Source organism: Perca fluviatilis, chromosome 9 (genome assembly GCF_010015445.1).
Source record: "Perca fluviatilis chromosome 9, GENO_Pfluv_1.0, whole genome shotgun sequence".
Classification (NCBI taxonomy): domain Eukaryota; kingdom Metazoa; phylum Chordata; class Actinopteri; order Perciformes; family Percidae; genus Perca; species Perca fluviatilis.
In genome coordinates this window covers 18,264,211-18,408,389 of record NC_053120.1, presented here as the reverse complement: position 1 = coordinate 18,408,389, position 144,179 = coordinate 18,264,211, and the positions used below count along the sequence as shown (strand labels likewise).

Sequence of the window (144,179 nt, the reverse complement as noted above, 5' to 3'; positions counted from 1 at the left end):
GGGGCGTTTGGTTTGAAGGGGTCCTGGGAGGCAAGGCCGGTCTGCTCGTTGCCTGGGTGTAAATCAGGGGTGCAGCCAATAGAACCACATCTGTAACAATAAAGTCAGGTTAATGTGGAGTCCTCTTGGAGGAGCAGAGTTTGCATCTGGGAACATCTGGTGGGACATTTGGAACTGCCGACAGTTGGCCGCATAGTTGTTTTTCTCCCTTAGTGTCGGTCGTTTTCATTTTGTTGCACTTGAATTTTTTTAGTACCATTCAGCTAATTTCTTCTGCATTTCTGATTCTGCTTCTCCCCATTTTGATCTCTCCATGTCTCAACTATGTGTTTCCTCTTTTGTCTTTCCTTTCGCCTGGTTTCTCTCTCCCTCATTCTCTCACCATCTGTTCCTTTCTCCCGCTTTTCTTTTGCTTTTTCCCTCTCTATTACAGCATATCTCTTTTTCTCACCACCCCCACTTTGGCAAACCATGTTCACAGACTTTCAGAGGGATTGTAAACAAGTGTCTCCAACACTGTGCAGACATGAGTTGGTGCTGATGTTACAGCTGTGAAAAAGCCCGCAACCCAGTAAAACAAGGCAATCAACAAGCTTAAGATATACTGTACTGCTGGTTTCGTGTGATGCTTCCCTGAACCCAAACACAATTAAGAATTGAACGTGACTCATTTAATCTTTATGTTCCATAGAAGCAAATGGATATCCCAATTATAAGTAATGCACAATTTAATTTGTGTTTATCTTTTGTATTTACAATTCGTAGTGAGAAACTACCAGGACATTTAGAGCTATGGAGTGCATGCTTACAGATGGAAATTGCAATCGCTAATAGAGGAAAACTACACATAAACACATCCAGACTTTGATTATCTCTGCTGCTCCCTGGATGATTTGGTGACCCAGTGTGGTAAAACAGACTCATCATAGGCCAAAACAGAAGAGAAGCGTGGTCAATTATCCTTAATGTTGACTCTATCAGCACCTCTAACATATTCATTGTTAGTCCAAGGGCCTGGGGTGCTGCTGGTTAGACTGGAGAGAAGCTCAGACATATGTACTTGCACAGGAGGCCAGATGCTGGCTGTTTTTAATGTTGGTGCCATTAGCCAGCTCCCATGGCATTCTTTGGATTCTGTGCTGGCTGCTGCCTTAGGGTGAAAGTCATTACATTTAATATGTTGGGATAGCGAGCGAATACAAGATTCAGGGGAATGAAATGTGTTGCTTCTATATAAAAGACAATACTGATGAATTAAATCAGATCAATACATCCCGATAGTAGCAGTGCTTATGATATTACTCTTTGGCATATATATTTTTTTTACATGGGTAAATTTGTGCTTTGACAGAAATGTACCTTTGTACCCCCAGCTCAGCATGTTTTGACCAATTTCAAGCACAGTGATAATTTACCAAAAATAAATTACATATGTGGAGAATCTTCTCTGTTAAAAAGTGGAAAAGATGAGGAAAACGTCAAAGTGTATCAGATTGCTTTGCCACCAATCACTAGCAGGAAGCACTGTACATATTTGCCCTGTTTTCATGTCTGTGATGGGTATTTTGTCCTAGTGGGTGGATGGTTGGGCAGAAAAATAGTAAAATAAGTCAAATATATTCTGTCTGTGTCAATAGAGGAGAACTAGGTCATTGAAAAGTCAAAAGAATATGGAAAATGTCTGCAAAACTTATTTATCAGTCAGCATAAATAGCAGGAAGGGAAGCCATGGAGCAAAAATAGTAATGTTAGCATTATCATGGAAAGATTCTGTCTGTACATGGGTTAGGGTTATGGTTCGTGCTGAAAAACATACTGCACCACAGCAACCAAGTCTTCGATGACAGACTCTGAATGCCCATGGTACATTCTGCTTTTGAAAAATTGCCTGAGGCAACGTTTAGACATTTTCTGGCCACAATTTGAGTCCAAACCACACAGAGTGGACAGCATTTAGCTAAGTCTGCAGTGTGCTTTAAGTAGCAAGTTAAAGCCCTTAGTGAAAAGCAGTATTGGGTTACTGAAGAATAAGCTCAGGTGGAGGCTGTAACCTGAAAGTTTAAAAAGAAAACGCAAAAGACTGTTACTCTAGAAATTTTGCAAGTATAAACGAGTGCAACTGAATGTGAAAACAGAGTTAAAGAAGTAACCTTGAACACAAAAACAGGTCTAACTAAAGGGAGGAGAATGGCCCAAAAGGAGGAAGATTGGGATGTTTTCATAAATTGTCAAAGCAGCCATAATGGCGCCATGTGGAAACAGGCACAATTTTAAGAAGGAAAGAAGAAATAATTTCTACTCACAGTAATATGAATAATTATTTTGTACAGCACAAGTCAGTGTTGCTGTATCGAGAGGCATCATTTTTAAAATAAAGAAAGTTTCTTTTTGATAGCGTCATAAAGGTCTGTAAAAGTGGAATTTAGGCTATTTTTGTAGTTTGCAGACAACAGGCATAAACACATTAAGAACAGAAGAAGTATAAAAATGGTTAAACAAAAAAAGGTTGGTTTTCAAGCATTTTTCTTAATTTAAATGATACATCAACATGATGCTTAGCTCAGTGAATTATATTTCTTTTTTATATCTTGTTGCGCTGTACTGTAATAATTTATTCCCAAGCCATGCTGCCATGAGCTAACTATGTGAAGTGATTCAGTGATGGGAATTCACTCATGCTACTCTTTAGTGTGGGCGGCTCCATGACATGCCCACGGCTTTGAAGTTTTGCTGTTTATTAATTAGAGAAGCTGAAACTCTTCTGTTTGTGTGAGCCCCTGTGGCGTGTCTGCTGATCTGAGGGCTTTGTGCATGATGGGGGTGGGGGGGTGTCACAAGTTCTACCAAGTGCTCTGATGTGAGGGACCCAGCATAGCTGTTACCACATGGGCTGGCCTGTGTCAGCTAAGCTAATGTGGGCCAATAAGTACAGATCCACATGTCAACATAGAGGACCATCTTGAACGCAAATGCTTTCAAGCGGATTTGAAAATTGCCTTGGTTTGCATGCTCAGCACAAATGGAAAACTTGTTTGTCGTTTGTCGATCGTATAAATAAACACATTAACATGAAAGAATTGGGTGATTTATCCGTATCCAGAGGAAATAGGTAAATACCAAGGAGAGCCTAATTCTGTCGATATGATTTAATTGAGCTATTTGAGGCATACTCATCAGCAGCAGAGATCTTATTCCACAGGACTCCACTTTAATTAGTCAGTTCAATTAAAAGCACTCATGATACACATTTAGCAGCTGCAAATGACACTCCTAATGACAGTTCATAACAGTGGATCAGATTAATTGACTGTCATGTATCAATTAGAATGAATCTGATTCTCTACTGCTTTACTGGCAAACATTTATACAAATTCATACAACTGACTAGTGGCTTAACTATTTTTTGGCAGCTGCTGCATCAGTAAATATTCCATAATTTAAGTATTTCCCTACAGCTCTTCCAATAGTCAGTTATTCAATTTTAAAGAGTACTCCACCGATTTAGTATTGCACTCCTATAACATTGTCGGACTCACAATGGGGAGTTTAAAAGAAGGATCAGAACAGAACCAGATATGTTTATTTAATTCCCTGTATTCTTCTTCACTGTCAAAACCTGTAAAATACATTACCCACAATGCAACTCAACCGACTGTTTGTTCAAAGATTCATGTGTGTTATGGTGGTAGAAGTGGGCTATAGAGGTCTGGTGTGCTCACTTATTTCTAACTCCACATACCCAGACTTTTTTTCATTTTCAAACTTGCAGTCTTCAGCCCCAACTGATGTTGCCATACTGTAAGTGTAGTCTCGCATTGCCAGACCTTTCTTCACAGCGCTGCGAAGGAGGGTCTGGCTGGTCCACTTAGCATTTTGGGATGGTTTATTGGCATTTCTTTAAACCGATCACAAACATCATGTCGCTGGCTAAGCCCTGTACGGAGACATGTTGCCGCTGCAAAATAGTCTCGGGAAGGAACTTGTTTTGATGGAACGTGTACGTTCAAAGGTTGTTTTAGTCGTCCGACAGAAAACTGAGATTGGACAGATCTAGCTAGCTGTCTGGATTTACCCTGCAGAGATCTGAGGAGCAGTTAACCATAGTCCTCATAATTCCACCGGATTTTAGAATGCCTACACAAAGAAAGAAGAAGGTAACGGACATCCGGTCAAAAAGAGGGACATCAGGTGGATTTTCTGGCTGCACCGGAGCAATCCCAGAAGTGGAATGTCGTGGATATAGGCTAAACATAAGTGACATCACGTGAGGCAGTTCATCAGACTGTGCAGATTTATTCAACTTTCTTTACGTATGCAGGTACTCATCAGCACATGGATTCTTTTCACAAATTTATGCATAGAAGTTGAAACAGAAAACATTCTTTCTCGAAGGTCAGAATGAACAGACTTCACACAGTATAACTACCCATAACACCCTAGTGTGCACACAGGGTCGAAGGCCAATGGCAGCATGGTGTGCTTGAGATGTAACAAAGTGCATATCAGGGAATAAAAAACTGCAGAGTCATTACCTGCCAGCCTTATTTTTGAATGCTAACCAGCTGAGAACCACATCCTAAGAAAAGGACCAGTGTCCAATAAATCCTGAGTGAGCAAGTACAGGAGGAATTTCCAACTTCTGTCGCTGGGGAGGGAGAGAAAAAGAGAGTGGAAAGTGAGCGAAAGGGAGAGAGAAAGTGAGAATTGTTATTAACCTGACATAACGAGAGCCAAGCAAAATGATGACTCTTCCGAAATGTGGAAACCACTGTCAGTGATTGGATTACAGCTCAAATCCACTGACACAAATTCCCAGTAATTTGTATTAAAAATAAGAACTAATATTAACTCTATCCATTTTCATATCCATTTTTGAGGTATTCTTTCAAATCTAAATGCAAACATCACAACCGGAGTGAAAAACAGCCTGTTTTAATGGCTGATGCTATTTTGTGTCAAGACCTTTCTCATTCAAACACCCATCCAAACTAAAGATGTATGCAGTAAAGTGATCCCATCAGCAACATTGGTAATTAACCATGTAAGGATACAGGCAGAATGAGAACCAGCCGCCTCTGTGACCCTGCTGTGACCTTCTTCAAACCTCAACATGGCATCATACTTCATTCGCCCCGGAGGCAAGTCAGATAAACTCGCTTCTCACTCCGCAGGATAACAGGCGTGAGTCAAAATCCGATATCTGGCATGTGCTTGGATAGGCGTTTGTAGCAGTAAGACGTGATCTGAGACAAAGTTGTTTGACATAATAGAGGAAACAGGGAGGAAGTGCAGTTGGATTAGTTGGGAGGAGGTAATGGACAACAAAAAAACCTTGCCCACCCACTGTTCAATCAAGTTCGAGTGCTCGATACTATGGATCTACAGCTGGAGAATTATCTCTCTTGTTTGTAAGTTGCAGGTGTGTGTGTGTGTGTGTGTGTGTGTGTCTATGATGTGATGTATTATGTGTGTGTGTGTGTGTGTGTGTGTGTGTGTGTATGTGTTTGTACAAGAAAGGGTAAGATACTGTAGCATAAGTTGCCATCTGTGAATTGCAGAGAAGGACACTCAGTGGTTGTGTGTACATACGTAGTGAGGCAGGATGGCTGTACAGTTGGTGGTATTTTTTTCAATTGGGTAACAACAGCAGGGTGATGTTGGAGGGGATCATTGAGCTCAGGGGTCATGGACGTTGGGGACACACACTGCAGAAATAAGTAATGAATCCATAACAGTGAGTAATAACAGTGAGGAGAGTGAGCTGATGCTACTGTGTAAGACTTGAGCTGAACTCCAGTGGGACACCGTGCGGTTTGAACTAAATTCATAATAAATAGGCTGCCCTGATTGGCAAAGAAAGGTTGCATTTCAACAATTAATCAATCTCACGTTGCATCAGATTTCACCTGGGCCACATGTGGTGTTGCCAAGTCTTCGTCCATGAACTTTCCAACTAAAGAAGCCTTTGGTTTAAAGAATTAAAAGAGAGCTTCTGGTTCTATATTTGTGACAATAATACAATAGCCTATATGTGCAGAAAGTTGATAGGGTTGTAAACGAATATAAAAAATACATTGTATTTTGCCGCACTATTCAGCCCAAGGTGTCTATATGAGCCTCCATGTTAAAATAATAATAATAATAATAAATGCTGAAATGCTTGCTTTGCGTTTGAGGTGCCATTTAGATTGTAACTACTGTGACATATTTTACATCATGATTGTATTAGAAATTGTATTCATGATTCTATAATTATATTCTTTTAATTTATTAAAATTTTATTTATTCCTTTATTCCTGGTTAAATAGTTAAATAAATAATAAATAGTTACTGTAATTCCTGTAAATTGACAAACTTTTCAAACTGCCTCAATGAAGGCAAAATAGCTTTAAAACATGGGATATTGGAGAGGAATTGTCCAACTATTTTTTAACTAATACCAACAGTGAAACTGCATTGTATATTTTTGACAGAAGTTTAGAAGTGTGATGTCGGGAGGCTGTCATACCGCAGATATTGACGGTCTTACTCCAGTTACAGTTAAAAACATCTTTATTGATTTCACAGCACAGATGGCACACACACACACACACACACTCACAAGCAGCCTGTTTTCTCTATCTCTCAGGGCAAAAGCCACCCTTGCCACTACAGAAAATAAAACCCTGATGTCTCAATTTCCATATTTTGCCCTACAAATACAGCTTTGTGTTTTGTGAAAAACAGGCTTCAGAGTTACTGTCACAGCACTCTTGATGAGCGTTAGTTATGATTAGCTCCCGGTATTGTCACACATTAACAAAAAAGCTTACTTTTTCAAATGGTCACAAGGTTAGCTTATGTGGATGTTATGTCTATGTGTGTTTATGGTTGCCATACAGGGTTCCCGTCAATGTCCTTGGGGCCGGCCTGAGAATGGTTAGAGTGTGTTTGAGTCCAGCCTTTGTTGCTGGAGGCCCCAGCTATTTTAATAGGTGTTACCGCAGGATAGACAGGCCGTTGGCTTTGGGATTGAGTTTCACTTGTGCCAACAGAAGTGGTTTAATTGTGAATACCTGAGCTTTAATCAATGCCAAAAAATGTTGGAAGTAACATCAGGAATGTTGGCCATTAGCCAGGGGACCTTGATGAAATTGCTGGAGATATCCAAGAAATGACTCCTTGCATCCTGCCTGGCTGTCTGCACAGTTAAGTTACACTTTAAAGCAAAAAATGGAGAAAGAAAAAAAGCAGTCAGATGTGAATACATCCTTTTATTCTATCTGTTTCAAACTGCTATATGGTCGTCAAAGCATTCCAGATTAGTCAGGATATTAAAATCGATACTGACTGTGTCTGGCTTGGTGTCCACATCACAGAGGGTCTGACCTAGGCGCTACATGCTGACTCAGTGGTGACAGAAGCAAGGCATAGATGTCTGAGGAAATTCTGGGAATCCCCTCAAATACTGAGGAATTTCTTGTCCTGCTTCATTGAGAGCGTCCTGACGGGTAACATCACTGCCTGATACAGAAACAGCATTGAACAGGACCAAAAGGCCCTGCAGAGAGTTATTAGTTTGGCTGAACATACAATAGGTGGTGCCCTACCCTACCTAAAGGAGATTTACAACAGAGGCTGCAAGAATACCCCCTAATGCATACACACATTTATTGTTTATTACTATTTTTAATGCATAAATTGAAGGGACTGACAGGATAACATCTCACTGAAATTGTATTTTAAATGTTTTCACATGACAAATAAATTAATTGATTGATTGAAATTACTACACCATTCTAAGTAGAAGTTGATTTTATATGCGAGTTTTACAAAAAGGCTGTAGCTGCACTAAGTTAAATGTATTAAGCTGAATACATCGTTTATTTAATTAGTTTACTTTTTTTATTTTTCTAAACAAAAAAAACGGTGTGCTGCTCTATCTAGGCAAATACAAGTATCGAATCAGGACTCAGTATCAGCAGGTATTCAATATTTAAAAAATCGGATCATGATTGGGGGCCAAAAAAGCTGGTCGGGACATCCCTAGTTAGTACATACAAGAACACATTGTTTATTGTGAAGGAAATGAAGGAAATCCATGGATGACCTTAAATGGGTGAATAGCAGGCATTTGTTATAATATTTGACAATATGGGTATCCACTTAATTGCATTTATATGTATATACATATGTATAATTCAAAGCTCTGTTCAGTTATCCAACAAGCGACAAAAGCCTTTTATTTTTTATTTTTAGGAACATCACCTTTCGGCTTATATTGATAATGACAAGCAGCTTCCAAGAGGGGCAATTGGGTATGCATGCCACATATATATTTTATTAGACGCCATATGAATATGTATGAATGAAAGATCTGCAGGGCACTCTATGCACAAACACACATTCATCAGCGTCACTCTGGATGAGGTAAGATGGTCTTTAAAAAAACGTAGTCTCCCAAGTGTTTATTATTTAGGATCACAAACTCACCGTGGTAGATGAGATCATGTAAAAGCAGTGAGTGTGATTATGTGTATGTGTATGCATGGTAAAGCTGGAGGTGGATACACTTTATAGGCATGAGAACTCTGCTTGCCAAGTACGATTTACCTCCTCTTGTTCTCCCTAAATCAGTTTTTTTTTTCTATTCTGAACATTTGCATATCTCATCTTTCTTTAAAAAATAAAGTGGGAGGGAAGCAGATAATATGTATGTGTATATATATATATATATATATATATATATATATATATATATATATATATATATATAATATGTATATATTTTTGGTTATATAAACTGTATTAGAGAGTTAGTGTGTTGTGTTGCTTTTAGATCGTCCTCCCCACAAATATGGACGGAGCTCTAAACATACAACTCTGAACATTGTGTTTGAACTGTATTTCTAGACACATTTCCATGTTAATATGTTATCTGTAAGACATTCAAAGCCCAGACATCATGTAATGTAAAGCTAGGAAACATCATATACTGAAGCATGCTGATGCTTGTTAGCCTGGTGGGGTCTGTGATGTTCCATGTGAATTGTGAGCAGAAACATGGGTAGGTTTGTTGCTCTTCAAGAGACTCTATGCATTTTTTTCTGTATTCTTTACAGCATTTGTCACTTTATATGGAAAGAGATTACCTGACCATGACCGTACCTGGTGCCAACAATTATTTGGTTAGATTAATAGCAGCTCAACTGTGATATAGGCTGACAAGATGACTTCTGTTTTATATAAAAAATTACATCTGAAGATTTAGGCTCTGCAAACTCTCTACTGTACCTAACTTGGAGGTTTTGGGCTTTAAAATTGTGTCCATGCCTAAACTGATCATATTGGAAAAACCACTAAACTAGCTCAGAATGTGAGTTTTGTTTTTGTTTTCTCTGCAACCCCACATTAACAAACCCACTTGAAGGAATTTTGGGAGTACTAAGAGATGATCATCAACATAACCTAGTTAACTAAGCTCCCTCAGTGGTGACGTTCCCCCTGAGACTGTCTGTGAGCTGTCAGAGTTCCTGTTACTGAGTCTCGCCTGATTTACAGTGTGAAATGTGGGGGAAAAAATCCTCAAGAGCTTTTCCATAATACAAATAAGATGAGCTGGCAAAGATCACAGACGCCTGAGATGTTTGCATTGTGTCTCTCTGAGTGTGGATGGGAGGAATTGGGATGGAAAGAGTTGGGAAGCATTTTGTTTCATTTTCTGGGGTATGTCTCCTCCAAACTGGCACATTCCTTCAGAAGTCGTTCCCCCATCAACTCCATCTCTGTCCCCACCAGTGTCGATGGGTTATGAGAGAACGCAGTCTCTGGAAAGTGTCACATCTGCATGGGAGACGGAGTGTGTGTGTGTGTGTGTGTGTGTGTGTGTGTGTGTGTGGGGGGGGTTCTGGGAGCGTGAAGATCTGTAATTTAATCTGAAGCTCTGGAGAGGACTGCTGAGGTTCACTCCGTGCGACAGGACAGGGGCTGACTGTGGATTTTGATCTTATTCAAGGCAAGAGAAATAAAAAGCACGAGGGAAATGATAGCGCTGCCACCCGTTATTTGATTTCACGCGATCAGAGGGGCTGATATTCAGGTTTTAGAAAGAAGGAATAAAGAAAGGACAAGGTTAAATTTCTAGGTTTCTTGAATTTCAATACCCTTCCCCGAGTGTTCCACAACCAAATCTCAATGCTGGTTCATGTACCAATTCAACCAGATCAAGGCGATCTATATCCACAAAAAAAACGATGACCTCTATTCTATTTTTTATTACATAACATTTGCTGTGTTCATCCTGCAAGTATCAATGTGAAGCACTCAAGGTTCACGGTTTATTTATTGTCATTCTACAACACAGGGTCACAGAACCAAACGCAAGTATAGTCTCCAATAGTCTCTTTATGTTACACAAGAAAAAACTAAAAATCTAATTCTTTAAGCTGGAGTACGGAGACACATTACCAACACATTACCCCCTTATTCACGAAGTCGATGACAAACTATGCCATACAATTGACTGAACTGTGTTTCTGGACCGCACACCCACCTGGTGGAATGACTTGTGAGCTAGATGGAATCGGCTTTCAGAGGTGCATAAACCTCCTAAATATGACTTTGCATAAGCCAAAAACAGCAACTGTTATTCATAAATATATTAGGTCCAAATATCCTAATATTCTTCACTTTAAACACAAAAAGGGAATACGGACAGACTGAAAGCAGAAAGAAATCTGCAAATTTCTGTTGCACTCTCCTATTAAATCAAGCCAAGGAGGTGAGATTTTTTTGGCCTTGATCTTTTTATTCTCTGGACGATCTCAACCGTATGCCTCCAAGATGCTCTCAAAAGCTTTGCTGTCTCTGCGGACTTAACGCTCAAACAGTATATTCTGGAGTCATGGTCACAAAGGATGCAGGAGTAAGGTTTTTTATTCACTGGTGTTTCGCCATCTGTCGTGAACCCTTTTCAGGTGAGGGCTTCACATTTTTTCTCTTTTTGTGCTGGAGAATAATAAAACATAAAAGTTTAGGATTCCTTCTCTAAACCTCGACCAATCACATAAATCCACTAAGGAACAACACCAACAGCAATGCATTTTGCACTTCACTCCACCGATCTTCTTACACTCCTAAATATAATTATTTTCACAGACATACGGTACATAAGTCCAGTATCATGAGACCAAACCACTTAAGCAAAACACCAAGGCCTGTATACACTTATTTTCAAGTATATTATTTTTTTCAAAGGATTCAGGATTGAATAGATGCCCCCAGTCCACTTGAGTGCTTTGGTGGATAACATTCTCACATAATCATAACCCAAGGCCATCGAATCTTCATTTTTTTTTTAAAGGTAGAACTATGCTGGCAGATCACATAGTAATGTCTTCTGGCTGTGTGTGCACGGCAATTAAACCTAGTTCCACTTCAGTGTACATGTGCAAAACACATTTTCCTGAACAACAAGGCAAGGGGATGAAAGGAAAAGTGAGGAGAATGCAATCAATTTGGCAGAATGTTCAGACCCAGGACAAGAAAATTAGAGGAAGTGATAGCAGTCTTCTATTTCTCCTCCTTAAAATTTAAATTTGCTTTATCTGCATGAATACATGCATGTTTACAAGTATATGACAAACTGTGAAGGCATTTTGACAATGAAAAATATGAACATGCATAAACCTAACTCTGAATCATTTAATGATTAATAAATGAATAATAACAATTGAAGAAACAAGTATTAATAGCATGTTGCTGTGTGCTCAGTGTGTTAAATGGGATGTTAGTTAGCTAACCAGCAAAACGGAATGGCAAAGAAGTAGCTTGGTTCAGATGTTCATGTATTAACCGCACAGAAAATACAATAATGCATGCCATAATAATTCTAACCTTTTTAGTCTTTCATGAATCTTTCAGACCATTGTGGACTTTGATCCTAGACAAACTCCGATAATAGACAAAGTGATTTCAGAGAGACCTTCAGATGGGAAAAAAACGTGTCAAGGCCTTCACCAGCTATCATCAATAGTCCATCAAAAGTCCCTAATGAATATTTGAAAACTTTCAGCAAACTTTGAAAGGAGATGTTTAAAGGAAGCAGAAGTTGAGAGCAATGCTTGTGAAAGTCCAAGAAAACTTCTGCACGTCATTGTGTAGTCCCAAAATCTATGAAACGGTTAAGTGACTGTAGCGGACTGTATAGTTTTCATTGGCATGGTTTTCAGCCTACTTGACTTTCATTAGCATTGCTTTGAAGGTTGCTGCTGTGGCTTTAAAGCTAAAATAAAAAATAAAAAATACAGGATTAGTGAAGGAAGAGCACAATCCCAAATTTTCACTGAAGGGGAAAAAATTGCAGCTTTTGCTTATTTTAGGCAAAATTAATATGCTTTTAATATATTCCAATTAAAACAAAAAGGCAGGAATACAGTCCGCTGTATAATGGATGACATGTCCCTTTAAAGAATCCTATAGACCAATGGTTTTGAGAATTTACATTATTTACTCCCAGTGCGGTTGTCTTACTCTGTCAGCACCACAGTCATGCATAAAGTCGCTTAGGTACAAGACCACAGAGACAGATATAAAACCATCGTATTGCAGTGATGTAGTGTGAATTTCCATCCTGGATTTAGGACATAAATCAAAAAGGAAACCAGAGTTTTGTGTTTTACCCCAGACTGCAGAAACCTGACCATGAAGAATGTGATTGAACTTGAAAAAAAATGATGCTACTGTACAAAATAGAAAGGTTTTGGAAATGTCAAATGGATGTTAAATATACACTAGCATTATCACAGCAAACCAAGCCAGTAGCCTGAGGAAACAAGAAAATGTCAAAGAAAGACTGTATAATCTACACCAGCCCAGCAAATCAATTCTCTCCCAGTCCATATCATAAAAGGGCTAGCGAGAGAAGATCTAGTGGCCAGCTGGGGCGAGTAAAGGAGGTTGTGAGCTTGTTTGTCTGTCTGTGTGTGTACTGTATGTGGTAAGGAAGATATTTAGTTAAAATGTTTAAGAGTTTTGTGTGTGTGAAAAAAAAATGTCTGTGGATTCTGGTTGTAAAACATATTAACAACAACCACAACTGTTCCATCCAGCTTCTCCCATCCTCTGTCATCCATCCTTCCTCTCCCTCTGCTGCTGCTCTCTCTTGCTCCGGGGCCTTGCTAATGTGCTGAAAACCTGAAGGCACCCCTAAAAAGAGGACCTTTCCTGTCTATATTGGTCTTGTTAGAAGCGATTAAAAAGGGATTTGTGCTGGGTGGGTTTGAATTGTTATCACTGCATTTGATTTATCACCCTGAGCCTGTGTGGTGGGGGCCCTGTTGCTGCCGTAAGAAAACCACAAATTTCCAGGTGCACCCGGCACACACACAACCTCTGCCAGGGTGGAAAATGAAGCCCATCCACCACCGACACACACAAACAAGCATGCTCACAACCTCTCACCGTCTTTCATCCATTGCCCGGGTTTGGAGGGCACAGTTGTGTATACAGCTGTGGTGCTGTTCTCTTTTGTCCTTGACTTTTCTGTTGATGGGATTTTAGCTTCTGTATGTGGCGCTGTTTCATTTGTCAATCAATCAATCAATCAATCAATTGTATTTGTCACATGAAATCGTACAAGGTACAATTCTAGTGAAATGTTATCCCATCAGTTCCTTCAACTTGTGCATTATTCATCGTGAAGCAGAATGTTTTATGATCGCAACATCATGATGATGATGATGACTGGAGAGGTCTGCGCCTTCTAGAACAGAATTCTTCTAGAACAGAATTCCTTTTCCTTTTCCTTTTAAAAGAACCACCTGACACTGACAGCAGATATAAATTATCACTTCAGTAAGTGAAAAGCAGTGAAACAGAAATTAAAATTAAATTAAAATGTGAATATCTTGTGTTGGAATGAAACCATTTCATCTAACAGCCTCTCTTATCTGTTTATAAGAGGCAGTGCAAGAAACATGTGACAATGACACACACACACAATGTTTGATGCTTGCTCTCAGAGTGCTCAACATCCTGGGACTATAGGCTGCTAACGGAAATGATCCATTTCCAGACTCCTTTACTGTTTTCTTTCAGATGTATTGTTACAAATCCAAAAGTCCAAACACAGTGTGGTGAAGGCCCCTACATCACCTGAAGCACTGTTAGTGAGCCATGACTGGCAAATCCTCTTAGACAGTGGAGAGAATATTCACAATTTCTTAACTTTTTTTTTCTTTAATGAGGACAGGACACTCAAGATTGTGGGAATCTTCTAAGATGTAAAACCACATTTTTTGCAATCAAAGACTTTTCACATCAGCATAAAAATATCTTCCTTGAGAATCCTTCCCTTGCTCGTTCATCTGCAGCTAATGGCTCAGAGTGACTTAGGGCCATCTTCTGTCTCTCTCTACCGCAGCTATGAGGAGAAATAATGAGCATGCAGTTTTTGTCAGGAATATCCGATTTTTTTTCCTGGGAAGGAGGTAAAGATATTCAGAGAGAGAGGTGATATATCATGTTTTGCCTGCATAAGCCTCTTTTGATTAGGATCCAACCATAACACAGCTTGCGGATGACGTTGACTATATGCACAGGGGCTTGGACTGAGTAATGGGTCAATTAATGGATTTGTGTGTGTCTGATGATACAACCAGACCAGCGTGGGGGGGGGGTTGTGGTCAGGGAGGCAATCAAAGACTAGACCAAGAACAACAACCATGTGCTTGTTAAGGCCAAACTATCTTGATAAACTTGTTGCTTGGAATTAAATCTTTTGCTGGAATCAGGACTAGAAGTGTGGTTTTGACCCATGACGACAATGAATAATGTAGAGGATGATGTTACAAATACATGCATGTTTTTACAAGCGCGTTTCACTGGAAATTCGATGCTGTTTTACAACCATATCTGTCTTGTCTTGTCTTTTTTTATTTATTTTTTTTACCCGTGGCTTTTGTGAATGGTTTTAAGATAAATAGAAGTTTGTTTATTCTGCAGGATGTATTAAAATTCCGTGCTCGTCATATTTTGACACTGTTAAAATCCCATCGCTGTTTCCTAAACAGTTTTTCTAACAATCAGATGGGATGTAAAGCAGCACATCTGCTTGTGACTGCGAGGCAGTCTGCTCTATTTTTGAAGGTACTTTAAACAGAGGTGGAACTGTGGGAAAGGAGAGGATTTTAACCTCCATTAGAAAGAACAGGGCCGCCCTTATGGAAGGAGACAGGGTCAACTGGGGGGATTTAGTTACATTAGCGAGGAGCGTGCTCCCTGAGTGGTGCTGGTGTGGGTCAGCACAGAATATTAACGTACATTAGTCAGAACAAAGGGCCGTAGCAACAGTGGCAAAGAGACGGGGGTGGAGAAGGTCAAACGCTCCTCGGGGCCAGCTGGAAACCATAACAGCCGGTATTTTAGATTAAAAAAAAGAGGGATAATATCGTGATGCCTTAGATCAGGGGGAGTAAACCAAACGAGGATGGACGGGTGTTCCACAGAGGGATTGTCAGTGTCCTTCAGGAGAAACCTTTTTAGTTTCCTGTTGTGCACCTTCATTCAGTCACCTTGAATGATTTTAGTTGTGGTCTCGCTTTATGATCAGAAATTGGTACGAAGCTAATAACCATATGAAGAAAATACAGTCAGCTTTGCTGCCACAGCTGTTTAATGGGGGTAAACTCAATTATTAAAATTGAATTGACCATAAATGCAGCAGCGAGGAGTTATGTGGTGATACTGACGTTATTTATTGAAGTGTTTGGGGTCATTTACTGGCGTCTATCTAATATGAAGGAGAAAGACCGTGTCCATATGGTTGTTTAATTCCGTGCACGGCCTATTACATGTTCAGGAAATTACAACAAAGCTCACAGAGCCAAAGGCCGTCAGCTAATTCTTTGCGGAAAACAGCTCATTTTTCATGCCTGCCCGTTTCATGTTGGTTTGGGACTTTCAGTGAGTGTAGTGATCTGGGACACTGTGTCTGTACATTTTTCTACGTATTACATTTGTGTGTGTGTGTGTGTGTGTGTGTGTGTGTGTGTGGCGTGTGTGCGTGTGAGTGCGCATGTGTTGAGAGTTTGTAGACAAGGATGTGGGGAAGGCTGCATTCTGTAACCACATGATGACAGCGCCTGATGAAGTCACAGTAAACATTGAGCCAGTCCTCATTATCACTCGTGTGTGCTTTTGGATTTACTTCACTTGGTCACAAACCCCCCTGCTGTTCTTCAGTCAATATTCTTGTGACATGTCTCAGTATGTACATCCAGCTACAGCCCACCAGTGTGGCCTGAAGTCCAGTCTCTGAACACAAAGTGACAACTTCTGAGCTTAAAGCCCGAGCCCAGATCTGCCTCCTAATTGTTAAAGTCAAATGTTTGAAGTTTTTGGAGCTGCTGATAGGATGCTGTTTGAACACTAGTCCTAACATGCATGAAGTTTTGCTGTAATACTTGAAAAATGCACCACAATAGGTTTAACCTGACACCAGCTAATAATGATTCCAGCTATTTTGTACTGAAATGGACAATACTTTCATTTGAAATGATTGAAATTCAATTCATTTAAGCCCCTGTAAACTTATTTTCTAAAACATGAAAATTCTTTTTTCTGTCTTCATATTTTTTATTTTATTTTCAAACAAAAATGAGACAGAACAGCAATAGTTTGCATCTGATATTACCAATCAGTCTTTACTGATCTTAAGCTTGTTACTATGCTGTAGCAAGTTGTGATGCACATTAATGTAAACTACATGTTTCATTGATATACAACACATTTGTTAACTATATCGTCTGTTGTCTTTAGGACATGGCTGCTGAGAAAGGTGACCAATATTAAATTATACTCATCTAGACATCAACATCAATCCTTCCAATCCAATCTTTAATGTGTGGAGCACTGCTTTCTCTCCATTTACAAAAAATCAGCTTTTTGGCAACAGCAAAGGCTACTGACATCCACTTATTATGATGTTGATTAGGCAATCTTGATAGAACCCCTATTATACAGAGTACAGGGTCAGGTTGAATAAAATGTTTTGTCACATCACAGATTTTTCGGAAACTCATAGCTAAATAAGCAACAATCAAAGTTTAAGATTGGAGAAAAAAAACATCCTTAGGTATTAATTATTATGGTGAGACACTTCAGGCAAAAACATCATTTTTTTCATGCACTGGTCAATTTTGAGATTTTGGGCTATTTTGCTTCCATAACATGACAAGTTAAAAGAAAAAAGAAAAAATACACATTTAGGTGTTTATTTCCACACTTTGTCTTTGTCTGTAGTTTTCTCCTAAATTCACCAAATGTTAGATTAGATAATGCCTCATTTGCATATTTAAACATGAATGTCAGAAAACGAATACACTAAAGAATTGTCTTAATGTAAGTAATCAACTGGGGAAGTTTCATTGTAATAAATATATTCGTTACAATGTTTACCCTATTCACCTGTAGTGTCTCCCCATAAGACTTAACACCTAACCCTCTAAAACTCAGTTCATCTGCTTGATGGAAGACTGCATGGCTGTGGTTTGATCAGCTTTGATTGACTGTGGCCTCGAAACATAAACAACTCACCAATTGTAATCATCTTTGGATTAAAAATATTGCTAAATTATGATTGGTGCATGGAAGCTTGTGACCTCACATTTTTTCCAATAGAGCCCCACCCACTTCAAACCAGTTAAAAGTGCACAGAGAAAAACACATATACAGAAATCTCTCATGAAACAACCAAAACTGTTCTTTCCAAGGTGGAAAAGCCTCTGACCCCACCATGGCTTTCACTATCTTTGTGAAGACTTTTTAGGTGGATTAGTTGGTTCATGACACAGGCCGATGCAGGTCATTTTGCAGGTTTTACAGACTTTGACCTCTGAAGCTGTTGTTTAAACTCATATTCTTATCAGTGGTATTCAATGGCTATTTTCCAACTTTTATTGAAAGGCCAATGTCAGCATGATATATTGGTCTAACCCCCCCACCCCAACACACACACACAACTGCTCTTTACTTCTTTTACAACATGTGCAACACAGCCACAAACTCTTTTCATCCCTACCTCCAATGGCTTTAGCTTTGGTATCCATCCTTCTCATTAGCCAGCACTGGGAAACGAGGATTCAGTAAAAATACAGAGCATCATTAAACACTGTAAACTGTACACTTGGAATGGCAAAAAGAGCACTGTAAAAGGGCTGGAAGACCGCCAGGGAACCTATTTAATTCCTCCAGCTGCTGGTGTGAGCTCCTGCAACAAATCACCCATTCTACAGGTCTAATTTGTAAAAGACAACAACGTAAAACATACACAGAGTGTAAAATGTCCACTGAAAAAAGGCATTGGCCCTAGTATACTGAGATATATGAGACTGGGTGGAAAATATACCTGCCAGATTAGTAATTCTACTCGCTTTCATGTTATCAACGCACGACACAGCGAGGATGTAAAATGCAGATAAAACTGTTGAGTTAAAGTAAATGAACGATTAAATGGAATGGTGATTAAATGGAGACCTAAGTATAAAAGCCAACAAGCAAGCAAAAATCAGTAGAAAATACAGTACTGCTGATTAAAGTTAAATATTTGGACAGTGAGTAAAAGTTAGTACTTTCTAACGCTGAGCCATGAATGTTAAACAGATTTCACACAAAAACATGAACAAAAGAAGAGACTCCCAGCTTTTGGTTGTCAGGTTTTGTGGCTCTACTCTTTTCTTTGCCTTTCAAAACATTAAACTCAGTCCAAACTATTCAAATATGTGGGCATTCCTGTACAACAACAATGGCAATAAGTATAAGAAAATGTAATTTTGATATTTCCAAAATGTAAAATTTTAGTAAACATATTAGAAATAAGGCATAGGTGGGTCTGACAGGGTGAATGAACAAAGACAGCATGAACAAAATGCTATTTTAAGTGGACACAAATAGTCTCTTTGTGTGTACTTTTAGCTGACGTGATTGGACCACAGACAGATCTGAGCACTCAGGAAACTTGACCAGAGTATTTGACTTGGAAGGTTGAGGCGCTACGAGACTGCCAGAGTGCTCAGAGAACCAGCTCACCTCACCCAGCCTCCCATAAATTCTCACCCTCTTCAGTCCCTCCCATGCTGAGACGCCTTATCCATATTCTACATTTCAGTGGAGATGAGATTCTAGGTGCAAAACCGTGGCTTAATTGGAAAGTGATGGGAGTGCGATGCCAAAGTGCAGCGCGAGACACAGGAAAACAGACCAGGGGATGGAACATAGGGCCGTGGACAGCAGCCCCTTCAGTGCCGTTACAATAAAGTCCGCTCCCGAGAGCGTATTTTCAAGTCTGCCATTCGTCTATTTCACGTTATTTTTTATTTTCATTTAAGTGAGGGCACATTAAAACTTGAGTTGCCTCTTACCCTTCAGAACTCTTTATTTCAGGCATATTACCTAAATCACTGGAGGTACGTTGGAAAAACAGGACACCCCATAAAACCCTGAAAAAGGCCTCCTGTTTTAACATACTCAGGGGGAACTGAATCAGACTCTTTGTGAAAAGAGCACTTGTGTCGGATTGAAAGACAATGAAACGGGACAGGCAAAGTTCAGGAGCATTTTATTATCTTTTTCTGTTTTTTTTCAACAGATTTTAGACAATTTGGATTCAGGAGGGAGTTATATACAATAAATTGTGACTTGAGACAAAACACAAGCAAGCTATGATAGTTCCCTATGGCTTGCTTGTTTTTCAGAATATGACACAATGTATCCCAGCAATATGGCTGCAGTTCTGAGGTTTGAACTCTGTTGGGACTGGGGGAAACAGGGGCAAGGGGTGACTGAAGCCTAGGGAATCTTTAGCTCAACCTTCAATTTTGCTGATTGACAAATGGGCCAACCTGTGCCCTTTTTATCTTGTTATTAGTGATCAGAGGGGGCGAGGAGGAGAAAGACAGAAAGAAAACTAAAAGTACATTAGGACGGTCAATATGACATCAGGCAGGTTGAAGGACTTCTCATTGGTAACTCAATCCTGTAAAGTGCTTTACAGATTTACCAGATTAGTTTATAATTGTATCTTTATGGGATTTGACATATGTGCACAAAATATTAGTTCCTGGGTTCCTGTGGCGTGTACCGTAGGTTCAGAGATCAGAGTAAAGTGCAGGTCATTTACTTCTGTGTTCGCTCTGAAATTTGGCAAGGGCAACAAAGGATATAGACAAATGTTACCATTCTTCCAAGGTGAACAAAATGCCTTTAACACCAGTCTTGCAGCCATATGTGCAAATTCTTTGTTTTTCTTGGAGTACCAGCTGGGTGGAATTGGTTTGTTTTGTGCAATGATGTTAAAGCAAATCAGAAGTAATTATTCAATGTTTGACTGATGATTGTAAACTCTCCTCTGACTTATGAATTACCACCAGTGTTGTAATGTAAAACAGTACAAATACTTCACTAATATACTTAAGTAGAATTTTCACTTATCTGTACTTTACTTCGTTATTTATATTTCAGGAAACTTTTACTCCACTACATTTCCTCTAAGCATCTTAGTTACTTGTTACTACAAAATAAAATCAGAAGAAATTGGTTACACTGGAAAAAAAGCAGGTTTGGCGAATCATTGCTCCTAAATTGCCAAGATAATGCACCCTCCATTCCAGTTGGTGAGGTGATGCCTGTTTGTTGCCAAGCGGCAAAAAAAAAAGAAAAACATAGGCCAAAACTAAAAAAGAAGAGGAGGAAGCATAATGACTGACAGTGTCATGGAAGCACCTGGTGCAGGCTCGGGCACCATGGTAACAGACGATGACCACCCCGACGACAGTGGTGATGAAGATAACGTCACACACCTTCGGCCATAATGTAAATATCAGATACTTTTAAGACTTTTACTCAAGTATTATTCTAAAAGGAGACTTTAACTTCTACCAGAGTCATCTTCTGGTAAGTTACTTGTACTTTTATTCAAGTATTGCTTTCAAGTACTTTATACAAGACTGATTACCACACCATCTGAAATAAACACCACCCATCTGTAACTGTAAACAGATAAGTATATGTTTTAAATAGATTAGAGGTCATACTGGATGATACAATATTTTAGGGATAGACCGATTATCAGGCCGTTTTTTGGCAGTTTGCAGTTTATCTGTATCAGCGTTTTATTTGCCTGATAACTGATGAAGTTAATTAATTAAAAAGTGCGCTACTTATCTCCACTACAGCCCTCTGCTTCGGTTTCACTCACCACTAAGTCTGACTTAATGTCCCGCACACAACACTATCTGACTGTCTTTTACTGTGTGTTATGTTGACAGTTTCTAATTTATTAAATGTTTGCTTAAAGCTAAGAACAAACTTTTGTGTTGGAGTTTGTAACATTCCACAACCTTAATTCTGACTTAAAGATTTAGATTTTCACTGTAAATGCATATCGGTTCCAAATATCTGTTTCATTAACTACTAATAATCGGTATCTATAATCAGCCTTGAAAAAACCGTATGGGTCGATCCCTACAACATTTACTGTGAAAATGCATATTAAGTGAATCACTATGCTGTAGTCAGGTGCAGTAGAGGTTCATAATTGCAAAGTCAGATTTCCAAAGCACTTTAACAGTAAATGTATGTAAATGTTGCAGACATAAGCATCTTTCTCTTCAGTTTCATTCCTTTTTTTTTCCCCTTTTGAATTTCAAGTAAGTGCCTACAATATAAGGTACATGACAATATTACCAATGCAGTCTGGTCTGTGCATATTTCAAAAAGAATTGCTGCACAAATGAAAGAAACTCTCTTGATCTGTGTAAGATCTCTTATGGTTGATCCCATGCAGACGACCTTCCTCATGCTTTTGTTTTTAAATTGACATCCCAAACCATACCATTCCTTTGGTCACGCCGGGTCTTTGTTCAACAATGAGTCGAAGCATAAGATCCACCCTCTGAGTCCCAGTGCATCAGGCGAGTGGGGACTCTCTTGTTTCATGCGGTAACTATAAAACATGCCCAAAGTACTTGCAACATTTCTGTTCGCAGCCGCAGCCAGTATCCCCCCTGAAACACTTAACAAGGGACAATTACAAACTCGTTGCAAATTATGGCTGCCTGCATTTGGTAGTTGTCAAATGGCTCAAGTGGTTTTAAACACTTTCAAAGCTGAACAGGTTTTGAAATATTGCTATTTGTCTAGGCAGCAGCGGTGAGGAATGCTAGCACAGGATAAGATCACTGTCAAAGAGTTTTATATGATTTAACAATAAAAAAAGATGCCTGCCATAGAAATATTTAGAAATACATTCTCCATATTGTCTAACAGTTTGTCTAACAGTTTGAGCTTTGATGAATCATTGAGTGCACAAAGTCACAGGTGATAATCAAATCAGGCAACCTTTCGCTCACTTATTACATTTTTAGGCCAGCACTTGATGCGTAGATAATGGATTCTGGTGTGAAAAGAATGAGATCGATATTTTGTATTGCCTAGTGAGATGTTTCTAACCACATTAAAGAAACCCTCTGGTGTCACAACTTAACCCCTCGCAGGGATGATGTGATGTGTTCTCCCTGCATACATTTGCAATCTGGTAGCGATCCCCCCCATCTGCTTAGTGCATGGCGTGTAAGGAATGTAACATTAATACATTTTTATTAGTTGAAGATGGATTTGATTTTCTTCATCTGACTGCCTCTTCTTAAATCATTTCCAAAAAAAGCATGAACACTTATTGGTATGCATCCTATCCTGTCATTTGACACGTCCACACACACACACACACACACACACACACACACACACACACACACACACACACACACACACACACACACACACACACACACACACACACACACACACACACACACACACACACACACACACACACACACACACACACACACACACACACACACACACACACACACACACACACACACACACACACACACACACACACACACACACGTGTACAAGTAAGGCCATAGCTAACATGCAGCAGATGCCCAGGCTGTGGGAGAGCTGCAGAGGGAGCAAGTCAAGTGTACTGTTTTTTACTCTCCTGCCATGCCACTTTTCTTTATTTTTTTTTCCAGCTTGGCCAGTCCTGTTGTGGCCCGTGATGCAGGGTCCCAGGGGCCTGGCGGTGAAATAGTAATATGGACCATCTGACACCTGTCAAAACAGCCCTGTTAGTTGAGCGTCAAGCCCTGTCAGCTTGCAGAGGAAAGTGCTACGCAGCCTCTCAATTTTCCCCCCTCCTTCCTCCTAAGTCTCCCTCTCTCTCTCTCTCTCCAACACTGACTGACTCTCCCTCTGCATCTTTCTCCCTTTCACTCTTAAATCTCTCACTAATTCCCTCCCTCCTTCTTCCCATCTCTTTTTCTCACATTTTTCTCATGCTCTGACTCTCTACTTTACCCATTTATCTTCCTTACGCTTTGAAAATACAGTATACACATTGCAGATCTTCAGGCTCTACTCAGAATTTCTGCTCATATCATCATCATTCCAGATGCTATGCACTAGGGTTCTAGCCACATCTGACAACGATATGAACTGAGGGCGAGGAAGTAGCATTTGTTTTTTGACTTCATTTCTCTGAAACATTCTGATTATCATGTGTCTTCCTGTGCTCTGTGCAAACATAGGCTCAGGCAAGCTGCTCAGGATGCCAAAATTACGACACTGCTCTCAAGCGAATGATGTAATATTTACTTGTCATGGCAACACCGTCAAATTCAGATTTTATATGAGTGACATGTAAGAAGCATGCATCAGGATGTGATTTAATAAACAAAAAAACATTTGTTGTTCACACTAATATCTAGAAAAGGGATCATGTTTGGGAGAAAAATGTTGATGTTTTTCCTTATTCTCTGCCTCACCCTTCCCTTTTCTCCAACTGGCTTCCGTTCCCACATCACATTCCTCCTCTTCTTCCCTCATCTCTCCACATCTCATCAACACTCACTTATTACACCAGTAATACCATACACTACCTTCACCAAAGTACAACAGTTCCCTACTGTGCTTGCCCCCCCGCTCGCTTCACCTCACAGTTTCTGCTCCCCTGCTACTCCTTTGCTTGTATGCCAGCAGATCCAGAGATGCAGCAGTGGAAGTGGAGAACAAACATCAGGCTCAGCACCACTACTAGGAAACACGTTCTGTCACGGTCTACGTCAGTTCAGCTCAATTCAATTACTATCAGCCCTATCTGTTTACATTAGATGTTTGCAATTGCTGTCCCAGTGTGGAGCAGGAACTGGGCAACTGGGGGGATTAGGTTTGTGTGGTCTGCCTTCTCCCATACTCCTGAGTCATTTTGTATTTGATATAAATGAAACAATAGAACAAGATTCTGAGAAATTCAAATTGCATCATAGTAGATTTTCAGGCAAACACCAACAAATTTGAAGATGCGTTGCAGACTTTCCAGATGTCAATAACTGGATGTTTGGATGGTAAAATGACTACATTCCCATGGTCAGTAAAACAGATGTTCTGATACAATCCTAAACTGGATCGTTGCTTTGTCACAAACCGCACGGCCATGACAAAAAATAAGGAGATGCACTCAACAAAGCCGATTAAAACCCTTGTGTTGACTTCGGGTCACATTGACCCGTTTTCAATTTTTGTTTTATATCAGAAAATATGGGACGTAGAAATAAGCGCTGAAAATGTGTAGAAGAAAAATTTTACAATTTAAAACGTTGAAAAAAGCAAAAACAAACTGAAAAAAAGGCATCAAAAACGTCGAGAAAAAAGTGTTTTTTTCAAGGTTGACAGGAAGCCAACACAAGGGTTAAACAATTAATTTATTAAAATCATAAAGCAAAAATAACCTTAAACTAGCAGTGGGATGTGTAATCAAGGAGTTCAGTAAGATGAGTGGGTGCATGAGTGAAATAATGAATGTGTAGTGTTGTATGGTGCACCAAAACAAACCAAAAAGCAACCAAGGCCAGGATGATGGTGCGTCAGCGAGGAGGGGCGCACAACTGCGTCCAAAAGGCCTTTTTAAAAGTTCACTAGCTCATAGAGCCCAGGTGTTACCAGTGAAACAAATGAGCCCAGGATCTTCCACTCTACTAACAACACCCTCTGCCACACCCACCTGCAGTACCGGTGCGCCAGTTTAGCTGGTGATCATGTTAACTGGTAATATTTGCATAAAATCTGTGAATATTCAACAAGGCCCTGCCTACTTTTAAGAGCGTTCTGCTCTGCCTCTGCCCCTGAGTGCCAGAGGTTAACATTTTCACCAAGCGTTTGCAAGTGAGACAAAATAATGGATATAGCTGAAAACATCACCAGTTTATGTGTAATACATGTCCGTTTAAGCATTGTCCACACAAATACAACAAATACTGTATGGACGGAAAAAAATAAAATGAAACAACGCATAGAGATCTAGCTGGGATTCGAACCTTGGATGTCACGGACAAAAGAAGTTAATGGACTAACGTCTACATTGTCTATACCACCACACTACACACCAAAGCCTGCAAATATTTAGTGGTTTCTATCTATATATTGGACTTTTAGTCTAAGTTAACGCAGGTTAACATATGAGAGAAATATACGCCCAGGTTAACTGGTGATATCACAATTTAACATGGGCAAATGCAAGCCTCAAAACAGTAAGGTTCATCTTTGCCTCACATACCAAAACCTAACTGATGTACAACAAACTGGCATGACCCCACTTAACACTTTATTCCATTTTGGAGGTAAAAATGAAACACGTCAGTCATGCGCAAACGTGATCATTTATCATTGTTATTGTGGGCCATCTCATACGAAGAATGTGTAGGCCTATCTCAGCACAAACAGTCTCTTTCAACCTGTGTCTCTTTCAACCTGTGTCTCTTTCAACCTGTGTCTCTTTCAACCTGTGTCTCTTTCAACCTGTGCCTCAGGGGCGGAGCCAGAGCAGAACGCTCTTAAAAGTAGGCAGGGCCTTGTTAAATATTCACTGATTTTATGCAAAAATCACCAGTTAACATGATCACCAGCTAAACTGGCACACCTGCAATGAAAGCAGCAGTCATACAAACAAAATAACAGGCAGATGTGGCAGAGAGGGTTGTCACACCGTTTACTATGTCGCTGAAATATAAGCAAGGTTGTTTTTGGAAGCCAGTCATCTCTTATCTTACTGATCCAGGCAAAGAAGTAGTCCAATATGGTGTTTTTAGACAAACAATGGGTCTTCTTTTTTTGTCCTACAAAAGTGAAACGAAGAAAATAGAGTTCATCCCAAGTATTACAGCAGGGTGCAATCGTTGAAAGGAAATAGTCAGGAAAAGAAACACAAAATAAATCAGCATGTTCCCCCACTGCTTTTCATGTCTTATTAAAAACATACCCCTGGATAATCTCTTATATCCTGCCTATTACAAAAGGCGAGCTGGAACTACCACGAGGGAGACTAAAGGCAATTGTTTCCAGTGTAAAGTCATTAGAACTCATAATGAGTCTCAGGCAGATGATTCCAATGTCCTTCCCTTTTCAAGTCGTCCTCCCTGGTCAACAGTGAAGACTGATTCTGGTCCAGAAAAGCATGATCTTCCCTCCTAGATATGAAATCCAATACAATAATTCAATATATAAACTATTCCACCCTGGAAAAATTGCAATACTATCGACAGTATACTCTGTGACCTAGGTTGACTTTGAGCAAAATCCTGCACTTGATTGGATTTCTCTGTGGCATTGATCATGACTTACACGAGGCATGCTATTGAGGTTTTCTGCTTCTCATTCAACTATGCCTGAAGCTCCAGCAGCTGATGTTGATGTGTTTATGTTGCCTAGCCATTTTTCTTTTGTGTTCGCTCCACAGACAATGAGGGTAAGAATAGGGTGGTACTTGCGGCAGCAGAGTGGTTTGAGTCATTTTGTTCATAATGTGATCTAATAAAGTTTCTGTTATGGAAAGGACAGTTATGCTAAATGTGGATTATTCTATAACAGCAAAAAGGCTCCTTTGCAGCCACCTATTCATTATTTTTCTTTAATTATCTCACTGGAAACATATTGATCCAAGAGCTGCAAATGTCCCCTATTAATTAAAGCAGAATGGGTTGCGGGAGAAATGCCGCCTGTTCACAAGCACCAGCAAAGGGGAAACAGTCTGCGTTAGATTGAATGTAATTGCCTTGGTTAGACACACCAAGAACCAGATGAGAGGTTTCACTTCCCCTGCTCCCCTCTTCTTTTTCTCCACACCAATAATGCCACTCTGCTGCTCTGTGCGAAGATATTATGTACATTCTATAGCCTAGTTACATTTAAGTACCTGCATTTCTATGTCAGGATAATGGACCTTGGCATTGAGATGCATGAAGTGTATCTGATCCAAGCAGTTGGGCTGATAAGGAGATGGCTGATAGAGCGTGGGATGGCAATGGATCCTGGCTAGCTTGACTGACGAAATAATAGCAGAGATAAAAATAAACAGTCCCCTGCACAAGTGTTGGGGAATAATAAGCATAACCCCAATCAAAGTTAATGATGTCGTAATAAACACCATTTATTGAGAGAGAGGGAGACAACAGCTGTGACATCTTGCATTCAGCAGGAGAGATGGTAAACAAGATGTGGCGGTTGGTGGCATTTACAGGCTTGCAAGCAGATGAAGGTGAAAGTGGGCATGATGTTGAAGGGTCAATAAGACTCCAAGGGATGCTGAGAAGAGATTGTAAAAGTTCTTTGCTCCATTATAATGTTGCATAGGCAAGTTTTCTTTTTTTATCAAGCCACAAGCCTGCCGGTATCTTTCCTTCTCAATGTCAATCGTTAAGGCTGATTGAATTAAGATCATTCATATTCAGTCTGGCCAGTTATGCCTTATGAAAAGTGACCGAACAACCCATGTAGAAGCTTTTTCAAGAAATAAATAGCTGTTTGTGTGTATATTTGTGCATGTAACACATATTGTAATATGTGACCAGTATCATTAAGAATTATGCAGAAAAAATGCATTTAACCTTTTCCAGAGCAAATAATTCAACCCAGAGAGCTTTGTTTATATTATTACATTTTCCAGACTAAGTATGACTAAATGCCTCTTAGTCAAATGGCGCCACTATGCTCTGAATGCACACCAGTTGTGTGTCCTGATCTCTGTTCCACTAATCACACTGCTATGTCGGCACACATCTATAGAGCAACTGGGGTGGCCTTTCTGCTGGACTGCCCCCGGGGGCCTGATGGAGACGAGGGGAAGGACTGAGGACAACGAGGAACATCAGAGTTGATTTTGGCCTGAGCCACAGATTTCTGAGAGGAGTCAGACCTTTCTGTTTCTCAGCTACACCTGGCCCAGGACACAGGAGATGAGGCCCCAGGCCAGCAGGCTTGGCCCACACAGTCCAAAACAAACAGGTGGTGCTTGATATTTTTTCGCTTCTTGGGCTGTCGCTTGCTATTGGCCAGAAGTAAGCATTTATTAAGGTGACTCAGCCACTCATAAACAGCTATTAGTAAGGGATTTTCTCCAGCTCAGATTCGGCTTGGAGCTTAGCAAGCTGGGGGACCAAACGATGATGTGGCAAGCGAACAACTTTCCACCTATTACATCATCGTCGAGGCATTCTGTGATGACCCTTCTAGCATGATGGTCAAAAATAATATGGCTTCGTAGCACAGAACTCAACTCTCTTCAGCCTTGTGTCTTTGCTTCTCAGCCAGTTCCAGAGATTGTGCCTTGGGGTCCAATCCAAGGTCAGCCACAATAATGCCCGACTAGGGAACAATCCAACAATTTAATGTCAGCAGTTCACATGTTTTCTTCTTACTCCTCAACCTGAAAGTTAGAGAGAAATGGTGTGAATGTTGCTACAGCTACAGTACAGTCTTGAGTTCTCCTCCAACATCAGGTTGAATTGTTTCCAATCTTGAAATACTGTACCTCTCTACCATATCCCATCACCTGCCAGTTTCTATTTCACTTTTTGAACAAGAAGGCATATTATTTTCCACTTTAATGGCATGATCTCTCAACAGTGACTGTCAGCAGCTTGGAACATGGCTTTCACTTTTGCAGTTTTGTCCTTGCTTCAGTGGACAGAACAGTAACAGGCTCCATTAAAAAAATGTCGAAAAAATAAGTGTAAGAGCTGCTTTACAACTGTACTGCGAAAGTAAAAGTGAGGAAAAAGAAAAATTAGGGATGAGCACCGACATCTTCGGGGGCGAATGCCCTATTAAAATTCTAAGTGCTTTACATTTAAAGACAAAACATAAAAAAGACAAGCTTAAACATTAGATCAAAGCATAAACAATTAAAATAAGAATGCAGTATAAGCATCAACACAACAAAACAATCTACAAAAAAACCCATACAAATTCACACACACACACACACACACACACACACACACACACACACACACACACACACACACACACACACACACACACACACACACACACACACACACACACTAATCCTTCCCAGTCACAAACTGGCTTTCTCTTTGCTTCATGTCAAAAAAATATGTGGATGGCAGGGACACAATTCCTAAAATCCCCTGTTCCTGTTAACTCATTTTCATATAAACATGCTCTTTGCATTGCTCAATGTAACATGACCCCAATTTAATGCATCATTTTGCTTTTAGACAGCTGGATTACCGGTTTGTAAACAGATGTGTGCAAATAATGCATGCATTGTTTATATGCAAAGCAAGTGGCGGCATTGATTAACACAAGGCTTTTTATTTTCCACAGCATAGTAGACCCCTCTTACGAGTCACCACACAATGCTGGTACCATTCCAGTTGTGTGAATATATGCATTTCTTGGTGGTGTGCACATGTTCAGAGTCAGAGAAAGAATTAAGTTGGTTATTGGTTTGCTGACTCTAGAAAGAGTGCTCCTACATTATAAGTACTTCAAGCAGAACACACCAGAGGGAGAGGATTTCTGCTCTAGAGATCTGCTCCAACATTTAGTTGCCCAACCAATACTGCTAATTAAGGGCCTTTGGTCCCGGCCCCAGTGCTTATGTGTCTCCACTCTACCACAGGGCCCTCAGGCTCAGTGGGCATCAGGGGGCCACTGCAGAACTGTTTGAGGCAATGGAGCATACATGACTATGTCACATAGTGGGTCACTGTTTTAACCCAACTGAGCTTTGCCTCTTTATCGGTCCCCACATCAGGGTCTGCTGGTCACACAAATTAAGGGGCAATTAAGGCCTTGAAACAGCAGAGAGATCAAAGTAGACTACTGGAGGAGAAGCCACTCTGGAGGGTTAAGCACTTTTATAAAGCAGCAATAGTCTGACTTAATAGGAACGTGACCAATGAAAATACATCATAATGTTTCCAAATGAAACAAAGAGAGTATTGTGGAAAATGGGTTAGATTCTGTTTAGTCACTTGAGCTTATGTAACTTAGTTGTTATTCTTCTACAAAATATTCACACACAATATTTTTGTATTGGTGCACAGTGTAGTTTAATTCAGTGGGACATCTCAATCTTTCAACTTGTCAAAGATGAGTAATTAAAAAGAAAAAAAGGTTGGATAGAACAAGTGCAGAGAATTCCAACCGCTCCTAGCCATAATTGAGATTTCTGTATCCATGCTAATTTCCATCAGTATGACAGAGAAAAGAAAAAGAAAGGAACAACAAACAACAGCTTTCATCATCTCTCACTTTTGTTTTCCTGCCTGACTCAATGCCAATCTCAGACCAGTCAAACAATTTCTTCAATGAAATGAGCTTCATGGATTAAAATGCAATTTGCTACAGTTAATGAAAATGCATTCTGTATAAATACGGGAGTGCTTATTGAGTTGGGGTTTAGGAGGTGGGGGGTGGCTTTAAACAATGAGAACCAATAGGTCTTTGTAGAGAGGCTTTCTGATGTTTGCAGATAGGCCCTGCTGCTCTTGGGAGAAATGAGATAGCACGGGCTAATTTGATTTCGATATGCGTTGTAAGTTCATGAAAGGTTACAAGGGGGGGGGCTAGGGTGGGGCAGCACAATACAACTGAAAATACAGGCAAAAATAGAAGGTTCAAAAGAAGACTTTGTTTTATTCTCCGGTAAGCAGGTTATTAATTACACACTGTGTGACAGTATCTGCCTGAGTGAATGTGGCCTTGTTTAATGTGGCTGCAAAGATGCATTTTAAATAACCAGGCATGTATATGTGTGTGTTTGTGTTCATACATGTGTGATTCCACGCACATGTGTGTGTACTCAGAATTTGGTAATATTTCATGTCTCTGTTCTATTCTTAGCAGAGCGTCCACCTGGCCTGCCACTGCCGCTTGAGAAACACACACACCAAACGCAGTTAATCAGAGGCTGATTATAAACCACATTATGTCTTTACTTTGAATCTAAGTGCTACTGTGACACACTGTGAAGTACAGCAGTTTGCTAGACAGCCACACCTCTGTTGTTAGGACTCAACACCACATTTTTCAGCATGCCATGTTGCTCAGAAATATGCCAAATTTGTCCTGTGACTTCTGGCTGTGACACCCAGAGAGCATATGCTGATATATGTGTATCTCACTCAGCAGATTCACCCTAGGAGAAAGTATATCCCTTGAGAATGTGTGTATATATAGGAATGTGTATTGTGTGTCTGTCCACAAGCACATTTGTCTGGTTATATTTTCTGGTTGGAGTGAGTGTTTTGGGTGAATGTGTCTGTATTCACAGAGATTTACATGCCTTACAATGCTTCCCATAGACCCCAGCAGCACATCGGCATTAATTTCACGGCACGCACCCATTAGGCTTGCTCTGCTATGTGGGAGCAATGTGACAGGGTAGGGGTTAGGTTATATCCACTACGAGGCTGTGTGAGTGTGACTGTTTGTGTGTTGGGGTTTGCTGAGAATGTTGTTGGCTCTGTATGTGCAAATCTATCTGTCTGAGAGCATTTGTCTGTCTGAATATCTCCTTGCGTGTGTGAAAACATGCATATATGTGTGTGTGTGTGTGTGTGTGTAATGAAGCAACTTGTGGCGTGTCTCGTCTTTCTGGCGTAGGGAGGGTTTCGCCTCACTGCAGGGTGGAATGCATTCTAAAAGTCCTCCGAATAATTAGTTTCATGGAAAAAAAGATCAGCAAAAGCCTTTTACCAATTCTTCCATGCCAAATCGCTAGACCACAGCGCACACTCAGTTTTCATTAATGCCCCCTGACACACTACAAGGATGGATAGAATGATTACAAAAGATTATATCTCATGCTGCTTAAATGATTTAAAGATTGTATGCTACGTTTCCACATTTCCAATAAATAAATAAACAACTGAACCTTACTTTGAGGTCAGTTTAAAATCCTCTTAACTGGTTATGGATAAGGACATTGATTCCAGGAACAGGTCAATACTCTAACCCCCTGGTGATACTTTATTGATTGGAATTTTACCACCACTCTGTGCCTTTAACATAAATTTACACCCGCTGACGTGCAAACCCAATCCTGCATAAAGAAGGACTTGGCACATGCCAAGTAATGACAGGTCCTCAGCAGTCATCTTATGATTTAGAGCACCAGACACCAACGTATTAAATATTCAAGCAGCCGAGGAGGGATGAAAGGTTTCTAAGTGTTACCACTTTGGTCTTCGTATTGACTTATTGCCTGCTTAATGCTCAACCTGTGCTCAGTGTTTGACAACGTCAGTGTGAAGGGAAAATCTGATAAGCTGGCCACTCAGAACAAGAAATACAATCCTCACTACATTTGTCCCGCCATTAACATTTGAGCAGGGCAATCAATAAGGATAACAGATGTGTGAATTAAGATATAAACAAAATAGGCGTCCTGACTGTCATGCCATCGTAACAGCCAGACCTCTTTTGATCTAAACCCAATGTTATGTCTGACCGTTGGGGAATGGGAAAGGGGGGCGGGGGTTCACCGCCGGTGGTAACTCTTGTGCATGTGGAGGGATGCTGACACCAACAGTGCTGTCTGGACAGAGGGCTTAAAATAAAGCTGTTAATAAAGACCGCCGAGGTGAGGGACCGCTGAGGTTGAGTTGGAAGAAAGGAGTCGAGGGACTGTGCCATCCCCGGGGACGGGGGTGGGACTTGGTGCTTCAGGTCAAAGCTACCACAGAGGTGCTTGTTACAAGAAAGCAAGTGTGTCACAGAGAGCAAGAGGATCCACACATATGCACCTCACCCCCACCCTAACATTACATCGGCATCACAGGCCTATCCATCTCATTGACAGGTCGGTGGCGTCAAGTGCCAGGGGGTGCGACATTGCTGACACTGGAGTGTGCCACACACACACACACACACACACACACACACACACACACACACACACACACACACACACACACACACACACTACTGGAGCCTCAAGATGCCCCCCTGAATCACATCTGGAGGGGGAGGGGGCAACTTGATCTGTGTCCACAGCTTGGGGGGTCGTAGCAGGAAGGACGAGTGGGGGCCCTTTCACTTAAGCTGATCCCTTCCATGCAACTCTGTGGCACTTACATATGAGGTCAAGATCGTAAAACCTCAGAATGTACAGTTGCTGGGGTTGCAGGGCCCCTGATCGCATGGACAGGGGGGGAGTTGAGACCTATTTGTATCCATTGGTGTATCAACATGTGATGTTGTTTGTGTGCATGCTTTTACTTCATGTGTCACAGCTTGTCCTATAATATGGGAGCAGGGATAAAGAGGAGATGACCCAGGTTTTCTGTCGTGACTCGCTGTGACTGCAACCTCTATCCTCTCTGTGCATTTTAAGACAAATACATAACTGTCAATGTGTGTGGGTGGTGCTGGAAAGCAGGAGGTCCTGGGGCAGCTGAGACTTTGCCCAACCTCTGCTGACCATATCTCCCTCATTCATCCTTGTCATGCAGATGGCGTTGCATGCATGTGTGACTGTTTGACTTTCCTCTGTAATGAAAATTCCACATGTGGCACATCAGACATGCTTGACGTTAGCTGTCGTCACCACTCACTGCTCATCCTGGTCTGAGGGGCCACTCAGACTGCATACTCACAAACACACACACAAACACACACATACACAAAGCCCCTGGAGAAAAAAAATGACAAATGTTTCTCCACTCGACTTTCTCTGGGGAGATATAGTGACAGGCTGAACTGTTTAAGCCAGCACTTTCAAACCTCTCTGAGATGATGGCAACTTTCCATTGCACTTCTCTCCCTCAACCATTAAAAGTCACCAGAAAACTTATACAAACATGTTTAAAGCAATTATCCCCAAGATAAAATATGAAATAATTCTGAACAAAACACTCTTTTATCCTCAAAGGGATTACTTTGAAAGACACAACCAACTTGTGTGTTTGTGAGAAGTGTCATCCAAACACCTTTTCAGAAACGATTTCAGAGACGTCAAAATGTGTTTGTCGATATTCCTTCGTTAATGGGTAATCAATGCAGCGACAAGGGGATCACTTCACTGCGAGACACATTCCATCAAGCTGCAAAGAACCAACAAGTGCATCAAAACAAAAAACAAAAACGGCCATTATTGAATGTGAGTGAAGATTTTCTGACACAATGCGAACCGCTATTCTGTAGAGCAGCTTGGAAGCATAGCAGCAGACCCCTCTCACTTCCTCTCTTTTCCTTTTCTCTGTCACTCTCTTTCTCTCTGTATGCTTTTGGCAATGGATGGTGACGATGGGATGGGATGGATCTTTAATAGATTTGTCTCGGGCAGCACAATGGGAGGAGGGATCGTTGTTAACATTATAACGTATCGATCGCTTCGACTCCATTTCCCAAGGCCCTGTCAGACAGGAGCCATTACTCACAGCAGTCGAACCCACCAACCACCAGACACACACACACACACACACACACAAACACACACACATCCCCTTCTCATGGCTGGCTGTGACAGTGCCTGTCTACACCGTTTCCCTATGTTCATGTCTTATGAACCCTTTAACCCTTCTTGTATCCCACTTTTCTACAATTAAGTCCTTTCCCTCATCTGCTTAAGGACATGATTCCTGCTTGAATGTACTTTATATATCCAACTTAAAAGATTGCTGTTGCTTTGTTCATGCTGATTTATAGGCTATGTATGCACTGAAGTGTGGTGGTCATGCCCAAGGGCCCACCATAGCAGTTTGTCTTTGAATGTTTAAAAAGAAAAGAACCCTGAGAATAAATTGGGGAAGTTATTAAACTGCAATCCAGCAGCAAAGAACACTATGTCCATTTCTCTTTAAAAAAACATTTCAGAGAAATAATAGTTATGATAGGTTAATATGGCCCTAGTGGATTTATTTTACACAAAAGTCAGTAGCCTACTTTGCTCTGTATATCAGTCTTCTGCCTTCTGCCCTCACTATGAGCATGGGAGCACAGCTATGCAGCGAGCTAAACACACTTCCAATAAAAGTTTAAGACAGCAGTCGGCCTTTGAAGTTTTTGGTGGTTCAATGATAGTGATCAGAAGACTCAATTCTGAGAAATATGGGATTCCATAGACAAGGGTTTGACCAAAGATATTGTAAAAATGAATTAAGGAAACTGGATTCACATTCAGTCACTCAAATCAGGAAGAAACCAATTTTCAGCAGTAAAGATCCATGTTAAAGCTGGTAAATCTGGTAAACATACACCATGCAGTCCATAAGAGTAAAAGCCAAACAACCCCCCAGAAGCTTTTTTCACCTGGGTCGAACATTGGGCGAGTTAGCGTTATCAGCTGAATAGCTTAGTGCAGGCGCTAATGGATCCAAGAGTGTATCTTGTACATTACCCCACTAATAATGCCCAAAATTATACCAAACTTCTGCACTAGTACAAATAGGTTATGTACTCATAAAACGATGGATTGGAAAGTTTGTAAGTACACCAGGAGTTTATTTAAATAACACTTGCCTGCTGGCTTCTGCTCTCTGCTGCTACTGCTACCGGCAGTAAGACGAGTGCTTAGGGACGTCTACAAATTACAACACCGAAAAGAGATACAACAATAATATTTATTAATTTAACTTATTTTTTAAAAGTGCTGTAGTAGAATTAGCAGGATTCAAGTTATAATTGAGGTAAGTTTGGAGACACTACCTTATTTAATCATTAAATTAATAACCACGGCAATGGTACAGATAAAAATGGCTACCGCTCTGACTCTACATTGATTTGAATGGGAATGGCCTTTCTAGCCATTTTATTTTTATGGGGTTGCCACTCGCAACAGAATGCCTGACTCATTTATAAAATACAGAGCTTTGCATTGTGGGATTGTTAGCCTGGGCAGTAATGTCTGCGTTGTCTGTGTAGGGACACAAAAGGCTGTGCCTCATCCAAAATGTCACTACATGTAGAGCTACATAGTCTGCCTGAGTCACTTTGTATTTCTTTTAATTGTTTCCAAAACATCAGTGTTTATTCATAGACACTGATGGCACTCCATTACAACATGGAGCCGATGAAAGAAAGGCTAGTTCCCTCTTCCTAATAATGATAAACCAATTAGCTCTTCCCGATCTCGCAAAGCAATTTCCATTACAAGCCTTCTCATTACCACCATTGTTACTACTGTGCACCACAAAGCAAATGTGAAAGAATATAAAGGCAATTAGTTAGCATGTAAAATGTATCTATTTTTGCAGTGCAACAGTCAATAGATGAAGCCTACACAGAATTGCCACTGTAGGTACCTATAACTGCTGCATCAATTTCTTGACACAGAAGAATTATTCAGCCTTGGTTCTGAGCGTGTATCAGTGAAGGGCAGATATGGGAATAGTAGGAACAGACGGTGTTGTCTTTCTGGGCTGCAGATGTGTCTCAACTGTACAGGCTGTATGGGATGGAACTGACAGGCTTGAAACGTCCAAAGACAATCGGCTTCAGAGGGACTGTCCAAGCCAATATCCAGAGCAATGGATCTTCCCGGATGTTAATGAGTTGTGATTGTTACCCGGCTACAGTCTTGACCTTGTCTAAAGGCCAAGTTTTGTGTGTGTGTTTGTGTGTCTGTGTCTGTGTCTGTCAGTTATGTAACATAAGAAAGACACACCTTTTCATTACAGACACAAGATAATGTGCATTCTTTAATTAAACAACTAAAAACATGCCTGTTCTCACAAACAACACAGACTGAAAGACTTAAAATCCCAGCTCTCCAAAAAATAAAACCCACCCAGCAACCAGCAGTGGATCCATCACAATTGGCGAATCCAATTGCCTTGGCCTTCACTGTCCCTGCCAATTTGATGACCCACTGAAGATTGATGAGCAGAGCACTCCAGGGTCAGAGAAGATACCTTCGTTGCCCCACCACCATGACGGTGAAAACTTGTCTATGATCTGCAGGCTGAAATCTGTCTTCTTTTTTTCCTCCCGATTCCCCTTGTTGAATGATGGTATGGAAAATGGATAGTGAGGCCCGATACTTAAATATCAATTTCCCGGACGGTCACGCATCACCTACAGGTTATCTGTCTCATGTGTTATTCTTCTAAAGGTTTGATTTACTCCAGGCACCTACGTATCACAGACCTGCTGTTATTGTGTGAAATTTTAGTTTTGAATTTCTTTTTGGGTCACTGAGTTGCTTCTGCTTGTTTATTTAACAACAGTTCTACTTTAAAAGCTTAATTATTTTCTTACCAATTTACCTTTGCTGTTAATAGACTCATGAAGCATAGGATTGAATTTAAAATCCATCTCCTGACCTACAAAGCTCTAAATGGTCAGGTACCACCATATCTTGACGAGCTCATAGTGCCTTATTGTCCCACTAGAGTACTGCACTCCCTGAATGCAGAGTTACTTGTGGTTCCTAGAGTCTCTAAAAGTAGAATGGGAGCCAGAGCCTTCAGCTATCAGGCTCCACTCCTGTAGAACCAGCTCCCGGTCTGTGTTCGGAAGGCAGACAGGAGTTGAGGAGTTGCAGCGTTCGCCTAGACCGGCGGGGGAGGGTGTATAGCTTCAGACACGGCACCCCTTATCTTCTCTGCTTCTCTTTATAGTCGTCAGATTAATCTACCATATAATCACAATAGAGGGAGGCAGGCCAGTACAGCCCGATCCGGCAGGGGAGAGTTCTAGCCCGACCATGTTATGTTTTTCTTTTGCCCAGCATGTTTCCTTGCATTAGGGTGGCCCCTAAATCATGGTTGCAGCTGTCCCGGTGGTCCTGCTCCACGCCCTGCTATGCCCTGTTACACCCCGCTACGCCCTGCAGTGCTCTGCTACTTCCTGCTATGCTCTGCTGTGCCCTGCTACGTCCTGTGACGCCCTGCAGTGCCCTGCTATGCCATGAACTACTACAACTACTATTTCTGGTCATTGTTTCAGTATCTTTATTGTGAATATTATTGCCATTGTTCATCACACCCCTAACCGGCACCGTCAGACACCGCTTACCAAGAGCCTGGGTCTGTCCAAGGTTTCTCCCTTAAAGGAAGTTTTTCTCACCACCCGAGGTTTCTCCCTAAAAGGGAGTTTTTTTCTTGCCACTGTCACACTAAATGCTTGCTCTTGGGGGAATTACTGGAATTGTTGGGTCTTTGTAAATTATAGAGTGTGGTCTGGACCCACTCTATCTGTAAAGTGTCCTGAGATAACTCTTGTTATGATTTGATACTGTAAATAAAATTGAATTGAATTGAAATGAAATGACATTGCCAGCTGGACTTTTGATGTCAGTCACAGTTACCTTTTTGAATTCCCTACTCCTCAGCCGAATTTCTAAATGCTCAGTCCAACTTACAGTCCATTGTCAAAGTTCTGGATCATAGTGTACCCACAGTTTACTTGTGTCTGGTTGATTGCCCTTTGACCACATGGGCCCTATTTTAACGACCTAAGCGCACGGCGTGAAGCGCCTGGCGCAGGTGCATTTAGGGCGTGTACGAATCCACGTTTACTAGTTTAATGGCGGAAAAAGGGTCTGTGCGCCAGGTGCGTGGTTGAAAAGGGTTGTACTTAGTGTCTTAATTAATCCAATCAGAGTGTCATCTCCTATTTCCTTTAAAAGCCAAGCACATTTGTACCTTGTACCTAGTATTGCTATTATGATGGCGGATTTGCTAAGCTGGAAGGAGAAGAAACTGATCTGTTCGTGCGTGAAGTGAAAGTATGTGAGCAGATCACATCATAATACTATTTCACATTGCAATATTTTTATTTTTTATCTTTTGCATGTTTTTGTGCTGCTGCACGTCCCTGTGTGTGTGTAACAAGCATAGTGTGTGCACGCTGTGCATGAGCCTAGGCGCATTTTGCTACAGTAATGCGTTGTTAAAATAACAATGAAATGCTGCATTTTTGACTTTAGACCAGGTTTTTGTTGGTCAATGGCGCAATCACTTTCTGCCGCATTTAGAAATGTTTGTCAAGAATGTACCTGAACACACCTCCCTGTAAGACCAGCACGCCCTTTGGCGCACAGATGGGAGCAGGTGCATTTGCTATTTAAATGACATGTGCGTTGGACGGGAAATTGACAACTGCGTCGGTCTTAAACTAGCAAAGACACTCGCGTCGGGTTTAGCTTTGCGCTGCACCGGGTGCAATATAGGGCCCATTGTATGCAGTTGGGCTTCAAAAGCTTTGTATTGTGGGTTGATCTGCTACGCCTTCAACCAATAAAGCTTCATGTCAAGTTTCACATATACATATTGTGTATATAATGTGTGCACATATGCTCAAATGTATATTTCTTCCTTTGTGTGAGATCATCAAGTGTATCACTGTCCATGCATGTGGCTGTAAGCATAAATGAGAGCGTTTGTGTCCGTAGTACACGTTTACAGTTTGAGAGGTGACTGGGGCCCCGGTTAGGGGAGTAGCGCACGTAGCAATCCCTTGCCCCCATCCCCATTTGGAGATAATTAAAGGCAATGAAAAAGGAAACACTTTCTCTGTTGTTGAAAAAGCACCCACTCTCCCAGGACATGTTCGGGTGCACATCTTTTGTAGACTGAGGTCCACAAAAGATGTGCACAAAAGGCTGAATGAGTGACTGCACAGCAGGCTTTGAATACTGACTGCAGGATGGCCAACTGAACAAATCACTGAACGCACATTTGAAAAAGGTTGCTGGAACCCCCACAGAGCACATACTGAGTTGAAAACCAATAAAATCATCTTATAGAGGAGTCATGGTCCAGAGAAACAGATGTTTCAAACAAGCATGACATTGGTAATTCTGTAACTATACCTGCTGCCTGGATAATAAAACATACTGTATCATCATATTATATATTTTAAGATTAAGTCTTAGCATACACTGGCATGCATAGTACAAAACAGCATTATCCAAACAAAAAAGTAAGTTAGTAAGCAAGATATTTATATGGCTTTAGATTTGTGAAATGACAAATATAATTTACAAATTCAACATTTTTGTTTTACCTTGAACACAGTAGTTTGACAGAAAAACAGCTAGTAAGTTTGCCTTCAGTCAAGTTTCTTTTCTTCTTTTTTTTTTCTACAAATCATATTTTTTCAAATCATGCATTGTTTATTTGTGTCATACTTCTGTTATCATTTCATTCAAGCTACCATTTTTTGCATCACAACTAGGCTAAATGACCGGAAATAACTAACTACTTGGGAGACGAAAGAATACATATTCAAATTTTATAAAGTACAGTATGCTTTAGGAAAACTGTCCTTAGTAAAGTAATTTATGTGTGCAGTCTCATGGAAGGTCTAAAACATAATTCAAAACCCTGTAACCTTAAATTCAGTGCCATCCTGGAAGCTTTAGAAGACCATGCCGCCTATACTTCTATTCTGTCAGTGGCTGAATATTTTAGTTCCCTCCTGCATCGTAATTCAACACAGCATCTCATTTTCACCTATTCCAAGGTGATTCATCACTTTTTCCCGCATTCACCCATTTGATTATGCCAACAATAAGCAGTCTGCTTTTCAGGAGCATCTGGCAAAAAGAAACGGTCACAGGCTCACCAAGCATTTACAGGATCTTGCAACATTCTAACATTAACGACTTCTCTTACCTTTATCCTGCCCTCTCTGTCTCTATAACCTTACTTTGTCTTCTCTTCCCCTCTTGCTCTTCCTTTCTCATTAAGGTTCACTATGCCTCTTGCTTACACTGTATTTCTTTTTTCATCTCCATCTCTTATCTACATGTGCTCCCATTTTTCGGTATGGCCAGAGTTTTCCTTCGTCTCTTCTTGCCGTCCTACATTCTGTCTACTCTACTTTGTCAAGCTATCACCATCACCACGCCTGGTTTTCCAGAGGAGGCCAGACTGCTGTCCTTAACCTGGAGGGGGGGTCAAGAAACTAATTTGTTGTCTGATTTCGAAGCTACCCAGCCGAGTCAGTGGCCCCGACTCTACGCGAGCCGTGGTGAATTTTAATCACAGGTGAAGTTAGAGTTGGGTAATAGTGCCAGGGTTGTCCATACCTGAAGGACAATCTGTGACAGCCCGTCACTGCCAGCAGTGCTAGTCCTGACTGTATGTGTGTGTGGGTGGTGTGTTGGAATGAGGCACATGTTTTGGTGGCATCAGGGCAGAGACGTATTGACAGCTTACAGAGATTCACAGTTCATAATATTGTGCGATAAGCCCTCACATATGGTGCAAACTGACAGTGTCCATGTCACTCTACATGTGTTAAAAAAACAGAGTGACAGAGAAAGAAATGAGACGATTTACAGATTAGTAGGTGTTAGTGTGTGACTGCCCTCAGAGAAACCAGCATTATTCTGATGTTTGCAGAACCACACAGGTTATATTAGCCAAGCAATGTTTGTGAATAAATGTGATCTTATTTAAGCCAAGAGGATCATTCTACCCTTTCTAAACATGAATACATAATGTAAATTGAGAGTTATTCATGTTACACTTTTATTCTTAAAGGTCCAATGTGTTGTATATGTGTTGTGTATATTGCCATCAACTCTCTCACACCACGCAGTTCAAATTACGTATTACAGCTACGGTAGCCTTCAAGCTTCAAAAAGCCGTTCTTTTGCTTTTTTCAATATCCTTTTGCTTTTTCTGGGTGAAGAAGAGGACTCCTGTTCCTGAAACTTGGATTTTGAATATGTGCATGAGGCGCAGTGGCAATCAGGAGAGGCGGGAATTTTCCCGGTGGGCTGGTAGTGTTTCGAGGCCGCTCCGGCCAGTCTGATCGCCCGCTCCGGCCGCTGCCCGCTCCGGGCGCCGCTTCCCGCTCCGGGCGCCGCTTCCCGCTCCGGGCGCCGCTGCCCGCTCCGGGCAACGCTGTCCGCTCTGGACGCCGCTGCCCGTGGGTCAAACTAATCTGTACAGCAGGCCGCAGCAGCCTCTTATTTCCGAAAATTCATCTCTCCTCCGCCCCCCGAGGGCCAGTGGTCCACGAAATTTCCCGGTAGATTTTTTTGTGCCACTCCGCCGTAGAATGTATTAAGAAGCTACGATACCCATTAGCAGCATTAGCAGCACCTGTGAGTTTATCAAGTGACAGCGAAAATGCAAAGGGCGGAGCAGTATGTCCTGTATGTCCCTTACCGGCTAACATATTTCAAGATGGTGCATGAATATGGAGTGTCTACCCCAGTTCATGCGAATGCAAATGTAAAATTTCAAGCCAAAAGAAATACTTGATTGATGGTGGTGGTAAATATTCATGAAAAAGGATTTGTCAACGGGCAACACAGATTTTGATAATGAACAACTAAACACGTTACACACTGGACCTTTAAAAAGTCACGATTAAGGGCTTTATACTTAAAGGAATAGTTTGACATTTTGGGAAATACGCTTTCTTGGAGTTAGATGAGAATTGATCATCTCATCTAATCAGAGCCTCATCTTGCTCAGAGCCATGCTAGCTGTTTCTGTCTATTTTCAGTTTTTGTGCTAAGCTAACCAGCTGTTGGCTGTAGCTTCATATTTAGTGGAAGGAAACAAAAGAAATGTGATTGGCTAGTACAGCTAAACTGTAAACCTTGCTAAATTAATTATTTATTTTTTTCGCTTTGTGCTTAAAGATACTCTCCTTGTTTTTGTACTAATCCAGAGCAAAATTCCAATATTCTCTCAGCGCACTAATCACAGTTTACAGTTGGATTTCAAAACATCCATGGTAAGCTTGGGAGGAAATATGGGGATTTGGGAGGGCATTATAGAGGGCATTAGGAAAAATATTTACCTCAATATCCTGTCTTTCACAATTTGGGAAACAAATATTCAAAATATTCTTTCCATTGGACAGAGACACATGTTCATAGGAAGGAAATCATCTGGGTTTGCAGCATAAGCCAACGAAAGGCTTTTTAAGTTGGAAAAGGAATTTTATAATCAATATGTTCATTTACACAAAGTCAGTAATGAAAGACTCACATTGAATGATACATTCCAGAATTTGTGTGAATGCTGTGGCTGCTGAGTTTTGGCTCCACTTTTTCTCAGTGTGGGAACAACCCCAAAAGCAGTGAATCAGATTTTTAACACGTCAAATCCTGGATTTGATTTAAGTGAAGTTTAGTTAAAAGATTTTTAGAAAGATTCCTTCCGGCGTAACTGGAGCTGAGACATTTTGCGAGTAGAAATAAGTGAACATTAATGTTGTAAAATGTTGATGCATGCAATGAACAAATCTTCAAAAAATAGATGTTTAGTGATATTTACAGTAGGACTATGTATTTCTTAATTTTCTTGCATTTGTTATAGCTTATCTTCACATACTTTATATATATATTTGATTATGGCTAAGCAAACCTTTCATCAAGGACTTCAGTCGTTTGATATGAAGTACTACAACACTGTAAATCCAAAATAAGCAATACTTTCCATACTTGTCTTTTCTCGAAGTGACAAATTGCTGCTAGATACACAAAATGATCCCATGTATTCTGATCCTGAGGTCCCGCAAACCTCTCAGCTCTTTCTCCCCTTCTATCCATCTGGTCCTCCCTCCTTCCCTCCATTCAGCATAGGGGTTGTGCTTGAGTGAAGCATTATAATAGCTCAAGGAAATGGCCCTTCTTGAGAAACTTTCAGGGAGCTGTCAAAGGGAGAAGATTAATGCCTGGCCAGGCTCTCCAGGGGACTGGGACCCCCACTATTTCTCTCTTCCTTACCCATTTCTTTCACCCCCCTCCTTCTCCCCTCTCATCATCTGCACACAACCAACAATGGCATGTCCCATGCAATCGAAAGATTCAGTAACAGAATCACTCTAAATGCCATACACACATTCATTTAGTTTAGCGGCACTTTACCGATACATGCTTGGCATTTTGTTATTCTCTCAAGGGACAACAAAGTGCTTTGAGGACAATGCAGCATTGATTTGCTCGTTATCCCTTCCTAGATGTCTTTATATCTCTCAGGTTGACATGATGGGAGCTCGAAAACATTCAACTGGTTTTCATTTTAAAATCACAATGACTTTAAACGTTTAAAGGACACATTTATCGAGACATACACCCAGATCTTTCTGCAGGGAAAACAGATTTCCTCCTCATTTTCCTCCTTTGGTTATAGAAATAACAGATGAAAGCGCAGAAACACGCAATAAACTATCAGGGAGTGACATCCATCTACCCACATAGTTGCCCAAATTTGCCCAACACTGGCTCCTTCTCTGTCTGTCATCAAAACTTCACTTCCCACATTTGACACTCCTGACATGGAGGCCTGTTCTCTCTCCAGGACTTTCTTCCTCTTTGTTTCCTCCCGCTTTGTCTCTCCTATTTCCTCTGCCTGTCCTCTGTCTCGTTCTCCATCCATCCCTCACTCTGGCTGTCTCTCATCATTTCCCCACATCCTACAATTGATGTACTTGACACAGAGGTCTGCTCTCCCTCTCTGTCCGCCTGCCTCCACTCTTTCCCTCTATTTCTCTTCATCTTTCCACCTTTTGAAATTGATGCACTTGCCATGTAGGTCTTTTCTGTTTGCAATGTGGCCCATTAAGACTTAGCTGAGCAGTGATCATGAAAGACTGAGGTGTACTTTTTCCATTTCTGCCTGCCTCGGTTGTAATGACTTATTTTGCAATTCTCTTGCAAGGTATTTCACCCCACACAATATAGAACAGAGAGGCATCTTGTGTGTTAGTAAGTGAGCAACTGTGTATGAAGTTGAAAGAAAATGTCCGATAATCAGCATATCTTTCAAATTGTGTGCAGTGAGATTCAATCCACATTATTCCCCACTACTGTGTATCCCCCATGTGTTTGACATAAGATGAACGACACAGACGTACACTTGTTCACACACTTCTGAACTCAGGGCTGTCCTGCTGCACAGCTGTTGAGAACATGGGAGGATGATCAACTACTCAAACATTCCTCTCTTCCCTCTCTCTCTCTAGTCCCCACCCGCGCCTTCCCCAATTTTCAGAAAAGCAGGGGAAGTCTCAGCGGGGCGCCATCTCTCTCTCTCTCTCTGCTCTGTTGTAGAATCAGCCGCTGTCCTCAGGGACTGCTTGTTTGAACTTTCAGAATCTGTAACGATACGCAGCAAAGCAAAGAAGATGAAGTCAGAACAGAGCTTCGCACATCACACCAAGGCGAGGAGGGGCCAGATCAAACACACTCTTTAGGGAGTAATGATGAACCTCAGAGCGAAACCCCCAATCTCATCCACAAAGCATGGCTGCATGTAAAACGCCTTTTGTCTCACATATTCTCCAAGTTTGTGACCTCAGTCTATCATTTGCATCCAAGCAGCGTAAACAAGCATGTTATTTGTGCGGCATTCCCCGGGCCACCCAGCCATCCCTTCTACTGACAGCACACAGAGAGAATTAAACCCTTGGGGCAATCCACAGTTTCTCTGCAACATACATTGTGAACAAAGAAAGCAGAGTGAAACTGCTCCTCGCAGGATTTTATGAGCCAAGATATTTCTTTTTTTACCCAATTTCAGGTTGCTGTTGGACATTTGTGTTGGCTCGGCTGCAGTGGCCGTGCAATAGAGATGACAGGGTAATTACATAGCTCAGAAAACGTACACAGAAAAAACGAAAACAGTCATGTTTTTCTGAATGTAGGACTGAAGCAGGCAGCCGGTGGCACTGACCCCAATAGGGCTCGTCTGTATGGCAGGATCCTGACTTTTTTTTTTAAGTCAAACTAAGAAGTTGAAACAACAGTTCTTTATGCTTTAAATAATAGACTGCCCTCACAATTGGTTACAGGTGAAACTAGGCCAGTTCAGCTCTTAAGAGAAAAACCTCCATATAAAGTAGTCCAAAGTCCTAGCCTGAATCTAATCTGGGTGTAAAGTGAATTTGCCCTAAGGGAAAATACTACGAAGGCCCTTTAACATCAGCTCTATCATGGATTATGGGGAATAAGTAAGGATTTTCTATAAGTGGTCTGTGAAATCCTTTTCTGCTGTATCTACTAACTGCGGCAATATGTAACAATTTGTAAAGAGCAGCACATTGTGGTAGAGCATCAGTTTTAGTGTGTGTGTGTGTGTGTGTGTGTGTGTGTGTGTGTGTGTGTGTGTGTGTGTGTGTGTGCAGTGGAGAGATGTCTGTGGAAAAAACGAACTCTAACAGCTCAAATCTTTGTGAGAAGTCCAAGAGAAGGTTACAGAGGTTTGGCTCGTATTTCACTATTTTTATTTCAATTTGATTCAATAAATGTCAGGTTCACTTCTTGAAACACTCAGTGCTCTGGTTTTGTTTGGGTTCGCTCCTCTATGCAGAGTTAAATAAATTGGCAGATCTCAAGTGCAGTAATACGTTTGTGTGTGTCTGAATATGCTTGTGTGAGTACTTTACTGACAAAACTAATTCACAAATAATGAATGTATGCGCTATGTGTGTGCATAAACATGTACAGTATGTGTTCACATGAACCGCTTGTTCACACTGTGAACTGTGTGGTCCATCATTGCAGCCAAGACCACATTAGGTCAGGTCCCCACTGTACTTTCTTGACATTTTTGAAGAAAACATGTAGTTCATTTTTATTCTATGTTACATTTTACACTTTTCTTCATGTGGTGGGACTGGAATGTGGCTACACAATTTATATAAAATCTAAGAAGATTTCTGGAATGAGATTTATTCATTGTGTTTTCAATGAAATGTGTAATCAGACTTTGCTTTAGAGTGAAACATGAATTTAAAGTTAAAAATTGCGCAAAAGATCAGTTCTCAAAGCTGCTTTTTTAAAGGAACACGCCACCGTTTGTTGAAATAGGGTTATTCACCGTCTCCTCTATATTTATATAGGGGGGCAAACGCATTTTTCTCTCAGTGCATGCATTGTCTTAGCCGCTGCTAGCTTAGCTTAGCGTAGTGAATGGAATCCTTTGTTGCCGGTTAGCATGTTGTGAGTAAAAGTGAGCCAACAACAAAAAACTAAAAAACCTAATTACTTCTTGTGGCCTGCGTATTAACAATGAGTACAAATAGCAATGCAGATTAAGACTAGACAATTTCCTTGACAGATATTGATTTGATTTGATTTGATTTGTATATTGGGGCAAAGCACAGGCGAAGCACTGCTACTTGGGCGCAGAGATTTCATGCAGCACCTCTGTGTGAGTACAGGTCTAATAAGGGTCGATCTATCCCGTAAAATAACCATGTGTCATGTTTACAATAATGACTTACTCAGTGGACAGCTGTTTATTGGGTCCATTCGGCGTTTTTTCCAGTTGACTTTATCACACCGAAAAAAAACCGTTGAGGACTGCAGGATGGTTCAACGGTGAGAAATCCTCGGTAGCTGTGACACAACTGCCTCATCTTGATCTGACACGTTGAGCCTGGTCATCAATGGTAGTATCTTGTCCCACTCACCACAGCACAGACACTCATTTCAGTCGGCATAGGTTGGCATATTCCCCCACGCTCACACCACCAGTTCGTGTCGGCTCTCATCCTGACATCCTCAGGCTATTGAACGATCGGAACCTCGTCCTCCTGTCGTTCTATTTCCAAAACACGCAGCTCCTCTTTTCAAAACTCTGGTCCGTAAAGGTATGCTTCTGGTTCTTGACTGTCTGAAGTCATCCTCTTCGTCTCTCACAACATCCGCCATGTTCATCGCCGTTCACTGTCTACTGTAGGAAAAATAGCCAGCTAATATTCACGCCGGTATGTTGACTGAAGTTGGGGGGTTTCAGGTGCTGCGTGATATCTTTGCACCCAAGTAGCAGTGCTTTGCCTGTGCTTCCACCCAATATAGTTCCAAGTCTGTATCTGCCTAGGAAATCGTCTAGTCTTAATCTGCATTGCTATTTGTAATTGTTGTGAATACGTAGGCCACAAGAAGTATTTAGGTTGTTTCTTTTGTTGTTGGCTCACTTTTACTCATGACATGCTAACCATCAACAAAGGATTCCATTCATTACGCTAAGCTAAGCTAGCGGTGGCGCTGCCGGACTAAGACAAAAATGCGTTTACCCACCTATATAAATATGGAGGAGATGGTGAATAACCCTATTTCAACAAATGGTGGCATGTTCCTTTAATATATTTTTTCCAAGGACATCCACAAAGACTCTGACATGGTCTAAAACTCATTTCTGGCAGGTCTATCCACATCAGGAGTGATTAAGCATGCTTTGCTTCACCCAGCAGCTCCAAGTGTTAAAGGTGTGTAAAGTGTTATTAGCGGTAGCTGTGCCTGACCTCCCCAACACAGCTGCCTCCCCTTTAACCAACAAGGTCACGAAGGGTCACAGCTTAGCCAACCATGTGACTGGGATAGGTCACAGGGGAGAGGTTAAAAGATCAAGTCCACCTCCATGGAGTGGAGTTTAGGGGCACCAGCATGGTGAATTCAGTCACAAGGGTATGCCAGTAATGGTCAAAAAGTTGTGTTGTACCACAAACGATTGATGTTGGTTTGTGCTGTGCTGTGCTCTGTAAATAAAATGAATTAGTAAAAGTACTCCCTCTCTCTGCCTGAAAGAATCACAGTTTATTGTTATTTATTATGGATATGTTTAGGCCTGTGGATATGCAACCAATGTGTGTGTCCTGCTGAATAAAGCATAGGCAAGGAAATACAAGTCTCTTTTCTTCTAACTTCAAAGACATTGACTGGCACACACGTGCATCAAAATCACACAAGGACTCTCACAAGTGTGTCAATATGCATACATGAATTTCTTTCCCGTTTCTTCTTTGATCAACTTCTCATTCTCCTGTTTTTGTATATGAACTCTTTCCTTCCCATGTCTCATATAGTCACACATGTATACACAAGGACACACACCTGCATATAGGCTATACATGCGCACATTCACAGACACATGCAGATTTACATGTGCGCACGCACGCACACACACAGTCACTTACTTCCTCTCTTCACACACACAACCTGCCACATGGTTTGATTTCCTGATATCTCCAATTGAAATAATAATATCTTTCCTGCTCATTTATCCAACCTTCACAGACACTTTGCACTTAGGTTTATCTTTCAAAACTGAAAAAGAGGAAGAGCTCCACATACTTACTAGCTCTAAACATTTCTATAGACCCAATCACAATGTTTGTTTACAGTAACCCTCTGCATCCTGTACATACAATTTAATGGCGCTGAGAAAATGGAGACAAGGAACAACTGGTCTGGATATACTCTCATCTCCTTCATCTAAAATAGATGCTTTCATATTTCAACATAATTTACCTGTTGGGCCACGGACTAAAGTAAATGACACCACCCAAACTAGCAGTCAGTTCGACCTGCAGTGAAATGTTGCTGTTCATAATGCTAGATTTGGTTTATCAAAGATGTTAGCAAAGCAACACAGTACAAAAAATAAGCACAGCAGAAACGTCAGATAGGTCGGACCACCCTGTTTACCATATCTCTTTAATCGTTATAGTTACGGCTGAAAATGACAACAATAATAAGTTTGCCAATTTCACATATCTCCACAATTCAAATCAACTGCCATTTGTCTACCTGGAAGTGTTTTTTGTGTAAGCGTGACATCACGGTGATTCTGTCTATATCAACATGTGTTTCTGTCATCATTGCCAACACGGTCTCACGGCAGTTCGTGAAATGGTCACGCTATTTTTAATCTATTGATTTGTGTTCACGGGGACACGTTTAGTTTTTTTCGTGGTGGTCAGCACGAAATGGTCTATACGGAGATTAACAGGTAAAGCAAACGCCACACCCCAGGGTAGGACGCCTCACACGCCGGGAGATGGCCGCGGATGACGCGCGACAATAACGGGATGGCAGAGGTTGGGTTTAGGAAAAAACAATGGGGAAAGGACGCCTCACACGCCGGGAAACGGCCGCGGGGGAGGACGCCTCACACGCCGGAACACGCGAAAATAACGGGATCGTGGAGGTTGGGTTAAGGATAAAACAACGGGGAAAGGACGCCTCACACGACGGGAGACAGCGTGTGAGGCGTCCTTTCCGCGACAATAACAGGGCGGTTAACGGGGAAACAAAACGCCACACGCGGGACGCGATCCCGGCCTTCGGGGTGAAAGTCCAGAATTATTTGACCCATCCACCACCCCAACCAACCTCTTTACGCGGATTTTCGGCATTTCATACTACTCGCTACCATAATCGTGCTGTGACCACGACATATGCTTCCCATTTAAATACATTAGTTTACATTTTCGTCTGGCCACGAAAACAATGACAAAAACGTCCCTGTGAACACGACTCAATAGATTAAATAACGTGACCATTTCACGAACTGCCATGAGACTGGGTTGTCATTGCTGGTATTTGGGATTCGACTTGACACCATCCAAGATGTTTAGACTGCAGCTGACTGATAAAGCAAATTATTCAATGTGTCAGCGGTCAGAAGGGACTCCTATGGAAACAGAAGTCAAGTCAATGTTTGGAGGGAGTTCCTAATTTTATTTAAGTGTTTGTCAGTCATATTTTCAGTGCAGTTTATTGCACTTGCCTTGCATCCCGTGTGTGGTAGTGCCAAGTTTTCTTTAAAGGAGACTGTCCTCTCCAGAAAAATTACTCCCTTGGTTGTTTGTTCAAAGTTACAATGGTCACACATTTTGGGTGGCATGCAGACCTTTGCAAACATGGGCCAATAATGAAATTTACATCACACAGACCTTGTGGAAGTGGAAACTGTGAATTGGCTTTTAACCATCATCAGGAAGTTATGAGGAATTCAACAAGATATACAGTTTTTCAATGTACATTAAGAAGTATATTTATGGGGGTACAGTGTAACATCATTGCAGTCAGACAAGATAGTGGTATCCACTTGTTTAGGTTATTGCATAAAGGTACAGCCCAGACACTAACTTACAAATGATTTATTTCTTGTGCATATCATACCTTATCAGTGGTTAACATTTATCTTGCTTTAGATAAAAGGAAAGCGCTCACTTTTGGAATCCCGTGGGTTGGAGGTGATGGATTGATAATGAGTTTATGAAAAATGCATTGAGGTTAAGTATAGTGGGTTCAGACACATCGGTTGTAACTGCCATCTTTCACTGAAGACATACCTGCATACACATGCTCACATATACTCTTTTCTCACCTCCTTGCTTCCAACAGTCTCTCATGCTTTACCTTATTCTCCCCCTGTCCATCCACTCAAACACCCACTCGCTAATCTTCTTGCCTTATTGATGGAAATCACTCGGTGTGACTTCTGGCAGATAAAGTAGCCCTCAGATCATCTCCTCCTCGTTGCCCTCCTTCCACATCCCTTCCTGCTGATTTCATCACTTCCCTACCATCCAGCCATTGGACATTTAGCAGACAACTCACAAAGGAGAGCTGTGTCCTTCATCCGTGTCAGGATTAAACTGTTAACTAGGGTGTGACAAGTAGGAGAGCCTGTTCCTTTGAAATGCAAAGTGAACATAAATGGGAGGTAATAACCTTTTTTTTCCTCTTCTCCATGTGAATGTTGGTCTGAAATTTGTCAAGGATTAAATTCATTGCTTACTATGTATCAACTCAATTCTGGAGCCTGTTTGTTCTTAGTCCCGATAGCCCTAAGGTATGGTGTGACTTTGAAGTGGTTTTGTTCAAAAATATTTCTTTAACGCCCAAGAAATAATAAAATGACCATAACTGGAGAATGAAATTACTTGGCTGGTACATTCCCATTCATCACATTAAAGGAATGTAGTCATCCAGAACAAAAGAATGAATAAAAGAACACAGGGGGATTGAATGGAATAATCCTCTACCCCACTCAAACTTGGGCCAATTTTTCTTTTAATTACATTTGAACCAGGTCACTTTTGACAGTGTGGTTAAAGGAGAGGAAACGCCTCACCTCTTGTCAGGTGCAAAGATTCTAACCTTACAAAATGTGTTTGGTATGTCTGGCCTTGTGGTGACAAACAGGCACAAATGGTCAGGGGTTGGAGGTTTTACAATATCAGACAGCTTTGTGTTGTGAACCAGACTAGTGTAATAGAGAGTGGGCCCTAAAACCTGAAGTGACAGATGAGACAGGAGGTGTGAGCCACTTGGCTACCAGGACGTCCTGTGTGACTCATTTTCAAAGGGACGGTGGCCAAGCTGTTTTTGGACGGCTGGTCTTCCAAGCAGACTGAGTGCAGGAAAGCGGCCACATTTCAAGGAGTTAATCTGTAAACCATCAAAAGGCCCCATGCCGAAACAAGACCTGACTCTGAACAAAGCAATTATGAGGTGCACACATACAAACATGAATAATGAATGACTGCATGCTGAATAAATGCATTTCCAATCCTGGCATATTGGTTGAAAAAGCACAGTTTTATGTTTTGAAAATCAAAATTTATGTTAATTTCCATCCCTTAGTATACAGCACTGCAAGCAAAACGGTTTGCATTTCAATGACAAATCCACACTGAGCCTCCACTCAGACATTTAAATCCAAAGTTGGAATTTCAATTGGAGAATTTTCAATTTGAGTTCCTTCATCTCACCCACCCTGTTGGCATCTTACTTTTCATCTGATTGACACCCACTCTTATAGTCTGTGGTCTATTTAATGGGATGGATGTGCATTTTACTGACTGACAACCACATAATGGGAGCTAATGCTGATCATTTTCAAAATGGTATGGCAGTAAAAAGGTTCCAATGCCAGTGGAAACCCCAGATCATATGTTTTGCTAGGATGCAGATCAGCCCACATTAGAGGACAAAGAAGAAGCTGCTGCTGATGAGAGGGCTAATGAAATTGTGACTTAAGCCAAAAGATGGTTATAATAAAAACATATTAGAGAAAGATCAAACCCAGCGATAACATGTCTGCTGTAATGTCTAACGTTAACTGATGTGTAAAGGAAATATGGAAAAGAACCCATCTTGTATGTCATACAGCTTTCTCAAAGATTTCTCCATCAACATGTCGTGAGTTTAGGCTAACTAACACACACAGCATAATAAGCCATGGTCAACCCTTCCAATATCATTGCCAACTTCTTTTTTTCTTGACTCTTTAGAACACTTCTTTACATAATGAAATGAAGACTCTTTTTTTAATTCTTTGCCAGCAAGTTACTTTTCACATTTACATCAGTGCATTTACAATGGAAATTGTACTTTAATCATGCAATGCATTATTTATTTGCATTTTTCTAGGGCAACATATTGTAGAGTCACTGGAAGGAGAAGAGGAGAGAGAATCAGTGACAGAAAGATGGAGTGAAGCTAATATAAATTAGTTAAGAAATAAAGTAATTGCTGATGTCTGCCATAAGGTTTTGGCATGAGATCCACTCTCCTTGTTTGTGAGGAAGCCACTGCTGGACACTCCACATCGTGGTTTTGTAAAAGATAGATGACATCGCAATCCAGTTAGGCATAAACCACATATTTCATCAGACATCTCTATGACCTATAAAATCTTTCAAACTTTGAATTTCAATTTAATGTCCATTTAATTGTGTAAAGAGTGGGCAGTGTTTTCTTTTCTCTATTTAAAATATACTTCTATTGTGTCATTCATGAGGACTATCATAGACGTTGTTAAGTATATTTATTTTCATTGTCATTAGATGTGTACTTATTCTTTGTCAATGTCTTTTTAATAAAGCAACACACACAAGATGTTTTCTAGCTGCATAAGCTAATATAGAGTTGTTCAGTATATTGTAGTTTCAGCAGAAAAATATGGTCGACATATTCTATTAAGTCATGTATCTTGCTGAAAGAGATGAGATGTGTTCTAGCTGACAAAAAGCAAAAATATCTTAACTCTGAACTGAATGTCAGCAGCGAACCGCGTTGTAAGACCCCTCTTTATGTTCTCTGAGGCTTGTTCCTGCTCTTTGAGCGTTTCTCTAGGACTATAAGATCAGTTCATTTTCAGACGTTACGTCACTGCTAACAGTACATTTCTCACAGCATGCTGAAAAAAAACTCATCTCCACCTGGCAGTCAAACTGACAAACAAATCCCACCAATCAAAGCTTTCTTCGGTGCACAGAGGTAATCTGTCCTCCTCACTGCTCAGCAACAGCTCTCCTATCTCCTTTCTCATTCATTATCTACCTATTTGAATGGACCCTCATCCATCAGGGACCCCACAATTAAGCCTGTGGATTCAGTTTCTCATTCACTACCTTATTCATTTTATTGCCAATGAGGTGGAGAACAAAACATGTCCAATTCTGAGAACAAGAGGGTAATTGCAACTAATTTGACACTGGCCACAGGCAAAGATGAGGCTGCCTCTGTTTTTTTTCCCAGCTGTAAAATTTGGCAGATTAGACTCTCCTCTCCGGGGTAATAGTGATTTTATCAAAAAGTTGCTTCATAAAACAGCTAAACTGTACAAGAAATGACAAGCCATCTTAACAGATAAGTTTGGGCATCTTAATAAGTATTGATTAATGCTAAAAGCCGCATAGATGCTCAAAGTTGCAGATTGTATGGCTGTTGGAGCACTTCTTGAATTACTGAACTTACCCGAATGCTTCTGTAAATGTTCTGACTTAATTGCGATGGATGGTTGATATTTCTGTATATACATATTCTTTAAACTTATTTCACAATATACATATACATAGAAGTATCAAAAGTGTAGGTCGTTTCCTGCCCTGCATTATGACCCATAGAAGCGTTTCATAAATTAGCGCCCTTAGCGGTGGCAGGAGCAGTTTCAGCCCTTATACCTTAACGCAACAGTCACAGTTTTAAACACGTTGTTATATTCAGAAGTCTTTGTGAAATGGTCGCAGTTTGGTTAGGTTCAGGCACAAAGAATGATGTAATTATGTATGTGAGGTAGAATGTGACGTAGTTCTGTTTGTTACTAGAGTTAAAATAGCTCGCTGTCTACTTTCATTTTCAAACGGGATACGAACACCGGGATACGAACACCGGGATACGAACACCGGGATACGAACACCGGGATACGAACTCCGGGATACGAACTCCGGGATACCAACACCGGGATACCAACACCGGGATACCAACACCGGGATACGAACTCCGGGATACCAACACCGGGATACCAACACTGGGATACCAACACAGGTTTCCTGGTGGAAAGTTCTGTGTTAGTTTGACCCATCCATCACCCCTTCCAACACGATCTTAATACCATGTTACATGACTTCCTGCTTTTCTCCCGTCATAATTAATACAGCCACTAGAGGGCGCCACAAGCGTAAATATGGATCATAATTGCTGCTTGTACAAACGACCTATGGGGTCATTTGTTGGGGGAGGTAAGTCTCGTTTGAACACATCTTACAAAATATCTGACAAAATTTTACTTTCACTGCCCTCTCTCCCTTAAACCTAGGCTTGTGCGCAAGGCACAAATTCAATCAACGAAACGAGTGGAGGGGGGGCGGGGGGAGGGCAATTCTGAGGCTTCCAAAATTTAATTTGTTTTTCTCATTCCAGGGATGGGAGCCCAAGTGCCACTCCCGCACCCACACCCATCCCTGCAAGCACCTTTCAATTTGCCAGATTCACACTGCTATTGTACCTCTGGCATGTTCCAGAGATACGCAACGGCACAGCAACCCCCTCCAAAACACTAGCACAACCCCCGCTCCCCACTTACTTTGCTCCGACCACTCCCCGTCTCCCCAATCTTATTAAGCTAATTAACTCTTTCCCCCTCTACCAATTTCATTTCATCTCATTTAGTTGCTTCTGCCATCCCAGACCCGTTCTTTAATCACGTTTAAGGTAAACTTAATGCACCTCTACCAGAACCCTTGCTCTTGGGCATCATGTAAGCGGCTAGCAACAGAGATGAGCTGCCATTATGAGTGTGTTCGTTCAAAATGTCTCTCCTGAAAAGGAAAAAAAGTGCCTCTATGAGACCAAAAAATATTCTGTTTCCATGGCAATATGGTCTTAGTCTAGCTTCAAGTAGCATATCATATGAGTGTTTTAGATTTGACTTTTTCCAAGCACCAGCAGACTATACTGCTGGCTGAACATTTTCTGATGCATACATTTCTGTTTTTATTGTATTAACCTTATTTATAGTAGCTGCTAACTGAAGATGTATGTTTCCCATGGAACTTCCTCCTGAAAGTGCTATTATAGGTGAAAAATAATTTTTGTCCCAAAATAAGAATAGAATAAAGCAACACATGCTATTTCAAACCTGCAACACAATAATAAAACAAATGGTGCTATATCCATAATTTTATTACAGTGCGAATTCAAATGGCATTACCTATGAATTTAAGGTGAAGGGTTCATTTTTTTATAGTATACTATTTCAGAAATGAAAAAATCCAGTATCAGATGATAATATCTGCACAAGTTTAATTATCAGAAAGTTCAGCTATATGTCTGTCAGTCTGTCATGAGCCAATTGATTCAAACATCTATAAAAAATAGTGCAGCGTTGAACACCTCCGCTTTGCTGTTGCTAACTTTGTAATATTTCCATCACAAAACAAAAAAAAAACACCTTGAATTAAGCTTACCTTGACATGTCTATCGATCACGCCACATACCATGGATTGCTAGGTGAAATGTAAAATAAACATGTGCGACCTACCTTTAATCTTCTCAGTCTTGGTGTTTCCACCAACGCATAAACACACAGGGACGAGAAAGCAACACTCCCCTTTCCAGCAGCACACGTTCTCATTGCAGGAGAGGATGTGACCTTTCCCTTTCAGGAAGGAATACTTATATGTGATGAAAGACATTTTATGACAGTCTTAGTCAAGGGAATCCAGGTTGCCCTCCTTTAGAACAACAATCATGTCAGTAGGATTATTTAAGAATGGCATGTTTTTTCATTGTCTTCACAAACGATTCATCAGCTTCCTGTTAATGCCCTCTACAGAAAACAGTATGTGATAGAAGGAGGCAGGCCTACTGAAAATTCACATTTGTTATATTTATTTTTATTAATCCCAATTCTAAATAATCTTCTTCCTCCTGAATTATTAGCTGTAACATTGCTGTAACTGCAGCCACATTTCTGGTCGTCTTTGTCTGGATTTCACCTTCAGGATTATTTTGAGTCATCTCCCTAACCATGTCCTGCAATCTTCATTATTCTTGTGTGGAGTGAATTACCTCCTTTCACATTAAACGTCTGGTATTTGCACCGAGCGGCGTATTCATCAGCCTTTGAGAACACGTCAGATTTGATTTTGAAATGAGTACACCGGAACCCGTGCCCAATGTGCAGACGTTTGCAGATGAAATGCACCTCAAACTGCAAATTAAACCATTCAACCATCCCGGAATTTTACTTGAATTTCAAGAACATTGCTCTGTTTTAGGACACTTGAGTGTGACATGCAATTAAAAGCCCAAAAAAAGCTAGTAAGTGGACCTTTTGAGTTGAGATGATTTTGCCACACAACACCTTTTTGTATTACAATGAGCCATGAGTGGCTAGTTGCATTCCAGCCCAACAGAGAGGTAACAAAAAACTAGACACGTGACTCATAGTAAAATGGTTGACATATGCAAAGCAAAGCTTTTTGTTGAGTGTGTTTTAATCTCAAATGAGACTCAACATCATGGATCTATTTCTTAAACTGTACTGGATCATATTTTTCTCATCAGTCTTATCAGTACCTGTAAAAATACACTCCCACTTTAACCCGGCTTTACACACCTCATTTGTGTAAAACAAATAAACACTTTTTATGTCAAGCTTGGATAACATGTCATGCGGACTAGTTCTGATCAAGTATAACCTGGCCCTAAGTCCACTGCTGCCTACTGTACTCTCTGCCGTCGTCATCCTCCAAGATGCCCCACTCACCCATCCGCTCTCCACCCCACCATACCTTTCTACCAGACGGAATGGTATTAAGAACTGATATTTGACTCATTATGTTGGACTTATTGGAGTGATTGAGTTTAGAATACTGGCAGTGGCACTTATCATAAACCTATTACCTTTTCATTGTGACATTTTCATTTCTGCAATTGTGATTTCTCATTATGCAACTCCAATTGCACAGAGAGGGAATCTCCCTTTGCTTTGGCGCTCTGAAGATCAGGGCCAACCCTAGACCTTTGGGGGCCCTAAGTAGGATTTGTTTTGCCCCCGCCCCCCTTCCCCCCCCCATAAGTGTTACCACTTTCCATGGCACTGAACCAACTTGTGTATTGTAAATATTAGTTTGAGCACACATCATCTACAAAGAAGACTCAAGTGAGACCTGTTAGCAGCATCTCCTGACAAGCTAAAGCATAGCACCTGCAAATTATAGATAATATAATTATTCATTTTATCAGCTGCATCAGACTCATTCAAACTCCCCAGATTTCTTTTTTTACATTTTCCAATAAAAGAAATACTTATACTGAAACTTGTGGCTACGAGTGTGCGACAGTCTTTCCTCACACTGTTAAGTTACTCCTTGATATCATTAACCTCTCTCTCTTTATTCGCTTGTTTTCACATTTCAGGAACTTGTAGAAGCCCAAACACCCTGGTAAGGAGGAATGTAAAAGTAACACCTTCATGAATATGGTGGATAACTGTTAGCTGTGAATAACCTTACTGGGTAAATTAAAACATGACCCTGGATTGGAAAGGCAGTGTTAAGAATGAAAACTCTTTCACGAGTGGTCGATAAACAAGCTGTCCAAATGTTTTCCATGACATTATCATCTAAATGCTAACGTTGGGAACAGCAATAAATTTCCTTTACGCAAGGTCACTTGACTTATCATTTTGTCTGTTTTCAACACTTTCAACAACCTCCTCCCCCAGCTAAACCAATAGAGCACTTTGAAAACAAAGCCACACCCTATAGCCACACATCCCTGACCAGCCATTGATCCTTGATTTTAAGGTCCGGATCCTGCCTTTTCTTTTGACAACCTAAAGACCAGAACCCCCTTGAAGGATTAAAATAAAGCAGAGAGAGAGACAGAGAGGGAAACAAGCAAGAGACGGAAGGAAGGATGAGCTCCTGGTAATGGGTGCTGTAGCGGCAGCTGACAGAAGCCACATTGTCAATAGGGTGTGAAATTCCTGCTCGGATGGGACCTCCGTCTGGTAAATAGCTGAAGGGACAGAGAGGGGGAGGAAACGCGTCAGCCTGTCTGCCCACACTGGTCCCATGAGCCTTCCCATCATGCCCAGGGAGAGAGAAGGGTTTATCTGTGGTCGGCGATGCCCAACCGATCTCCCCACTGACCTCTGTTGGGAACCAGCAGTGATGCTGCCATGAAGGCCAACAGAACACTAGGCAAAGAGGCCTTGTTATAGCGGTGTGTGGCCTGAGCCATTACAGAAATAGCTTACATCATAAAACAACACCACCCGTTGGGACCAAAGGCAACAAATGGATCACATAAATGAACCCAAGAACTCACAGAATTCTAACACACTTATTGCCTCAGCATATCATCGTAATTTCTAAGTTGATGTAATGTGAGGAAACACATCCTTTGATGAAAAAAGGAAGGGGATAATAGACTCAGCTGTCAACTCAAATGCACAGCTGTCACCGCAATATGGCTTCAAAGCAGCCTGAATACTTTACATATTGCCACCATAATACAAAGAAATGAAAATGTAAGCCTTTTGACAACAGAAACCAACAGAGCTAGAATCAGTCTTGCTTTCTGGGATGTGAATCAGGTAAATTGGTACAAAAGTTAACACAGAGAACTACAAACGAAGGTTAAAAAGTTGGTGAAGAAATGACCCGTTTCCATGTAATTAGCAAGGACCTCGACCTTTATTGGACTGGGGTCGCACCGCTCTACATCGCCTCACCTCAAACTCTGTGACACATTTCTCCAATAACAGCCCATTAATTAGTTGAGCGCATTACACTGTTCAGAGGTGGGACAGTTCTTTGCCTGGAGCTGGCCACCCCGTCTCAGGCGGATAGACACATGCAAATCTGTTTGTTTCATCAAGTGTGAATTCAATTTGCGAGGTTCTTTTTAATCTAGACCACCTTTGCCCCCAGCGCAAAGGAGGAGACCACAGAGATCCCGATTTCAGAAGTTTTTATGAAAAAAAAGTAAAAGGAAGGGCAAAAGGAGAAGAAGAGGAAGACAATGAGAGGTAATGTAAGGCAAAGGTGGGCCATTGTTAGAAAGAGAGAAAGACCCAAGGTCCTGCAACCTTGGGGAGTCTATATGAAATGTTGCCAGGATCTCTTTTTTTCCCATCAGCACCCATGGGAAACTTCTGAAAATTCACACAGAACAGCAGAAAATGCCCAAGATAAAATGACAAACAATGACAGATAGAGAAGTACCGGCTGGAGACAGGGGAAAAGAGATGAAAAAAAAAAAGACTGACGTTATCAGCATTTCTGTACCCGTGCTCGTTGTTTGTAGTCTGTTTTGTCAGGATGTTTCTCATGCTTGTCTGTAGAATGTGTTTCCCCTAGTGGATGCAGCCAGTTGAGAAAAAAAGAGATTTGCTACAAAGGCAGAGCACCACGTTTGTGCTGGAGTGAGTAGAGTAGGGTATCACAGTCCCTCGCGAAGTTTCCTGAAAGCATGAGAGAAGTGTGCGTGATTTGTTCACTGAGTCGTGAAAGAATACTCGCTTACATCCAGATCCACATACACATACAAGAATACACACACACCTACTTTGATCTATGATCTCACACATAAAACACTTGTCCCACAAACACACATCCACTCAAGCCCAAATGTTGTACTCATATATCCATTTAAGTGAACAAAAAGCACTGTCATCACATATGCATACACACAAAAATAATAAACACAACTCAGACTCTCACTCATACGTGTGATTCTGGTGATTAAGTGCCATGGAATGTGTTTGGTCTAAAAGGAGACACCTTACTTTCTACCAACGATGCGTCATTCAGGTCTGATTGGGTGTAGGCCAGGATGTGTCAGTGTGCACCGATGACAGACAGCCAACGTTGGCCCTACACTGTCAATATCGAGGCATGCAGTGGCATGACACAGTTTATCACATGATTGTGAATCAGCCCCAAAAGCAACAGACCACAAATCACATCAGCGCAAAGCAACAAGACAACATTTTCCATTTTAGGAAGAAGTTAGGGGGGGATGAGTAAAAGGCTCCCCGGGCCAATTGGAGATGTTGTCTGTATAGCTGTATGTCTGTGGCAGGCTGCAGGTTTGTCATAAGAATGATAACATTGTGTGAGGCATTGTGGGTGTGCAAAATTATATCACAGCTTTTCACTTCTTTTCTTATACTGTGATATGGCCATTATAGTCACTCTCATTTGCAGTGTTTTTTCTGTTGGTTTTGGCAAAAGGAACAAGAATAATATTTTTCCAGACATGTTTTTTTTTTTTCATTTCGAAATAAAATCTGGCCAAGAATAGGCTTGGCAAGTGTCAGCATAAACAACACGATGAGCAATTACACCACAGAGGACTGCATCCTCCATTATGGTGCAGGGAACTGAGTTGCCCAAAATCATAAAGCGACTGCATATCTCTTCTCCCTTTGCCATTTTGAAAGAGACAGTATAAAAAGTCAGTAAAGGAAGTAGGAGAGGTACATATGCTTGTTAGCAAATATTAGAACAGCAGGTGTGAACATAACTGGTCAGTAAATATGCCGTTTCATCTATAATGGTAAAAGGACAATTGACCTATCAAGTGAGTATGAAAATCAGATTAATTCTCAAAAATAATAAAATGTAACAAGGACTGATGACTTTCAAGATAGTGTTGGCACATAAATGAATTGTCAATTTTCTGTTTTGTCTTCTTTTTCTCATTAGGATTAGTGTATACTGTATTCAGTTGCGGATATTAACGCGTATGGCCTAATTATCATATGAATCCATTCAAGATGATCAGTTGTGATTTCAACTTTCAGTTTAGTCCATTGTAGTTCTGGTATCCATGGTTACACCCCGATCAAGCTCTATGTGCCAAAATGTGTTTGGTACAATTTCTTTCTGAACAACTTGGATTTTGTACTGTAAATATTCATATTGGTCATTTCTACTTTGCTTTTGTAACGTGAGCAGTTATCTGCTTTGAAGCTCAGGCAACATTCTTTTCTTTTTACAATGGATATTCTGTGTGATGACCCCAATTCTTTTTCTCATATTAACAGTGTGAAGGTTTGGTATCTGGCTTAGCTCTGTGTGGCAAACTGTTCTGATGACAAGTCGCAGCAGCCCGCAGGGACGAGGACAGACAGTCTTGACACACACCACCCCGCTTTACTGCAGCACCTCAGAGGGTCGCAGTAATCCTACCGTATACCATTACACTTTGTATAGACTAAACACAAGGCCAGGTGAGGGAATGACGGTGTGTGTGTGTGTGTGTGTGTGTGTGTATATGTATATGTGAGAGAGAATGTGCGCATGTACCTACACATGCATTTTTTTAAGTTAAAGTAGTGTCAACGTGTGTGTACATGTGCGTGTGTGGGCCTGCTGGCCTGTCTCACCCCGTGTCTCCACTCCCGCTATACATTTGTGGTGAACAACAGCGAGTGTGCGTGCAAGCGTGCTTGTGTGTATGTCTGCATAATGCAGAACAGCCTTTCCTCCCACCCCAACTTGAAAAAAAAAGTCACACAGCCAGGAGGCCACTTTGAAATACCAGGTGCTCATTTGGCAAATCCAGGCAACTGGGGTGTTTACATTTCAGTGACTGAGAAGGGAAAAAGACCAGATGCCCCCTTGAGTCCATACAGAGATCACTCACATCGCCATGGGTGACAGACTTGTGTGTGTATGGGTGTTTGTGTGTGTGTGTGTGTGTGTGTGTGTGTGTGTGTGGGGGGGGCCTTGTCGTGTCGTGCGAGGGGTAGAGATATATAGAGAGCGCTGGGCAAAGTCACCAAACACCCTATGATGACCTGCAGCAGGGAGACATGATGTAGGCTAATGCAACAATGCTGAAAATTAGCCACTTTGGTGAAGTTTGTTTGTTTGTACGGCACCCATTTTCTCTTCCCACAAACCACAAACACACACACACACACACACACACACACACACACACACACACGCTCTTCTCTGTTTCTCTTTCCCTCTTATTACTCCCTTCTCCTTCTCTCTGGCTTTTGAATAGCTCTATTGTCCTCTCCCATTGTTGACACACTGTTTGCAAACAGCTCAAGTACTTCCTTATCAGTTAAGAAAACAATGAGGCATGAATGAGAGTATGTAATGTGGGGGTTTGGTGAATTGCAAGGCAATGGATCTCTTCTGACACGCACACACTCGCGCACACACACACACATATATGCAAGCACCTTGACCCGGCTGGCGCTGCAGACGTTTTTATTGTTTCATTATGTCTACTATCAATTTACCGACAGTAAATTCACTCTGTCTTGATAAAACATTGCCTGTCAATTTTCTTCACAGCACCTGCTCATAACAAATCACTGAGGCACTCTTTCTGACAGATTGCTTCTTGGCAGAGCGTTTTGTGTTGTCTGTTTGTATCAGCGGCAGGCATAAGGCAGCTCAATGGTTGTTATGGGTTGGTGTGTGGGTAGGTGCTCGCAGTGCGACTGTTTCCTCTGTATATCTGTTCCATAAAGATGGGTGGGGCTGCTTCAAATGGAAAAGAAATCTGCAAATTCAAAACTTGTTTCTGTGCATGTGTGTATACAAGCATGCATACTTAGTGAACATTATAATGCTGAATATAACGTTATATGAGGGACTGCACTCATGTAAATATAGCACCAAAGCTATTACAGTATGATATGCTTTTCATTCGTACTGCCTGCATTGCTTTGTAAAATTCGAAACTAAATACCATTATGATATCAGCTCCAAACATTTCCCAAAGCTGCTTTAATGTTTTCTGAGAGTGTCACCCTATGTGTCATGTAAATGTCATTATGAATTGGAAAGTGGTTTAACTTGGCCACCTCCTGCGTGTTGCTGTCTGTCAAATGCTTGTTGGGTACAGTCATGTGTTTGCGTGTGTGCGTGTGCCTGCACAACTGCATGCATTCATCCCCTCTGCCATGTGCATACTGTGCAGGCTTGTCTGTGCATGGGTGCATATTCTTGAATTACATACCAAATAATCTTCTCTGCCAGGGATCTTGCCTCTTTCTCTTGCTCTGCCAGTCGGTTGTCACATGTATGTGTAGAGAAAGAGAGAGCACAACGCACTATACTAATTTTCCAAACCTCATTTTTAAACCCACACAACCAGCTGTAGTCTTCACTCAGCTTTTAGCTTGGACAGGATAGTATAGCACAGGGCATTTGACAGTAAGGAAGAGAACATTTAAAATTATACAAAATTACAGTCTAAACAGATAAACGGATATGCACAAACTGTCAAGAGGTTGGAGAAGGGTCCACATTTTAAAAATGCATTTCAGTCCCAATGTCAACGAATTCAAGTTGAATAAAAGTTGAATCTCAAGTTTGCCGAAAGTCATCTGCAGTCAGTTGATTATGGTGGCTGCTTCCTCTGATACCAGACAAAACACAATAGTAATTATGTGTGAAACGATCCACCTGTACCTATAGCAACATAACTTGTTGTGACTCATAAGTAGGTGATATATTATGAGCTGCAGCATAGCAGCACAAGTTGCACTTGTTTCCTCAAATATTGATGATGTAATCATGTGTAAGTGCATGGACAAGTCAGAGCCCTGAGGCAAAACAATAACGTTGTCCTGCTTTGTCTGTCTGCCTCTTAGTGGAGGCTGAGACAACTGTGAAACTGCACTGTGATTGTGAATGTTTGTTTCATCGGTGGCTAGACTTTTATGTGCTAGGGTACTCTATCTTGGCAATAAAAAAAAAAAAAAAAAGCAGAAAAGGTACTGCCTTTTTTCTGCTTTTGCGTAAATATTGCCAAGTCACGTGAAAATGTACTGTGCTGCATTTGCACAGACATGAGAGATGAAAATGTAACTGCTGCAGTTGTTTTCAGTTCAGGTATATTCTGGATAGAAGTAATTGTATTTTCAGTCACTCCTGCCAACTCTTCCTTTTTGTCTGCTTACTATTACACTGAACACCAGATGTGGATTGGTTTTTGGATCTTGATATTTATACCCAATACATCACAAGATCCATGTTAAAGAGTTGGTTCACCCAAATTACAAAAACGTATTCATCTATCATTTTGAAAATTGTACAGTAAAACACTTTCTTCAGAAACAATGTCCTGTATATTCTTGATAATCCACAGACTAAGATTTCAACAGTTTTCACAGGGACTATTTCTCTGTCAGAAAGTAGTTCCAGTGCAGTAGTTCTGTGGATTATCCAGAGTAAAGCTGCCAGTATGTTTCATCAGAACTGCTTGTCGGATGGTCGAATATCTTTGAAAACCCCCACACCTTTTTCATGCTAGATCGCGCCACAGACTGACAATTTCTGTAACTTTCTGAAACCGACAATATGTCATTCATACCCACTTTATGCCATGACTGTCCAGTAGTGAAGATGTGAGTAAGGAGATAGGGTTTGAAATTCTCTCTCAATCTTGTTTAATCCTTGACTAGTACACTACAACTATTTCTGTCACCTTTCATGTGAACAACCGAGTGCAATGTTAACAATGACTTCCAGTCTAAAAATGTTTGCCATCATCCCATATTTAGACAATTATCGAGTCTCCCCCTCTCTATCATGGTTGGCTTTTTACCTTCATGTATAGTCGTTCAGGTATGAACAGTTTTGATTTCCGCGGAGGTTGGACAAACACTAGTTGTTCTAGAGCATAACCCCACCCTAAATGAGAGGGTTTCTGGATCGACACGCTGATATTGAATATGTTAAAACATTTTCTTATGGCTCTATTGTATTGGGACAGAACAAAATAAAATCTGCATGATGGTTATACATGATGAACCGACCCTTAAATACTTTATGTGATGTAACTTTGTTGTTTAGGCAGCCAAAACTAAGTACTAAAACCTAGCAACCTAAACAATATGATTTCACTTTTATTTAACTTTTAAAGGGTTAAAAATCAAATCACTTGTGTCTGTGTAATTTTATGACAGTTACTAACTACTGTAATGAGGTACAGTGGCAGTTCTGGAATGGTCCTGCTGTTGTTGTTGCTTTAAATGCTAACTAGTGCTCAGGGAGTATCATCTGGTATGGAGGAAGAAGCTAAAAGGGATACACACGCACAAAATGCCAGGCCAGGGTAATAAGTACTTTGGTTACATTACGCATACACAAGGTAATAAGTACATAGCACGCACATACACACACACACACACACACATGCATGCACAGACCACCTCACACCCACCCACACTGAGGTAACAAGGGCTTGGCTTACACATAAACACTCCCACAGAAATACACGCTGAATGACTACAGTGTTACACCATCTTGCCAGGTGTCTGTGCTCTCTCACAACATGCCCAATAGCCAGCGGGCCAAGCAAAAGACCAGCTACAGTAACTAATTGACCAGCTGACTCCATGTATACAGTACCACTACCACCTCTGCAAAATAATTTACTCTCTATTCGGGTTTAAGATGATTCAGCAGTGCCCTCTCACCCATAAAGCCAGAGTCATTAGAACATTGCAGGCATTTACTCCAATATGTGGATGACATTTCCTATTGAGGGCAGTGGTGGTTAAGGCTATCTGCTTCCCATTACGCACCCTTTGGGTCAAGGTATGTCGTATACATGTGGTGTGATCATGCAGAGAGAGAGAGCAACCCGATGGGAGGCATGTTGAATAGTAGCGAGGGTTAAACTGAAACCATGTGCTTTTGTGGTTAGAAACTTTGTCATGTTGAGCTGGGCATTGAGGGGGAAGAAAATCCCTTTTCACCCGACTGACAGTAACTAGACAGGGATGATTTGTTGTGATTTGATGCTCATAAGAAGTAGACATCAAAGGTATTGACCTCTACTTCAGTCAATGGTCTTCTGTGTAAGATATGAGTGTTGCTGTAGCTACACTATCACAGATTTTGATGTTCTTTCAAATTGCAGAAAATTCCTCCAGGCCTGTTTAATGACTTCATTTCCTAACTTGTTTTTGAGGGATGTTTATAGTGACCTCCAATAACCTACAGTAGAAAGCATCTGCCACCATTTGCCACTGTTGGGAACCCTCAGGGTCACAGACCTGCATACATGGAAGATTGCATTTTGCAGCTAAAAGGTCAAGGGTCAACAGAGGGTTTTTGGGTACGGATGAAGAACGTGGCCCACGAGGGAGTCTCTGTGTTGACATTGTGTTTGGACACTTTGAACAATGTTATCTCAGACAGTGTGGGGCACTGGGCCAATCAATCATTCTGTTATTGGACCAGCTCCGGTGATTATTCATCCTGGACCTTTGATATCGGCTGGCGTCAAATGATTCCTGCGTGAGCCTCCTTCTTCCCTCTCTGTCTCGACTTTGTCCTTGGGAATTAGTCACGCCTGTATTTACTTCAAAACATTTTGGCACGAGTTAAGCTTGAGATGTTTCAAGCTCAGCCATGGTTGTAAGGAGACAGCATATAAATCTGGAATTTACAGGCAGGCATACCTCGGGAGCAGAAGAGGTAGCAGGTCGCACATTTGGAAGGCCATGCATTTACAATGGCAATGATAGTAGCAACACACAGGACTTTCCCATTGTATTAATGGGAAAAGCTCTGAAGCGTACAGTAGTGTTTCAGCTGGCCAGTGTACCTGCCTTCCACCCCACATACTCTGCCACTTAGGCCAGACAGAATACTGTAATACAGAGGCACAGTGGCAAAATAGCAGGCAGAGAAAAACTGAAATTGAGGGTTGTGTGTTGATGTGTGTTTGCTTTTCTACATGACTTTTAGCAAGTGCTTTTAAAGTAAGACATTTCTATTTTGGACACAAGTTGGTTAAATACGATGATTAAAGATCCCCTCCAGACATATTTTAAGACCAAAACAAATATGCTGCTTGGAATAGTAAGTTGGGTCTCATGTAGTTTTTACGCACAAGGGTTCAACTGCCGAGTTAAAATTCTTGAAATTACATTCACTCCTGCCCCTTTCAAGGTCAAATATTCAAGTGAAGCAACAATGAAGGGGACTTTAAATCTCATTTTTTTCTACTTTCTTTTACAATTGTGATACATCTATACCCAGTTCAGCCTTTGTATTCTAGAAAAATTGTCTGACACACAGCTTTGTTGTCCTCATTTGCACCGGTATTTCTATTCCTGTGTGTGTACATTGAGAGCAATGGAAATACCAGAGTAAAATTATTTGTATGTGTACTCATACTTGGACGATAAAGCTGATTCCGAATATGGACACAAAATGTTGTGACAGCAATATTGGACGAACTGAACATGCTATTTTCAAGTCACATGGAAATATTAGCTAATTGAGTTAAGCAACTTGAGCATCAGTTAAGTTATCAGTTTCAGTTTGTGCAACTGAAACATTGGTTGATGATAGGATGAGGCTTTTGTTGTAGCTTAACATCTTTATTTACAGTTACAAGCTTCCTCTGAAGTCAGGAACTGAACCTCCGTTGCCAGAGTTGGAAGCAAATGTAATCACTTATCCACCAACTTAACCTCAATACCTGGATTTCCCACCACGTACGTGTGCCTGTCATACTACAGTCTGTTTCTGTACACATTCTCTACGTGATCCTTTCATAGTGCCGAACGGTAATTTCTCTTACTTTTTGTCCACACAGTGTGTAATTTCCATGCCCACGTTGTTTGTCAGCATGTGTGTGCCTGTATGACACCATGATCTTCCTACGTGTATGACTGTGTCTATCTATGACTGCCTGTCTGCCTAAATGTCTGTCGGCACAAAGGCAGCGGGGTCGTGGTGATGGGAGGTTGAGTCATAAATCTGCAGCCACCGTAGACAGTGAAGTATATCTTTTTTCTATTAGTTAGAGAAGGTGCTGAAAGGTGATAGATACTCACCAGAGACAGACAGTAGCTGGTTGTGGCAGAAGTTGGGGTGCTGGTGGTGGTAAGGTAAGAGGAGAGTTGTGTGTGTGTGTGTGTGTGTGTGTGTGGGGGGCACAAGGAGGTGCTGATTTACAGCTGGAAGCGAGACAGTGGATTTGGTGTTGGGTGTGTGTGTTTGTGCTGGTGTGTGCAGAGGGGGTTGGATGATGGTGGTCTTGAGGGGGTTCAGCTGAGGCTGCATTTGTGATCCTGTGTTAAGTGCTCGGTCAGTGGTGAAGGCCTTTAGGATTAGACCCCCACCCCTCCCCACCCCCTGAACTCTTGTAAACAGCCCCCTTCTGTCCCGCACACACACTCTCTCGCATGCACCTCCTCTCTGCATAGATTCCAGCTGTGAGCCTTTGTGAGATTCTCCAGAGCCTCCCACCACCAGCTCCTACAACCAGTACTTTTGCCTGTTCACCCACACACACACACACACACACACACACACACACACACACACACACACACACACACACACACACACACACACACACACACACACACACACACAGACACAGACACAGACATACTAATAGTGCTCACTCACATGTCAAAAGACACTCTAATATAACCAACGGCTCACCATTCCCTTAATATTGCCAGAGTAAAGTGATCCCCTCACACTCACATCACATTAGTGCTGCTATTAGACCATACCCAGACATAAGGACTCTAGGGTGTGTGTGAACTCTGCCAGAGTTTTATGCATGCTAGAGGGAGTGACTGTGTGTTTGTGTTTGCGATTTGTGAGGGAGGAAGGGAAAGAGAAGTGTGTGTCAGAAAAGGTCTTGGGTCTATGTGTGTGTGTGTGTGTGTGTTTTCGTGTTGTGTTTTAAGAGAGAAAGTAGAGACACTGATATCCTGGCATGAGATGAGTGGGAGGAAGGATGGATGAGGTTAGCAAGGGTCTGGCGAGGGCGCAGTAGGTGTAAGCTTGAGAAATTTCCATATGGCAGTAAAATGTCTACCACTTTACTTATCGAGTTTCTAATGTGTGCCAGGTGCTTTTCACGAACACTTAGTGAACCATTTCTCTGTGTCTGTGTGCTGTATATGTGTATGTGTGTTTGTTTTAAGACACATTTGGAACAAATTGTGGACTCCAAACCAGATCAACCACTGCCTCGGGACAATATTGGTTCACAATTTGGTTTCAAAGCAGTTGCATTCAGGAACAGCTAAAATATCTTCTTGTCCTCATTGGGGAGATTATAGGGTAAAGGTAAGTACAATGGTTAGGGTCAGGCATGTTTTGGTTATAGGTAATGGTTACGGTATGGCTTCTAGGAAAAATATATCAATGCATCGTCTCCAGAAATAGGCTATCTGTGTGTGTTGGTGGGTGTTTTCAGCACTCATCTTGACCCGCTACAGTCATTGTCAACGGCTTTATATAAAGTTTTAGTGCTGCTATTCATAGATGAGAAAACTCTCAACCGTCAAACCGGACCCAAATGACACACACTATAAAACGTAGAAAAATAAACCTGCTCTAAACGTTTAGTAAAAACCCAACCATAGGTACCGAAGCACAGAACCGTTGATTTATTAATGTGGATGTTACAGTCATTGGAAAAAGCCCCCACCCAGTGTGTTGGTTTATACCAAGCCCATATTTATGTTTGACGCACTTATTTTTTACATTGGCAAACAAATCTCTGAGACTTACCCCCTGGTAATCTTTTGTTTATCATAGACCAAGATTTTAGCTTTCTTTTTCTCAAACCCTTTAAAGGTGAAACAGACTCCCGACAATAAATCTGTAAAATCTGTTTTCTTTTCTTAGCAAAGTTGCTCTAAAGTCTTTCTACCTCATTTCCTTTTAAGAGCAGTCTTAAGCGTGTAGAAGGAACAGAGGTGGCTGTCGTGAACTCAGTGTGTTTCTGGTTGCCCTTTAATGGCGACCAGGCAGGAGAGCTGGGGCTTCGGTGGTTTTGGCAACAAACGAGACTTCTTTGAAGCCGCCACAGATCCTCTTACCCATGACGCTTCACTCATGAAATGATTTTCCTTTCAAACGGGCTATGTCTACAGGAATTCTTATGGGAATCTGACAACTTTTATGCCCGCAAGACCTACGCCCCAAAACACCTTGACTAATTCTGAGGGAGCTTCAATGCCTTTTTTCCCTCTTTGCTAGTTTCTGAGTATTTTAGCACATCAAGACAAAGATGCTAAAGTTATTGGTCATAGAAAATACAAGAATTAGTCTTTTTTTTGCATGGATATATTTTGACCATGAGATTAAATAAATGAATAAAGTATGTATATATAAATATATAGCATCTAAATATTCATTGTAAAAAAGCAAAATCCTGACAGGTAGTTTTACTGTAAAATCAATCCATAATTTACCAAAAAAGAAAGTTGTCTCACCTCTTCTGAATATGAATATTTTAGAATTTCTAAAGGTACTGTATATATTCACAATAAGAGTCTGTATATGACACCAACAGCGAAGCACTGTTTACAGCACAGTACTGTTGTTAAAATTAGTTATCCTGCTTATAGGAACATCAAAACAACATTGATAATACAGTAATGTTATTGTTAATAAAATGAGTACATTTTCTAGCAGTGTGTTGGCCTAGATGCTGGGCTGCTATATCATTAAACAACTGCAATAATAATCACAGGAGCAGAACAATTGTTTAAAGAAAATGTTGTAAATACACTGTTTATATTACCAGCAGAGGTTATTCTTTCATTATATTTCTTTTCATGTGGTATTTAGGTAGATTTTTGTCTCTTAGCTGATATCTATTCACAATAGGAACAGTGTGGATTAATAGTTAACCTCATAAAATCTTCCTCTTGTCATCTTTATAGTCATTCTAAGAAATATATATCATATTATGTGAACATAAAAGAAGTTTTCAGACACGAGGGAACACAAAGTGAAAACATCCCTTTGAAAAGTCGGCCTGTGAGACCAAGATGGAAAACTTAAACGTGTTTCTCATTCACATGCAGGAGTCCAAGCTTTTCTTCATATTTTATTTCTCTGGTCGCTCCAAAATCCTGAACAGAAAAACTAAAAAGTGAAGGGATGGGATTTAGAGCAGTGCTACAAGTATTTTCAGCCAACTAAATATTAACACTCTGAAAGCAGAAGTACAACACATCAGCAACTCTTTCAAAGTTATGTTTCTGCCATTAAATAAATTCATTCAGTTAAATCTGTATTGGGTTGTATTCTCACTTTAAAAATATTTGTTTTTGACCAATAAAACCAAAGTACTGGAAATATTTATTCTTGATGAATGTCAACATTTCTGCCGTTTCACATTATATCACACTATAAACTAGAGGTAAAAGTCAGTTTTAAAATTATTTGAATATAAATCTAAATAATGACATGAAGTGGGAGTTTTGGTGATGACAAAAGTAAAAACTGCTGATCACTGTAACACTGTTATACAAATTAGCCAAAAGGCACAAGATTACCTTTTTAAACTATTTATTACCAGCCAGTGTGACGGTGGCAACACTGACACATAAAACACAGAGACACACAGCAGAGCACATGGTTACATCGGTCTGCTTGCACCTCTCAGGAAATGGCATCCAATCACCTTTCAACTTTACACTAACAGACCAGTCATTTGGCTTCACTTTGACATTTCACAGGTCTAGTTTCCTCATAAGACACCAACAACTTTTCTTTATTTATGTGCAGAACAGGCGAAACATTCTATTGTATCAACATAATTGTTATTCTCTGCACACAGAATAAAGGAGAAGCAACCTGACGATATACTGCAAATCACTTACATTATCTTTAATACTAATAACTTTATGTGTAGCTCTCCACTTCCTTCTGATCTCCAAATACAGCAGAGAACACATCAATATTCAACATGATTAATAATGTAGTTGACTCCTGCTATATGGTAGCCTAGTATTAATGCTGACTGTGCCTAGTTCAGCTTCTCATAGCCCCTGTCAACTGGCGCTGTTATATATAGCCTATATGTCTGACTTGATTAAATGCATCAGTCGTTTATTACTGAATTAAACAATACAAATTGGACACAGTATTACTCAGCATTTAAGTAAGAGTGGAGATTATAGAAATATTCCCTATACATCAGGGTGTGCCTATATGACCAATGTGATGAGTGATAGGCTTTGTTTTGTCAGCAGCCCTGTAATTCCCCCCACAGATCATAGGATTTTATTTAAGTGACCAAATGGCTATTTCCGTCCACCATGACCCCTTAAACTGAAGCAAACGTATTTATTTTATGTAAATAAAAAATAAATATAAAAGGTTGCCGTTTGGACTGAAATGCATTATTCTTGAATGATTCCCTAACTGTGTTCACTGCTGTTTTGAGAATAGACCGAAGCACTTACTGATACTTACTGATAGAATAAAAAGACTGCAAAGGCAGAGGGATTGAGGAGAAAGGCTGTAAAAGCCTGGTCGTGACAGATTCCTCCATGTTCAAGGAAGAGGGAAAGTAAATTGCGGGTCTATAATCCTGCAAGGAAAAAAAAACACTGCCTGATGTCATTTGCCTGACCAGTTGAGGTAAATGTCTCACTATTATAAATACAAACGAGCGATTTAAATAACTGTGCAGTTTTATGTTCCGCTCAAGTAAGCGTCGCGTCCAGGAAAGTTTTTCTTTAAAAGAAAACTTTGAATCCACGGACTCTTGCATTTGAAATTAGTGGAGAACTTTGATGTTTCTCGTGAGAATATCATTGTTGCTTTAGTCTTAAATTGCATATTTTATTCATCCAAATCTTTTTTTTTTTTTTTTTTAAACGAAGTCTAAAATATAAACGCATTGGATATGATGTCACTATCATACTCACAGAAAAGCTCTAAAAATGCGAGGTGCTTTTTTAATCTAAGGGGTGGGTCCAGTGTCCACCGGAGCTTTTTCTTTCTTTCCTTTTTTTCTCCCAAAATGCGTTAATATTGTTGAGGCCACGCAGTTGAAGGGAGACATTTTTAATCAAAGTATAAAGTCAGCAGAAACTTCCTTTCTCTACTGCTTAGAAACGAAGCGACCCGCAGGGAGGCGCTGTGTGTCCATGTGTGTACATAGGCTGGGAGTCCCAGGAAGGGAAAGGCGGAGTGACACGCTGCATAAAGAAAGATAAAATAGAAGAAAAAAAAATTACCAACATGACAATTAAGCCATTAGTTTAAGTCATGCAAATCCTTGAACATTTCAAGTGACGATATAATTCAAAAATGTTGCGCAAAGTATTCCAAACATATCCCATTATTCTATTTTGGTCACAGAAAGGTTTTAAATCAAGAGTCTGGGAGAGAAGATCGTTTTGTATGCTGTCTTAATTGTGCTGAAACTCTGGGAAGACGTAAACGTGTTCTGAACGCACCCTCGTTTTTAAACAGACAAAGATTTTATTTTGATTATAAATGTAAGACTAAATGATTGTCAAGGTAGACATTTTTTTCAATGCAGCTGCTTCAACCCTAACCCCTCCTCCTGGCGCCCCCCTGGTCTCTCTCTCTCTCTCTCTCTCTCTCTCTCTCTCTCTCTCTCTCTCTCTCTCTCTGTCTCCACTCTGCTGTTATTCCTCCACAATCGTGTGCTTCATTCCAGTGCACAAGCCGAGCGAAGCAGACGGTCCACACTGCAGCCAAAGCTGATAAATTCGCTCAGGGAATAAATCTATATAAACCGCACGGCTGTTTCTTTACAGGAATATCACTTGATCGTGGACTCATGTGAGCGTGCACATGCCAGGCTGGGACTGTACACCATGGCTCTGACACAAGTGCGGCTATCTCTGCCTCTGCTCCTCTGACCACAGAGAAAGTCTTTGGATCTCCTCGCGAAGGCTGTTATATCTTTTCTTTTTTCCCTCCCCATTGACTAACAACGACATATTGCTGGAAATCTTCTCTGGATGGTGACCGCGGACTGGACTACCTGTTTTCAGCTGATTCGCTCAATGCGAGGGGAAGGGACTGGAAGTCTTGCGTCCGCTGCCTTTTCTCTGGTTTAATAAGGCGCGTTGGAGATCACTGAAAATCGAGAAGGGCTGCTGTATTCACACATTTTACACTAAGGGTGTTATTTCCTCCTAACACTCACCTTTACGTGTTTTTGGTGAATGGGGGTAACTCTGGTCCTGGGGGCTTGACACAGCTGGGACTGGGACGGGACTGGGTGCGTGGAGCGTCAAATCACCCAGGATTGTGTTCCCTTCTCTCTCTCGCTCTCTCTCTCTCTCTCGTGGGTCTATTTACATGTCCGACCCGACTGCTTTATGACAATGGATTACTTTCTGCTTTTATGCAGCCTCTTGCTGCCTGTGGTGTCCGCCGTTGAAGGTAAGAAATTTCATCTTCACTTGGTGTTGCGTTGCAGGATGCCTTAAGCGTATTTTTCCTCCATATAAAGCGAGTCAGCACCCATGCCTCTCAGAGGCTGGGCACCGCAGCGCGTGAGGCTCCTGTTTATCTAAATTCTTAATTTTCTACTATTCCCGAATTGAAACTAACCTCTCATTTTCAAAGTGACCATCTGGCTTGTTTTAAGGGATCAGCAATGGCATTATTGGCTTTACGCAGCCAAGCGCTGTGGCCGGTACAGGTTTCAATACACAATTGTAATGCGCGTCAAGGAAAGCTCATCCATTTCAATGGTAGTTGTGTATTCTTTTTTTTGTTTCATCAGCTATTGTCGACAGCTAGTGCTTTCTTCGTCACTTAAAGGAAATTAGCTTCACACTGTATCTCATCGGGGACTCGCGGCTCCAAGACACCCCCCCTCCCCCTCCCAGACACTTTCCCTAAGGTCGGCTGCGTGTATTTTAGGGCTGTATGAGTGTGTGGCCTTTTGACATGTGGACTATTAGTCTGAGGTCAAAGTATACACTTAAAGCAACCCATAATCGTCTATTTTGATATTCAAAAGCTGCTACATGATTTTTCTATTTTCAAAGTTGCTTTGAAACTCAAAAAGTAATTCAGTAAATACAGTCAAGTGAACTGTTATCTCTGTGTAACTTCAGTTTTCGTTTAGTTAATATTTGTTTCCTTAAGTGGCATCGACTGATTATTTACATTTCTGTTTTATAACAGTTGTTTCCAATAACAAAGCCGTCTGTTTAGCTGAATGTTGATGTTTGCCGTGCGTTAAATCGATGGGAAATTCTAGCTGTCATTTTTTTGTCCAGCAGCGAGGTAGTGTCCCACTCTTCTATTATTCATTTCTTACATTATGGGATGTCTCACTCTGCTCTGTTTGGGGAAATAAGAATGAGGAACAGTGGAAATAAGGTTGAAAAGGGCCTAAAGCTTGAACTATGAATGCTGGAGCGCAGGCGAGGTTCCCGCTTGGCTTGTGATGCCAGTAGGAAAGTAGGACAGTGGGCCACAACGCCTTTCTCTCTCTGCTTGTTTCTCGACCTGTCTGCACAATGCCTTAAGAGTTTTTTGTGTTTTTTTTTCGCAAAACATGTGAAATGCGTCTGTCATTGACGTTAAAGGGACCAATAATTTGTCGATGCAATTTTTACTTTGCTTGACAATTATACTTAGCGTCCAAGCTTTGAAATAAAAGGACGCATACAGTGAATGGGCTGCCTATTTCCTAGCTACAGCTCAAACGACGAGAGACGTTGCACTGAAAGGAAACGCTAATTTATTTCACTTCAATTTATACAACAAACACTAAGATAAACGATTTAAAATGAAGGTTATGTTTTGGTGCGTAGCCTATACACTGTGTGCATTTATTCAAGTTCATTTCTCACTTCTTTTTCAGTGTATTGCCCCTAATTTGAGAAAACATCCGTTACAGTCGGTGCTGAGTAAAGATTATACGCTGCTTCTTGAACTCTTCATGCAATTACCAAATCGGACTAAATTGCTTTTTAAACCAGCTACTGTGTTCGCTGCCAGGACCATGGCGTGAAGAAAACACCCGTGAAAAAAACACCCGTGCGTGAAAATAGTGCAATGATTGTCTGATAAGGTTTGCTGTAAACCACTGAATAACAGGGGTGACCGAGGAAGGGTATGATAAGAGTCCCAATACAGAAGTGACTTGACTTAGAGGCAGTCTGATGATGTACTGAATTAATTACCGTCCCGTTCTGTGGACCTAGATGGATGGTATGGCTTTAATTACAACTTTCTAACATCATCTTCAACTGAACAAAATTATTTTGAAACTGGAGTTCTTTATTTTGCTGTAGGGACCCCCCCTGGACCCTTTCAGTGACCCCTGCAGGTCAGCGGACCCCAGCTGGGAGTCTCTGACTTAAAACACATGGCTTGAATGGATGAGTGGATACTTGTTGTGCAGAGAGAGAGAAAGAGAGAGAGAGAGAAAGAGAGAGAGAGAGAGAGAGAGAAAGAAAGAAAGAGAGAAAGAAAGAAAGAGAGAGATAGAGGTGTATTCTAGTAGCGAGTTGGCTGCGCGCAGGCTTGAAGTTGATGTATTTCGTTAGAACAATCTATCCCATACATAAGTGATGCCATAAATTGTACCCGACTGACCTGGCTGGGGGTTTACCAAAGCTTTTAATACAGCCGAGTGATTCATGGCCGCTGCTGGGTCTTCTCTCTGGATATCTGGGTTTATGGCGATTTAGGGAGAAACAAGCGGCCTGGTGGGGAAGTTTCCCTGCCCTCACCGTGCGTCTCTCCGGGTCCCGGGGTCACACAGCCCGGGGAAATGCTCTTAATGAATTCATGTTTTTTTTTCTCTTTTCTCCCTCCTTTTCCTTTTTGTTCACACCTCCTCCTTAAATTGTCATCTAATGACTCAACGCTATCAATCTTGTAAATTTAGTTTGCTTTTCATTATTTAATTATCGGCCTACTGCCTAATACACCCAGGGTTTCGCCCGATTCAGAACTTTCAGTGGCTGCAATCATCAATGCTGAATAATATTCTGAATCTGTTAATAGGCTACACGTTATCTCATTTAACTGTTTGGGTGCGTTTACATAAAAGAATAACCAGGGTTAACGTTATTTTGCGCAGGATTTTGTATTCTTCTAATGGTTGTTTTGTGGCTTTGTTCTAAAAAATAAAATATCCGGGTCACATCTTATGTTATCTGAATCCGGTTTTTTTGGGGGATATGCAAATGTGTTTAATGTGTTAATTGTCTGAGGATCACGACATCATTAGAAAGGGAAATTCGTTAAGTTTTTGGTCAAAATGACAATTAGATTGTTGCAATGCTGGTGAGGTCAGAATATTGAGTGGAGCTCAGTGAGTGTAGGAAAGGCCTTGGCTGTTGAACTGCTGCTATCAGTGTACTGAGGAGACAAATTGCGTCGATGACAGTAGTCTGCAGCGCACAGGCGCTGTGGGTAGTCCTCGGTGTAAATGACTTGTGATGGAGGGAGGAAGCACAGAAACAAAGGCAATAGGCACCATAATGATATTCGGGCAAGCCATCGGTCAGTACACCCAGCTGTGCATCTGAGTTTATTGTCTTTATTTTTGAGACTTTACCAGTATGTAAGCATTAAAAGGAGTTTCAGGTGGACAAACTTACTCCGGGTCCGGATTTAGGTGCCACAAATGAATAGACTTGTGTTCAATGAAAAAGTTTTGCGCGTATTTATTATGACAAAAACGTCAACCCATTATGCTTACACTTTAGCCAAAAGCCCAAAGCTCTTACGACGACTTCCAGTGGAACAACTCTCACCTGGAATCATTTTCTGTCTAAACTGAGACAAATGGGCTTTTATGGTCGCAGCTCAGGGTTCCCCACTCACACTCCATGTTGTTTTTCTTCTATTTATGGCGGTGCATTTCGTGGAGTGATTACGCACAACCAGGACCTTTGAAGCGCACATGTTTATGTTTTTATGTGGGTGAGATCACACCTCCACAGGAGCTTTCCTGTGCCTGTTTGCAGTTGGCACATTTTTCATCTAACTCTCTCCCATGATTTATTCTCCCCTGCTCTTTCTTTAGTAGAGGAGGTCCCCTCGCCATTATCATTATTTTATTGTTAATATTATCACACATTGGCTTTAAAGTGGCAAATCCTAAATTGTGAGGGAGTGGGCTTGCAAATTATGATTTCCGGTTGAAGATCATCAAGCAAAAAATGCCCATACGAAAATATGTTGATTCGAGAATTAAATAAAATTAAATAATCCATCCTGTTTTACTACATGCTATATGATGTAGGGCACAGAGGCAATGTTTCGTCAGAAGTGACAAATAGGCAATGTAAAGTCCGTTACCATAAAATAAAACATGGGTAACCATAAATTGAAGTGATGCGATTTTACTTTATTTTAAAAGAATTGCAAAAATGCTTAACTGAGGTATTTTTTTCACCCTTAATTACGTTCAAATAGCTTATATTATATGTTTGGTATATGTACTCTTTGATATTAATAAAAAAAACAAAAATTTACAAATTCAAATGTTGGCCTTTGTTTATAGGTTTGGGACGGCTGCATCTTGCTGAAACTCAATTAACATGAACGATGAAGGGCGTAATGGGGCCATTTTGTCCGGCACACTTGCTGTCCGAAGGCCTTCATACACCAGACGTTATTTAAGAGCCGCGCAAGCATCAGTCATGTGTGGCCTGAGCAGGACTCACACACAGGACGCTGCTTTGTTAAACTTTACTCCAGGAGCTCCTCTACCCCTTTTACATAACATTCAAAAGCAAATTACTGAACAAATGTATTTAGGCTCACAATTGAAGTGACAAAGGGAACTGTTAGTGGCTCTGTGGTGGCTATTAGGCCTACACAGACCATTCAAGGGCCGAGTGGCAACCTGCTAAAGAGGCGTGTGAATTTGCAAAATAAAAGCAAAGTCAATCTGGCAATTCTACTAATGAATCATTCCCGAGGTGGCATGTCTGTCTGTCTGTCTGCCTGCCTGCCTGCCTGCCTGTCTGTCTGTCTGTCTGTCTGTCTGTCTGTCTGTCTGTCTGTCTGTCTGTCTATCTATCTATCTATCTATCTATCTATCTATCTATCTATCTATCTATCTAATTTAATTAAGAAATAAGATACTGCTGGTAGAGATGTAAATAGATAGTCGCTACGATGCGCACACACAACACAAGAAGTGTTCAAATTGTCAATTTATGCTGTCTTATTGATCGAGTAAATCAGAGCTGCTCAGCCTTTCTAAAACCGCAGAATCAGGTTTGATGCTGAAGACTGCCTAGTTGTCTTCCTGCAGGAAGCAATTAGCAATTCATAAGGATATTTATCAATGTGTCCCCATTGGCTGGGTGAACGATGATTTCACTTCGCATGCAATATTCACTACGGGTTTCCATTAATGATAACAAAAGTAATAATAATAATAATAATAATAATAATACAACTGTATCATTATTATGGTATTATTATAGTTATTGTTATGATAGTATTTCCTGTAAGTAAGAATGTAGGCTTACAAAAAGAAAATAAAGAAATACATTTTGTTTGCAGGGAAATTGTAAATAATTTGACAAAAATATAAATGTATGAATAGAAAAGGTTCCAACATATTATTTTAATATTAATATTAATACTATTATTATTATTAATAACAATAATAATTATTGGTCGACTGTATTTGTGTATATATATATATATATATATATATATATATATATATATATATATATCTGTATATATATTAAAAAATAAATCCAACAAATTATTTTCGCCCATCATGCTGATATTTTCAAACTGTGCTTCTTACTGGTAGTGCATTTGAATTTTTAAATAATAATAATTTCTTGCTTCAGAGTAAAAAAATAGCACAGCAATCCAGATCCATCTCATCATTCACATATATGCACTTATTTCAAAGAATAAATAAATAAAGGAAACCATAAAGGCACTGTCCATCACTCTCAACAGTGTCCTGGTGTATTGACCTCGACAGAGAGCACAGCTAGTCGCTAGGTCACATAGGCAGCAGCCATGTTGAACAGATGTACAGTGACTTAGGTTCAGATTGGCGTAAGGCGCTCAGGAAGAAGGGGGAGTGGATGACGACATGTTGTGAGTTGGGGTGGGATGGTAAGGGGGAGAGCTGTGAGGTGGTGTTTGGGATATGGGGGCAGATTTGGATCAGAGACCACAGAGCAGCAGAGTTGACAGACTTTACAGATGCAGCGGGCCTGCGGGAGCGCTCATGTGCACCGACTGATGGTTCACGGCTCATATGGCGACGGGGAAAGATTCACCGAGCTGGAATTTCACATGTAGGCAAGCAACAGCCGTGTCAGGCCCGCTGGGGCCTTCATACACCAGGAAGTGGACGAAGCAGGGTGGCCGATGAAAATAAGGCAGCAGGGGTGAAAATAGGGGTGTTGTGAACTCAGTTTTGAGTCTTTAGCACTGTACTCTGGAGCATTTATTGAAGATGAGTCAAAATATGACACCGGGGATGTCGTCAAGTCATATTCGTTTTACTGTATTTGTTTAGGGCTTTACAACATACCGGTCATTTCTTGCATAGTTTTGAGAGCTTGCAAAGAAGAATCATAAAGCCAACAGCAAAATGAGATACTGTTAGACAAATATGAGTGTAAGCATTATTATAGTAATACAATATGTTTTGTAGGTTGTTAGTGTTAGTTTACAGTGATCTCTCTACATGTAGTTAAATCTTTATCAGCTATATATTACATACTTATATTGATAAAAATGTCAGTGGCTATGTAATATATGTGCAACAACAACTCTAAGTCAGTAGTGCTAATAATCAAATTAGTTTAGTACAGCTATTCATATGTCACAAATTTAGTTTATGTGACATAACTGTGACCTGAGTATCGCAATCACAGTTAAAGAAACGTGATTGTTTCGAATTTACATTGTAACTTGTCTCTGTTAATTCCATAAAATTGGAGTACAATATTAGTAGTAGAATATTTTCCAAACAATTTCCAAATATGTATGCGGGTATGCAGCTAGGGAGAATGGCTGTTTTTGAATATGGCATTGGTGTGTGCAGTCCATCCTGGCCTCCGACAGAGGGGCCTTGTGGGATGGCAGGTCTTTGACACCTACTGTCGAGAGCAAGCAGGGGAGGGCGAATGTGTCTGGGCCTGCTCACTGCACAGACACACTGCTGGTGTCTGGAGTCAGCCAAGCAGAACAAGGGAGAGAGTCACACAGACACAGGGAGTGAAAGAGAGTGAGAGAAAGAGAGATTTTTCACTCACAGTGTGTTAAATCTCGGGAGTATTAGTGTGTTTGGGAGGTAAGGGGTTGGGGATTGTTTGTGTGTGTATTGCTGGGGGTACAGTATGTTTTGGGATGCCTACTGCTCTCTAACTAAGATGGATTAAATTAGACATAGTCATGCGATGTCATCATAGAGATACATATTAGTCCTTGTCATTTATAAGAACTAAGTTTCCAGTTAAACCTTTTACTTAAAACATTTCTCTTAGAAGTTTTGGACCATTTTCATACCCCAATACAACCTAAACCATTTTAAAATCTTCTTCAGAAACTGTTCATTTCTTGTCATTGGAATGCCCAGAAGATGAACGTTTTATAGCATTTGTGCATGTGTGGGTGTATGATGGGTGTTTCACATTGCTATGCTGACTCAGGCAGGGATGTTCCCCCTCTTTGGTCCTTACTGAACGATATTAATGGCTTTCAAAATACTGATAAAATGTTTGACATAATATTAATGGCCAACAGAGTTGGCGTTTTATAGGCCCTGTCTGCACCGGATGTCCATAAAGTGCAGCTGAAATTACCATGTGTCGAAATGTCCAGATTATGAAGTGAGTTAGGACCTGCTGTGCTTTCCACCCACTCTCAACCCACGTCCTGTGACCCATATCCAGAGGTCATGGGGAGGGGTCTGTTTGGATGAATTTGGAGGGGGCCTACTCCCCAAGGCTAGTCTTGTTCTTTCTCAACAATAGCTGTTCTAACACAATCAAGCTCCAGGGGTTATCCTTTTTCCAGTGGCGAATAAAAATACACTGAAAGAGGATGTGTATATTTGGAGGAACCGACTGTGCAACTTTCCACGACTTGTTGACGTACAAACATTCACACAAACAGACCAGGTCAAAAGCACAGTCGGAGACTGGGTCATAGGTGTTCGCTTGACTTTTTTTTGTCAGCATGGCCAGCCTGCAGACCAAGGCAGATATACTCTTTGCATGGTGGACCTGGAGCAGTTGATGAGAGATGAATGGGAGCCTGCATGGACATTATTGGCCATTATGCCGCTCGTCACTTGGCGAGGACAGAAGAAGCAGGGATATTCGAAGGAACACAGGGTGGAGTTTGTGGGGAGTAGACTTCACGGCCTCCTCCCACCATTTCTTTACGAGCTACAGCCTCTTGTAACAAATTTTGCCAATGAAGCAGAAAGAGATCTTTGATATTCGTCTTTAAAAATTGCCAGTTACAAATCTGTCTGGAGAGTGGACGCCGCTGTAAAACAGTGTGCCTTGAGGGGGAAGAAAGGCCACATCACCTGGTTTGAGCCTTTGTCGGTCTTGTTAAATATAAGAAGAAAAGAAAGATGGGGGAAAATAGGGAGGGGCATTTCTTTTTGGGTTTAACTATAGCTGGTGATGGTGGGACTTTTCGAGGCATAGTGCCCATATCTCCAGGCCTTGTTCCCTTCATGAGCAGGGAATCAGCTAATGTCAATTTTCAAACATTGTAGTGTGTCTGTATGATGATAGGAACAGTTTTAAGAGAAAAGCTGATTTCATGAATGATGTGATGGGCTCAAATGTCCAGTGTAATTAACCATAATGCATGTGTGAGAACAAGAGTTTTTGAACAGTGTACATTTTATGTGTGAGTGTTACTGTTCACTATAGCAGATGGCTGTTATCAGACTTTATTCTGCCCCACTTCTCATCCTTGGTGTCAAAAACACTTGCCACCTGCACTTCAGCTACACTTCAAAAGGCCCGCAGGCATGAGGATGGCTCCCCACTTCTATTAAATATTCCCCCCTTTCCCTTTTGTCTTCTTGAGAACAGCAGCAGGTTTAACCAGACCCCTGCTCTCTTATCAACAGTGCACCAAATTCCCTCTCAACATCTTAAACCCACTCCCTTCTGCACAGCTCACACACGGTGAGTCCAACACATTTCAGTGGTGGCAGCAGCACCAATCACACGTGACCTTTTGTCAAGATATTTACATAATCCCCATGGTTCCACGCTGCAGCCTCCTGGAGGCACTGCCAGCTGTGAGGAGCATTTATTTAACCTCAGTTATCAAGTTGGAACTGAGTTTCGGTGACACAGTGACTTTATGTTTAAGTGAGTGCAATATGTAGAGGACAATGAACGGAAGGTCAAAAATCCTTACTGGCTATTATTAAGGCAAATATTTCATGGGGGCAATCTAGCAAATGTGGAGGTGTTGCTTTTGGTTCTTCAGATTGGCCTAACACCTTACCATTTGGTAGATGGATGGTGGAGGGCTGTAAAGTAGTGCATGTGTGTCACAGATTTACTCATGATGTGTTTTCTCAACAGCAGATAGAGGAAGGGAAGGGAGGCCACCCTGTGGGTTTGCCATCAGCTTCATTCAGTTCACAGAGCTGTTGTTCCACTGTTCCAAGAAAATCTGTTCTCCAGCAGAGTTTCTTCCTTTTGATAGTAAGATGCAATCAACTGCAAATAGTATATTCATTCTATTTGACTTAACTGCAAACTTAGCTGTGGATAAAAATTGTAATTCATATATATCATGTCATTTTAAATATATCTTCAGTGTGCAGATGGTGGTTGTTAGCTGTGATTTTAACATGGATTTGACGAGTGCTGTGATAGACTAATTGCAATGAGCCAGATGAAAGCACTGGACAATATAGGCTGACCCCCTCCCTCTGTGCCAAACAGCTTCTCTTTCCCCTCTCACACCCTATGGCAATCCCTTCTAACCTCACACACACATACACACACACACACTTAACACACATGAATGGTGACAGTTGCTTAATCTCATAGCCATCCACACGCAGGCACGCATTACCTCTGCCCAATACACATGCACACACAAGTCCCCACAAAATCTTTACCCACGCACACATCCACATCCACTCACTCCTCTGCTAATGAATCAATCAGCTGGTTCCATTCATTTCATTGCTGTCAGACCCCATCGATCAGCCCCTTTTTCCCCGTCCCAACAAATCAGCAGGGGAGCTCAGAGATCGAGAGGAGAAGAAGGGGCTTGAAACATCCAGGCAGTTCAAAGACTCCTCATTTCTTATCCGCTTTGGTTCCCTAGAAATATGGTGTTTTGATGGTGTGTAGCAGTGTGTATGTATGTGTGTGAAATAAAAGCGAGAAAAGGGATTAAAAAAAGATCAAGAAGGCAAGACGTCTTCTCCTAGAGTTTATACATGGTACCTGACCTTCCTTTGACCTTAGACTAGTGTGTTAGCACTGTGGACTCGCAACATCACGGGAAGACTGGAGGTAGCAGGTGGCGGACTTCAGCCAGGTGCAAGCTCATGCACTTCCAGGGATGCCCTTTCTTGGCCATGAGGTATAAACTGCCCCACCCATTTGAGCATCTAGCTTGGCTAGGTGAGCGATGTGTATGGTGGGTCCAACTCTCGCCATGCTCCACTCCCACACCTACAGAGTCAAAGTCAGAAAGGTTATTAAAGCCTGTCAAAGCTGGAGCTGTGTGTGTGCGTGAGGCCATGCAGAGCGAGAGAGGCGAGAGAGGGGTTTTCTTTATCAAAAAACACTTAATTCTGTTTATTGGCCAGCCAGTTCATTTCAAAAGGTGTTGAGAGAAGCAACTACGCAGGCCAGAGGTTGCAGGGAGCCAAGGTCGATTATGTTTTGGTTGGGGGGAAAGGAGTGGAGGAGGACAGGTAGGAGGCAGACAGGAGGAACAGTAGGTTCTGAGATTGTGAGATCCATCTAAGCAGAGAAACTGTAATCTCCTGACTTGGATGCTTGCCACCAACCAAGTCTCCACTTCCACACCATGCCACTTCCTCCCAGATACAGGATTGTGCCTGGGAAGAGAGATCCATTGCTTTCCACCAGTACCTTTCACTATATCCTTAACACTCAGTCTCTGTATCTTGTCCACACATACACTCACATTGGTCCAAGATGAAAGGTTGAGGCTTTGATGCAGTCTGGAAGGAATCTGCCAGCGGGGTTTTTAATGAATCTGACAAGCAAGCCAGTGCAGATCGATGAAAACATTGTGCGATGATTTCAAGATGCAATCTAGTGTCAGAATGGTAGAGTCATTGGCAGATGGAACGAAATAATTAGAGTTGAACTTAAGGCAGAGGGAGCGTGTGAGTAAACAGTGAGTGAGTAAACACAAATATATAAATGTTAAACTAGGTTATCAACAGGAACAAAGCACAGAGTCATTTCTCAACATTTGGTTTCTTTTTATAGAGTGGCGATGTTTACCTTTGGTTCAGATGGCCATTGATTTTTATGGATCAGTATATTTTATTGCCATTTGGTTGGATGAAGTCTGAGGTTTTATAACTGCAGTGGTGGTTTATCAGGTACGACTAACTCCGAGGTATTGTGCTAGCCAGACAGCTTGGTGCTCCGGCCTGCCAAATAGGAAGAACCGAAAGGTACAATGCTTTCCACCAAAAAAGCAAAAATCCTCAGACAAAGCCTCCTTTTATAAGCTGTTTACCTTGCCTTTCTTCACCTCCCTGTCACTCTCTTTGGCCTTGTCCCTTTCCCAGCCTTGCTCTCAGTCTATGATCTCTCCACCCCCTCTCTTAAACTGTCATTCTCGTCCTTTGTTCTTTCATCCCATCCTTTTTGTCCATCGTTCTGCCCTCTGCCCCTCGTCAGTTCTCTCTTCTGTGACCGAAGCTTATCACAGTTACAGTAGGTCCTAATTGCAGTATTATTTTCCTTTCCCTGTTATCTCATGTCCTTGTGATATCAAACTCCCAACAGTGACAGTAAGCAGCTAGGAGACGGATGCTATTTACTGCTCAGAGACCCTTTGTTATTGTGTACTACTTGATAAGGTCTTGACTGTCGAGAGGACTTCCCCTATTGTGTATGTAGACAGGGAAGTCTGCAGTTGAAAGGCATTGCAAATGCACATCATCTCCCCTCATTCCACTGACCGAAATTGTTTGTTGACATGACAGGTCTGACATGAACTTTTCTTTCAACATGTCGCCCTTGGCTTTTTACACAAAACATGGTCCTTGCCTGTCAGCTTGGACAATAAAAAAGATTAGTGCAGAAGGAATGGCTGCAAAAAAGAAAGGCAAGAGTGCCTTAGTGGGCTGTAATGCAATATGTTGCTTTAGGAAGGCGACGAGAGGGTGTCTAAGTGGGAGTCGCGTGAGGTGTCTGGGAGCCAAACAGCTTAGAGTGTGAAAACAATCGGCAGAGACATGAAAGTATGAGCGAGAACACACACAGGGGTCAGATAACCCCTGGGCAGATGGGGATGGTCAAGTGAGCAGGGGAGAGAGGTTTTGGGGGGTTGCAATGTTTATGCCACTAGTGTCAGGAAAGGAATACAAAAGCATTACCCCCTGTGCCACTTTTGGCCTCTGTAAATCCCCAGGGGTGCAGGAGCTAAAACGGTGGTGATGATTAGAAATTCAATTGGGCTTGCCATCAATCAGTGCCACCAAGATCGACAGGATCGCTGCCTATTGCCCACCCTTGCAACCAGATTGGGTTTGTGCCTCTTGGGATTCACGCCCTTTTTTCACGCTTTGTTAATTAAGCGACCAAGCTGCCCCTGCACTTACTTATTTATGAATCTTGGCTTCGACCGGTACTGGAGACCACTTGGTCTCCCCTAATTAGTACCTCACTAATGGCCAAGATTCCAGACAATCCATACAATCTCAATGCAGACCGCCGACTCCCATTCTGTCAATGCACACATGGAAGCATAACACCCATTTGACCTTGACGTTACACAACCCAAGTTGTCTGGTGTTGTGTTTCTGTGGTACTGTTTAAAGTGCCCCACATGGGATAATGAGGCAACACTTAAAAAAAATCAATTTCCATCTCCGTCTGTCTAAGTAATTTCTCACCTGTTCATTAACCCAAGAATAGTTCAGCTCGGATGTGTTGAGCATCGACAGTCATTAGATATGGAAGAGAACCTGAAGGAACAGACAACGGGAGGCTCCATGTTGGTGAAATATTAACACTTTCCCAGAGCAGCGAGGGCTTTGCAGTTTTGACGCCGCCATGATTTATTGATATGTGTATCTTCTTTGAAACAGGGGCTTGTTACAAGGAAAAACAACAGATGTATACTGTGGATTTCAAAACCTCTTTTGAATAAATTATGCCAGTAGCATGACATCATTACTATAAATCACAATCTTATAATTACTGTAACTACCAATCAGTCCTGCAAACACCCTGCCCAAAAGCCTTTTTCCCTTCCTTTCAATGAAGTCATTGTTCAGGGTCAGTAAGCCAATCAGCTGTGGCCTTGTGTGGTGCGGTTTGAATCCCATAAACACTGGTCCTGAGTCAGATTTACTGGCCAGCGGCCCTGGGGATTCATTTGTATTCTACCCACTTTGGTTGGTTCAGGGTCAGGACGATGACTAATCAGGTCAGTGCTGATCCACACCCTGTGGTTGGAGCATTACCAACCCCACCTAGCTCACTTGGACCACCAAGAGGTCTGGCCTGTGTGTGTGTTTGTGTCAAAGGTAGATGGAACACATCTGGGTTGGAAACATTCTGATATTTTTGGAACATAGAATTTCTCACATCCCCAGTTGGGGAGAAAAGCAAACTTGCACCTAGCTGTTGTTTATTCCCTTCAGATTGTATCGCCACATGCCACAACAGAAGTGAACCCAGCTGAACACTTGCTAATGGGTGAGCTTAGGCATAAACATTGGGGTTGTTATTTTTTAACTAGCGAAGTTCGCCAGAGGCTGTGTTATAAGGATCGCAATAAGGCAGGTGGGTAGATGGGGAAACTTCTGGGCGCTTAATGAAACAGTTAACTATTGCCTCTCTTGGCCAACTCTGGTGCCAAACAAGATTCCTCTCATTTGTGTTCACTTGAATGTGCAGTTATCCATTTGTACATGTACGTAAAAAATAAATAAATAAATAAAAATAAAACTGTTGCTCCCTTGATTGTAGCTCACCTCAGAAATCTGTAGTCCTGTCTCTTTTTCACTGTGGCACTATTTATACCATCAGCCTCTCTGATAGTCAAATTATCCAGATATGATTATTTCAAAACTGAGTGGGCTGTCAAAACAGCAAAGGTTAATGTATATACTGATTATTGACTGTCCCTTCAACCTGACCTTTTCAACCAATGACCCCTGCAAAAGTATGAACTAAATCCTTGTCTCTTTTAAACTACATAACCATTTTCCCCTTCTGTTTATATACAGTAAATATCATTTTTAATTTATTTTCCTTTTTATCCTGAGCCACCAGACCCCGCATTTGGTTTTCCAGGATGTTTGGCACACCACAGGACACACACACACACACACACACACACACACACACACACACACACACACACACACACACACACATGCATATCCAATTAAGATGGATAGAGTGTGTGTGTGTGTGTGTGTGTGTGTGTGTGTGTGTGTGTAGGTAGTAGTGGTGGTGTGGGGGTTATTGGTGACACCCTGCTCCCTCCTAACTGCCAGCTTTAGTTACACATCAATGAAGGGTGAATAATACATTATCTAGGGTAGCCTATATTACTCCTACATATCCCAAGAGAAAGACAGAGGGATGGAGAGGTAGACACATGACATAATGAGAAATATCTACACTTACTATATCTTCCATTAAGAAAAAACAGGCTAGAAGAAGAAAGAGATTTAACCCAGAGCCCCCCCGATTCCTCCCTAATCAAATTTATCATCCACATCATTCAGCCAAACCATGAAACTTCAACCAACCTCACTTCCTGTTTTGATAGTGTCCCTTTCCTTCTCCCTTGTTCTGGTGTACGATCAGCTTCTGTCTTTTAGATTTATGCGGCTGTTTAGGTACATTAAGGACAACAGGACACCTTCAGATGAAAGAGGAGTCGAGGCATAAACTCTAGGCCAGTCAGCTAGCGTGGGTTTAGTAGACTTGCTGGAGTGTGTGAGGGTCCTTGAGCATGAATCGGTGATGCATGTGGTTCTGTAATCATGGTGTGATTATTTAGACATCCATCTTACTAGGATGGTGACAGGATGAGTTTAGGTTTGTGTATGTGTGTTAGAGAAAGATAGAAAGTTCAGTTTGTCTGTGTGTATCTCGGCCCATGCTGTGTGTGTGAAGCCTCTGCATTTTGGGACTTGCATCCTTGCCAGTCTGTCTGTTTCTGTGCATGTGTATGTGCATATATGTGTGTGCATGTTACTAACCGCTGTATGATTTATTCCTTCTTGCTCTGGTGTTGCTGTCTGGGGCCCTCTGTGTGTCATGCCAATGCGCAGAGGTCTTTATGTAATTGAAGTGGGCCTCTGAAAGCCACCTGCCATATGGAATCCAGCAGCCTTGTCTGTCCATCCGTCAATTTCTTTTAATTGCCCAGAGCCCAGATTCTATGACGTCACCATCGTGATGACGTGAGCGGTTTCTTTATAGGTTAAATACATTAATAAGTAATACGGTTTGGGACCTCACCTATCCCTGACCATGATATTGACCAGATAATGCTAAGCTTGGATGAGAACAGGTAGAGTGTGAATGCTACAGGCTTTAGTCTGGCTGCAACATTCACCGTCCTGATTGTCATCTACCTTTTTGTTTACATTTCCAATAGTCTTTATCCACAATACATATATATGTGCCCCCCCCCCTTTTATTTGTTAAGAGTAAACTCAAGAATACGAACCAAAAACAACCCTTTGTCATATTGAGATCATGTTGTTGAAATCTTGGAATAAGAATAACATTTTGCATTGTCAGCTATATAAATGTAGTTATTGTGTTGTGTCATAATGGTAATCCCCCTGTGTTCTGTAAGGTTATACAGCCAGGTTCCTGCAATCTGTGTGGTACAGAATGTGACCTGTGTTTTGGAGGTCAGACGCTGCCAATCTTCACAGCAGTGATTTTGTTAATTGCAATTATACTAATGCCTTAAATAAACAAATGTATTATTAAGCAATACAACAACTTCTTCTCCTCAGCTTTTGTTTATTTTCTTCAAATGGCATAATTTCCTTAGAGTCACATTAAGGTTTTGCTGCATCTTTGGCGGAATGCTGTAGCCGATGTTTGCATTTTCTCATATCATTTTGCAATGTTGGCAATCGAGAAACTGGAGCTTATTTTACAGTACTACTACACTTACAAGAAGCCACTTTGCAGAAATGTACTTTAAATTGCTAAACATTAATGTAATGTACAGTACATGTAAGGTGGAGCAGATATTAGCATTGACATGACCGTGTTTTAAGCTTTTTATGGATGCTCCTGATGCTCTTTCTCTGTGCCCATCTCCTGGCTGGTTCTTTTACTTACTGGTGCTTTTAGCTGGTAAAGAGGCGAAGTCCATTTGCACAGAGGAGGTCTAACAAGTCAAGTTATTATAGCAGCCAAGTGTGGGATTAATTAACCCAGTGGCGTATAAGAATCTAGAATCTATCTCATGCAAGAGAGCAATGCTGCTGCCAAGGTTTTGCGGGGTCGAAACTTCAACTACTTCACTTCACAGCTCCAAAGCTGGTCAGTTAGTTATAGCCAGCAAACAAACACCTAGGGAGGAGAAAAACAAGGATGGGGATGGTGTCTGTTTGTGTGAAGGCGAGACTCCGTCATAGAAACAAAAGAGAAACAGAAGAGAGAGGAAGGAAGAAAGGATTAGTGAGGAAAAGAGAAAGGACAAAACCAGACAACCTGCCCAGTTTACCTTGCCCATCTAGTGTGTGAGTGCATCTGGGCCATTGTTCCTCTTTCTCTTTGTATTTGCAATGTCGCGTGCTGCATTATGATTTTAATTGTTTATCATAACACGCCACTCCCCAATTTCTTTGAGGCTATAGAGAGAGATATGTGCACTTTTATGTGATTTTTGTTTATGTGTATTTGCGTGGCTGAAAGAGAAAGGGTGTGTGCGAGTGTCTCAGTCACACAGGCCCGCAGAGCCCTGACCTGGCAGGTTGCATTCCTGACTTTAACTGCCCTAACCTCCCTTTTGTTCTCTGAATGGCTAATGACTAGGCAGGCAGGTAGACTGTAACAAGCCCTCTGTCTACTAAACGAGCTGATGTGAGAAGCACCAGTCTGCCCGCAGGGTTTGCTTTTCACCTGGTCCTCCTTATCCTTCCTTTTGAAAAGAGAAGACATGGGATTGGGGGCTGTGTGTGTATGTGTGATGGTGATGGGGGCAGAGTGTAATTACTCATCTGCTAAAATTCCCCATCTGCCATTTTCTCTCCATTTTCCTTTTTCCCACCCTCTTTTTTTTTTCTTCCTCACAGGTAAATGAGGGCATACCTGGGAAATTAACTTGACTGGCGGTGATAATGGACTTGATAATTACCCTGCATCATCTTCATTAATCATAAGCGGTTGCTCATTGAGCCAAAAGACGGCTTTTAGTATGTCTAGCTGGAGTCCACGCTAATAGGGTAGTCCCCAGCTCCTATTTTGGTTCTGTTTTTTGTTTATCCTGTCTGTGCAAGTTTCCGAGGAGAAGCAGAAAAAAACAAGCAAACCTCAAAGACTTTTGGTCTCTACCACCGCAGTATTTTTTAAACTGTTTTAAAGTAATTGGAAGCCACTGGCATGCGGAAAATGCGGACCGCATCGGGGCTTTGCCCCTCGCTGCAGACGCACAGGCAGCTGTTCCGGGTGTAACAGGAAGTAGCCATCTTTAATTAGATTCAACATGATCATTACATGCTGCACTGGAAGTGCATTGTAAGGTGATCTGATATGTTGGCAGATGACTGTATTCGGAGAGACTGTATTAAGAGAAACAATGGTAGAGGGAGAGGGCATGTGTTTGTGAGAGAGACTCAGTGGCTATTGAAACAGAATGGCAAAGCTGGGTGCTAAGCCCTTTTCTTGTGGTGCTCAGCCATTCAAAAAGCCACAGCTTTTATTCAATGCCCGGTTCCAGCTCTTTCTAGGCTACACCCCCAGTGAACAAACAGGATTTGTGTGTGTGTGTGTGTGTGTGTGTGTGTGTGTGTCTTAATAACATGTCTCATTTTCTATTTGTATGTGTGTTGCTGTTATTACTGCTTAAATAATGTATTATACATAATGTGTATGCATTAGCATCATGTAAGTGTACAGTATGGGTTTGTGTTCCCATATGATTGAGCTCTGTTTGTTGAGTCAGCCATTGCTGACACACGGAATTGCTTAAAACCTGCTATTAAAGCTGTGAGGTAACTGCTCACACTCTCCTACTGCACAGGCAGCACAATAGCCCACCTCGTATCGAACAGAAATGTGTGCGTGTGTGTGGTTTTGTGCATGTTTATGCTTATAGTGCCTCTGAGACACTCAGATAATCAGCAGCTTCCACTCAAACAGGCAAATACTCATTCATTCACACAAGTGAGTGTGTGAGTGCACACATGCAAGCAAACACCATTCTCGGCACCAATTTCAATGTTTTCATTGAAATTCACACATTATTCCCCAAGGACAAGTTGCTGCTATCAAATTTTCGTATGTCTGGTCCAGGAATTTGTGCTGTTATCTTCTACACAGTCTGTTGCCAGAGCTATCGAGCTGTTATGAATGGACGCCCTGGCTGGCACAGGGGCAGTGGATGAGAGGAGAGGAGAGGAGAGGAGAGGAGAGGAGAGGAGAGGAGAGGAGAGGAGAGGAGAGGAGAGGAGGACAGCAGTGAACTAGACGATGGCTCCCTGGGCTGCAGAACGGCAATGAGCAAAAACAGTTCCCATCAGGCTGCATGTTAAACACAGACACTTCAGGCAGACACATACATAGGACATTGTAGACATCTACACACACACACACACACACACACACACACACACACACACACACACACACACACACACACACACACACACACACACACACACACACACTCACACACACATTCACATGCAGACACACAGTCTCTGAAGGCCGCTGCATGTCAGCATGCCAAAAACACAGTGGCAATGAAAGAAGCACAGGGGCTGTGGGGAATACAAGAGTGCGTGTACCAGCTCTCCATCCTCTCCTCTCCCTCCTTTTCTCTCCTCTGTGTTCTCTCCTCCCTCTTCGCCCCCCTTTTGTTACCTTACTGGCCCCCCTTGCCTTTCATTCCCATCTCTTTCTCTGCTTTGCTCCCTCCCTCTTTCTTTGAATATCTCTTCTTTTCTTTTGCACTGCCATCTCTTGCACCCCCTTCCCTCCCCCTGAGTTTTTCATGATTCCTCCTCTTTCGGTTTTTGCTGAAATCTACAGACTTACAAGCAATGCTGGTATAAATGAGTGTGCACTGAATAACGTGTTTTTTTTTTTTTTTTATCACAAGCAAGCAACCACACCCAAAGCTGGGAATCTCTCTTTCTCTCCATTCGCCTTTCCCTTTCTTATCGCTACAAATAAACCCATATTCAGTAGTTATTTCCTTTGTGCTGTGGTTGTATTAGCCTGGGAAATAATGCATATAAAATGCAGGAGAATGTTGGCACATATCATATTATTGTTCTCACATGGTTCATTCCTTCAGTCACTGCTTTTTGTATCTAGCATGGATGTTCCAACATGGAAATTCCACTGCTCCAGAGTGACTTGCAATCACTGAGCAAATAGAGGTTCATTCTCTCTCTCAAGGACATATGAACAGCCTTAATGAACACGCACGTCGTTGGTGATCAAAGTGAAGTCTTAGTTCCAGCGTGGTCTCTGTAACCACAAGGCCACTCTCCCAAGAAGTCTTTGCTCTCACAAAAGGACACAGAATATGTAGAAATGTGACTATCGCGGGTCAATGAAGGTAAACTACAAGGGCAGATTGTTGGCTGCCAAAACCCCGTTGGCAGACTTGACATGCTAAATGTGACTTTGATGGGGTTAGCGAGTCCTGACACTCACCTGTCACAATGTTAGCCTGCACCACTAATACCTCAAATCCCTTAGAGAGGCAGAGGCGCCAGGTGAATTTCTGCTCAAAGACAGATACACAGGCTCAGACTAACATTATGCTGGGATGCTGCCTTCCTTGAATAAAGAAAAAAAAAAAGATTCATAGATAGATAGTTAATGCTGGGTTTTCTATACACAGATGTGTGTGTGTTGTGTGTGTGTGTGTGTGTGTGTGTGTGTGTGTGTTAAAGCACGCATGTCTGCCTCTCCAGCTCAACTCATTCAACTTAATTCGATTTTTTAATGAGGATTCCGACATTTAAATGAGAATGTTGAGTAAGAATGAAGCTTATTTCAAGACTAATTAAATCATAATCTATCTTTCCCTCTTCTCGTTTGACCTTTGAGGCACTTCATATTTATTAGCGTCTGCTAACCCTGATTCTTATCAGGGTTGCGAGCTACGCCGCACTGTTTGTTCATTAGCCATATCCACGGAGGAGTCATCAGTGCAGTCTGCAGGTTTGGCCAGACAAAGCAGCAAATCAAAGAATATCGGCACTGCTTTATCTCATTGAGTAAATTACTCCGCCGCCCCGCTTTTATGTCTCTCTCTTTGTAGATGAACATTTAATGAGGCAATTGTTCAACATCAGTAACAAGTAAGTAAATGCCAAAGTACATGGAATATGAGATGGATAGATAAAGAGACATCTATCTGTTTTAGAAGATGTAAAAGAATATTTCTCGTCATGCTGGCTGTGTTGTTGCTGAACAAGTGATGGTCTTTTTTCCATAGCTGGAATACCAAATCAGTCTGCTAGATAACAGATACTGTCCTTTATCTATAACTGTAAAAGACAGAGATTGCTGGTTTTGTTTTGCCGTATATGTTATAAATAAGTGTGGTTGAAAGTGAGGTAATGGCGGAGCTGATGTTTAGAGAGGCGCGTTGCCTGCTTGTTATCTTGGTATGTGTCAAAGACGTCTTTTTATAGAAGTTTGAAATGTGCGACATGTGTTCATGTATATGTGTGATGTATTTGTTTGCCTTTCATCTATGTGGCAGACTAGTAAATCAATCAGAGCTTGCTGAGGTTGCAGTTACACTATATTGTGTTTTAAATATGAATTGTATTCCAGGTATTGCTACCCCCCAGGGAGTGGGAGGTGAGACGGAAAGAAATCAACAGCTGTAGTGTCACACACGCACACTTTATCAAACACGAACACACACACACACACACACACACACACACACACACACACACACACACACACACACACACACACACACACAGCCAAATTACTTTGTCTCGCTTCCTTTCTCACTCTGACTAATACAAACATGCACACACACGCAACTACCCACAAAACTTGACTAGGAGTTCCGTATTTCCATATGCAGATCCTTGGGGCAAAAGCGGACCTGCTCCTTGCTTGCTTGTTTGCATTTTTCAGACGCAGTTTGCTGAATCATTTACCAGGAAATCAGATCATGGCGTCTCACGCAGAGTCACCCTGTGCTTGGATTTAGCAGTTTATTTCATGACTAGAGTATTATGCTTCAACAGTGTTTACTGTCAGCATTTGATGTTGAATGTTAATTGTGGAAAAAAAATCTGAACCCAGACTGAATTATGAAATGTTGTAAAAAATATATATAGAGAGAGAGAGACGTGTGGATTTCTAGGAAGGGTTGTAAATGAAAACTCGCTTCACTTATGGTAAAGGTTGAGGCAATAGTTTCCATGTTAGGTGATGTAAACATCCCGTGTCCCTACAGAAATCTGGTTCTGTGCCCGTTTCCTGTTGGTGGTTAAACACTGGCAGACCTGATGCCCTTAACATAATCATTTGCAAATGAGGAACAGGCCTTTTCAAAATGAAATGTAAGTGGTAAATGTGACATCAAACCTTATAAAATCATTGCTACAATGAAGCAATACTTGGTAGGTTATTACTCAAGTCTGATTTCTTTTCGAATCTTTTTCAACTCGTGGACAAATACAAAAAGGATAGAGGTATTTTTGCAGTGACAATGTCCTTGTTTACTGTTATTGTAGAAGTGATATTTCCATTTCAGATGATTTCCCATGCTTGGTTTCCAGTAAGAGGTGAGGTAAAACACCGGCAGCCCTAATGGCCTTCATATGACAAGGCCAAACATCCCAGTGTCGTAAAACAGCTAGGACTGGGATGGCCCCTTCAAAGGAATATTTCGATGAGGAATGAAACCCAGTAAACCTGACGTCAAGCAGGGAGGCATGGCTGTAAAAAAACAAAACAAAGGTGGTCATTTCTATTCAGACAAATGCCCAGAACTCTGTAATTAAGTCAACATCGTCTGCATCAGCAGTTTGGTGGAAGCAGCACACACACACACACACACACACACACACACACACACACACACACACACACACACACACACGTAAAGATAGCTGTGAATATGTTGAGTAAAGCAGCAGGGAGAGACACAAAGATAAATGTGGAATGTTATAGATGGTGAACAAAAGCTTTCACAATTCTTTCTGAGAGCAAAATGTTAAGTGCAGGACTCACAGTATGGGAAATGAAGCGGTAACTTAAAGGTTTCAGGTTCAAAGCGAGCTCAAGTATTTAGCTGACAACACTACGTCAGTCAGCTGTAAGTTAAACTGCATGTCTCGGGCAATCTGCTGTGCTGTTATAACATTGGTACTTTGGTTTAAACGCAAACAACGACAAAAAAAGTTGCTGATCGGATCAAGGTACACGAACAGGAGCAAAGATGGCACTCCTGATAAAATGCAGACACTCACACTATCGAGGATTCCCATTGAACCTTTCCAGAATTGGATTTTTTAAGGTAGTCTAAAGTGCTTGTGTCAGAGAGCAAGTAGCCAATAAAACAAGTGCTAATGGCTCACCCCAACCGTGAATGTGTGTGTTTGTGTGTGTATGTGTTATGTTGTCACTACTGTTGATGAAGGGGCTTTGACTTATTCAATAGCAAACCGAACACAGAGCCATTCAATGAACCCATGGGACAATGCAAACCGCTGTGAATGCTGGGTCTCGGGCAGGGTGAGGGGTTGGGTGGTTAACTAGGAAGTTGGGGAACAGAAGGGACAGAATGTACACATTCACACACGCACATATGCACACAAAGAGAGGAGTTTGGGGGAAGCTGTAGTGTGTGAAACTTCATCTTTTAGCATTTTCATTTAAGTCAGTAAGAAAATGTAGTTAGCTATATTGACTTACACTGAATTGTGAAATTGAGTGATACAGTGAAATAAGCTTGAATTTCTAAGTGGCCAACATTACTGTAAAGTGACTAATCCTAAAAGCCAAAGTGACACTGCAGTAAACAAAGCACAAACTCCATTTTCAACCACTTATATTTACGCATTCGTCGATGACACAAACAGGCACACGTACGATCACTCAAACTCATTATAGCATCAGTATATGCACACAGTCATTCAAACACACACATGCTGACGCACATGTATTCACACACACACACACACACACACACACACACACACACACACACACACACACACACACACACACACACACACACACACACACACACACACACACACACACACACACACACAGAGGCACACCTGGTTTTGTAGACAGCTGCCCTTAGGGCTACCTGGTCGTCAGATCCCCTGTGCTTTGTAATTAGAAGAGTTAGTGAGAGAAGGGGATAGGAAGGGGTAGAGAGAGAGAGAGAGAGAGAGAGAGAGAGAGATGAGAGAAAGACTGCGAATGAGCGAGAGAAAGAAAAAAAAAAGGAGGGGGTAAAGACAAAGAGGCCCAGTCCATCGGCAGTACAGGAACTAGACTAGACTTCATGAGCCCTTGAATACACTCTTTAGTCGCACCAGAAACACACACCCACACTTCCACACACGCTCATACACATTTAGTAATTTGAAAAACCACCTGCACTAGCTCACAATGTCCTCGTTGGTGCGATTAAAGCTCTTTCTTCCATTTCAACAGCTTTGCTCCCTCAAAGCCTCTGACAGAAAGGAACATCATTGTGTTTGTTGTTGTTTATTTATCATATGTCCCAGAGTCATCAGGTAAGAGCTGCTTGTCAGAAATTGCCTCTGCAGCCACGATGGGCCAAGCAGAATGCAAAATTGCCAAAATGGCATGCTGTTACAACCCAAATAGTATTCAGCCCCAAGGTATCTTTTGACGAGGAGAAAAACAATTGAGGGCAGGGGCCCAGCGACAAATGCAGAGGGCAAAGACTTGCGTTCGTTAGACTTCCCCATGGGGAGAGATGATACAAGAATTAGACTTGAGTGAGAGGGGAAAGAATAAGAGATATAGGATAGATAGAGAATAAGGAGATAGAAAGCGAGAGACAGAAAGATGGAAAGAGAGCTTATTTCCAATGCATCGACTGTGTAACCCTGTTAGCGTGCACACACATCACAAACCTCTTGTGTGACAGGCATTGTGGGATGACTGACAGCGAGTGGTAGCGGGGTGAAGTATGTGTGAGTGTATGTGTGTCTGCTGATGGGGAGGGGGAAGTGTTTTGCCATGGGGGCGAGTCCGTTCAGGAATTCCACAGAGGAATCACCTCCTTGGCCTGTCCATGTCGCAGCAACCAATTACCGTGACTGTGAGTGTGTGGTTGTGCGTGTGTGTGTGTGTGTGTGTGTGTGTGTGTGTGTGTGTGGGTGGGTGGTTGCTGAAGGGGAGGTCTCGCCATAAAATGGAGGGGACTTCTCCTAATCATCACACTCTGGCCCCGCACAAAGGCAAAAAGGCTGCTTGGACAATTTGAATGTGAATAGCATTTCTCCTCCTGCTCTCTGTGTCTCTCTTCAACTTTCTCTGCCTCTGCTGCACATTGGATGACAAAAGCGGAGCCAACAAAGATAGCACAGAAAGCAATCAGGCTAATAGCGCTAATAAGTTGAGCGTGGGGTCCACGCTCTCAATGTTGACACATTTCACTGTTTCTGTGGCAAAACAGAGGCTCAAGTGTTTGGCAACCAGACAACATAGTATTTTAATGGAGTGGCTACCCCATGCCAGGTTGCCATGTGCTTGGTCTGTTTGACTATAGGAGAATACAACAAAAGCAACTCGGAGGAGAGGTGGGGAGCAGATAATTAACTAGTGGAGAAGCCTAAGGGAAGGATTTCGGAAAAGGAGTCATTAGCAGGGTTTGAATTTGTATTTTTTGGCTGAAAACAAAATCCGGCTGTCATCATGTTTCATTAGTACAGCAGTTAATGCTAGCATGAGAAGAAGCCATTTAGTTTTGTGCTTATAGCAAGAAACCAAGCTAATAGGTAGCTAGCAAGTCAGCTTTTCTTTAACATTAAAGACATTGCTCTGCGACTCTGTAACACTCATATCTCCATGGTTGTCGAGACAAATCATTTAGCTCCCTCAGTGTTTGCTTCAGGTACCATTTAGTTGTCCTCTGACGGGGTCACGCTAACAAAGACAAAGATGCTAAAAAGCTCAAAGTAGACGGGGCAAGATCCAAGCTAAATCCCTCACCTGTCTGCTCATTACGACCCGGGGACTTATAGCCCCGCAAAACAACTACACATTCCTCTCTCTCAATAATGGCCTTTCTTCCTCTTTCAGTCTTTTTTTTCTGCTTTTAACAAGTCTGCTTGTTTGAACAAAGAAATATTTTAAGAGGCTTGTAACTGTGGGTGCTGAGGGTGCTGTGTGTGTTTGTGTGCATATGAGTGTATGTGTGTGTTGCATGCGGCCATAGGGACGAATGCTTCAGTGCCCTCCCCTGTTATTAGGCCTGCCCTGTCATTACTGGATTAGAGTTTAGGGGTTGGCTTTGTGTGTATGTGTGTGTGTGTGTGTGTGTGTGTGTGTGCGTGTATTTGCTTGCACACATGTATTTGCTTGCATATAGTCTCTCCAAGCCTGTTTGTATTTCTGCAATTTTTCTCACACAATCAGAGTTCGCAGAAAAAACTAAACATTAAACGTTAACCCCCACACACACACACACACACACACACCATGTTTGTTATGCTAATCCCAGGTGTATTTGACCTTGATCATAAATAACACTTTACTAAGGCAATCCTCCGGTTACTCAAACAGTGACTCTCTAATTGAATAGTCTTCGTGAGCGGTAGGAGGTTGAAAAACATTCCCCTGTACACTGCACTTCACATCCATCACATCACAGCGTGAAAACACAAGCACAGATATAGAGATTGGCAAGAAAAGGGGGAGGGAAGAGGAAGAGGAAAAAGACAAATGAAAAGAGGTCAAACCTATCACTTCCGAGTGGAGGGAAAAAGGGAAAGTAGTTAGAGAAAGTAAGACAATGGGGAATTTGATCCATCGTTTCACAGGGATGATTACAAAGAGATTGAAAATAAATGAGTAAAAAAGTGAGAGTGCGTGCAAGAAAAGATGGATTAACCAGCCTAATGCATCTGTGTATCCTGATCAACTGCTACCTCCCACATCTGCATGCTTCACTCTCACTCTGTGTGTGTTGTGTGTGTGTGTGTGTGTGTGTGTTTTACGGCAGTACATTTGCATGTTCATTTGCCTGATTTACTCTCTTTGTTCTTTTTCCCTCCTCCCACCTAAAAGCTTTCCTTCTCTCATTCTACACTTCCAGGATTTGAAACGGTGAAGTGAAATGTATAGAGAAAAGGCAAACGAGAGTCGTTCTGTACAGGGGAGGATCTTACAGTCACACAATTGCTGTTTCTCCCTCAACTCGTCCTTCTGGTTTTCTTTCTGTATTTTTTTCTTTTTTGTCTCTCTCTCTCGACCGGGCCCATTAGGCAAGCCGCCAGATGGCCTTAGAAGCTTTCAGGGGTTGTTTGCTTTAAAAAAAATACCTTTCTCTCTTTAATCTGTTTTACTCTGCCTCCCTCTCATCTTTTATCATCCATATAGCACAGGTTTGTCAGTTTGGCACACAGAGACGATTGTTACTTTGTGCGTGGGCATATGGCACTTTTTTCTGGTTTGTTTTGTTCTCTTTATTGTGTTTGTGTGTGTGTGTGTGTGTGTGTGTGTGTGTGTTTGTATGTGTATGTGTGTGTTTTTTTTCTGTGACTGTGCAGGTGTCTGAATTTGCTGCACAGTCATGAATATTGCAGTGTGCTTCTATTGCCTGATTTGCAATTCACACACACAAACGTGGTGTGCAGAGACAAATGAGCTTAACAGCCACCCACATGCACGCACACACTGACATGAGAAAGAGCGGCCGGGTTAAGTTGGGGTCATTCAGCGCTTTTGCTCTGGCCCATTGACTCAGGATTGGTGCTCCACTTTGGGCACAATACAGAGCTTTGCACCGAACACACACACACACACAATTGTATTCTGACATGCACAAGCACAGACCTGGTACGTTTAAACAATGCAGATGCATCGGGAAGGGTTACTGCTGCACATGCACTCCCGAATAATCCCCTAAACTATTGATTCAGACTGCACATCTGTGTGTGCGTTTTGCATATCTCCCTTTTTGCTCTCCAGCTCTTGTTCTTTCTCTCTCATCTCTGTCTCTTCATTTTCTCCCCTCTTTGAATTTCCCCGTCGGTCATTTTGTTTCACTGTGCTGTCATTTTCAGCAAGGTCAGCTCTAATGACAAGCCAACACAGCATATACACAGACCAGTCATAATAATAAACACAAGGCGGCGGAGGTGTATAATTTCCACCACAGCGGCTTACCTACCTGCGTAGCTGTCGGTAACACGTCCCAAATCACACACTGTCATAGTATGATTCAGGGGAAGTCCCGCTGCTAATCTGCACTGACACAGTTTCTGAGATGAAAACCCTACTAGGCCCTTATTTGCTCAAGAGACAGATGTGGCTCGTTGCAACTGGTTACAAAGAGAGCTCTCAGCAAAAGCAGACGAATTTCATGATTTGTTTGAAAGCATTTTCACTATCACCACAAAGAGAAAATCCGAGACTGACAGGCGAGAAAGGGAGAGGATTGTCTGCGACAAAGGTTGCGAGCTGGATTTGACCCTGCGCTGCTGCGAGTACATGATATTTACCAGAGCCACTCCCAGAGAGACAGTTCTCGCTGCGTGAGCTGTCTCACAGTGAAGCATCCAGACCATTTCACCTGCGAGGGCAACAAGCCAAAGCTACATTTGAAATCTGATTATATGTGTTTATATGCACAGGAAGATATTTCCCTTTGGCAGGAACTCTTTTGGAAGTCGTGCTTTCTCACCAGTGTAACAGGCACATACACATGTCAAAGACGCTGTCACTCAAAGCATGAGGGGGTGGAAATCAGTGGGAATTCCTAGATGTAGGAGCATGCTGTCTCTACAGTGCTAGACATAATTCACAAGGGGTCTCTGAGTTTGAGGGTATTTGCACTTGTCACTGCTGGTGTTTCTAAATGCAGCAGTGGTGGCAGCAGGTATTTGGAGAAGAAATGGTGAAATCCTGGCGTATACTCTTCTATTTTGCTCCCAAGTCCCATTTCCTGTCAGCTTCCCAGGACAAAAAAAAATTCTAAGAAGAAAGTGGGAGAAAGAGACAAAGGAAACCTCAGAGATGGTGATAGACTAGCAAAGTGGGCTGAGAGACTTCTTCAGGTTCATGCCTTACAAGTGAGGCAGGAAAAATGGAACATCTCATTCTTCCCTTCCATGACCATGCACAGTTTAATCTCACTTTCTGGCAGTACCGTTTCATCATCTTTTACTATCTTGTAGAACAGCACAGCGGTTGAGATAATAATGGTGGCTGAATGCTGTGCCTTGAGCGCCAGGTAGTAAAAGACTCAACATTTATAGTGTTCCTTCCCAGCTCTCACAAAGCCGGTGTCTTTGCCAGTAGAAACAAGAGAGCAGAAAGTGGAGAGAAGAAAAGGGATTTGCAGGAGAGATCCCTGTCCACCATTTTGTGCATTTGTGTGTATTGTGTATATGATGTGTGTGCGCTTTGCAGGCATAAAACTAAGGTGTATGTGTTCAAGTATCGACAGAAAGTAAATCCAAGTGAAGTGTATTGACCTCTGTTATGCTCAAGAGCTCCTCTTTTGTGACGCCTAACTTTATTACCCCCCCTCTTCATTCAAGCCTTCTGTTGGGTTATAGATCTTGTTGAGTTTTACAACCTGTAGCTGTGTGTGTGTGTGTGTGTGTGTGTGTGTGTGTGTGTGTGTCTGTGTCTGTCGCTGTGCCCTGTGGGAAGCGGAACCGTTTCTCAGCGAGACTTCGATGTTGTTTCCTTTCCCCTGTATAAAAGCAACGTCTAATTGAGACTAATTAGCCAGACAAGGAGCGGCAATAAAATGTCATACAATACCTCACAGAGATCCCCCACCTAGATCTCTGCCTCGCTATTCCACTGTCTCTTGGTCTTCCTGTCACACAAGGGCATACAGCACTTCTTTGTCTTATTGAATATAATATCGCTATAAGCCCGCGCTTTCTGTCATTCAGTTACTCACCCAGTTATCTGAGAACAACTTTGGTCAAAGCCTCTTATCTCTTCGGCTATTCATTTTACTAGTTTTATGACATTGTTGTAAAACTATTGAAAGTTATATTGATCTATTCTGTCACTCTGTTGCTCTTTGTCTGATCTGGTTGTTTTCTTTCTGCTTCCCTTTACAGAGACGCTGATGGACACGAAGTGGGCCACGACCGAATTAGCCTGGACTGCACACCCTGAGACCGGGGTGAGTTTACTGTGCACTCTGTGTGTGTGTGTGTGTGTGTTGTGTGTGTATATGTGTGTGTGTGTGTGTTTGTTTGCCTTTGTGTGTCTATACAGAGTAAGACTGAATTATTAATGGGGACACATGGTGAAAGAGAAGAGGGAACTGTGTATGCAACATAACCACATTCAGCTTTATGTTCATGTGTGGACAGTAACTTTGACTCTTTCCTGTATTCAAGGGGTACATCCAGTTTTGTGTGTCTGTGTGTCTGTATTGTGTCTGCATGCCTTTTGGAAGTTTAACAGTCCTGCACACCTTCATCAACAAATCAGTCAACAGGATATGTTTTGGGATGCGCTTTTTAGCGGGCAGAAAAAGAGACACCGCAATCCAATTTCACAGATGTTCCCTTCCCCTTGCCCCAATGCACTTAAAACATGTGAAAACGGCAGTTTCCACATGAACTAACCATTTATACACTGAAATATTTCTTGGCGTTGACCCATTGCACGCCCCGGCATCCAAATCTACCACACACAAAGTGCCACTGACAGCCCCATCTTGCTTTCCCATGTGGTCTCCACAATGGCCTAAAGAGGAGCAAAAAGAGGTTCGACCCCTCCTCAGCTATACTTCAAAGACCCCCAGCTCTCCTCCCCTCGTCTTTGTGTGGCCCTCTGACTTAGCCCTTGTGTTTTGAAAGGTGGGCCCCCATTTTTTTATGTTTTGTTTTTACCCCAACGCACTTGCATGGAGATTCCAACCCAGCTGGTTGAAGTCGCCCACCCCACTTATTCTCCCCTTCCTTTACTTCCGAGTAACTAAGCACTAATGAAGCCAGACACACTAGCCACCTCAGCTGCAACAATCAGTTCACAGCCTTTCGTGCCCTCCTTCCCTTAAGCTCTTCCCTCTTCCGATCCGTCCATCTTCCCTTTGCCTCCCTTTGCCCCCCTCCTCGTTAAGCTACAATGCAGCAGGGATGCTCCCACCGGTCCCATGCAGATTGGCATAGGAACTAAAACACGCCTCCCCGTTTCTTTTCCAAGAAAACCCGCAACAGATGCTCATTTTCAAAAGATATACATACAGTGGAGAGCCTTTTGCAATCCAGATTTCCCACATTACCAACCGAAAGACTGGAGATGAGTTTTTCCCCTGCCTTTTTTGTTTTGTAGCAGACGGTGGTTGTCCCTGAGTTATCTTTCCACCCTGTTTTCCTTCGTTTTATTTTCCTCTGACACAAAGAAATCGATCCTCCCTGTTGTCTTGTTTCTGTCTTCATGCACAATGTATTGTGTGTGTGTGTGTGTTTATTTGTATTTTATTTGCTTTTGAGGTCTTGCAACAGGAGCGTCGCAGCCTATTTTTGTTAGGGGTGACGACAATTGTCTAAGAGAAGCCGATACAGTGGCTGAAAGGACAAACACAACAACATACTGAGAGAGCTGGAAGGGAGAGGGAGAGCAGTGAGTCTAAAATTAAGTAAAGTACACAGAAATGTCCATGCAGAGAGAGGGAGACAGCATATGAGAACACAATTCTATTTGTAAGAAAACATCTTAGAAAAAGACCCAATCACACTCACCTCAGACTACACACACTCTCCCAGGGACGCTGGCCAGCCAAGTCTGAGTCACAGCATAGCTGTGTATTTTCACTGTGTTGCAAAACACAAAAAAAGCATCAGACAAAAAGCTTCACAGAGAAAACCTGAACTGTGTCTATTTGTGACAGTGGATCCAAAGACAACCAGCATATAAGTGCTATTAATGCTACCACTCTTGGTGTAAAAAGTGTGAAAGCCATTTGTGAATGTGTAAGAGCACATTCAATTATTGATATGTGAAGGCACTGCCTTCACATAGCATGTCACATGTGGACGTGCGTGTACATGTATTCTTTTACCTCTGTGTCTCCACCTTGGTATGTGGATTTCTCTGTCTCACTGTTTGCATCTGTCTGTAGATAGCCTGTAGCATATGTGCATAATGTCTCATGTCTCTGTCTAGGTGTGTGTATGTGTGTGTGTGTGTGCATGTGGACACCTATCTTGAGCTGCATTCGTGTTGTTGCTTGTATTTCCAATTTCCACTATGTCTCCCTGTACTGTGTGTGTGTGTGTGTGTGTTTGTCCATACACCGTATCATTTATCTTTCAAAACAGATGGGTCATGAAAGGGTAATTCCACTTTATAGCAAGACTTCCCCAGATCTGGAATGACACCCACAGGGTTTTCCATAACCATACACTAATAACAATATACAAAGTTAGCTAGCTTTTGGAGATAATAACTATTCTTGGTGTATCACTGTCTGCTTCACAGACCCCCAGCATGCTAAAACATGTTATGAACAAGCTAAAATGTCCTTTAAAGTAGACTTAGAGAGATTATTCATACTAACAACAAACAGAAAAATAAAAGCCTGTTGGGGCTACAGCATTTCAGCTAATGCCTAAATCTACAGTAATAATGCTAGTTTATCAAGGTTGCTAACAGTTCATGTTCACCTTGAATTCATCTAAGGTTCATGAATGAAAAAAGTTGCGCATGAAAACGTCTTAAGCCCCTGCAGCACAATCTGTGTCTCTTGTCTCTATTCATATCTGTAGTTTGTTCCAAAGGGTCATAGTTTTGCGAAAATATTGCGGAATTTATTTTTCCAGCGGGCCTTTGGACCATCAAGGAGGGTGATAGTGCATCACAGAAGCATTGTTCATTGTCATCTGAAATTATATTTTAAAGCTTTGATTGGAAAGGATAACGAGAAAATGGAGTCGATCGCAAATCTTGCATAACGATTCATCTTGATGGAAATCGATGCCAAGAAACTTGACCCTTTTTTACATGACCTACTTAATTCATTCAGGCTTGGAAAGCAGGCGTGTTTGGCCACTGGTCGTGTCTCGGGGGGAATGACCTCTCTCTTAACAGACGCATACACAAACAGACGCACACCTACATACTCTCAAACAAACAGAGCTATACACACTCAGGCAGACAGACTCACACAAGCACATTTAAACAAACACACACAATCTCACACGCACACCCGCAAACACTTGGCTGTATCGCTCTTTTGCAGTGGGTGATTTATTACACTGAACTAAATACCCATTGACACTTCATGCTTTTAGCCATCCCATTGACCTGGTCGGTGATTATCGATTCCCTCTGGTCGCTTCCTCTTTCGCTCTCGCTCTTGCTGGGCCATCGTTTTAATACCACGACCGAGCTACGCCCATTCTCCCCCTCTCCCTCATGGCCTCCAGGGTCTTGGATGAATAGCCTTGTCTCCACCACATCCATATTACAGCCTCAATTAAGGTACCCAAGAGCTCAGATAGAAACAACTGTCTCTGGAGACAAACTGGTGCCTTAATGCCAGAGTTTCGAGACAGTCAAATGTTCCGAGGCTAACTTCGGTCCCAAGAGTGCAACCATATTTAATTTGTTATCGTGTCTTGGCATAAAAACTTAAGTATTCTAGTGTTTTAAGGTGGCAGGGCGGCTGAGTGATGTGAAAGATCATCCTGTAATCAGAAGGTCACAGCTTCAGTCTCATGGATTCAGGTAGCAAGTCCAATGACAGCCATGTAAAGTAGGTCAGACTTTTAGCTGAAGCTGCACTCTAGCTTTTATTCCTTTGTCTAGTTTAATTTTGTTTAATTTAATCTTCCTCCTCATTGCCTTTTAAATTCTTTAATGCATTGCCATGCCTTATGCAAAACACTTGTTTGAAAGGTGCTATGCAAATAAACTTGCCAGTCCTTGGCTTAGCTAAAGAAAAAATTGCACTCTGTTTGTCTGATAGGAAAGGGGAGCAGATCCCTCAGCACACATACATGCACACACACACTCACAAAGATATATTATACACGCAGGATTCGCTATTTGAAGTGAAATGATTTAATCGTGGTGTCCTCATTCGAGATTGAAAAATGCATTAGATTACAGTGCCTAACAGCTTTTACAGTCGAGTTTGCTTGTGCTCATTTAATGAAGCTGGTAATCAAAGTTTAGAAAATTTAATCCTATTTTATCCTGAGTAATTCACCCCCTGGGTACTGTAGTACCAATGAAAGATGTAGAGGAGTGTAAGAACCAAAAATCATGAAGGTTAACCGGCATCTTCATTAGAGGACGTTGCGATCATTGCTCTGTAATTGAAGCGTAATTGGTTGTAAAGCAATGTGGCTGCTATTTCCAAACAGATATGAGGTAAACATGCTGTGGTGGCTCTGGGGTAAGGAGGTGACAGGTTGCCGTAATTGAGATGAATTTGCAGTCCTCGTCACTGGCTTTTTACACTACACTAACCAGAGATGAAAAATGTAGCATGACAAAGGCAAGGGACTGTAATTGAAAATACCTAAAAAGCCACAAAAAAAGAGATTACCTTTTGCTTCTTTCTCTCTAAGTTCTAACCTCTGCCCTGTTTTTTTTATTTTTTTTTTATCATGAAATGTGACTGAATGTAGCTCTTAAAGTTTTAATGCAAGGTGTACAGAGATGGGTGAATGCACTTCCCAGAAATTAGACAGACACAATGTCTTAGTACTTGTGGAACTGTTTGTGCATCTGTCAATGATAAGAATACGCATTTACACCCTCTGACCTGTTTATGTTTCTTTTCTGCTCGCTTTTCAGTGGGAAGAGGTGAGTGGCTACGATGATGCCATGAACCCCATCCGGACATACCAAGTCTGCAACGTACGTGAAGTCAACCAGAATAACTGGCTACGCAGTGACTTCATCCCACGAAAGGATGTGCTGCGTGTATATGTGGAGATGAAATTCACAGTGCGCGACTGCAACAGCATTCCCAACATCCCAGGTTCCTGCAAAGAGACCTTCAACCTCTTCTACTATGAGTCTGACTCAGACTCAGCCACAGCCACCAGCCCTTTCTGGATGGAGAACCCTTATGTGAAGGTTGACACTATTGCCCCAGATGAGAGCTTTTCCATGCTCGAGTCTGGCCGGGTAAACACAAAAGTCAGAAGTTTTGGACCATTGTCCAAAGCCGGGTTTTACTTGGCCTTTCAGGATCTTGGTGCTTGCATGTCGCTCATCTCAGTGAGGGTCTTTTACAAGAAGTGCTCCACCACCATCGCCAACTTTGCCGTTTTTCCGGAGACAGCAACTGGGGCTGAGGCAACCTCTTTAGTCATTGCGCCAGGAACTTGTGTCCCCAACGGCGTGGAGGTGTCCGTGCCATTGAAGCTTTATTGCAACGGAGACGGCGAGTGGATGGTTCCCGTAGGAGCATGCACCTGCTCGTCTGGCTTTGAACCAGCCATGAAGGATACCCAATGTCAAGGTGAGTGTTTTCACAACAGATATTATGGTCAGTCCAGAATTTTATTACTCAGTGTTTGTCGTGGTGGAATAATCTAGAGTTTAGCGAGACATACTTCAACAGGGTACCCAAGGTTCAAGCTCTATGTTAGCTGCTGAACGGACCCAAAGCAAGTCAATGAATCGTTACAAATCTACAGAACAGTGTGCTATTTTGTAGCTTATTCCGCAGTCTTCCCCTCCTGGAAGATGCTGATGGGGTTGGGGGGATTTCCCTATGGCGATCAATAATGTATCACATTATTACTGCTGAGAAAAGTTACATTTGCATTTTAGGCTATAGTATCTGATGGTTCTATGCAGGGTGAATTACAATGAGTGTGTAGTAAGGGTTCAAAGTCTTGCTGAAGGACGCTTCATCTGGCAAATGGCTGTTGTGGACACACACTGATTGTTGGAGAGATTGAACCGGTATTGTTTTGGCTACGGGTTACAGCCTCTATCACTAGATTGTCCAGCTGCCACGCTATTATGAGCCATTTATTTGCCTTGTATTCTTTGACACATTAATCCAATGATGACAAGGTAAAATAATACACCCTAGATGACACTGTCAGCACGTGGGTGACCTCAGTTTGGCCTGGCAGCTGGTTGCTAAATAAATGGAAATGCAGGGGAGGCTGTCTGTTTCTGAGAGGCCCTATGATGGGTTCAGGTCTGATGGAAAACATGAAAGGTTCACAGAGGTTGAGAGAAAGGTAAATTTAAACAGCAAGGCCTCGACTGGAATGGAGTGCAGGTGACAGCATGGAGGACAGGGAGGGTTAAAGGGAAAATGTGTGTGTAGTGAGGAGTGTGGGGGCGTAAAATTAGGCTTAGGGTGCGCAGGTCAAACGGAGACAGCAGAATGAAGGGGTGGCAGGGTTGTTGATCAGCGAGGTTGAATGCGAGGTGTCTGTGCATGTATAGTTTGTGTGTGGTTGTGTCGGCCTGGGTTCAGAGGGCTCATTCTTCTCCTTATACCAGAGAGAGATAAAGCTGAGAAGACCTTTAAGTTAAGTACCCATACGGGTGGCCTGGCAGCTTCTGGCAGACCCTAAATATGTGTGCTCACCTTTCGAAAGGAGTGTGCATTTGTGAGAGAGAGCATAGTAAATCTAAAGCATGGTGTATGTGGTTAAAAACTAATTTGTTTGCTCCTGGCAGCTCAAGGTTAAAGCCCTGGCTACTGGGTCCTGATAAAACGTACTCTAATCAAGCTTCACTGGAAACCACAGGAGATAAATCTCCCTCTCTTCTTCTCTTCTCACTTCACCTCTCCTCAGGTCCACTCTCCATATTCATTACTCATCATCCTTTCGCCGTGACTCTTCCTTTTTCTGCTTTTCTGTCCTCATTACAACATGCAGCATCTCCTCTAGCTCCGCCACCGTCGCTCCCCCATTCTCCATTGTAGTCTTTACCTATCGTCTGAAGGCCGTTGCTCTCATTAATACGCCACCAGAGTTACAGTAAGGGTGTCTGCATTAATATTAATCGATGAGCCTTTTTTTTTGCCTTTCCACTCATTTGCTGCACATTTTTCACCCCCAATTTTCTTTACTTTTTTCTTCATGCTCCACACTTTCCAATTTTAGCATACATTCTAATCAGTTCCTTAAGCTCTATGTTCTGCATGAACATAGAGCTTAGGATAAGACACAGGGGAGTGGGGAAAGGGGAGAAAAAAAGCGCCTGCAGGATTAGCATTTTCTATGCCTCCACCTCTTCCACCTCTCCCTCCCTTTTTCTTTAGCCCCTTGTCTCTCTTTCTTCCTCATTCTTTAGCAGTTCCTCTGAGGGGAAAATTGATGAAAGGAAGATGATGACCCCTTTACACACTGGAAGTGATTGATCAGCACTTTCAGCCATTTCCTGAAAAAAGAAGAAGCCTCATTTAATAGGAAAGCTCCATCAACATCTTTCGTTAGGCCAACATGTTCAAAAACTAACACTGTCATCCCCTGGGACTTGAGAAATTGCTTGTAGTTTACTTTGTGTGAACTTAAATGAACTTGTACGGGTCATGATACCATTTTGAAGAAGTTGTTCTCCCGCCTGGTAAAATTCGAGGTCATATCTTATCTGTTAATCAAGCAGTACTTCCTGTTAGCCAGTGGCGTGGATGACTCTGATTAATGGTGGAAGAACAAATACACTCAGTGCTAATGTACACGGTGCAGTCAACTGGTGGTTTTGTGCTAATATTGAACTTTCAAAAAAAACAAACAGGGAAACAGCAGGAGCAGGAAGTGGTCTGCTGTCGATTTTACCTCCAACCTTGGTTGTTTTCAACAGGGAGCAAAAAACAAATGTAGGAGCTCCAGTGATGATTATCATTCAGAGGGACAAACAGCAGTGTGTCCTTGACGTTGACGAGCTAACGCACTAGTGGGTCAGCTAATCAACTGGCCCCTGTAAACTTTGCCTGTCTTACCTGCTCTCTCTTTTTTTTTATTAAGCACTGCGGCAAACTCATTCATCTTTTAACGAGATAGTTTATCAAAGATATGGAGTCTGCCAAAGCGTTCTGGATCACAGTGCCGCTGTTAGTGTTTCCCTGCATGTCTGCAGCTTATCACCTGAGTTATAAACTTCCAAACAGCGGCTACGAATGGAGATAGGGCATTTACAAAGACCAGCAGTGTTTTAATCTGATTAACTAGGCTTCACTTATCGAAAACCAGTTTAGGTGAAATTATGTTGACGGAAGTTTTGTAGGTCTGTAAAGGAAGTGATCTCAAGGATAGAAGAATGCAAACAAAAGTTTGTGTGTTTTTGTGTGTGCGCGTGTGTGCGTGTGTGTGTGTGTGTGTGTGTGTGTGTGTCTTAGCAGTTTTGCACAGACCCATGTTTGTGTACACCTCAGCCTGTGTGTCTCTCTGATTTTCTGTGTTCTGTTTATATGCATTTGATAAAATACTGAATCCAGTTAAAAGCACCATGCCAACATTTTGGCACTGAAGTTCATGTATGTAATTTGGGTTGACAGTCTCATCATGTGAGCATGGGTTTATACAAACAGCTACATGCTGCTCAAAACTCCCTCTCCTTCCCCACTACAGTTTGCTGAAGATTCACACTCCATGTGGGGAAAAGGGAACATGTGGGGATGAAAACAAATCATGTGCATGTGCACACACGTACATAAACAAACATATGCTAAATACATCAAATTAGCTGTTTTAGCGAGCTGGAACGGTGTTACCAATAAAATGTAGTATTTTTATTCCAGGATGAGAGTGGCCTACTGCCCATTTGGAAAATGTGACCCGCACAAACATAATATATAAGTGTAGCAAAAACAGTTTTACCTTAAATTTTTATGTACAATCCACACTAATATTTATAATACTTATCTTTCTCCATTCTCTTTTGCCATCAGCTTGCAGCCCTGGCACCTTCAAGTCCAAACAGGGAGACAGCTTCTGCTTGCCCTGTCCCGCCAACAGCCGCGCCAGCTCAGGAGCATCCAGCGTTTGCTCCTGTCGAAACGGTTTCTACCGCTCAGACACCGATTCTCCCGACTCCCCCTGTACCAGTAAGTAAAGACTGCTTTCAATTGACTAAATGCTGAGAGGAGACTGAAATGATGTTATTGCATTCCTTTCTGAAAACCAGACAGAAATACCTCATATTCAGACAGTAATCAAATGTATTGATAGCCAGAAAAAATATATAGTAATGTGTGGTGAATGTTCTCCCAAACTTCCCTCTTTTTATTTTTATCTCAATGGCTGATAAAACCCCCCAGGAGTACATTCCCTCCACGACAAATGGATGGCAAACAAGTCTGCTTGCTTTCTCAACGTTATCCGAAACGTTATCATCCAACCCCTCCCCCGCCCGACTCTCAGTCTATCTGTTCTCGACGCTGCCATCCCTTTACAGACAGACAGCGGAGGGATTTTTCTAGTAGCAGTGTCTTCGCTAAGAGCAAACACGCACACGTAGGAGCTAATTCATTCACTGGTGAAGAGAGAAGATCTTTTTTTCTGTTGCTGGGGTGGGGAGCTGGTTCTCCCACAGTGCAGTGAAAGATAAGGCTCCAGTAATTGGATAAGAATTGCAAAGGCTCTGCCAATAGTTTGTCTCGCTCGTCCCTCCCAGCACTTCACACACAGACACACCGTGGAAATGAACATCCAATTCGAATTTGAACTCCTGTCCTTTTTTTTCTTTTAAGAGCTCTTGGAACAGACAGTTGTTATGTTTAAAGAAAAAAAATGTTCGAGTTAATGCATGAAAAATGTACTAATACCACAGCACAAGGAACATTCTTGGGTCATGAATTGTGTTGCTAGCAGCTATGGAATAATGAATGCAAACTGTGTTTTACAATATGCATCTCTGTCTATTGTCAGTATGTCTCTGTACTGTCACTGAAACAAATTTATTTACACCTATTGTGCATGGAGATTAAATTCTCTCTCATTCCAAATGTATTTTCCTCATCTCATCCACGCTGTGCTTCCCTTTTGCAGCTATTCCTTCTGCACCACGCAGTGTCATCTCCAGTGTGAACGAAACCTCGCTCGTGCTGGAATGGAGCGACCCACGTGACTTGGGTGGCCGTGAAGACATCTTCTACAACGTCATCTGTAAGAAGTGCCTGCCTGAGCGAGGAATGTGCTCACGTTGTGACGACAACGTCGATATCTCGCCACGCCACCTGGGCCTGACCCAGCGCCGCGTTGCTGTCCGTAACCTACAAGCTCACACACAGTACAGCTTTGAAATCCAGGCAGTCAACGGTGTTTCCAACAAGAGCCCCTACACACCTCAGTTCTCTGCAGTGAACATCACCACAAATCAGGCCGGTAGGTGAAACTGCAGCCTCGTGGCTACCTGTCACAGATCAATATTGAACTTGTAGGCACTGCCAACTTTTAAAGTCTGGAAAAAGACACAAAAGAATGTCAGAGAATACGTTCTGCACTTAAGAAGTAAAGATCAATTTCTTGTATGTATGTATGTAGGAGTGTGTTACATATTTTCCCTTTGAACGGGGATTGAGAAGGAAGACATTCTTCTGAATGAGCTTAGAAAGGGACCTTTTTCACACACCCACAGCATGCTCTGTACTAACGCCGCTGCAAATAGCAATAGCGAGGCAGTGTGTATTCAACGTGTTGAACCCTCAGTATTCTAGCTGCCCACTGCTTCCAGCCCACCACTCCTACAGCCCACAGCAACAACAGTAACTAGGCCAATGTAGCAATCAATGCTGAGATACATTTTTTTGTTTACAGAAGACTGAAACCCAGCTGATGTAACGTTGTGTACGGAATCATTTCGGATAGTAATGATAAGCTATTGCATGTGTTCCTCATAACATTGAGATGTACGCTGTTAATGTCAGGGTCATTGCTTTTGCATTACCATAGGTAGATAGGTATGTGGGTAGGCAAGTAGATTTTTGCAATAACTTACTGAAATTTGGCAATTTCGGTGCGTTCAGTTTACCTTAAATGACCCCCAGCGCTGTTAAGCTTACTTTACGTGCTAGTTATTGTGAGTTGGTCTCTTTGTTGAGGTTCTCCAAGGGCTCTTCATTTAGGCCATTTTGATGTGTTTGATGCTATGTTAAGTTTGCTATATCTGCATACTTAAACACCAAGGATTAGCCCTTGCTCCTCCCCCATCCCCTCCATCGTCTCTCGCTTTCTCCATGGCCTTGTCCTTCTCACCTCTAACCTTGTGCTCCTGCTCCTAAAATATGCTTTAGGAATGCCTTCTGTTTGTGGGTCTAGGACCCAAAGGCCCTACAGGCCCCCTCGTGACAGACTCATTGTTTTGCAAGAGGATGGGCACTGGGCTGACAGGGACTACTGTCCATTCTTGGGTGCTTGGGGTCAGTTGAGTGCAAAAAGAGAAGCGAAGGGAAAGGAGGGGGCAAGAGAGCATCAACTGTGATCAGATTATCCCCTGGTGTAGTCCAAAGACCATCCCTGCATGTGCATTCACCTTTTAAGAACCAAAATAAATACTAGCGTGGTGATAAGCCCCAGGGGCCACCTCCATGGTTACTTCAACGTCTTCTACCGGAGGAGGGCCCCTAATCCCCTGGCTAGGGGATCTGCCTAGGAAGCATTGTCTTCTGGGGGTGAAAGAGAGATGTGGTGGGCCTGGGTGGATGCGGGGGGGAGGCAGGGGATGGAAGGTTTAGGGAGCAAAGAGAGAGAGTGAGAGAAACAGAAGGATGTCTGGCCACATACACAGGCAGCAGAGGGAGAAAGGAAATGCAAGCGGGAGGATTAAAGAACTAAAAGCTAGGGATAAAAAAGGAAGGGAGAGAGACTGAGAGAGCGGAGATGAAGTTCTGCACTGGAGAGGATAGGGGAAATTAAAGAATCTGGTTGTGTGAGTGTAGGAAAAAGTGAGGAACTTCATTTTTGAAGAGAAGGCACGACTGGAGATTGACAGTTGAAGTTATGAAACAAAAGCAATGGAGTAGACTAAGAAGAGGGAGTGAGTCAGAGATACAGAACAAGCCTGAACTTAGAAAAGAGGACGAGAGACAGGTAGGCAGACAGAACTTAGCCATTAATAGGCCCATGTGAAAGAAGCATGAAACGCTCAGGTGGGTGGAGTGCCAGTGTGTTTTATGCTCCTCTGTGTGTTTGTGTGTGTGTGTGTGTGTGTGTGTGTGTGTGTGTGTGTGTGTGTGTGTGTGTGTGTGTGTGTGTGTGTGTGTGTGTCCACGGACCAATGCATGCATGTCTATTTGTGTGCACATTATATAAATGATGTCTATAAAGTGTGGCAATTGTATGCAATACAATGTATGCACAGTACATACTGTAGGCCTAATGCATTGGATTTTTTTTATCTTGAAAAACGACAGAGAAAAACAGTTCTTCAAGAATTTGGAGCAAAAGTGCAGAAGTAGTTCAGCATGGATGCAGTTAATTTAAAAGTGAAAAGTCTTCATCTGTATGTGTGCTTGCCCTTAAGCTTGCCTACAGTTGGTGTATGGTAGAGGGAACTGCATGTACCAGAGACTTATCCATCAGTTTTGCAGTTTGATTCTCTTGTCACAGGAGAATTAGACATCTCCTCTCCCTCCCAGAGGACTCTGGGAGGGAGAATTTGAGCATTAGTAGGGAATGGTTCTGCATACTAATTATTGGCCAACGCTTTTCACAAAGCCCACAGTCTAAGACTTTGGATTTGGCCTTCTGTGGACATACAAAGGGCATAGAACTTGAAAAGACATAACATAGAAAACGATAAATAAAGCGGATTTTCCTTTATTTATTTTGCCCTGTGTAGCTCCGTCTGCAGTGCCCACAGTTCACCTGATGGCGGCCACAGCGAGCACCATGAGCCTGTCCTGGCTGCCTCCAGAGAAACCCAACGGAATCATTCTGGATTATGAGATTAAGTACCATGAGAAGGTAAGCAGCAATGTAAGTCAACGCCTCTAATTCAATCCAATTTCATTGACTTGCATGGTCTCTGTTCCATCTGTGTTTCTGTAAATGTGGAAAACAATGCCTCTGCTGATAAACACATGGTTGCAGTGAGGCAAGTCACCATTTCCAATCTTAGCTTGTTTGATGATCCTTCCCTACTTATTCCCCTCTTCCCATCCCTCTATCCCTCCTTCCTTATTCTCTCTTTCTCTCCTCCCAATCCTTTCCCATATTTCTATTATGCTCTGCCCTTTTCTGTACCCCTAATTCCATTTCTCCCTCTTGCCCTCCCTCTTATCCTCCGTCCCCTCTCAATCCATGCATTAGAAAGTTTCTGTATTTCCAGGGGCCCAGAGAGTAGTGACTGGGTCTGCCTCAGGGAGAGAACAAAGACACTCAGTGTATATCTGCTCTGTTTGTTGTCATGTCCTCCTCCCGTTGAATTTACACACTGGCTACATTCTGTCTCTCTCCATTTCTCTCTCTCTCATTCTTGTCTCCATATTATTTTTTCACCGGCCTGCATGGTTAGATTGGCGTGTAAAGGAGGGTAGAGCATCAGAGAGAGGGGATGATGAGTGGGAAAATACAGGGGGCTGCTACGTATTTGGTATTGGTTTTATCACTGACTGTCTTTGTCTCTGCAGGATCAAGGTGAGGCCATCGCCCATACCATGACTGCCCAACGGAGCAACGCCCGCATTGAAGGTCTCAAGGCTGGTACGCCTTATGTGATACAGGTCCGTGCCCGAACAGTGGCCGGTTATGGTCGTTACAGCAGCCCAGCCGACTTCAGCACCAACCTGCAAAGTATGTTACTCCCATACCTATTTCATTACCCATGGATATATTGGGTTATTTGTGGCTTAACAGCAATACTTCTATAATAGGGCTGTGCATAAGCTTATGAACATAATGGAGGCTCAAATGCTTATAGAGCTAGAAGCTACTGTGCCTATTTTTCATGCAGAAATACTGAAATCCTTGTAGAGAAACTGACTCATGATTTGGTGAAAATCTACTATTTACTAGCGATCAGTCAAGGTATCAGCCTCACTCCCCCACTCATTAAGCAGACAAAGAAAAAGAACTGAATAGTCTATCTTACATAAATCTTTCTGTCTTCATAAATGCATTTATTAGTCCCAGCTGGCTCTCAATTCTGCTTAACCCAGCATTATGAACACAAGGGCATGGTTACCTACGTAAGCATACAATTCTGAAGTGGGCGTGGGAAGCATACAAGCCTATTTTGTAAGAACTACAGCAGAGCACACAGTGGCAAAGTCTTTAGCTATACAAATGATTGCAGCTAGTGTAGGTGTATGTTTTTGTCAACTTCTCCAAGTAACCACTTTTTCTCTTTAACCCCTAAAGCTGACCCTCCAAAGCCATGGCAGGAGCAGCTGCCACTCATCGTGGGATCAGCCACCGCTACCTTGGTCTTCATCATTGCAGTTGTGGTCATCGCTCTTGTCTGCCTCAGGTCAGAATATAACTCCTCTACCGGCCTCTCAAAAAGTCAGAACACGTGAAAGAAGAGCATGTGTGGCGAAGCACGTTTACACTGACTAATTTATGTTCAAACAGCGAGGACTTACAGAAATGTTTGTGGAAAATATTTTTCCTTCAAGTTGAAAAAAACAAACGGAGATTGCTTCAAATGTCAACTTTGTTTGCATGTCCTCCACACCACCCCAGAACAGTCTCAGCGGATTGCTGTGCCACCTGTGAGGCCACTGAATGCCAGATTAGCCTTCTGAATCTGTGAATAGTAAACAGCTTTGGCCAAAATGCTACTTTTCTCACTGGACACAGCACGGCAGAGCAGCTGTTGGGCCTGATAGGCCTGTCCTCATGGCCTGACACTCAGAATCAACTGTGCGTCTGCCCGACCACAAAGAACACAGATGCGCTCCTGTCTGCTGGGCCCAATTGACTGGGAAGATGGAAGCAGCTGCTCACACCTTTTAAAAAGTCTGACATTGCATCGGCTGGGTTCTAACCACACGCGTTTATCCTTATACCAATCATTTGTCAAGCAGCAAATGCAGTGCATGTGTGTATATATGTGTGGATGGTTGGCACCCACCACTGACTAGCACCCACTGGGTTCACTCCACAAGCCAGTTCAGGCATCGGCTGACAAGCGTGGGCATCGGTCACGCTAGACTGAATAATAATCGCCCTTGCTCCCCCACCTCTCCCTCTTGCATCTTCGCTCTCTTCTATTTTCACACCGCTACATTGTGTCTCTCTCAGGGTCTTGGCTTAGCCGCTGCTCCGACTGCCACAGAAGAAGGACAAAATAGTAATAACACAAAACACAGAGCTTTGGCATATTCCGGAACCAAATTAGAATTTGAAATAAGATGCAAATCAGCGTAGGGTATTATTGCCCTGGTTACTGGTTAGACAACAAAGGAAGCACATTAACATGTAATTTCAACAACCCAGCCCCCTCGCTCTGTCATCCTCGTTGTGCCCAGCCCCCCCACCCCCCCCTCCCTACGGTGCAGAAGGGACATGTGCAGGAAGATGATGGTTCTATGGGTAAACGACAAAAAGAGAAGAGAAATGGTGAAAATGGAAAGAGAGAATGACAGCAAGAGAGAGAGAGAGAGTCCATGAAGACAAAATAAGAGGCAGATTAAATTGAAATGAACAATGTGATGTCTGTAGGGCGAGAAAGGCGAGACAGCTGAGCTTGCTGTTTGAATTTGCTTTTGTCTCGGCTGCTCATTTTGGGGGTACCAAGAGTGAATGGCTTTCACTTGCTGCTTCAGACATTGGTACGATATCTTTTTGTTAAAACTCATGTTTCAGTCCCCAAGTCTGAATCATTTTACCACAAGGCATTGATCCAGTCTTTATCTACATTATATCCCTCGCTTCTAATGCAAAAAGGCAAAACATTTTCCGCAAGCCACAATGTAGCGTGGCTACATCTCCGCAGACATTATTAGGGATCTGTGTTCTCCTCCCGCCTTTGTTCCTTTTTGGTATTTGCACCCTGCTGTGTGGAGTCCATGTGACTCAGTTTGTGTTTTGATGTTTCTCAACAGAAAGCAGAGAAATGGTTCAGAGTCGGAATACACAGAGAAACTGCAGCAGTACAGTAAGTCTCTTTGCTGAGATGCCCCACCTTTTTGCATTATTCACATTCCAACGGCATTATTCCTATACTTCCGTCATTATTACTTAGCAAAGACTGAGCATCCCCAACCACTAAAGAATAGCTCACATAACATCAATTGGCTTGATCATCTAGTGAAACAATAATAAATGATCTTGCTTTGATCCATACTTTGATTTGATAAAATAATATGTTTATAGAACTTTACATAGTGTTGAAATTTAGTTTGACGTCATAGATTCACTTTCCTGTTCTTGCCACTGAATCCCCTATAGTAACGCCGGGAATGAAAGTCTACATTGACCCCTTCACCTATGAGGACCCCAACGAGGCCGTGCGCGAGTTTGCCAAGGAGATCGACGTCTCCTGCGTGAAGATCGAGGAGGTCATTGGCGCAGGTAACCCACCAAAGCTCCTGAGCTACAGGGGGAAGACTGCTAGTCACCTCCAGGCCATACCGTTAGAGGACTTCACACCAAGCGGTACTTTCACTCAATTCATCGCTAGCCCTCTCCTTGCTCCCTCCTCTCCCACACTCGCCATCTCTTAGGAACCCCTTTCCTGTATTACAGATGTCTCCAGCACTCTATGTTTTAAAGTATTACAAGCTACAGTATGTCCTCTTTAAGTTAGCGTCACTCACAGTCCTAGCACCCTTATGTTGTTACCATGCCATGTGCATTTAGAGTAGCTGTAATACCTTTATGTGTGGTGGATTATCATTTCACCCGTGTTCTTAAAATGGAGCCCAATCCTGGAAGAGAGAGAGATGCTTTCTAAATTTCTTTTCTAAACGATTAAAAAATATTCTTGATTCAAACTGAAGCCGATTTTGCACAATGCAAGACTACAGCCCCATACAGACAGGATTTATTTCTCTAAGGGAGTTAATCCTGTCCGAGCGCATGTGTGTGGTTTTTCTTCATATCTCTTCTAGTATTAATTACATCCCTATTGGTTTTTTTGGCACACTTATTGGCCCCCCATTTTTTTCACGTCCTGTACAGATAGACATGCTGTGTTTAAATGTAACTCTTAAGTATTTGCACATGCATTTCCCAGTTTCCCATTTTTAAATTTCAGCAGTCACCGGCGTTCTGTGAGGTGTAATGCAAGAATTTTATACTAACCCATTACTTGGTTACCGACATACAGTTGTTATTGGAAGCCGATCTGACCCTACAGGCTTATCAAATAGTTTATGTCCACCTTACATTAAATTGTTTTATGTATAGTAGCCTGAGGATGACTGGGGTTGTACAAAGCAATTCCTGTTACCAAGGTGCATGGCTAATATTTATCTCCCGTATCCCCCGGAAATATTTATCCCGTCTAGATTGGGCATAAGATATTAAAATGTTTCTTCTCCAGGATTGTCCGTCCCTGACCCTGCCCTCTTTTTAAGTGTCTATAGAATATCTTTATTTAAGGATGCACTATATTTAACCCCTTGTCCTGGCATTACAGTATGTGGTTGTGTCCCCACCTTTTAGAACCCCTCCCTAACACTTGATGTTGTAGATAGTAAAATATTTTATGTATTTAATATATTTGATAGTAATATCTCTGCTCAAAAGCTGCAGGACTGTGCCGATTGAGGTTGAGTTTTTCTTAGCATTGTATCTGAACCAAAATGGAGGACGTGATGTCAGAGATGGGAGTCCTTACTACTGCTTCTGCTACTACCATTACTACTGCTACTGCTACTGCTACTGCTACGACAGCTCTTCTACTTCTGAGGCTACTACTTGAAACCCGTCGCTTCCCAGCATTCGCCTTAAAAGTGACGAACCCTCAAACCCTGTCTTCCCTGTCCCCCTCCTCTCCTCTCCCCCTTCCTCAATCCATCCCTCCATTCCTCTATCCCCACCCCTCTCTCCCCTGACTTCCCCCACATCGCTCCATTCACCTTGTTTCTCTTGCGTTCTTGCACACGCTTGGTGTAGACTCTAAACGGAAAGCATCCACCACCTCAAGAACCCCCAAGCTTCTGTCCCCACCTATCTCCTCCCCCTGTGCCCGCTTCTCCAGCCACCCTGAAGCTTAGCACCCCACCCCCCACCCCCCACCCACCCGCCTAGATCCTTGCCCCATTCCTTCTCTGTCCCCCTCAGCTACTCAAACACTGTCACCCTGCTTTACCCATTTGTTTTACATTTCAACATGCGCTTTTTTTCAACTCTACATCTTCTCACATTTCGCCATCATGTCTTACACTCACCATGCTGTTTCTTTTAATCAGTAGCTTAACAACACACAGTCATTGTATGCTCCCCCATCACCACCATCCCTTGACACTGGCCTAGAGTCCTGGCTTCTCTTGCAGTTCCCCTTGTCCCACCTGCTACCCTCCTGGCTCCTTGGTTCTAACCAGTTAACTGTCCCCTCTCCCCTCTTTTCCCCCACTCTCCTCCACTCTTCCCTGATGCCTCTCTACCCTCCCTCTTTCTCTCTCTCTCCTTCTATTCCTCTTTCTCCGTTTCTCTGACTGGCTCACGTGGGCTCTCGCAGGAGAGTTTGGCGAGGTGTGTCGCGGTCGCCTCAAGCTACCTGGGCGCCGGGAGATCATCGTAGCCATCAAGACTCTCAAGGTGGGCTACACTGACCGCCAGAGGCGAGACTTCCTGTCTGAGGCTTCCATCATGGGCCAGTTCGACCACCCCAACATTATCCGTCTGGAAGGTGTGGTCACCAAGAGTCGGCCAGTGATGATTGTGACTGAGTTCATGGAGAATGGAGCCCTAGACTCTTTCCTAAGGGTGAGAAGAAAAAAAATGGCACACGCAAACACATTACACACAACAATACATCTAATAATAGCTACTCCCTATAAAACATGTATCTGTGATTTGTATCAATAATGCAAAACTATCTTGCAAATAAGCCCACCAGAATCTGCTTGATCTTGCTTCTTGTTATCTCACTTTTTTCTGAGCCATAAAGGGTCTTCTTAGGCTCTGCTGCAGAGCCCACAATGGTTATCTGACAAATGCTGCATTCGGGTGATTGGTGACATTTACAAAGAGCTCAGTCTACAATGAATCACTGCCTCAAAGTCACATCATACATTGTCTGCCAGAGAAAGGGGAAGGGAGGAATACAGGATGGATAGGTAGAAAAGAGAAAAACAGTTACAGTGTGAAATGATAGGAGATGAAACATGAAACATGCAAAGAACAATCTGTAAGAGACATTGAAAAAAGAAAGGCTGGTAGGACAAATAAAGGTAAAAAGGAGACAAGCATATATCCCTTTAAACATGCAACCTTGATCTACAATCCAATCTATCCTTGTCATTCTCTCTCTTCCTTTGCCAGCTTAATGACGGGCAGTTCACAGTGATCCAGCTGGTTGGCATGCTGCGTGGTATCGCAGCAGGCATGAAGTACCTGTCAGACATGAACTACGTGCACAGAGACCTGGCTGCCCGTAACATCTTGGTCAACAGTAATCTGGTGTGTAAGGTGTCTGATTTCGGCCTATCTCGTTTCCTCGAGGATGACCCTTCAGACCCCACCTACACCAGCTCCCTGGTGAGTCAGAGTAGAAGTGTGTGTATGTGTTTGTGTGTGTGTGTGTGTGTATTCATGTTTGAAAGCAATGTTTAAAGGTGCTACATGTAACATTTTAACATCAATACTTCACCGTTATGTTAATTCTAGTCCTCTTTACAAATGAATCTATAGCATTGCCAAGTATGAGTGTATACAAAAAATAGATCAAGTCTGTTCCCACATGACCACATTATGGGTAGACAGGGACTTTCTTTCTCACTGTGGATGGCAGGTGCAGGTAGTAAAGATAACAGTTGAAACAATGGATTAAAATATATATATATATATATATATATATATATATTGCAGCTAAATTAATGTTTCAGTACAAAAGTAGCTCAAAAGGGCAGAATTGTTATGGTGGCTATATAAAATATTTTATCTGGACATGTTGCTGCGTGTTTCCATTAAAGCTGTAGCAGATTTCCAGACATTTCGTAAGATACTTAGCCGACAAATTACTGAAATGTGTGATAAGTAAGCTCAATTCTCGCTCCGACTCTCACATCTCACAAATAAGTAAAATTGGCAAAGCAGGTCAAGGCACATAGGATAGGGTCCTTTGAGATTGAGCATAATTGTCATAAATGAGCATGAGCTCTAGTACAAAGATAGGCAACCTCCTTTGGCCTGTATACATAAGTCTAGTTTGTGTTGGTCTGGTGACTTATCAAAACAGGAAAAGGGCTCTCTTCTTCCAGGGCAACTCATCTAAAGCCTTCTGAGTATGTTACAATGGGAAGTCCCTTGGTGACAGGAAGCAATGGTGTTAATAGGGAAGTGTGTTCTTAACTTTGAGAGACACTGTTGGCATGAAATACCAATCATCTCGCCTACAGTTCACTTTGTCTGGTAGTTATATGAAAGGATTCTATGATGGTGATATATCGATGTTAAAACAGTTTGTAGCACATTAAATATTCTTCTGGCTTCACGTGTTTGTGTCATTTTCTGTAACTGTGTTGTTACTAACCTTTTGTGTATGTGTGTGTTTGGGTTCTACAGCATGCACCCATGTGTTGTGCATCAACACTTCCCTTAGACTGTGTTTTTCTCACCCTCTCTTTCCCTCTTGTATGTGTGTGATTCTGTGTTTGTGCTCCATCCCTCCAGTATTTCATGCTCACCTACTCATTCGCATATCCACAGGGAGGGAAAATTCCCATTCGCTGGACGGCTCCCGAGGCGATTGCCTATAGGAAGTTCACCTCGGCAAGTGATGTGTGGAGCTACGGCATCGTCATGTGGGAAGTGATGTCGTATGGCGAGCGGCCGTACTGGGACATGAGCAATCAAGATGTAAGCTGATATGAGGATATTGTTGAATTTAATAATGTGTAAGCACAGGCATTCTGTTGGAATATGAAGTATTAAACAGTAGCATTTTGCCCTAAAAAATATAAATGTACATATAAAAAAACAGTTTTCAACCACTTCTGCCATCACTGTTTAAAAGCCATTCTCTCCCTACATACCCACCCACAACTACCACTCAAAGCTGATCTTTCTCTGGCCCTTATTTCTATGCATTCCCTAAAGCATTTTTCCTGTTTATCTCTGACTCTTCCATCATTTCCCGCATTCATCCTCTTCTGTCCTCCCTCACTTGCTATTTTCATCGACCCATCTCTCTCCTTGTGTTCTGTTCTCCCTCAACACTGTACTCTGTGATTAGAAGTGATTGTGATTTCTCTGTCATCCTTCCCTCAGGTGATAAATGCTGTGGAGCAGGATTATCGACTGCCCCCACCCATGGACTGCCCCACAGCACTGCACCAGCTCATGTTGGACTGCTGGGTCAAAGAGAGGAACCTGCGACCCAAATTCACCCAGATTGTGGCCACGCTGGATAAGCTTATCCGCAATGCTGCCAGCCTCAAGGTGGTCACCAACAGCGCACAGTCTACTGGGTAAGTTGTGATATTCTAATATAAAAGTATGTTGGTCACATTAAGTAAACGCAAAATCACAGTTAACGCAAATGTCATATCTTGTGTATGCTCGGTGAAGCCTGTGATTATAGAAATAGACTAACTGTGATGCTGTTTCTCTGGAGGTCCTTGTTGAGTTTCATTAGGTGCATTAATGATCTTCATAAAGAGCAATAAAGAATCATTATGGTCATCGCATCATGGATATTAGTGCTGATTGCTTTCTAAAAATTTCCTATGGTTTTCTTCGGTCATATGTTGAGGAGACCTGCTGGGCTCTTGTGAGGAACTACAGTAATAGGGCATTAGTTTATTGAATGAAGTCACTTGACTTTTCAGCAGTGAGAGTACTACTGGCCAAGCCATTTCATTTGCAGCTGAGCCAGAGCAACCGCAATAATGATTTCCACTGCAAATTCCCTATCCAAGTTGATACTGTGTTTGTGAGTCACTCTGACTCAGCTGTAACAATCTCTTAACTCCTGTAAAGTGCACATTTCTTCCCATACAACTCTTTAGTTCTCACAAATGCAGCCTGGACCATTATGCAAATCCAAATTACCATCGCTCAATAGACAGCCCTTAAAGCAACTCGTCCGCCAACTGGGAGCTCAATCAATGATGTCACATCTACATTTAGCTGCACTAACTTCCTCCGCAACCTGTTTCTTGGAAAGAATTTGGAGGATAGAAGGTGGTAGAGTTGGAGCCATAGGGAGGAAGATGACCTACCTATCTGTCCCTGCATCAGGGTCTTTCTGTCCTGAGGGAGGGCTACAGACAATCCTGGTTTAGGCTCAGGGGGGAAACCAGGGTCTCGGTTGGCCACCGGAGTGACGTTCTTAGAAGATTAAGCTTGCGGTTAATTAGCTCGATTAAGACGATGCAAAAAAGAGATGGGAGCGCCTTTTAATTAGCAACTAACGAGATTTAAAACGGGCCAGTGGAGAGGTGGCCTCCTGCCGACAAAGAAAAAAAAAGGGAGGAGTGAGAGATGATAGCGCCGTCCTGGTCGGCATTGAAGGGTGGCTGGAGGTTAGCTAACACTGTCTGGGATCAAAGTCCTTTGGTTGTGTGTGTTATGTGTACTTGACATGACTGCATATTGCATTGTAGGTGTAAAGTGGAATGAGCAACTGAGGTTTGTTGATGTTAGGGTTTCCGGCACTAGTGCCATGAGTCATTTCTGTGTTTTTATTTAAGTAAATGCAGAAATTCACACTCTCTAAACTTCGTAAAAACAGACATAACCCTTTGGAGAAACAATGACAGTCCCAACCCTTGATTTTAAATTTAGGCTTGGCCTGTAACTGTCTCACTAGCTAGCATACAATATGGCCCTACTTTCCTGCTGTGTTTCTGCTTGTGGCTCACATGTGGCCAGCAATGGCTTGGACCCTTTTGAAGCAAACTTTAGAGGAGGAGGACTAACAATACTCCATTAAGAGAAGCCAGAGTCTGGCGTTAACAACAGCCCGAGGCCTTGGGCTCCGAAGCACAGGCCTTATTAAAAATCACTCCATCTTCACCACTCAATGGAGCCTCTGTATCACTGTTATTAACTCCCCCTCCATGCTTTTTCTCTTTTCTCCCTCTTTCTCTCTCCATTCCTCTTTTAATTGTTAATGAATCTAATGCCATCAAAAAGGATGACAGGGATCAACAGAGCAGAGAGGAGGGGAGACAGTGGCACTCTTTCTCTTTGCCTGCTCCCTCATCTGATTCTCCTCCTTCAGCTCCCCGCACCTCCCTGCCTCAGCCCTCCACCTCCACCTCCTCTCTTGTTCATCCGCTCCACTTCTCTCTGAGTTGTAGCACAGTTTTATTAAAACTCCCAAGGTGGCCTCTCTATCTACAGCATTGATCAGCACAGAGGGTTAGGTTCTTCTTTAGAAAGGCCCTTTTGGGCTGTCAACAGGTGTGCAGAAACATGCAAAACACACTTTTTCACACACATTTTCAGGATTACACACACACACACACACACACACACACACACACACACACACACACACACACACACACACACACACACTCACACCCACACTCTCACAGGTTTGTGAGTCACTCCTTTCGTGTATTGCCAGGGTACACAGGTTCATGAGTCAACCATGCACACATCTGTGTTTACATTCCACAGATAGTTCTTTATTGTCATGAAGCATTTTCACAGAATGTTTTTCCACCTCTGTGGAATGGTGTTACCTTTTTGTCTATTCAACCTTGGAGAAGAACATATGCATACATGTTCAAACACACCCTGAGACAATTTACTATAAAGCATATGGCTAATAACCTACTAGTTAAGCTCATGTTCATCTGATTTGAGCTGACCAGGAAAAACTGCAGGAAATCCAATCTTCTCAGATCAGATTCAAACCACATTTGTATGCAGTAGCGAACCGTGACTCTTAAACCTTGGCCCTCTGACAACCCCCTCCTTCCCTTGTTGGGAAAAAAAGTAAACTACCAGCCTATCTCATTGTGTCCTCTCTTTTAATACTGCAAAAGTTAGTTCTGAAACAAAAATTAATAAGCCAGTCCATCCTTAGCAATGCAGCGAGCAAACAGCACAGAGAGAGTGAGTATTATCACTAACACAAATTAAATAATTTAACCCTTCACATTCTAACGCAAACTAAATAGGCAGGTTTAAAGGGTTTATTTCCCCAAAAATAAAATTACAACTGATGACTTTTTAAACATTATTCTTTGGGATATCTTAGGCCCTCTCTGAGTGCCTAGAGGGCCCTGACAGTCCCCCCACTGATTTGTAAAGTAAGTGGTGCAACTCAGTACAACCACTCAGATTGAATTTTAAGGTTTTTTTCAGTTTCGTCAGTCCCCACAACAACAGTGACATCTCACTGCGACAAGAAGAACAGGATTCAGCAAACAGGAAGAGAGCTATACAGATATTTCCAGGGTCTGGTTCCTTGTAAATTTCGATGTGTGTAGTCATCATTCAAGACCAGATTTGACATCTGCTCTATGAACACATACCACCTTGCCTCACCAGCTGCAGCGCCAGCATCCACCACCCACCACCCACCACCCACCACCCAAGCCTCCAGCCAGTCTCTCCACAGTCATAAAAGTGACCCCCCCCCACCCCAACCACCCCCCTGCACACAACTCCTTACATGTGGAGAAGAGGACAGGGGAGGGGAGAAGAGAGGAGGAGAGGTGGAGAAATGGAGAGGTGGCGCTCAGCGGCGGGCGTTTGGGGGTGAGGTTGGCCGGTAGAGGCAGTAGAGTGACGACCTAAACCCTCTCTCTCTCTCTGTTTCTCTTTCTCCCTCCTCCCACCCCTCTCCCCAATGTAGGGTATCCCAGCCCTTGCTTGACCGCTGTGTGCCAGACTATACCACTTTCACCACTGTGGGGGACTGGCTGGACGCCATCAAGATGAGCCGCTACCGTGATAACTTCGTCAACGCCGGATTTGCTTCCTTTGACCTGGTGGCCCAGATGACAGCAGAGTGAGTGGAGAGGGAGTAGATTCAGCTAATCAGGCCTCAAGTGATTGACTGGGCTGAGTTTGAGAGTCAAATTAGTGTTGTACAGATTGACCTTGAGGGAATAAAAATAGTCTAAATTAAACATGATAAGATGTGGAAACAGGGCTCTGATTAGGCTCAGACAAGAAATTAATACATAAGAACATACGTAAAGAAAAGGAAAAAATAGCACATTTTACTTTGGTACATTAAGCAGACATTTCATAAGTATGTTTGTTGTGCTATAAAGATAAATCATGCTTTGAAGACATACAGTATCACCTTTTATACTGTTATGTGTTCCAGTATTTATGTACACATAGTGTATAAAGAAAACTAGTTAAAAAAAGGGGGAAAAAAGGAAAATGTGACATTTACTGGCAACACAACTTGCGAAGAGACACGAGAGAGAGAGAGATATTAAGTAGTACAAAAATGGGTTAAACACAAGATCCTCTACGCTTTTCCTCTAATTTGGTATGCAATTGACCAATCAGGATAGGTTTACTGTAGAACGGGGATGCTTATGTAATCAGGAGATTAATAACAATCACCTGCTTCAGAAGCCAACAAATCTGACACACAATGGACAAATACACAATTTAACAGTGTAGTACAATGTTTAACCAAACACCCGTCGCTGCTTACTTAACTACGATCTCCAGTTTACCTTGACGGGTCACCCACCTTCTGCCGCGTGTACAAACAGGAAATGATGTAATGGAAGTCATGGAAATTGAAGGCTAGTGATGATCAAATAAATTAATTAGGATTATAATGATAAATAAATTATCCTCATTAGCTGCATAATAGGCAACGGAGGTGGGGGTAATTTGTTTCAATTTGGACAGGCTGACAGGTGCGGTGTACTGGGGCTCTCTGTTGCCCTTAATGGCCAGTAATTCCTCTAATGTTGCCCATTTATTATCATTTCATCCTCCATCGCTACACTGATGGGGATGGCGAAATATGAAAAAACAAAAAGAAACACTATTTATTTCTGTGAAATTGTGGTAACGTGCCCTTATTTGGCTTTGGAGAGGATGGATGTGCAGTGTGGATGTGTGTGTGTGTGTGTGTGTGTGTGTGTGTGTGTGTGTGCTACTACATGCATGTGCGCGTTTGCTCATGAGTTAATTGTACTAAAATGGATGGGGCCACAAAGTCATTTAGACAAGCAGAGTGTATGGTGCCTGCATGTAATATTAGATTATCCAGTATTTGTGTGTGTCTGAGTGTGTGTATGACTGAACGGAGAGGACGCAGACTGTGGCAGAGCCCCAACAGTCAGCTAATCGCTGCTCCAGACGCCGTCCGCTTTCTCTTCAGCTATCGACTTGGGAAATCAAACAAGCAAGCGGAAAAGAGAGGTTCTCGTGATATAATTGTACAGCGTTAAACCAACATGGCCATGATGATTAGATTATGCCGTCTGACTAATGACGGCCAGAGCAGGTGCGCTTTCCCTGGCCTTTTTAAGGGTGTAGTAATGTCCACTGTATGTCAACAGTGTTCATATTTTCCCACTGCACCCTCAACCCGAGGTTAAGGTCTCTACTCTAAAGATCACTGCTGACTAAAAGACTCATTTACACTTTCTAGTCTTATTTGCTTGGATATTTTTAAGCACTGAGGAATGTTGTGTAACAGTGGCCAAGTTAAAGCTGATATACTGACACAGAAGTATGAATGACAGGCTCCTTACTGAGTAATCTGTCAAGTATACAAAAAAAAGAGGATTTTCTACTTCCCTGTTTCTGTAGCTAAGTGGCAGGCTGGCGTGGACGCTGTGAAGTCTGCCAGCTGCCGAACAGTAGCTTAGTTTGCTCTTTAATCATTAACCATCACATTATGGCCCCTTGACTCCACTCCTCTTGCCCACCTGCCAGGCAACAGAAGTATGTTGCATTAAGATCACCATTAACTATAGCTGGATGAGTTTTCACATTTTGTTGACATACCCTCTGGAAGCCATTTTATGGGGGATTGACAAAGTGCTGTCCCACCTGGTACAGTGTGTGTTTACTTGTGGCTGAAAAGTGAATGTTGCACTTCATCTTCAGACATGTGATGTTTGTCTACTTTTATTTTTTTTATGACTGAGCCACCTGTTCTCATTTTTCTTCTCCTTTCTTCTCACTCCACAGGGACTTGCTGCGGATAGGGGTAACGTTGGCCGGCCATCAAAAGAAGATTCTCGGTAGCATTCAGGACATGAGACTACAGATGAACCAAACACTTCCTGTCCAGGTGTGAGCGACAGGACCCACAGACAGATGCAGTCGAAGGACAGCCAGACAGGAAAATGGGGAGGAACTGTGCCAGAGAGAGCTATTGGAAACCCTCGCTGCCTGACCCATCTCTGCCAATTAGACGCTATGAAACTGGCTTGCAGTGCCTCTGACTATTTTGTTTTTTCTTTATTACACTACCACTTCCATTACCTGTTCCTGCTTTTTTGTTATTCGTCATAGTTTCTTTTTCCATCCAATCAGAATTTGTGTGTATTCGAGAGGAAGAAGAGTTAACCCCCTTATATCCCATGCGTGCCTCACCAGCTCTGGTGTGGGTTGACGTTTGCATGCATGTGTGTTTTAGTGAGGTCGGCCTTAGCCCTGTAACTGAAATGTCACACTCTGATCCTCACGCAAGAGCCCCTCCCCGTGACCTCTCAACCCAGCTTTGATGGACGTAATATATAGTAAAGAATGAACACCCTGGTATAAATAAGTGAACAAAACATAAAACTAAACAAAAAAAAACAGAGGTGTTTCGGAGCCCACAGGAGATGGAGGACTATCCTTTCCCTGATAGAAGTTGTTTTACTGTGCACGTGTGTGTCGTTCTCCATCTTCATATTGAAGGTGTGTTATCTAAAAGGGCACTTGCTGGAGAAGGGTGAGGTGGTGGAAGAGGATATATGATGGGCTGAGGTCGAAGGTCAAGAAGATGACAGAGGTCAGAAAGGTCCAAGTAGGGCAGCCACATTTTGGACACTTGTTTTGGCTGCTGAATCCTCAATAGGTCACCAGATGAACTCTTCACCCTGACCTGAAGTGACTCAGGATAGCTCCACAGATTGGGATCACCTGCTCATCAACTGTGTATTATTTTTGTTTGTCCACACACCTTTTTTTGTGGCTTTCTTACACATTTTTTGGGAGATTTGTGGTTTCAAAATGGCCGGTCAAACCTAAGTAACCCCCACTGGACGCTATATGTGATTAAGGGGGAGACGAGGACTGTGGCAACACTATAGAAAGACCAGTTGGCCTTTTGTGTGCGTTTTTGTATGTGTGCGTGCGCATGTGTGCGTGTATGTGTGATTACGTGTGCTTGGATGTGCGGGTTTGTCAAGTTGCACACAAGTATACTGTACAATACAGCTTCCGCTATTTGCCACCGTGGAGAATTAACGCATGAACTGAACCGTGACAAGGAGCAAATATATCTGAAACAATTACGCTATATTCTGTGGACAACTGTTAAACATTTTTTTATTGAATCCAAAAAAATGAACTTAGGACATACATATATATATATAAAATTATATATATATGCAACATGATGAAACTGAGAGAAACCATGATGGACACCTTACTTTCTACTTACTATTATCTGGATTTAGAAATAATCAAAATTGTTTTAATTTCTTGACATCCTGCCCTATGTATTTATTTGTACCTTGCCCTCCAACCCCCGCCCCCCACACCAACACCCAGATGGACTGTATTTGGGACAGTGGACTTGGAACAATCAGAAGAAAGAGAAACTCCAAGAGGATTCACCTAATGAATTGCTGATTATTAAACATAAGAAATTGCATATAAATTGGATATTGTATTTTTGTTGTTGTTCTAAACAGCCTGTACATGTTTTGTAACAAAAACACGATAAATAACAAAAGAAAAGTGGTGTTTTGACAAAATAGAAGTGTTGTTGTGGAATGTTTGCTTTAGAGTGAAATTAACAGAAAGCAGAGTAAGAGAGAAGCGAGAGAATGGATAAAGTCAGGAGGTAGGGAGGAGAAGATGAACAACTACTGTCACCCTTTTGCTCTCCGTCCATTTTTGTGTGAGTGTCTGTGTAGGTGTGTTCAAGTCTGTGTGTGCCACCTGAACTGGATATTAAGCATCCCCAATCCATTCTCATTCTCAACAGGAAGAGCATCTGTGAAGCACTAAGCTGTTACTAATTGTCTTCTAGGCACATTTTTTCCAACTCAAATCTTCCTGCAAACCACTCAAATGCTTCCCTTTAACTAGGTTTTAATTTTACTTATTTACCATCACCCCCCCCCCAACCCATCTTATGTTGGAAGTTAAGGAGTCATTAGGGGGAAGGTCCAGAGATGATGCAGCCTACCTGCCAATCATTTAAATCGCTCCATCACTCAACCTGCAGTTTGCCTCCCTGCAACAGGATGCTCATCAGTGAATCCAGAGCTGTCAAGTGAAACCTATTGGTCTTTGTCTGTCAGGTCAGTTGCCAATCTGGCATTGCGAGGATACGAGCAGGCAGTGAGCGCAGACATACGGTGGACTGACCTATCATTATCTCTCTTCATTTCCTGTCTGGCCTGCAATCATCCTGTCTCAGCTCAGACTGCTGCGTGATTAGTACAGTGCAGGATCAACAGCCCTGGCAAGCAGACAGCCCCAAATCTGCAGACCCCCTCATCCTAAATGATAGCAGCTGCATCACGGAGACCATACTATTTGCACTTCTCACAGAGGGGTGTTTGAAGGTAGTGGATTAAGGGATGGGGCCGCACCACTGGTGTGATTTTCCAGACAGTCTCCATATTGTTGGGTTTGGAGCTGATCAATGCAATATGTGAATATTATTAGTTAGGTGTGTAATGATAGCCTGATGTTAGTGGACATGCAGTGTGTCTTCCCATATTACTTTTGTCAGCTTCTCTTAAGTCCCTTCAAAAGCCATGAAAGGATATTATGCAAAACAATGTGTTTCCTCTTTTATATTGTTTCATCGTTTGTCAAAAATACTTTTTCACTAGTACACTCTGTTAAGGGCTTACTAAACTGTAACAGTTGTAGGGCACAGTCAAGTAGTAATTTAACTGTTGTGTACTCAAACTATACAGGTAATAAGTCTCATGGCTGAGAATCAGAAGCGCAGGTATATTTAGCAAGATTTGTTGTCACGATGACAAAGTGTTGAAAGTGCCTGTTACATGAGCAAACATTTTTTTTTCTTGATGTCATTCTGCAGAATTATTTTGTTTCTCCCCAAAGCAAAACAACATGTTGATTGGAAAAGAGTGACAGAGTCTACTTTTGGAGATGAGAGAAGAGCAGAATTAATGCAATCAGAAGCTCACTTTTACCCAAAGTCTCCCGGGAATATACAATAGTACTGTCTCCTGCACTCAGCTCAATCATTCAATCAGCTAAGTCACTGTTGCAAAATTTCATGTGGCACCAAAAAATGACACAGTTGATGAGCATAAAAATAGAGCGGTGGGGCGGCATATGGGGGCTAAACACAATCAGATGGCAGACATGCCCACTCATGAAAAATGGCAGCGCTTTTGAGGTTCATGAACTGTTGATGAGGTGCACATGGTGCGCTGGGGTCTGGAGTTGTGTTCTCCAAAGTCAACTGGGCGTGAGTGATGAGCTCAACTGGTACTGTTGCTCATCTTAAAATGATTAAACCGCTGCCACATGAACTGCAAACAATTAATCTTTAAGTGGATTTTTCACACATTCATGGGAGTGTTTAATATTTAACATTCGCAGAGGAAAGAAACTCCTCCTGACAGCACACATTGCTGAAATTAGTTAAGTTTGTGTGTGTGTGTGTGTGTGTGCGTGTGTGTGCGCGTGTGTGAAACAAAAGGAATGCCATTTTATACAGAAACACTTTGATCAGCAGAGTTTAGGCTTTGGCAGATGTGGTTGTCGCTTTGTGTGCCAATAGGATTCAAACTTTCCCAACATTCCTTCCACCTTTCTTACAGCCTCCACAGATCGTCAAACACACCCACCCTTCCTGAAACCCCTCCACTTCCAACTCTCTAACTTTCTTTTCTTCAGTTGTCTGTTTTAAATAAATATATACAGTACTGTCTTTTCTTCTGTCTTCTAACAAGCTCACTCCACATCTGTCTTCTGGTCACTTTTGAAAACCCCCTCTTCATACAAGGCAGTGAGATGTTTCAGAGAGTGCTGTACATGTATAGTGAACTGCGAGGGGTGGGGGTGAGAGGGACGGAGTAAAGTGCTGAGAAATGCAATTCCTCTTTGAAAAGCATTACGATGTATTTAATGGTGCAGACATACACAACGAATTACTAAAAAATGATGATACATTCTTGTAGAAATATTTTTAAAAGACCCTTTTGCAATTAAATTATTTAAGAAATGTGACCCGATCTCCTGAGTCTTTATGCTGTGTTTTGAAATGATACATTATTCATGTGGACTTAAAGTAAATTGTTCTTGCATGAGGTACCAATGCCAACACATAATCACACACGTGTTTTCCTCTCAAGTAATTCCCCAAGACAAACACAATCAATTCAACTGCTTATCATTTATGGCCGTCTTTCGCTCCAATAATCATTACCAGAACTTGGTGTAGTTTTTCATCACAATAACATTTTTTGTTGATAAAGTGGCAGCAACACCTCAGTTCAGATAACTATCTGCTTCAGATAAACATACCACACTCCCACATTTAACTGCATATTTCTATAAATGTGCTCAGTGTACCTGTAAGTAGGAGATGTTCATTTTTCATCCAAAGCTCTCTGATTTGATGTGTTTCAGAAAGGTTTAGCCTGCATTATCCCCCTTGCCTTGGAAAAGCCTAAGGATATTTAGAGTTACAATGTCTGTATTTTTTTTTGTAATGCTGTGTAAAGCTTTTGTAATCATCTTTATAGCTACAGGCAGCTGATGAATGGATATCGATCCTTGGGAGAAGTTACCCAGAGTTCTTGTATTTCTAATGCTCCTTTAAGTTCCTTGCCATTATTGAAGTTAAAGACCACTAATCTAAAGTATTTTGCTAAATTTAGATGTATAAAGCTGAAGTTAAATTGCACATGACCAGAGGCTAATTTCAAATCAGATAACATTTTGCAAAAGTTCAGAACAGGGTTGATTTGCTCTCAGCCTCACAAAGTTTGCAAGACATGTGACAATCAAATCAAAACTTTTGCAATCCATAGAGCCATGTCAATGCCATGCAAGACCAGAGCTCCCCATATTGTCTTTTAAGCCCACTAATTTATATGAACTCCTCTCATCTCTGCAGGCACTGAGCCAACACTCTTGTTTTCCCAGCAAAAAAGGGAAAGATGCTCAGATCATAGATTCTACCTCATCCGCCCCTCGCCTTGTCCCCTGGCTCTCCCTTTCCCTGTCCAATTAAATACAGAGCCTTGGAACGGGTGGTCTCGGTGTCTGGGTAGAGCAGATATTTTTGAAACGCTCCCCCCTAGATGCGCTCGGAGAAGTTTCGACAGAGGATTATGTGGGTTCTTTTGTGTGTTGCAGCAGACAGAATAAATTTCATCTCAAATTTCCCCAACTTCTACAGCTCCTTGTTCTCCACTGTTTGTGTCAGGTGACGAACACACTGTATTGAAGGTCCAGCAGCATTTCACGGACAAATAATCAGCATTTTCTTGGCACCACTTTGGCGGAGGAAACTTAAAAGCCCAATTGTAAAGAAACAAAATGAACTATGACTACTGTATGCATCCTGAGACAGACCGGGGATTATATCGTCGGTTTTGAGTTGTTTTGACTAGCCCAGATAGCAGTTGCTCCTTCAGTGCTCGATACGTAGTATAATCTGTCAGTTGGAAGTAAATATGGAGCAATGCCAAGATGAACTGGAGCACTGTATACTTGCCTACAGCTATTGACATAGTGTCACATTACTCCAAGCTGGAGAAAATTGATTGTATAAGGGCCTGTTTCGTCAAAATATGCCATATAATGCGATGGGGGAATTATTGAGACGTCAATTAAGATCAATTTCTTATCCCTGCTTGGTCAGTAAGGACGCATTAGCATGAATATCGCAATGAATTAGCATGTCTTAGCCAAATGTCGGTCAGGACGAGGATCAATGAGAAACATGATCACACAACAACATAAAAAAAAGAAATCCGCTCCCTTAACCCCTCCTTACTTACGCCTTCCCCTCATTTCCAAAGCAAAACTCTGTCTCCCTTTATTGTCTCTTATTCCCTACAGACGATCCCTCCCTCTTACGAGCTCCCCACTAACACCCCCTCACCCGTTCTCTGTCTACTTTTTCATCCTCTCCCATCTCTTCTGCCATAATCCCTCTCTTTCACTTTAGCTTGGCACAGCTAATTGGTCACGTCTGTACTGTGACATGGGGACCTGACATAATTGCTGGACAAATAGCGAGGCATTTAGCTTCGGACCTGTCTCAGCTAAGCTGTACACAGACACCAGCCGACTGGAAAGCCTAATTACCACTCCAAGCCCGCAACTTGCTAATTGGCAAATACTTCCAACAAAGAAGTGTGTGTGCCTTTGTGCATGTGTGTGTTTGTCTTTCCTTCTTTTATTTAAAGGTCCTATGGACAAACTAAACCAACTAAAAAGAAAAAGAAATAAAGGAATACGCACGATGAGTCATCAGAGAGATAGGCCTACAAGAGTTGCAAAATGTGTAATTCATTTCCTTCAGTTTCATTTGGAATGGTCATCTGTGGAGTTTCAGTTTTAGTGTGTGATACATCACATGTCTTGTTGTTGTATTAGTTTGTTTGTCATGACAGTGCTAATTAAATGTCCCCTTTGATTTGCTTAGCTCATTCCAGATTTCCTCCAAACACCATGCTTTTGTTTTTTTCCTCTCCTTTTTTATACCACTCTTCAACACCCCCACACCATCTTTTCAACACATGCACTCTGTTGCAGACTGATTGAACTGATTATCACTTCCCAGATTGTTTTGGCATTTGATTAATTACAGTTACTTTAACAATACATTCATTATGTTTGCAACAATTATGGCATGTTTCTTCCTTTATTTGTCTTAGCCTTTTAGACAGTCATGACTGTAGATGAATGAATTAAAAAGTAGCTATGGGTTACCATTAGTATTACACACCGTAACTAATATAAAGCATTTTTAGAAATAGTTTTTTGTGTTTTGTGCAGAACATAGAAATGCTCAATATTTTATAGCTATGTATAAATAAAGTAAATAAATATTTCTATAGTGAAAGAACGTGTTTTTAACTTTTTCCAGTGCTCCCGACGATCGCTTCTATTCAAAGGAACATCACAAAGGATTATTTCCCTTCTAAAACCCCTGAAATATTTGACCACCCGCTCACATCGCCCCCTTCCTCAAAAAGGGGACCGACCTTTTCTGCCCCAGAACAAGCATCCTATTGTTGGGTGTTTGGGTGCAGCTGCATGGTCTTTCTGTCTGATGGGCTGGGTATGTCTGCCAGGGAAACAATATTTGACAGGACTGCACCCGGGGACCGTGGGGTGACCTGGAGTTCAGGGTCAAAGCTGGATGCTTGGTGGGAATCTGCCACATGTAAGAGGTATGGCAGCCTTCAGGTACGGCGAGGCCATTGAACAAGCACATCAAAATGCCGCCGTGGAAAGATAAGATGTCCTCATGGCTGCAGTTATCAAGATAGAGCCTTAATTTACTGTAAACAGAGCGTAATACCAGTACAATGATGCATAAATCACATGGCCTAGCACGAAACCGCACTGACATGGGCATGCTACCAAGGGGAGAAGAGCTCACACATACAGCAATGCATAGACGAAGCTCGGCGAGATAATGATTCTGCTTTCTTCCAGCCCCCTGCTGAGATTGTGTCCTCATCATAGTTCAACAGACGTCTAGCAGGCTTGTGTGTCTTTCGGGGAGTTTTTTTTTTTTTGGTGCACTATAGTGTCGGTAAAAGGCTTCAGGCTTGTTTCCTTTACAGAAATAAAACAGTGCAGTGTCACTATGCTAACCAAAAACAAATGATCTCAATATGGGAATGTTAATCTGTACCGCTTTAAATTTATTGATGTTTAAGACTCTAAGCTCAAGGATGGGCGTTGACTTGTAGAGCAGCACAGCCAATAGGAGACAAATATATGTGATAATCATTTAATCAGCTAATTGACCTGCAGGAGCCTTGTTGTTGACTACGTATCTTTCTGAACAACAACAATCATTCTCAGTTTAGCTGACATACTCATGAAGAATAACTTCACAACAAGCATCTGCTGGCCACTATTTCTTTGATGTGAATAATTCAGCTGCACCACTGATAATCTGGCTCACCAACTAAAGATAATTGATAGCGTGTGCTTTGCACAGAGAGACGGTCATGACATCGCCGAGTCAAGGTCATTTTTCCTCTCGATTGGTGTCATCGGTAGGCATGAAGGCAAGGGCCTTGTTCCTGCCTGACATCTCATTAACTGCTTGTCGATATTTATCAGTCTTAATCAGAGCTGTGGCAGGTCTGGTGTGATTACTTCCTGGCTGTGAAAGCAATCACACCTCGTCCTCCCCACTGTCCTTGATTTACAGAGGGAGAAAACCATGCTTGTCTCCTATGTCTGAGGAAGTTTGAGAGGGCCGGGGAAAAATAAGACGGAGTTGAAAAAAGCGAACTCCCAGCTTCTGCCTAATAACAGAGCATTTGTTTTCTCACTTGAAAATTCAGTTGAGGACTGTAGTTTCCCCCATCAAAACACATTCATTTTTTTCTGTGAAATCAACATATTGTCTACCTTTGAAGTGATACCCAAAATTATGATGTATATTAATTCTACTGAGGTTTATACTATCAATTTTTATCAATTGAAAAGATATCAAGGATAGTCATTTGAATATTTTGATCACCTTAATACTGTGTTTTAGATTAGATATAAACATAAGTAAGAAAACAAAACAATAATACCCAGAAAACGACATAATTAAGTATTTCATGTCTGAAAAAGAGTAGGAAGAAGTGAATACTTCAAGTCCTACCCCTTGCTTATATTTTATCAATAACCTTAATGTTAAACATAAATATTCCAACTTTCCGCCCCAGTGTTCACCATACACACACGATCAACTCGAACCAAACGAAAATGAAACATTCAAAACAAAACAAGAACAAATTCATCAGAATAAATCAAACAAAGCAACACAAATCAGTGAAGTTTAAAAAGTTAAAAAGTTAATCAAAAACAACCTAGTATATGTCCTGTCTTCTGTCTTACTATGCTCCTGCTCCGATTATCCATCTCCTACCCATTTAATGTTGTTTTCAAAAATGTGTTTGAACATGTTAAATGTTTTCATTTCCTCGCTACAGTTGTCCCATAAATTAACTCTTGACTGTATTACAATGATATTAGGCATTAGTCCTAGTTGTTTCTTTAACATACAAATTCTTTTTTATCCACTTTAAGGTGACCTAGGGTGTCCAAAAACGTACCATCAAATAAAATGCATTGTTATTATTATTATTATTAATATTAATATTATTATTATTATTATTATTATTATTATTATTATTATTATTATTATTAAATTCCTCTCAGATCATGTTGACACATACTATTATATAATACATATGTTTTTTTGCTCTGTACAACACTCCTATGTTCACATTAGAAAATAAGTGCAGCACGGTAAAATTATCTCAAATGTGAAAACCACAATAATAATATTCAAAATCAATAATAGATCAAAAACGCACAAAAAACTCCCCTGTGAATTCAAAATGCAAGGAAATATTTGGCCCTGATAATTACTACATTTTCCATTTAATTTATTTTTCATCCTGAAGGCCACCAAAGGAGATATGTTGAAGCAGATGACGGGCCGATTCTTTCCTGTGCCTTCCACGAGGAAAATATTGAACAGGTTCACAGAACACCCGAATATGCAGCCTAAAGCAGTAGAAAATGTTGTCATCACGCAATCAATGGGAGGGTAAAATAATCACCCCATACAACCCAAAGCATCAACAAAGGAGTTTAAATTGAGGTGAGGCGGAAGATTGATGGAAAGAGGAAAATGGAACCCTTATCTTTAACCAGTTTCCAGCAGCTGGAAAAACCTCTTTCATACGTGTGCTGTACTGGTACGGTACAAAAGTTGGTACAAATTGAGATTTTATTTCCTGAAAAAAATTACACTAGTTCGACAAATGTTGGACACAATTGACCCCATAAAAGTCTGATCAAGGGGGCGAATGCATTTTTTGTTCACACACAAGCTCCAGTCGTTTACGCCTACCATCAGGTGTCCAGTCTTACCCCTTGACCTCACTAAGGACCTCTAAAAAGGCCAAAGTGAAGCAGCCTAATTTCAGGTGGCAGGCAGACAAAAGTGAGGCAATGGGGGGTGTTGGCTAATGTGCGAACATTCTTATGGGCTGCGCAGCTGTGTGGGTTCGAAGGCCAGTGAGGTGTTTTTATGTGGAACCGAGTGTCAACTCATTACAAACTCTGCTTCACCTCTCCGCACTGCCAATGACCTGTAAACAGTACGAGTCGCCCAGATTTGTCACGAAACAAAGGCTGAGGCTAAAAAAGTGCAGCTTAAATGTCAGGCAAACGCAGCAGGAACGCCAAAGCGCTTTCTGTCCAATAAAATAAGATGAATCATGAAAAGTGGGACATTGTCCGATTTCACAGATTAAGAGACTGTGTTATGTCTGTTGTTTTTTTTTTTTTTTCCTTTGGCTGTTATGTTTGCTGCGTTCGCTCTGCGACGCTACACCGATCGCGTCACCGGGCTCAGCACCAATCACAGCCACTTGGTCACAGCAGAGGATTCTGATTGGACAAAAGTAACCGATGTATGACCCGCCTGCGGCCAGACGCTCACATCATGGCGGACGGGGGTCATACAAAGGCCAGATCGTGATGCATCTTGGGTAAAATGTGTCCTCTTTTTCCGAGGAGGAGGGCAGTTGTGAAAGCAGAAATGTAGGACAGCTGGTAAACAGAGAAGCCATCATTCTGTTAAACTAGACACAGATTTAAATAAACTAATCAGACATTCACGCTTTAAGGATAGTTGTTGCCCTCATGCTAAACCAGTGAGCGTTGTGTTTAATAGCTGTATTGAGACAAGCCTAAACACACAGTGCTCACATATCGCTCATTAACAAAGATTTGCATCAAGCCTAATTTAGCAGAGTGCGCTATCAGGGTGTAAATGGTGTCCAATGAAGAACAATAAAGGCTTTCGATAGAGGCATAGTTAGCGCAGGCAATTGCCTCTCATTACATTCTAGATCGTTAGAGCCGTCATATTAAACACATGGAAAATGTGAAATAAAAGCTATGCTTCACACATCAAAGGCTGCCCATAAACTCAGCTTCTTTAATAAGATTAGAAGGTGCTAATTTGTGAGGCAGTATTATCTAGTACTTTGTTGCAAGTATTAATAGCAGAGGAAAGAATGTCAGACTTTAAAGGAAATTGGTTGTAAGAGCATTTTAACAGCAGTGATGTCCTGTTTGTTCTGCTTTTCTCATCTACTCTTAATCCTTCTCCCCTTAATCCTACACTTAATATTTTTTGATTATTGGTGTGGACAGTGACAGTGATTTTCAGCTATTGTAGTTTTTACAACAATCAGTGTAGTATAGTCGTCGAAATTAGTTCAGTAAATAAAATTCCCATTTTAGTGACTATAGAATGTTGACATCATGTGCTGTCAACTCCTTGCAACAACATTTTACATCCTTCAGATGGTTGCACTTGCACCAGATAGAGATTTACCACTGTGTGTGTATATGTGTGTTAGAAAGCCCACACTGTTAATGTATTGTTACATTGTTAATTGAGATAAGTTCTATTCAGTAATAGCCAGTTCTCTGTTAGTTTCTATATGTCCTACGCTCTTGAACGTACCATAGCCGTTCCGATACTATTGAATGCACCACATGTGAAACGCCGTGCTGTTACGCTAGTTCTCCGGTGGATATATATTGTAATCTCCTTTGCCTTCTTAACGTTCATCTACCTCCCTGGTTTATTGCTGTGTGTAAATGACATAAGGTGAGATTAACAACATTATACTGTCTGACTGGATGCTAACGTTGTGTACTGTTTAGATGTGCATCAGTTAATGCTAACTCTGTTATTGTTATCAGCGTTGCTAAAGCTAATAAGCTAAGACCAGCTGTCTGTATGTATCGTGTGAGATAATTTGTGTATGTTACATGATTCCCGTGGTATACTTTAGTACTGAATACAGTCCTTCGCTACCTTAGTACCTTTATTATGTTAGTGTATATGTATTTGCATTACCTATGGTGATTGCTATACTGATTGTTACTTTGTATTATTACAGACCACAGCCAAATAAATCAACCAAAACAGGACATCTGTATCAGTGTTCTTTAATGGGAACAC

The 144,179-nt window shown here is 41.8% G+C and overlaps 2 protein-coding genes across 11 annotated transcripts in view; both read left to right on the top strand.

Annotated features, from left to right (window-relative positions):
• The first annotated feature begins 74,795 nt into the window (after positions 1-74,795).
• Positions 74,796-133,700, top strand: LOC120565382 (ephrin type-B receptor 3-like). Of its 10 annotated transcripts, none has more exons than XM_039811181.1 (16): positions 74,796-75,549; positions 104,840-104,904; positions 109,539-110,211; positions 113,614-113,769; positions 114,713-115,048; positions 117,504-117,628; positions 118,294-118,456; positions 119,024-119,132; positions 120,712-120,764; positions 121,058-121,180; positions 123,294-123,541; positions 124,100-124,315; positions 125,486-125,635; positions 126,047-126,246; positions 129,594-129,749; positions 131,915-133,700. In XM_039811181.1, exons 1-16 carry the CDS (start codon positions 75,486-75,488, stop codon positions 132,021-132,023), a joined length of 2,946 nt encoding a protein of 981 aa, XP_039667115.1. In that variant the 5' UTR covers positions 74,796-75,485; the 3' UTR covers positions 132,024-133,700. The 10 variants fall into 10 exon arrangements, with proteins under 10 accessions (XP_039667115.1, XP_039667107.1, XP_039667111.1 ...); XM_039811173.1 differs by having other exon boundaries at positions 121,046-121,264; XM_039811177.1 differs by having other exon boundaries at positions 117,504-117,640.
• Positions 133,701-143,567: 9,867 nt separating this feature from the next.
• The window catches only part of LOC120565633 (pollen-specific leucine-rich repeat extensin-like protein 1), a 1,744-nt gene continuing 1,132 nt past the window's right edge, over positions 143,568-144,179 (top strand). The window contains exons 1-2 of the mRNA XM_039811540.1: positions 143,568-143,822; positions 144,118-144,179. The exon at positions 144,118-144,179 is cut by the window's right edge and continues 1,132 nt beyond it. The gene's annotated coding sequence lies outside the window, so the exon portion shown is untranslated. The remainder of the gene's footprint in view (positions 143,823-144,117) is intronic.

Excerpts from the sequence above, each read along its gene's own strand:
- LOC120565382 (XM_039811172.1), top strand. The coding sequence starts at position 75,486 with ATGACAATGGATTACTTTCTGCTTTTATGCAGCCTCTTGCTGCCTGTG. Across the intron at positions 113,770-114,712 it reads TCCCGACTCCCCCTGTACCA|CTATTCCTTCTGCACCACGC; the intron begins GTAAGTAAAGAC and ends TCCCTTTTGCAG. Across the intron at positions 117,641-118,293 it reads ATGAGAAGGTAAGCAGCAAT|GATCAAGGTGAGGCCATCGC; the intron begins GTAAGTCAACGC and ends TTGTCTCTGCAG.